This window comes from Parasteatoda tepidariorum, chromosome 5, assembly GCF_982258835.1.
Source record: "Parasteatoda tepidariorum strain Cologne lab strain chromosome 5, Ptep-v5.0, whole genome shotgun sequence".
NCBI lineage: Eukaryota > Metazoa > Arthropoda > Arachnida > Araneae > Theridiidae > Parasteatoda > Parasteatoda tepidariorum.
Window position 1 is genome coordinate 60,375,434 of NC_141759.1, and position 144,179 is coordinate 60,519,612.

The 144,179-nt window shown below is 30.1% G+C and overlaps 3 protein-coding genes across 3 annotated transcripts; 2 read left to right on the forward strand and 1 right to left on the reverse strand.

The window, feature by feature from the left end:
* Positions 1-16,466: 16,466 nt before the first annotated feature.
* LOC147809407 (uncharacterized) lies at positions 16,467-18,131 on the reverse strand. Its single transcript, XM_087162796.1, has one exon. It carries the CDS (start codon positions 18,129-18,131, stop codon positions 16,467-16,469), a length of 1,665 nt encoding a protein of 554 aa, XP_087018922.1.
* A 21,548-nt stretch (positions 18,132-39,679) lies between these two features.
* On the forward strand, positions 39,680-60,353 carry LOC107441754 (sodium-dependent phosphate transport protein 1). The gene is made up of 10 exons (XM_087162578.1): positions 39,680-39,737; positions 39,997-40,193; positions 41,506-41,742; positions 43,881-44,061; positions 45,512-45,621; positions 50,614-50,763; positions 51,757-51,889; positions 55,307-55,462; positions 56,640-56,725; positions 59,493-60,353. The coding sequence occupies exons 1-10, from the start codon at positions 39,722-39,724 to the stop codon at positions 59,847-59,849; spliced, it is 1,623 nt and encodes a 540-aa protein (XP_087018704.1). The 5' UTR covers positions 39,680-39,721; the 3' UTR covers positions 59,850-60,353.
* Positions 60,354-64,643: 4,290 nt separating this feature from the next.
* Positions 64,644-93,343, forward strand: LOC107445337 (sialin). Its single transcript, XM_043050731.3, has 12 exons — positions 64,644-64,741; positions 66,367-66,396; positions 69,236-69,316; positions 76,618-76,952; positions 79,025-79,258; positions 81,215-81,395; positions 84,316-84,443; positions 85,714-85,866; positions 88,336-88,468; positions 89,654-89,809; positions 92,081-92,166; positions 93,009-93,343. The coding sequence occupies exons 2-12, from the start codon at positions 66,390-66,392 to the stop codon at positions 93,225-93,227; spliced, it is 1,713 nt and encodes a 570-aa protein (XP_042906665.2). The 5' UTR covers positions 64,644-64,741; positions 66,367-66,389; the 3' UTR covers positions 93,228-93,343.
* The last annotated feature ends 50,836 nt before the right edge of the window (positions 93,344-144,179 follow it).

Sequence of the window (144,179 nt, forward strand, 5' to 3'; positions counted from 1 at the left end):
AATACATAAGTAGGGGCACATGTGAACTGTTCACATCTGCCCCATATGTTTTTTTCACAAGTGCCCCATCATCTTTCTTAAACCTAACTTGAAAACTAAAGAATTTTTAATTGCGTTAAAAAAAAATAATTGTCATAAACTTACTTGAATGTTCATATAATGGTGTGCAATAGTTAATTTCAGTTTATTAGTTGATTTATACTATGCTTTCACTTGAGGAAGCGAGTGATTATAATATATACAACACCAGCAGATACAAAGAAATTGCCAAAATAGAGCAACAAAATTTCTCATTGTTCTGAAAGTTTTGCAGAGAGGTAGGACTAGTACTGCCATCAATTGAAAATTTTTCAAGATTTTTATTTCAAATCATATTGGTAAAACATACCATGTTCACTTGTGCTCCCTGTTCATATGTGCCCCCCTCTCCCCTATTATTAAAACAGTACAGTGCGTCGAATAATTTGGTTAAATTATTATAATATACTAGTATAATACCTGATATAATAAATATTCTATATTTATATATCGTCTAATTTATCTAATTGTCAAATTTCTATTATGTATCGTCGAATTTAGCCAATTGATACACGAACGTAAAAAAGTACAAACCGGTTTCAGTAGCGTGAAAACGATAAAGCTGTATAGTATCACCTGATAATTAGGATTTTATATAGAATCTTATTATGGATCGAATAATTTGGTCATGGACTGTATAAACTTGTATGTAGTCAATAAAACATAAAAACATAAAAACATAGACAACATTAAAAATAGCAATTTAAATGAATAAAATACGGAAAATAATGAATAATCAAAATAATTGCCAAATTTAAAACTATTAACTGTAACTTTAAAATTAAAATAAGCAATTCCAAAATTAAATTGTAAAAACATAGCTACTAAATAGATAATATATATACATATATATATATATATATATATATATATATATATATATATATATATATATATATATATATATATATATATATATATATGTATATATATATATATATATATATATATATATATATATATATATATATATAATATATATATATATATATATAATATATATATATATATATACATATATTATATATATATATATATATATATATATATATATATATATATATATATATATATATATATACAAATAAATTGAAAATGCATACATAAATATCATATATTTTCAATTTATTTTATGTATAAAGAATAGAGTATGACAGGTATTGAAAGAGAGTGTTTTGTAATTAACGACAGATTAAACCTCATTATTTATAGTTTAACCATATACTCATTTTGACGTCATCACTGTCAAAAGGATATCGAAGAATTAATACTTAAGCTGACCGATATGCGGTGCTTTTATCTCTCGTGGGAGTGTTAATGTGGGGAATATTCAGGGAATTATGTTGTCATAAGGGGATATTTAATCGAGAAGCTGAAATTAGTTAAAATTTGAATAATGAATTTCCTAAGTGATTAGCATAATATCTGATTCTTATAAAATACTTCTCAAACTTTTTGGAGATTACCCTGGTAGACTAGTGTCACGTAAATTATTAATTTGTATGTAGACAACAACCTTTAAGAGCATTTACCTGAAATACTCTTCAAAAGTGGAAGATTCAAACAAAAACTGATTCATTATTTAAAATGGAATCACTATTTTTTGTGAAAAAATGCATCATATTTGAACAATTGTACATCGTAAGTTGGGATAATATGTAGCTTGACTAAAAAATTAACTATTTAATAGATTCGAGAATATCTATATTTTTTTTGCAGTATTGCACATTGCATTTTAAATATTAGCAAGAAATACGGTTTTCAGGATGTCTCAAAATTGTTGACACAAACATTTTGTATGAGGGAAATTCGCCATAAATCGCATTTGACCAGAGCATAGCATTTAACTTCAACATATACGTTACATTTGACCTGAAATATCCAAAAAAGTGGTCGAAGGGATACAAAATATGAAAGAGCAGATTAATTAATTGAAAACCTCAACTGTCATCATGGGTGCAGATGAAATACTATATTCTTTGTAAATCCGAAATATCCGAGAAAGTTGTTGCAGGGATACAAAATATGAAAGAGCAGATTAATTGAAAACCTTAACTGTCATCATGGGAAAAGATGAAATACTGTACTCTTTGTAAATAGAATAAGTGCAACAAGGCACGTGACTTCCTCACCCTCCTCACTTCCCCGTATCTGTTAATATGATTTCAGGAAAACTTGCTTTTCCTCGCAGCAGTTCATTTCAGTAAGAAGTTGGAATATACTGCCATGTTGAAAAAACAATATTAATCGAACCCTTCCTAACGGTAAGGGGGGGAAAGGGTGGAGAGTGTGAAAATGGTGTAATAGTGAGATGCCTATTTATTTTACAAAAAATATAAGTGATTATAGTTAATAATTTAATGACTAATATTTAGATTTTTTATCATAAGACACGCCAGAACGCAATGAAGCATTGATTACAAATGTCCGAGCTCCGATTTCCTGTTATTTTTAATCCTCTTCTAAGGTAACTGGCACAAGAATCAAAGTTTCTGAAGTGCAATATCAAAAAATCGAAAGTAAATTCGTTTTTATAAAACTATATGCATTAATTAGATTTTTTCTTTTCTCATGTGTGAAATAATTTCTGAAAAAAAGTCTAGTTAGTTATAAACAACAGGATTTTTTTCACTTATTTATTAAATTAAGATTATCTGCCTCCTACTCCATCTAATTACCAGCCCCCATTGTCGCATCGCTTTCATATTTTTTTTTTGAAATAAAAGTTGGCGCTTTATTTTTTAAGGAAAAACAACGAAGATCAATTTGCTTATAAAACATGTAATTATTATAATTTTATATAAGCACATTTTGTTAAAATGATAATTTTAACATAATAATGGATGATTACTTGAATTTGAAAAATAATTAATTAACATGGAAAAACATACATTTTGGATACAATAAGAAATAATGAGTGCCAAGAAATTTTACTCGTTATCTCTACATAAAGAGAAACATTTTAACAGAACAAATTGGAAAAACATTCTCATTTCTCTTGAGCATTTTATTTTCTTAAAAATTTCGATATAAATGTTATCTTATATGTGTGGCATCATCGGATCTCTTTCCCTCTATCTCTATCTTTGTCTTGTTCTTTATTAATTTCATTTATTCGAATTCGTTACTTTCGACATCAAGTCAAGTGTGAGCCCTTAAAATGAAAATCTCGGGGGAGATAAACAAATTTTTTTACGACAATAAACAGATAATCATTGTTGAAAGCAAAAAAAAAAAAAAAAAAATTTGAAAACAATCGCGAAAAACGCATTTAAAATCGCTATAGCTTTCGAAACAAAACTCACGTTAAATTAATAAATTGAAATATCCGTTTCAGCGTTTCCTACTTTACATGAACTGATTGAGAGAAGGTCTTTGTTATAGAATTGCGTTTTGCAAAATAATAAACTCATACGTTTTCTCTAATTAAATGAGTATTCCTCTTATTATCTAACTTTTACGACACTCTGTATATACGATTTTATCTAAATGGAAATAATTCAGATGCCAAATTAGTCCGCTTTGTAAAAAAATAAAATATTTTTGGTGGTCCTGAATTTAGTGTAGTATTTTTCATTTCAAGTAATCTTTCCACCACTACTTATCAAAAACCCAAAATGTCACTGTAAATTCAACTTCATTGCAATAATCGCATGGAGACACCTTATTCTACAAATTTTATTGTTTAATTCACTTCCAATTAGTTAAAACCTTTTCAGAAACCTTAGCAGTTGGTTGATTTATTCGGAAATATAAAACTTATTCAGCGATTTTCTTAAACAAAAAGTCTAAGGATACTCGTGTACTGATACTTCGTACTTGCAATAAAATATTGCTTATCCTGTTTTACTTTTTTTAAAAATCGTAGATATCTTGATAATGTTTAATGATAAACGATTCAAAACACTTTTTTACTAGGTATTATAAGCCTGTATTTTTCCCAAACCACCACTTTTCTGGCACAGTGCTTTCACTGCATTTTCTAATTAACAAAGATTCCGATAACAATATTTTTTTATTGCACCCAAGTTAATACCAAGGTAATTTGTTTAGTTAGCAGAACTTTATTTGCTCCTTGTGATGTTATTTTTGTATTTTTTATTTATTTTATTAAACGAAGAACACATATTTCGCCAGAGACTTATTTTCTACATGTATGACGAATTCATAAGAAGTCAGCTTTAAAAATTCAAAATAAAAATTCTAAAATAAATAGATATTTGAATAGAATTACAAGTTTGAAGATAAGGAATGACACCAAGAAAACATACATTCATTATGCATCATCAAGAATAGGTTATCAAATAAGTGCCACAAAACAAAACAATCAATGTAGAATACATAGTTAATTTCTTTAAATAAAAGATTCAGGTATGTGTAAACTGAAATTCAACTTAATTACACTTAAAAAAGAAGTTGATAAATACGAAAATAAATAAATAGTAAACTTGATTTAAATTGCATTTTAATTGTTTTTTACTGTGAAACCTATTATTAATCTTTACTTATGGAAAAACTTATATTAAAGTAAAATAATGCCTTAATAACTAATATTAAAGTAAAATATGAAAAAAATATGACGAAGATTATTTTTTAAATAAAAATCAATCAATGCACTAATAAATTACGATTGTTTGCATTACTGTTTCTATAATAAAAACTAGAAAAGTTCATAAGTAAAAACAGAAAAGTTAAAGTAAAGTTTTCAATGATAATGACTTTCATTCATAATGAAATAGCATTCTTCAGTTCTTAAAAAATAAAATTGTAAATTTACTCAAGAGTATAAATTAATAATGTATAAAATATTAGATTTTTGTTCTAATCACACATTTGGAAGAAAATTAAAAAGGAATTTTACACTTGTTTTTTCACCAGGGCTATTAATAGAGCTGCAGTTTCACATTTCATTTATTAATATTATAGTTAGTGTTTCAGCTTGCCCATCAATGACCAGACAAAAGAAAATAGTTAATATAGGAAAAACTCAGATATGAAAAAAATGGTAAAACATTTTTTTCCACTGAGAGGAAATTTCTTTCTGCAATTTAACACTATAACTGTAATACCGTGATTTAGCTTAAGATTGAAATTAAAAATATTATATTATAACCATAACATGGAAGACAAAGCTATCTTGTTTCTAAAAAACAAAATACTTGTGCTACTACGTTTTTCTTTTTTCTTGTTTGTAAAAATGAAAATTTTTTTAATGAACGATATAGAAATCTCTACAAATAAAAAAAAATAAATAACATGCATAACATTTTACAAATGATCTTCATAAACAACTCTAACATGTAAAACCACTGGTATTCTATATCTGCCAATTGTCTGTTTTCGTTTACACAAGTTAAGATCTGTAACAAACCGATCCTTCCAGTCTGTAGGCAATTTATGCATCGCTGAATGAGTAGCTACATCACCCATCAATTTACATCACCCAGTCACTAACTATATGCTTTAGATGTTTGACAACTCTAGATTACACAATTTATACGTGTATTTGAGTGACAACGAAGCTGTTAAAGTCGTGTTTACCTGAACTACATATTGTATCCTTCCAAACAGTGGGAGTTCAACGTGAAGGATGATAAGCGTCATCACACATGAATTGAATATTCAAAATGTTTGAAGACTGCCTCAAAAGATTTGCTTAATTTGCAAAGAGGCGAAAAACTGAACGGAAACTCTGCATTAGTTTAAACACATAGACACTAATTTGAATGTTCTTGAATCTGAAATTTTTCTTAGGATTACATTCCCATTCTATTTTAGTTTCAAGAAATTAATATGGAAATGAATATGGTGACGTTCGGATTATTTGAGGAAACTTATCTCTTTAACTTAGTTAAATATGGATAAATAGTGTTAGCAATTTATCGAATTCAAATTTGTTAAATAATAACGTAATTTATGCTCTTTTATTGCAAACATTCAAAACAATTACTGATTTTGTTTATTGCTGCCATGGTTATTTATCTAAAAATCAGTTTAGAAATATATCACATTTATATTTTTCTAATAACACTTTTGAAAATTCTTAGAAATATATTTAAATGTTTCATAAATCAACGATACGTGTGTTTTTAACATCCTCTATTAAAACATTAAAGTCACGTAAAACATTTGCTTATGAAATAAAAAAATACCGCGTTAAGAATATAATGTTGATAAAAAAAATTATCATAACAATATAAATTTTACTATCATTGTAACTCTCAAAAAATAATTAACATTTTTACAATGTTTTGGGAATATATAATTGTTCTTGCTGTAGTAAAAACGCCATAGTTTTAGTAAGGACGTTATCTCTTAGTATAAAATCAAAGGAAAACTCTATACTCATATTGTTTTCTTTGAAATAGATTGAAACTGACTCTAAACTTAGTTCTACATTAAATTTATTACTGTATTATCCTAATATGTCTTATTTCGTACTAATATAATAATTTAAGATGGTTTTTAGAAATTCTTCACAAAGATAAACAAAAACGTTGCGATTTTTGCTACTTTAGAGCCTTTTGAAGAGGCAAAGAAATCATCATGGAAAAATTACTAGTTTTAAAAGCAAACTACTTAAAGGAAGTGGGACATAGTGGAAGACACAAGAAAGTGACATTTTAAGAGTGGCTATAATCAGGGTAAGATGAAAAAAGGTGGGATACGAGCTATTAAAAAACCGATTTATTAGAAAATATTTAACACCGATTTAATAATTCTTTGCCGTATTTTATTTATACCTGAATAATTTGAATTAAAAATTATACAAGCCTACTCAAAACTTATGTGGATAAAAAAAAAATTATTAAAATAAAAAAAACATATATATTTTTTTAAAAAATAATAAAAATTCGAGAGAAAAGATTATATTCGCTCTCACTATTTTATTCGTGAAAAGGAGTGCTTTCTAATATTGTATCAATATAGCTAAAGCAAAATATACCAATACAATAGTGTAAGGAGCACTCAGACACTCAAAATAGGAAATTAAAACTGAATATATATATTTATATATATACATATATGGCAACGTTACTTTTAAAAAGTAACGAGTAAAAGTACAAGTATTTTTAAAAAATGTAACGAGTAAAAATTAAAAAGTTCTTATTTTAAAAAGTAACGAGTAAAAAGTACAAGTAAAAGTACAAGTACTAAACAAAAAAAGTAACGATTTTAAAGTACATTTCTAGGAAATCGAAAATTCAAAATAACCAAAAATTTTATTGAATAATATTCTTATGTTCCTTATTGTTTTTGCAAAATTGTTATTTATTTAATTACTTTTAATTTTGAAAGTTATGGCCATTAATTTATTTTTAAATTCGGTAGAATATTATAATATAATTTTATAATATAATCGTATAATATAATTTTAAAATCAAAAATAATTTTAATATCAAACTTTTTACGGATTTGCACGAAAAAGAAATTTTATCTATTGATTTAAATTTTTAGTTTATTATTTTTACTTATTTAAATTACGATTGATTTAAAATTGTTTTACTCTATAGAAACGCGTTTTAAAAGCTCAAACATAAACAAAGCAAACACGGGGTTTCAGATAGCTTTGTGATATTTGGGCTAGTAAAAAATAATTGAATGTGCAGTATAAGTTGAAACAGAACAGTCTACAGTTTTATTTGTAACAATGGCTAATGCTGAAGTCATGCGAGAAAATCATTTTCCGAGCATTTCTGCCTAACGGAATAATTAAAATTTGTAAACGAATATTAGTATCAACGGCTAAATTAATACCTTCGAGTTTTCAAGAGTTAAAATAGTAATTATATTAGTTTTCACAATTAGTTCTGAAGTTCTCAGAGATTTGACTGGGTGCTGTTTGACAAGGTCGGGCATAAACATAATTTTAGTAAAAAATGTACTAGGTAAAAATTTATTTAGTAAAAAATGTATTAAGACAAAAATGTAATATTAGTGAGTTCAAAAAGAAGTTTGAAAAATGTAATATTAGTGAGTTCAAAAAGAAGTTTGAAAAACGTAATAACAAAATCCAGCATTTTTTATTTAAAATGTATGAAATAAATGCATAAAACTCGAAAATGAATGAAAATAACTTGCTAATTAATATTTTTATTCATTTGGCAAAATAATTGCATTTCGAAAGTGGTGTCACTGAGTCTGCTGCGAGAATTTCTCAGAACTCGCTTGCCACGCTAAATAAGCGCTCCACGGGAGCACTAGAAAGTACTGCAGTATTATATTTCATATATAATTTTTTTACGATTGGATATCGATTCAAAATTGATATGCTTTCCGTTTCGACATTTGAGCTCTGTATGCCATAAATTCTTCTGGCGCTACTGATTGGCATGACGTTTCAGCTTTAGAAAATTTAAAATCCCTGGGTTTTTTTTCTGTTACGTTATTAGTTATAGCAGGGTGTTCAGCTTGGATAAGTCTTTCCAATTTTTTTGTAGCCTCCTCCCTAGCTTTTTCTTCCAACCAATTAAATTTGATGCAAGGTACCAGACCTGTAGCAAACAATAAATCGTCCTGCGAATTCACATCGCGAAACCTTTCGCGCACTCCATCTAAACCTTTGTTTAAAGGTTTACAAACTGTTGTTTTAATAAGCCTTCACACATTTGAAGGTTGGATGAATTACTTTTCTTAAAATCGTATACATTCATTATACTTGGTTTGCAGAATTTCAAAGCGCACTTTTTACCATTCTGAAACTTTTTCTTGAGATGAAAACCACCGGTATTCAAAACCTTTGCTATTCATGTTATCCTTTATCACAGGCAATTTTCAGAAGATAAATAATGACTGTTCTGGACACACAATTCTGGAGAACACTCCACTCAGAATGATAGTTGCAGTCAAAAAAAAGATCAAAAGAGCCGTCTTTTCCCGTTTTTCATCTTTTCAGGAATGACAATTTTAAAAGGTCAAGGTACTTAAACACGAAGTTAGCTGTGAATGCATATATATTGCACATTAATTTCATAAATTAAAAAATCCTAAGCATTTTTTTTAAAAATTTAATTTTTTTTTTAGAAAGCTTACCAAAATTTAGAAAAAAGTAACGATTTCATTCGACATTTCCGCTACAAATACTTGTACTTTTTCCCTAAAAAAGTAACGAAAGTACAAGTAAAAGTACTAAATTTAAAAAGTAACGAAGTACAAGTAAAAGTACGTACTTTTTACTTGTACCGGCGGTACAAGTAACGAAAGTAAAAGTACTGCCATATGAGCAATTCCACAAATAAACGTCAATTAGGCGGCCAAAAAAAATTTTTTTTTAGGGGGCACACTATTTCTACATGAATTTTCTTCTTCTTTACACCCTAAAAAGGCAAGAAAAAATCGTGAACATGGAATTTTTTCTTTGTGACATACTTTAAATGTGACATACTCTTTCTGACATACTCAGATAAATCTGAGCCATTTATTCAGATAAAACGATTTTTACATAAATATAATATTATTATAATGTCTCTCTAACATGTATTTACAGATATTTCGTACTATAAGATTATATTTTAGTATAAAAAACAAAAATAAAAAAATTTAATCAAAGTTCCTAAATTGAAAAAATCGGAAAAAATTTAAAATTGGTATTTTGTCATTTAAAGTATGTCACAAAGAAAAAATTTCATGTTTAATATTTTTCTTGCTTTTTCAGGGTGCAAAAAAGAAGAAAATTCATGTAGAAATAGCATGCCCCCCCCCCAAAAAAAAAAAACATTTATTTTCTGTTTGGCCGCCTAATTTGCGTTTATTTGTAGAATTGCTCAAATCGTCGCTTTGAAACTAACCGTAGTAAATCGAAAAATGAGATATTTAGGTCATTTTGTGTAAAAAAAAATCACCATTTTAGAGAAACAAAGTGTTATCTTCATAGTTCCATAAAATTAATTCAGAGAGCAGATAAATCGTTATCGCATTGGCGCGATCAGCATTAGCGCGGAAAGTTAGAAATTGCTCTCCTGAAAAACTTGCTTTTTTGAGTTACCACGGTTTAGTTTCAAAGCGACGATATGAGCAATTCTATAAATAAACGCCAATTTTTATACTAAAATATAATATTATAGTATGAAATCTCTATAAATACATTTTAAGAGTATAATAATATTATATTTATGCAAAAATCGTTTTATCTGAGTAAATGGCTCAGATTTATCTGAGCCATTTACATACATACATTTACATACTTTCTGACATACTCGTAGTCTGACTACGACTATGTCAGAAAGAGTATGTCACATTTAAAGTATGTCACAAAGAAAAAATTTCATGTTCACGATTTTTTCTTTCCTTTTTAGGGTTTAAAAAAGAAGAAAATTCATGTAGAAATAGTGTGCCCCCCAAATTTTTTTTGATTTTTTTTTTTTGGCCGCCTAATTGGCGTTTACTTGTAGAATTGCTCATATATGTACATATATATATATATATATATATATATATATATATATATATATATATATATATATATATATATATATATATATATATATATATATATAATGCTCGAATATCCATAAAGACCTTTTCTTCTTTTCTTAAGAAAAAATTCTATTTACGGTAGGATAAGGTGTAAGGTAATACGTTCAAACTTTCTAAAATTTTAAGACTGACCATTAATTTATATTACGTAAATATATCTATATTTTCTACAGAATATCTATAAAATTTTGCTTCAGTATTTTTTTTTTATTTATTTACTCTCCCAACGATTTCTTCTTTTCCTTTGAATAGTTGTTGTCAAAATTGACAGAACTTTCACAAAATTCGATTTGTCCACTTTAAAAATAACATTTCAGTTTGGACCTTTCTTTCTTTCTCTGCATCTCAACTTAAAGTGGAAAACTCAATTCGATTCTGAGTGAAAACTTATTCATATCAAATCGATCATCTCAAGTTTGAGAAAAAAAATTCGCAGCAAACAGATGTTTAGAAAAATATTTTGGCCGAGTACACAAAATAAATTCATTCTTCATATCCGGGTATTTGTGGAAAGTACTATTTGCTTTCCAAACGCTAAACCTGTATTAAAATTTACAAAGCTTTAAAATGCAAGATATAGAAATGCTTATTTTTATTGTTTTTATTTTTTAAATAACTATTCAAAAAAATTTACTATATGAAAAGATTTACTTTGAATATAGAATTGTTTTTGCATTTCAAGCATAAATATAGATTCTAATATTATTATTGTAAAAAATATAATAAATACTTTTAAATGTTGGATGGGTAGTATTTGTGCTTTACATAAGTACCGCTAGTGTGATGTGAATAAAGCACAAAAATAACATCTCAAAAATCTTTTACTTTGTATATCTAATTGTTTTTACATTTCAAAAATAAATATTGATTTCAATATTATTATTGTAAAAAATATGATAAATACTTTTAAATGCAGGATGGGTCTATTTGTGCGGTACATGAGTAAAGCTAATAAAGTTAATAAAGCACAAAAATGATAATTTAAAAGTCTTTTACTTTGAATAAATAATCTAACCAAAAAAGTCAGTATTCTTCATTCTTTCACTAAGTATATTTGGATGTTTTCTCAAATACGGCTTGCATCAGCAAATCATTATTTGAACTATTGGCAGACTGTAAAATCAGAAGAAAGTTTCAATCACTATAGAGATGTCTAAGATGACGTCACTTCACTTACCTGTATATGGCAAGGCTCCTATACTGTGGGAGCTGATTGGCTGAACTATCTACCATGTTGGAGCAGACAAGTTCTCAAGTTATTTATGCTAGTATTAGCGCGAGAGCTTGAAGGCTATTTGGATACCTAAAATCATTGATACAGGTGGTTGTGCGGCGGTAAATTGTACAATTAATTCAAAAAAAGGCTTTCGAGTGTTCAGATTTCCTTCAAATTTGAAAAAAAAGAAGAAATGGAATTTAAATTACCGATGATGCAACTGGCAGCCTGGTAGTGGCGCTCGCTAATGTGAGGTAAATACTCATTTATACCTCATTAGATTTATTTACTTATATATGTAGTATATAAACGATATTAAGCTGTTAGAATTTGTTTTGGAATGCTTGTTTTCGTCTATTTTTTAGCAAAAAGATAAGTGAATAACTTTCAGGGTTAATTGAATTGGGTAAAAATATATTTGAGGGTGCCCCCTTGGCGAAATTGGCAATTTTTGTTTGGCCCTATTCTTGTTCGCGCGGAACACCGTGCAAAAATGAATGGCGGGCAAAGCATAATGAAATTTCGATAAAACATAGGAAAATTTCAATAAAACATCAGCCAAAGCTTAATAAAATTGTAATGAACACAATACGAGCAAAATTAATAAACCCGATAAAATGTATTTCGAATCGAAACAAAAATGTATGAAGTAAGCACAGAAAAAAAAAGGTAAAAAATCGACTCACTTTATTTAGCTTGAATATCCTCACTTTTAGGAACACAAAATTCTCTGATAGCAGTTAGATATTGTTTAAATTTATCATGAGTAGAATCTGTGTACCTCCATCGCCACATAAATTCGGCGAAATACGAATTGAAAATAACGTCTGTGGTGCCGGACTGGGAATGGCATTTTGGCTCAGCTTGGCGATCAACCGCGATCACTACTTAGCGTGAATCAAGGGACACTCTCAAATATAGTCTAACCCTTGAATTGTACAGTTTTAACTATGTCCCGAATATAGGAATTGAATTTTCATTGAAAATTGCATTTATTAAGTATATCTTTCTATCTAAAATATGACTTTTAAACGACATTTAATGATTTAATTAACAATTTTAAGAGTTTATATCGATTACGGAATTATGTTAATATATTTTTGAAGTAAATAAATTTGTGATATCAATTGATAATTGTTTTAATTTAGTTATACTAGTTTATTGTTTATTGTTATGAGTTCATTGCATGGATATTATTACGCACGTATATAGAAGCTTTTCGGAACTGGCAAGTCATATACGAGGGTTGCTATTTATACTTCTGGCCTTGGTAACAGTAAGTGTTGCTAGGCGACTGCAGACAATTTTAATCGAAAGTTTGATATTTTTAAACATAAATTCAGCAGACGATTTACCATTATAGCTGCATTTGTGTTGTTGACAGTAAATTGAAAAGTTCTTCTCTTTCAAAAAATGGAATAGAATCGTGAACATTTTCGTGCCATTATTTTTCATAACTTTCGACGTGGATTGTCAAGACAAGAGTGTTTCGATGAACTTAATTCTTTATTCAGCGATAAAGCGCCATCCTAGAGCACTGTAAAAAATTGGTATAACGAATTTAATCGTGGTCGATGTTCGATCCAGGACGAATCCCGTGCAGGTCGTCCAAAATCCGTTGTTGTGCCAGAAAAGATCGATGCTGTGCATGAACTGATAAAGCAAGATCGTCATGTGACATACCGTGAGATAGAGGCGTCTTTGGACATTAGTATGACTAGCATCAATAAAATATTGCGTGAACATTTGAGCGTAAAAAAAATTTTTTAACGTTGGATCCCGCATAATCTGACAAACGATCAAAAAAAAAAGGCTTGTGTCGATTGGTGCAAGGAAATGTTGGAAAAATACGTTCAAGGTACATCAAAGGCTGTGCATAACATCTACACAGGTGACGAATCATGGATCTATGCATATGAGCCGGAAACAAAACAGCAATCAACTGTATGGGTCTTCCAAAACGAGGCAAAACCAACAAAAGTTGTTTGAGGAAGAAGCACATCGAAACAAATGATTGCCTGTTTCTTCGGCATTAACGGTCATGTGGCAACAGTGGCGTTAGAGCAAGGCAGGGTGGTCAATTTTGAATGGTACACGACCATTTGTTTGCCAGAAGTCATCGGAGAAATTCGAAAAAAGCAGAAGAACAGTCGAATCATTCATCATGACAATGCGAGCTCTCACACATCGACTCAAACAAAGGCATTTCTGACGGAGCGAAAGATCGAACTGATGGGTCATCTGCCGTACAGCCCTGATTTGGCACCCAATGACTTCTTCTTATTCCCACATATCAAAAATAAATTACGTGGACAACGATTTTCGACCCCCGAAGAAGCGGTTGATGCATTCAAAACGCATGTTTTGGAGTTACCTCAATCGGACTGGAAAAAGTGCTTTGAAAATTGGCTCAAACGCATGCAAAAGTGTATTGATCCTCATGGAGAATATTTTGAAAAACAATAAAACCAATTTCGATCCTACATATTTGTTTTTTCATTATTGGGCCATAAATATAAATAGCAACCCTAGTATGCATTCAGTACAAATGCATAAATCACCATCCAGCCCGAGTAGTTTAATCCAAGTATATGTAGGTGTGGCTAAAATTATTCTAAAATAACTGTTCATGTGCATGGATATTGATTTTGAATTTAACGAGCAATTAAAGTACGAATAGTGCCAAATTCAGTTTTCTTAATTTTTTCACATATATATTTAAAACTAGCGGACCCGACGGACGATGTCCTGTACACACGTCATTAATTGGAAAATTTCAAATTTTTTTGAATAAGCTGTAACAATCTGGATCGTTTTGATGCAAATTTTTATTAAAAAGTTATCATATTAACGTCATTTTATATATCTTATCACAATTCAACCAATCGATAGCGTGTGAGTATGTGTATACTATCAGTGAAGTTAAATGTAGAGGTTGTTTTAAATCAAAACTTAAACTTATTTTAATTAAAGGTAAAAAAAAGAAAACTTAAACTATTTTATAACAGACATATTTTTTCAATTAAAAAAACTTAAGTTATCGTAATGCCATTAGATGTACAATATTTTTGGTTAATCCTTCAGGAGCAAACACAAACAAATTCGAGGGTTTTCCAACTCTGGAACACGCAACATATAATTGACCGTGAGAAAAGCACGGGTTTTCTAAATCTAAGCCACAAATTGTCATTGTTTGACCTTGTGACTTATTAATAGTCATAGCAAAAGCTAAGCGGATTGGAAATTGCAAACGTTTGAATGGTATAGGCGAATCTGAAGGAATCATTGGGATCCGCGGTAGAAGTACAACTTCACCTTGAAATTTTCCACTTAAAATAGTGGCTTCCAAAATGTTACCGATGATTTTTTTATGACCAGTCGCGTGCCATTACACAATTTCGGAGCATTCAAATTTCTAAGCAAAATTATAGGTGAACCAATCTTCAATCGCAAATTATGGGGTGGCATTCCAGGTAAATCCAGTGAATTTAAAAACTCGGCAGGATAGTTGACAACTTTATCAGGATCAACAACAGTGTCAATCGATTTGAATGTAATTTCACTACCAGGCAATGATTGTTGTACTTTAAAACTGATTGCGTCAATATCTTAATTTTTTGCGGCTAAAATAGCTCGCTCACGTAGCCATGCATGATTAGTATAATTATGTGGCAAATCTGGAAAGATACTTTTTATTAACTCCTCTTTGGTAGGCACCATGTTGCAAAAATTCTGTGGGAGTCGAATATATTGTGTATCTTCATACAATTGAATTTTACCATTGCCAATGTCTAACAGTTGTTCGGAGAATCTTGACGCTAATGGATCATTTTGAAGTTGAACACGCATATTAAGAGTAAGGCATAATTTACTGACACTTCGCCACAGATAAGATTCTTTCAAACATGGTTTATTTCGTCCGCGTATGTCGCACGTGGAATGACGGGTAATATTTGTCTGAAATCGCCTGACAGCAGCAGTAGAGCACCACCAAAAAGCCGAGTATTATCTTTGATATCTTTTAGGGACCTGTCGAGAGCTTCAAGCGAATGCTTGTGGGCCATTGTACATTCATCCCAGATAATAATTTTACATAAAACTTCAGCCATGCCTGAATGCTTCTTTATGTTACACATTGCGTTGGGATTGGTATGAATATTCAAAGGTAATTTAAGTGCTGAATGCGCTGTCCGTCCACCATCAAGTAAGGTTGCTGCAATGCCTGATGAAGCAATTGCCAATGCAATATGATTTTGAGATCGAATGCGTGCAAGTATCAGTGAGATGAGGAATGTTTCATCAGTGCCACCTGGTGCGTCCAGAAAAAAAATACACCTTGTTGTGCTGCAATTGACACGTTAATTTGATCATATATATTTCGTTGCTCAGCAGTAAGCAATCGTTCATTGTTAGCAACAAAAGTAGCCAGAGAAGTCATATCGAACTGGTGTTCACGTTGAACGTCGTTGTTGATGATATCTGCTGCTTGGCGGATTGGCGCTGGCGTGCCAAAATTTATGAGCGGCATGTTCGAAATAAGAATACAAATATCCTCAATCATTATTAATGCCTCGTTATATATTTCTGCGGAGAATTCCATACTGAGATTTTGATTAGTAATTCTAATCCGATGCAAAATATCCTCACTCATTGAGTCTTTATATTTATTCCACAGAGCAGATGCTTTAGACGATTGTCAACACGTTGTCAATATTATTGAAAATAATTGACGAATTTGCTGTGGAGATGAGCTCAGTGCTGCATCTGCAAGTGTGAGGCCCCAATGGTTATCATCCTCCAATAAATGTAACTCACGACACGCATGAAAGAAAGTGCCGTATAAAGTACCGTTGACTTTTCGCAAGTATTGGAAGGATGTCGGTCCAAGAACGTTAACCAATAACAAACGCAGAAAAAAGCATTCGCGTTGCTTAGGATGAACTGTATATAATCGTCCTAAAGTATTTGTCATAACTACGTCGGCAAATCCTGGGACTTGAGTGCCTCGTTTCCGTGGTTCCCAACTTTCTGATTGTTTATTCAATGTAGAAAATTTAGGAACATCAGTATACATTAATGTCTTTGCAAATTCACCAACAATATCTTGTCGATTACAAAGGTTGAAAAATTCAGTAAGAGTTGTTTTCGGTGCTGTTAAAGCTTGTTGTAGTGCATTCTGTTCTGTGAAATAAACACGCTGTTCATTTTCAAGATGCACAGCCAAATGTACAACAGCAGGATCCCTTTCATGTATAGGAAATGTAAAAATTCGCCAAATAGCTTCATTACTACTTATGTATCGTCCCATTTGATAATGTGTTATTTCGTCATTCTTATTTACATTTTGAACAGCAAATATAGCTTTATCACTGCCCTTATGAACGTACTTACAAATGTACTTGATAGACTTCACCGATCTGCATAACTCAACGTTTATGTGTGCTTTATTGGTTTTGTACAGCAATGGTGAGTATGGAACCACCCAGCGATAATCGATGTCAACTCTTACACCGTTTGATAGACGCAATTCATATGATTGACCGCCATTGTCTACATCTCTACGACGGTAAGATGGATAACCATCGATATTGGTGATAGTGTCAGTTTGACATGGTTTAGGAAAACGTTTCGTACATTTTCCATTATCCATACATGGTGACGTCATGTTGAGAGAACCACATGGACCATGGATCCTATTAGTAGTCACAATGTCAAACAATTCTTGATCAACATTCGGATTTGGAATTTCCGCTGAAATAATTTTGTCAATTTCTTCTGGGCGTACTTTGTCCACCAACCAAATCAAAATATGCGCATGAGGTAAACCCCGTTTTTGCCATTCAACAGAATAAAGCCAACATTGTGTTTCACCAAATACCGAGTGATGTGTAATCAATTTCATCAGGGATTTCAATTTTTGTTTGAACACACGTGCAATGATATCATGGCGATGCATCGATGTTTGACCTGATAACAGCAAATTTTTAATTTCATCCCAGTTTGGATTACACGTAAATGTGATAAAATGATCTGGTCGGCCGTATGCGCGTACGTAAGTCATGGCGTCTTGAATATATTCTTGCATGTGACGCGGACTACCAACGTATGATGATGGAAGAATATATGCGGTACCGATGTTGTTGATATCATTCGTTGCATCTACATTACCGATTATGGCGTCACGCAAATGAATGTACTCTTCAGAACGAAGTTTAGCTTGATTAAATTTTATATAACGCAATCTCTCACTTTCGATTTCTACATACATATCAACAATGTACTGATGAAATAGCTCTCTGCATCGGAGAATGTTATTATCTTCATTTTCACGAATCATCAACCGGTATGCGTAGAAGTTCATCGCACTAACTTTCTTGATTAGTTCTTCACCTGTAAATAAAACTATTTATAAGATAAACAGAAATAATTGGTTAAAAAAATTATAAAATAATCTATAAGTTGTGCCTGTTGTTGGATTCCTTTGTTTAATATTTAAATGATATCCATCTTCTCCTTCCCAAAATATCAACGGATATTGCAGTGCGTCGTAAGAACGATGATTGTCTTAAATTATTTGTATTGTATTATCTCTGCGTTGTATGCGAATATCTCGACGTTCACATGGGTTACCAGCCATAACAACTGCAACTTCATTAACAGTTGGAACATTATATGTGCCTGCGTGCTCTCCATAGGGCACTTTGTCTGTTTTAATAACAATGGCGTAGTTGTCGTTTTGCAGTCTGCTGGAAAGAGTCTTGAACAATCGTATCAATTGGTTATGATTTTGCAAGAACGTTTCCAAATTGTCGACAATTTCTCGTTCCTCCATCTGCTCTATATGGTTGTATACGCATCGTGTATGAGTTTGTTGCTCCTCATCGCCCATAAAGTAAATTTGTAAGAATTTTGGATCGACATTAGGCATTGGAAGCAATGAACCAATTTGGTGGTACACTTGACCTTGAATCTGAAATGTAGATTCAAAATTACGACCATCCTCATTATGAACAATTTTTGTTGCTCCAAATGATGTCATTTGAAAGCAAGAATTGAATTTACGAATTTTCCGCTAAAACAATTTCGATTGAGATGCGGTTCCAGCTAATAATGTTTTCAAAGGTTCCGGTGGTGGATTTAACGGTGGAAGTGAAATTTTTCCAGATGCGCAACATAAACCAGGCGATTCACCTTTGTACTTTAAAGCATGACAATATTGACACTCGTTGTCCATGCTACCGATTAAGATTAGAGCATGTGACGAATAGTCTATTTCAGGGTCATATTCAAATGCAAGACGATTAAGTGATGCTCGTATCAATGCTCGATTATCTTGCATTCGCCGTTGGTCACGTTCTCTGTTTTTTCACATTATCCGTCAAGTGTTCTTCAACTGTTCTATTCAATCGATGATCATGGACCAATTGAGCGTTTCGAGTACGTCGACCAATATTTCTTGCTCTTCCACGAAGACGTGGCATTTCTTTGTAAAACAAATTACTGTAAAATAGTACATAAAAAATATGAGTGATTTATTGAAAATGATATTTTAATTAAGTAACAGGACTGAAAAGATTTATTGTACCAAATTTTAGATAAAAAATTTGTAATTTTATTTTTTTGCTTTTTTTTATTTACTGTTTCAAATAAGAAATTTTAAATAAAAACAATTGAAAAAGTTTTATATGAAATCAATTAGCTTCACAAATAAATTTATAGGTTACAGTGGTTGTTAACCAACGCACGTATAAATTCAATCTAAAATTATAAAAAATACTCACTTCAATTCCGCACTGAATCTACAAAATGCGTAGTTTTTTACATTTTTAAAATGCACACTTCAAAATTCTACAAACACAATAATAACACGAAATTACAAATTCTATTCAACGACTCTTTTTCCTGCTCCCTATTAAATTATATATCTATCAAAGCAAACTAAAAAAATATTTATAGAAAAACAAAAGTTTTATGACTTTTATTATTTTTATGCTAGTGAGAACCAAAACAATATGGAAATGAATGAGGGAAAACTGGATCCTACCACGTGATTTCCCGGCCAATAAAAATGTAGCGTTAAATATTTAAAGCTTTCTTGTTAGAAGTCGCATAAGAAGTAGAATTTTTTCCCACTCAATAAAAAATTAATTAAAAAAACATTGTGAATCTAATTGTGAATCAAAACCATTCTCGAATCCTTCTGAAGGTACACAGAAAATTTCATTTAAATCAGTCCAGCCGTTTAGGAGGAGTTCAGTGACATACACACGAACAGACGAAATATATATATAAAGATTAGCATTATGAATAACTTTTGTTTTAATTTGATTCAGTTTTCATAATTATTTATCTTTTCATGAATTTTATAAATTTGATATGATTTGTTTATTCTTTTCCTTCGCTTATAATATAATTTACCAAAACGCATATTTTTATAAGATGATTGCAATATTTATGAACTTTTAAAAGGGTAACACAACCACCTGTTTGATATCAAATTCAAAATTTTATTATAAAATTGTCAGGTTCAAATATTAGTTCGAAATCATCTGTTCCGTTTTTGAAACATTAGGGCTTTAAGAGTTCTATTTTTAGATTTCATATGATTTATTGAGTTATGTTGTGTTCATTTTATTCATTTACTATTGGGAAGCTTATTTAGAAAAAATGATGATGTTGAAAAAAAGGGGAGGAAAGGTTCAACTTTTGTTTAATTTGAAAGAGGCTAATAACAGATTGATAGTGGGCAGAGATTATCGTTGCACGCATTTTTTCATTATCAATATTTTTCTCTTTTGTTTAAGCTCTAATTATTGAAAAAGAAATTCTTTTCTGACAAGGTAATGTCTTTCAGGGAGTGTTTTACTATTTTTTTTACGTAAGTTTGACACACATAACCATGCTAGAGTTGAAATTTAACATCAAAGGAATTTTTCAGTGTGTTCCCGACAATGGTATTGAATATATTCTTGTTATTGATAGTTTTTCGTTTCTTGTTCCTTGCGATTTATATCGCTTCCACGATACATTTCTTTTTACCGATTTAGTTAAAGAATAGTCGATAATTTTTTTTTTTGATTCGTACGCAAATTTAGCATACTTTTAACACCATGTACAGAAGTTACTGATACAAGAAGATTTGTGTAATAAATAAAAGAAATATTCAATTTTACTATACTAGCCCCTTGTTCACACTAGCCTCCTCTACTTATATAAATTTATCAAATATATAAAATATCTATTTATTGTGTAGATATGCTCATAAAAAATGGCAAAAATAAGTTAATCTCTGCCTTACTGAATAATTGTAGATATGCGTTAGAAAAATATCTTCCATGAAAACAAGAAAATACACGCTTTCTTTGTATTAAAAAATACAATGCGATTGAAGTAAGTATTGTCTTGAGTACAATTTTCGCTGTTAATACATATGTTTAAGAGTTTTATTGGTAAATAAAATAGCTCCACTCAATCTGCATTTTTCTTATTTTTAAAATATATTGTCTGCATTCTTTCTGTCTTCTGCTTCCTAGCTGTGACAAGATAGAAATATTTTGCATAAACAAGTAAAGCTAACTCTAATTATAAATGGTTGTACTTCTATCCAAATAAGGCATTCGTTAATGAACAAGTGCATCATTTTCAGTATTAAAGTCATATATAAGAGCAAATGGAAGGTTTTGTATTGTTGGTATTTAGGGAAGATACCACACGTATTTTTCTAATTACTACATTTTTAATACGATTATCTAAAAGCACGCTGTTCTCAATGTATTTCTTTAAAATGATTATTCTATTACTAGGAAAATAAGCTTATGACTATTTTCCCCAGTAAACTGCCCAAAACGTTTGGTTGAAAATGTTTTCTAAATATTTAACTCACTTAAAAGAAGAAACTTAAGGAATCTCATGCATTTATGATAACAGGGATGCCAACTTGCTCTGTTGATCCCAGTATTAATCGCCAACTTGGCGAAGTTACAAGAAGTCGCCAAGAGATGGGGTATTTTAGAATTTTACCTTGCGTTTTTTTTTTCTTTCCCGTAAACAATAAAATTTCTATAACTACCCAGATTACATAGTTCTATAACTACCCAGATACTATTGCATTGATCTAAAATTGCTTCTTCTCTTAAAAGAGTAGATACTGTCGAATAGTTGGCGAAACGAATTGATATAGCTGAAATAGTTTTTCTAACAGCTTTTTTTCTTTTCCTTCTAACTTTCATCACCCTTGCTTCAGAACGGCTAAAATTAGGGTAAAAAGATTAAAGGTGGTTCCCTAGCTATTTAGAGATGTATTTGAAGACGGGACTAATAATTCTTTACTTTATAATATTTAACACTACTTAATTTGAAGAAGAAAAAAAAATCATTGCGCAAAGAAAACTCAAAATTAATATGGATTAGTTATGTTAAAATTAAAGTGAACGAAAAGTTAATTCTATTAAATTAAACATACCCATATTGATGGGACCATTTTATGTTTTTTTTCCTGATTAATATATACCGCTGGAAATATCGCTTACCTACTTCATCCTCTAGCTTTTCAATTATCTGTCAAGAATTTTACTACAAATTTATAAGGAAATTTTAAGAAATTAAATTTAAAATAATTTAGTTTAAAATAATATAAAATTCCACAGCAAAAAATAGGACTATAATAAAGTAAATTCGTGATAAAAATCCCAAAGAAATTTCTTTAAAGGTTTATTTTGTTTCGCTTTTGAGTGACAGGTTATTAATCAATAAAGAGATAATGTATATATATATAAAGAAGAATACTTTCAGTTCTAGGTAAAAAAATAAGTTTTAAATTCGTTTGAACGAAACTAAAATTTAATCATTTTGAAAATCGAAAAAAATTATAATTAAAACTTAAATGAGAGTAACTTCCCTAACGCTCTGAAATTAATCACTAAAAAAGTATTTTATTTTACAATAAAAAACATTATACGAAATAACTTTTATAAATTCTAATTTTAGTTACTCTTAATTAATAAATGAAATAACTAACTTTTTATCTGAGCTTTCCAATAAAAAGTCGGATAATTTAGAAACTATTTCCCATCAGCTTCGGCAAGTTTAAAAAGTAAAACAGGTAAAAAAAGGAAAAGAAAGGAAGAAAAAAGCAAATGTGAAACAGCAAAATTAAAACTATTGAAGCAAAATGGGATAAAAAAAATACTCTCCCTTATTAAAAATAATTATAATATCTAAATATCATTTAACATTCTTGTCAAATCAAAAAAAAAATTTCAACTTAAAATTTCTGTAATAAAAACTGTATAAATCCCTTCAAATATGACTAGAAAAAAAACTAACTTTTAAGTATTAATTTGTTGAATTCTTATTGAAGTAATTTTATTGTTATTTATATTTAAAAAAAAAAACATAATCAAACTATTTCGCCTGGTTGCCTATTTTTTTCCTTTTGACAAGGCAAGTTTAAAAAAAAAATAGGGCAGTAAAATTTAAATAAATAATGTAAGTGACATAGAAAAAGAAATCAATTAAAATACTTTCGTTTTTGAATTGAAAAATGATTTCAAGAGGCCAGGATAACTTAGTTGGTAGGGCACTGGACTCACGTTCGTGAGAAAGGGTGTTCGAATCTAGCCTTTAAATCTGTTGGGTCACAAAGTCCTCCACGTTCCCATAGCAAATTATACTTCTGGGGGTACTTTATTGGAGATTGATCAGTCTCTGGTTCAGTTCGAAATTATGATCTGTGGATGATGAATGAATATATAAATGTGCCCGTCGTATAAACAGGTGGGACGTATGGGTGTGGCCGAAGTCGAATTTTTGGCCATAGATGGCACCACTGGACAACAAGAACAATCGCATCCCCACTGTCTTAATGACCTAAGACAACAACAGCAAATGATTTAAATATATTTTTGAACAAAATAAAGATTATTTTTTTTATAAAATAGGTAAAATTTTAAATTAATTATACCAACTGTCCAAAAGTTTTGATTGGAAACTATTTTAAGTTAAAAAACTAATAATTCAACGGTTATCTATGTTTTCTACAGTATACAAAAAAAAAATTAATTACTTTTATGTCGTAAATATAATTTGATTTATTGCTCCATTTTAGGATAACTGGCATTAAAAATAGATTTAAAATTAAATATTTACATTTCTAAGTGCACTAATGGGATTTCAACCATATAGTGCTCTACGAACATAAAACGGCAATTAATTTTTTATCTAATTACCGCGACTTTAATCTTTCCTGATAGCAAACATTATTTTTCTCATTAATGCTCTAGCAAACAAACTATGGTATCGCGTTCATAAGAGTTCTAGCTCTGTTTAATCTGTCTAGCTTAAGAATTCTAGCTCTGTTTAATTAAATTAGTTTAAAAAAATATGAGAGAAAATTCTCAGCGAAGAAAAGAACATCTTGAACAAACACTTTGGAAACAATTTTAGTTTTGAAACTCTCGTCACACCTAATTAATTTTACTTCAAAATTTCTTATCCATTTGAGAAAACAGAATTATGAAAATTTGAAGTTTGACCCTGATATTTTTTACAAATGTTCGAAAACGGAAAATCCTTATTAGGAGAAAATATTTATGATTGACGAAAAGTCTGTATCCAAGTATTGAACTTGATATTAAAAAAATCTCAATTAAGCAATATATTTGTGCTTGATAAAATTCCTGTAACCAAATGATGAACTTGATATTAATCCATTTCTGCCTAGCATCCTTTTAACAGAATGGTTCCTTTTCTCAAAAAGAAAAATATTAATATTAGTATTTCTCTTGTAAAATCAAAATAGTTCTATATACCACAGTGTATCGGGGATATAAACATTTATATTTAAATCGAAAGTGAAAGCACGATTTTTTTAAAGCTGAAGTAATAAGTAATAGAATGAAAATTCCACTTGGTGTAAGCAAATAAGAATAAACACTTTTTTGTGCTTTTTATATTTCGACCATTTTGGGGATAGGCCAGAGTTGTCAACTGCTTCGGATTCGAAACAATCTTTTAAAAACCGGTAGAAAACTACGAAGCGAAATCTGCATGTTTTCGAGCAATGTTTCCATCTTTTTAAAGGGTTCAACACGGCTTAGCTGTAACAAAGTGGGACATAACATAAGCCTTTGACTTATTTAGAAAAAAATGGTGAGTAAAACCCTTTAAATCGTATTTACTAAACTATGAATCATTCACTAAACGACTACCACTCAAAAATACTTATCCGCTATCCGGAGCAGGGGCCCTATTACCAACTAATCGAAATTTATTCCGCTCGGAAACGATTCCGATCGGAAACTAGCTTTCATCGGATTGCCAATTTCGTAAAATCCACATTGCCGTAACATGAGCATATCGGAATCCGGAATCGAAATCGCCATTCCACACGATTCCGGTGAAATTGAAGTTTGTAGGCGGGGCTAACTTTGACCAATTAGAAAATTATTATAATTCTAATTTATTAATCTGGCAACGATATGTTTGTATTCTCTACTTCTATGCGAGTTAAAATCGCATTAACTTTGAACTGAAAGCTTAAAAATTCATACATTTTCAACAATTTTGTGTTCTAAAAGCCAAGTTTGTGTTTATTTGAACTACAGAGAGCAGTGTAGAGTGAAATTACAACGTAGTATTTTCAATTGGCTTCACGTACAAAAATTAATATTCGCTTGCAAACAATGATTGTAGAATACCTAGAAAACAATCCAGATTAAAATAAAAGAAGCCTTACCGGCATATCTGGCGTAATTACCACTATAAATATTAAATACCAAATCACTACTATATAAGACATGTTAACATGCATCCATCTTAAAGTACCATAAGATAGTTGAAGGATAACACAGTCGATAGTAAAATCCCCACACATGCATATTTCAAACAATATAGGAAATTCTAATAGCTAACTTTGGTAATTCCATATTTTTAGCTAAGATTCTATTGTTTTTTGTACATATTTTTTTATATAGCTTTTGTTATTAATTTCCACAATCCGATATTATTCATTTCCACTACTGAATTTCGCCTATGAGTAACACCATTTAAAAAAAAACTAATTTCCAATCCAAATTAACTTCTAAATTTTGTTGTCGGGATATTTGAATACCCAAAATCTTTTAGGCCGATAGATCTTTCTCTTAATAGTGTTTCGATCACTCTCCTCAGCAATAGCTAGCTGTATGACGGAAAACAGCGCCATTTTGTTCACTAAAAGAAACAAACTTTTATCGGAATCTAGATTTCGCTTACTCTTAAACCTGCCGGAATGGAATTCGTAATAATTTCGCATCGGAATTTAGTTCCGAGCGGAATCAAGAGCTCGTAATACGACTTAATTGACATTCACGGATTTATGACGTCACGAGAGCTTTATTTCGATCGGAATTAGATTCCGTGAAGCTGGTAATAGGGCCCCTGGATGGCTTCTACGACAAGGCTTCAACGTGTTCAAAAATTGCTATAAGAACAATAATTAACAGAAATATTAAAAAAAAAAATGGTTGATGAAATGTCTGTATTCAAGTGATAAACTTGATATTAAAATCAATATTACGACAGTATATTTATGGTTGTGGAAATGCCTGCAACCAAATGATGAACTTGATATTAAACTGCATTAGTGTCTAGCGTCCTTAAAACATCTATTTTTTCCCCAAAAAAATTGCTATTACACGTGTTTTATTATTTGTATTTTTTTGTTGTTGTAAAAACAGTTCGATTAATCACCATATATCAACATAAAAATTTGTATTTAAATCGAAAGTCAAAGCATGGTCTTTTTTAAAAACTAAAGTGGTAAGTAACAGAGAGAAACATTCATTTGGTGTACCACTTTTTTCGTTTAAAGCTTTTTATATAAAGACCACTCTTTGGGGCATGCCTGAAAATCCATATATATCAGAACGAAAGAGAGTAAAAAATGGTAACAAATAAAATTCATGTTTAGTTTTTTTTTCGGAAATAACTAAATATCCATAACTACCAAATTTTTTTAACGGATACAGTACATATATTAAAAAGCTCCTTCCCGGTAAATATTTATAGCTGTGAATTGTTTATAGTTTTTTCCCTTTTCCGTCTCGCTTTCAGGCCTGTGTCTTCGGGTAAGGCATTACGTGCTAAAATAATCACCATTAGAACAATAATTAACAGCAATATATTTGTACTTGATATAATGTCTGTTTCCAAATCATGAAACTAATGTCAAAGAATTTCCATAAGGACAATACATGTGTGGTTGAGGAAACGTATCTATCCAAGTGATAAATGTGATACTGAAAAAGAGAAATTATTAAATTAAACTTCTTTAAACAAAAATGATTACATCTAACATATTTTGGTATAATCCATTTACGAGTTAATAAACACACAATTCGAGTATTTCGTACAGACTGCCCTTAAATGTAAAATGTTTAGAATCATTATCAAAAATGAAAAAAAAAAGACATTAACTATTGGGGGGGGGGGACTCAAAAAATATTCACAGAAAAAAAAATGCATTCAAAAGTTGACAAATCATGATAGGAGTAATAAATAGCAAAACAGGTTTAATTGCTGGAGGAAACAGAATGAAGTTAAAACACGATTAACTAAAGAATCTTGAAGTTTCAACCTCAAACTGAACCTACTTTGAAGTTTATTACAATCTCTAATGTAATTAGTCGGGTTTCGATATTTTTTTTCCTCCGCCAAAGTGTATAATACGTGTTCATAAATGCATATTATGGGCCTTTACGAAACATCCTGCTTATTAGTTGCATTTCATGCATTGCATCAAAACCACAGAGTAGAAAAAAAGATATTTTTTTGTGTTGATTAAACATTTAAATCCACTGTCTCTTTGCATCCTGTATTAAAATCAACAAATGTAAGTTCATTATTTCAAAGAAAATATAAAATCTATTAAACTCTTTAATTAAAAAAATTTTTGAACAGTTGAAAACTTTTCTTTTATTCAGAAAATTTGGTCACCGAAATTAAAATTTCAAGACCTTATCATTAACATATGTACCATCATGGGTTACAGTCCCCTTGACGTCAATCTAACCGTGGGAGGTTCTCGTAATTTTCCTCTCCATGTAACGCAAATGCGGATTAGTTCCATCAAAAAGTCCTCCACGAAGGCAATTTCCCCCAACACTTGATCCAGGAGTTCCCTTGTCATCTGAATTGGGTTCAAAATTACAAGGCTACGGAGTTGAACATTAGCAGTCGTAAACCCAAATTTTGGGTCGGCTGTTCAACGACGGTAATAAAATTATAAAAGGCTTAAGTCTCTAGAATTGGAAACATAACCTTTTTACAAAAATGAACATTATGACCGATTTTTCAATGATATAACTATGATATAATACAAATTTCAAATTGATAAATATAAATTTCATTGATATAATGATATTCAATGATATAATTATGATATTCAATGATATAAATTATTTGGACAAGACAAGGATTTTACATCCATCATAATACATTAAGAATGTAAGTGTTTTAATGCCATCTGAAATCAGAAAAATATAAGGAGAAAATATCTTATTTTTCTTAAAAGATATTTTAAAATAATTATCTGTTATGTACTAATATTTGTACTAGCTATACTTATGCTAATATACATACTAATATTTTTTTTCGAAAAAACTTTTTACATCATTCTGAAAGTTGTGGTTATCTATTAGTGCGTCATAATTTCTTATTAAATATTGCTAATTAATAATTATTTATTTATCATTCCCTCTACATTTCAATAGGCATTTAATTTTACTTTGAAAACACCAAGCTCAATAAATAATAATTTTTTATTGAACTTGGTATTTTCAAAGTAATATTAAATGCCTATTGAAATGTACAGGGATTAATTGAATAATGCGTACAAAAAAATAATTGTACGTATTATTCAATAAAAATAATAATTTTTTATTGAATAATACGTACAAATATTTTTTTTTCGGAAATAACTTTTTACATCATTCTGAAAGAGGTAGCTAACTATTAATGTATCAGAATTAATCATTAAATATTGCTAATTAATATTTATTTATCATTCCCTCTGCATTTCAATAGGCATTTAATTTTACTTTGAAAATGCCAAGTTCAATAAATAATAATTTTTTATTGAACTTGGTATTTTCAAAGTAAAATTAAATGACTATTGAAATGTAGAAGGATTAATTGAATAGTACATACAAACAAAAATATTTGTACGTATCATTCAATAAAAAAGGATAATTTTTTATTGAAGAATACGTACAAATACTTTTTTCGGAAATAACTCTTTACATCATTCTGAAATTTGTGACTATCTACTAATGTGTCAGAATTACTTATTAAATATTGCTAATTAATATTTATTTATCATTCCCTTATTTATCATTTATTTTCAATAGGCATTTAATTTTACTTTGAAAATACCCAGTTCAATAAATAATAATAAGTGTAAAATAAATATATTATTATTCATGAATCGTATACGGCTTCTAAAAGAACTAATTATAGCGTTTAATGAATCGACTTCAGAAAATTTAACCGCTTTGTAAAAGCGTATTGTTGTGTTTATTTACCCAAAGAAAGTTTAAGAAATCGCCAAACGCTCACCAAAAATTTCTCTTTTGTTTCCCAAAATACTAATAATGAGGGAATTTCTCTTTCATGCTTGAATTATCTTTTCTCTCTAAGAGTGTAATCTTGTAACAATTTTCTTTGAAAAGCTTTCATGTTATTGACGGAAAAGTGGAAATCTCTGGAGTATTCAGTTGATGTTGGATTATTTTGCATAAATTACTTCGAACAAATGAGGATTTAATCCCCGTCAAAGCCTCAAAGAATTGAGGTTTCAAAAGGAGAATGTAATCGATTTTCTTTTATTTTGGTTAACAATGTGGATAACAGAAACTGCTGATTAAGTATCATAGATTAGTATAATGTTAAAACGTTTCATTCATTTTAATATATTCTTTAAGAACTGAACTGTTTCTTTACAAAAAATTATTTCTGTTGAAAATGATAAGAAAATATTTAATTTGAATTCGCGTTCTTATTTTCATATTAATAAAAGTTTAATCTTTGATTTTAAGCTTTATTGAACTCAATGTTTAGTGAGAAATTGTTTAAAACGTTATTTAAGTTATAATTCACAATAATTCATTCATATTATTAATTAAGATAAATTTCAAGCAAAATATACTTGAAGGAACAACTTATAAATTCATCGAATTGAAATTTGAATAGGAGAATGTAATCGATTTTGATTAACATTGCGGATTATAAGAATTTCTAATAAAATATCATAAATTAATTTATTACTATGTTAATTCGTACAATGATCCTGCTTAAAAATTATTTTTATACATTCTATAAAGCTAAGATATCTCTTTCTTAATGTTCACATTAAGAAGCAATTTAATTTGTGTGGAAATATTGTATGTAAATTTATTTTCTTGTTTTCACATTAATGAAAATTTAAACTTCAATCTAAAATTGTATTGTATTAAATGTTTACTGTAAAGTTGTTAAAAATAAAATACAATTTATTGTAAATTTCACTTTCGATTAAAGCATGTTATTTTATTTTTATTTTATAATCGTCGTTGAACAGCCGACCCAGTTTTTGGGTTTACGACTACTAATGTTCAACTCCGTTACCTCGTAATTTTGAATCCAATCCAGAAGACAAGGGAACTCCTGAATCAAGTATGGGGAGAAATTTGCCATAACTTTTTGATGAAACTAACCGTATTAGCGTAATGTGGAGAGAAAGAAAACGAGAACCTCCCACGGTTAGCCTGACGGCAAAGGGTCCCTTACCCATGATTCGTCCGTCTACCACTGAGGATATTTCACCACAGCACTGGATCAGTGACAGCCGGGAGTGGAACTCGTATCGACCAGACATAGTTGGGATTCGAAAGGCATGACGAGTCTAATTCGTCAACTGATGTTACTGAGTGAAAATCATAAAACTTTTAAGGAATGTTATTAAATAATGTATGTTTTTTTTCCACCCGATCAAGTCAGTTGACGAGTTAGACTCGTCATGCCTTTATTTCGCATAAATAAAAAGGGATGCCCAAAGCTTTTGATGTCAGTCTATTTCAGTTAGAGTTTGTGCTACCACGAAACTTCTGAAATCAATTATCTGTCATCAAAGCATTTAGTGAAGGTATCTGGTTAGATTTCGTAGCCAATCAACTTAAAATAATTCGTATAATTATTTTTCAAAAATTTGCTACCAGGTTTAAATTTGGCTGTTTCATATTAGTTCGAAAATTTAATATAATCGAAATACAATTAGTTAATACTTGATTAAGTGTCCGAAAAATGAGGGATTTCAAAATTGGATTATAATTGATTTTCATCAAAATGAGATTATAATTAAACAACATCCAAAAAGAGTATTTGCTTTTGAAATAACGGAGGTTTGTAAAATGAAGTATTTTTGCTTTTAATTAATTTTCTAAAATACTCTGCAAGCTAAGCAATCTTTTTTTTAATATAGTTTTTTGTAGGAAAATATTTTTTGTATAAAAAATTACCTTCTTACTTTTTCATTCAAGAAAAACTAAATTCTGGTTACTCTAATATTTCGAAATTTAAAGTAGGAATATATATGTATGAAGTGCATGATATATAAATAATACAAATAATATAAATCTTTGGGACTTACATTTTGGCGCGCAAGTATTTTCAAATTTATAGTTTGAAATAAATAAGCCTCCAATATCGATTGAGAATATTTTTTTTTTCATTTTAAGAAATGAAATGCTTAAAAAAATATTTTATAATAAATTAAACCTTGTAACTAAATTTTTATATTTTACTTTGCACTCAATATGAAATGCTTTTATACGTAACCATGCGTTATATTATTTTTGATAGATTATTTGCTATTTAGCAGCTCAATTATACAGAACGAAAATTTAATTACTAATTCAGTAAATAATCCTAAGAAACTGAGGAGGATACTGAAGAGGAAACTGAAGATATTATCGGATTAAAAACTTCATTCGCTTCAAAAATACATGAAAAAGAAATAATAGTCGACTTGCTTCAAGCGCTTCAAAAATAGGCGCCCATTTCCAAGACTTGCCAGATGAAAAGAAATAAAGCAATTTGAAATATAAAACGTAAAATTGCCAGGCGAAAAATGGAAAAATAAATAGGAGAAACGAAACTATAAAAACATTGAAGCTAAGAGAGAAAAAAAGATAAAAATCACAACAAGAAAGGCCACAGTGGCTGAGAGAGGCAAATCAGGGAAAAATGCCTTTCCACGCGCTATGGAGAGGTGTTCAGGAATTAACGTGGGAATCAGTATTAATATGAATAAAACAAGATTCCAGGGCATCAAGATGAGTTGAAGCGTTAATTTTAAACCTTATTTGCATATGCATTTTAAAAAATAAAATTAGTTTTTGACTTATTTGAAGAATAAAACTACATTCATCCTAAAAAACAACGAGTTATAAAAATAACTAATGTCTCTAAACCTTTAAATAAGTTTTTCAAAGGTCATAAGGAGTCGAATTTAGGTGTAGATTAAAGCGTAGATTGGATTTTGTTGACGATTGAGATTAGTTTTTGCAGATTAGTTTTGTAGATCAGTTTTTTTAGATTAGTTTTTTCGTATATTAGTTTTAATTGTAGATTAGTTTTTCCTATGATCATCCGTTCCTTAAAAACCAAAAATTTATTCTAAGACTTTAGACAACCAGAATTATTTTTTTCTTCTGCAACTTCAATGAATTGTTCTAAAAGAAAGAAAAAAGAAAACCGTAATCATGTTTGTCACAACAACTCTCGAAACCAACCTAATTAGGAAGAAAAGGTTACAAGTGTGTAGAAAGATTCTTTTTTACTGCTCTTTTGCCTCAAAAGTAGTTATTACATCTCCAGAGGATCATCTGCTGAAGTCATAAATCAAGTTACTTTGACAATAAAACTTAATCTTTTCCTCAAATCCGGAAAAGTAAATCTCTCGCGAGTTGAAAGGGTGATACGTTTATGGTGTGAGAGAAAAAAAGATATAAAACTTTTAAGTGCTTTTACTACGTTGTAATTAGGAAATATGATTGGGTTAAAAGGTAGCCAATTAAAGCATGAATTATTGTGCAAGTTAATTAACGTATAGCTAAAAATTATTTATTACGTAATTAATATTGTTGAAATGTGTTTTGTTGAACTACGAATTGTTGAATATTTAAATTTATTAACACGTTTTATTTAAAAACATATTTATCATATATTCTTGGGTTTAAACATCAAAAAGTAGTTTTCACATTCTTAAAACTTAGGTCTAATAAATAACTCGGTCGAACAATCAAACGTTATGCTCTAAAACAGGGGTTTCAAACTTACATGTGGCCGGGGGCCGCAATTAAAAACACCAGTCAAATGGTGGGCCACAACTTTATCAAAATTTTATATAGGACTATTTTATGTTTGAAGGAACACTAGATATTGTTGTCAGATTTTTATCAAAGTTTTAAAACAAAGTTAAAAAACAAAATAACAAGCATTGCAAATAATGCTTGTTACGTATCAATTTGAATCATCTCTTAATCAGAAACTTAGTTACAAAATTGTTTTTTATAAATTTAATTCTGTGATAAATTAACACTTTTTTCGACTTATTAGAAGTTATAGCTGCAACAAAAAAATTCTCGAGCATCTGAAATTTTTCTTTTCTTTTCCACTCATGCAATATTCAATTCAAGGAATTTGGATAAAACATGATATTCATCCCATTAAAAAAGTAATATGAACCAACATGATATTTTTAATTTTAAACAATCTACCATAATTTACTTTTTAAGTAAAAGTCCTGTATATTTTTAAAAACTCCATGAAGATGAAACTCGATGTAAGGATGTTTTACCGAAAACTAAATAAGTATGAAATGATAGTTTTACAACTATTTTTCTCTTCCTAAGGATCCAAACAGCCCTGTTATTTTTGTCACCTAGACGTTATAACATACTCTACTTGGAAAAAAGCAAGACTGCAAAAAAAATTTCATACTGTTGTATATGTGCTACCTATAAAGGTTATCAACCCTTATGGGAACATCAAATACCAGTGTTTTCGACAAGATGTTGGATTTGGCGCATTTTTGAATAAAATTATCTCTAACTTGCTCAATTTCCTAGATTTTTCGACGTATTGAAAAAGATAATTATCGTCTTATAGTTTCGTGCAGGCTGTTAAATTACATCAAAATAGGGGCCTGTCTGGCTAAGCAGTTTTTCCGTTCTACCAAATGCTTTGTAACGTTGAAATGGCGGACAAGAAACACGCCACAATCCTGAATGCATCAGTGCGATGCTCCTCAACTTAACAAGGACTTATAAGCTGTTGTTTGTAATAAGCACATCAGCCTACTTATGAATGTGTAAGTAGAAAATAAAAATTTTCTATCGTGCTAGAAAATCTTGAGAATCCCATCCGACAAAATTGCACATTTAATTAAATTTCCCACAACTGAGCACTTACACATCAAGAAAATCACAAGTACACACACATGTGACCTATGACGTCAGATGATCGTTTATAAGCAAAATGGCATGTTGAAGTTGAGCTAAGTTTCTCCACGTAAGAGAGAATGTTAATTAACATAAAATTGTTTAAATATAGTGCCGTATCGCACATCGAATTTATTGAAATACAATTCTTTCTTCTCTACGTCTTTTACTTAGATTTATCGTTCATTTATGTATTTTATTGTAAACATGGTGTGCACTTGACAACTTCGATGCACAATTGGTTTGTTTATGTTCTACATGACTTCCTGTCTGTCTTAGGGTTAAGTAAGAAATAAATAGTGAAAGAATTGAAATCCTTGCGAAAGAATTTTTGTGTAAGAGTCTAGATATATGTTACTAAAGATAATTGATAATTAGGCGGGCTTGGCTTACTCCAGCTAGAATGGAAAGAAAAGTTGCAAACGCAAACAAGTGCCACGTTTCAACAACGAATCAGGATCGACATGCTAACACTACGTCACTTGTACGTATCCTATTAAGTATATTGTAGTAGTTATAGCGCCGACCGGGGGCAGGGAACTGTCCTTGCATCAGAAAGGTCCTGGGTTCGAAACCCGGGCAAGTCATGGATATTTCTTTCTCTCTCTGTGTGTTCTATGTCCTTTTTCCTTTGAGTGTGAATATGTATGAATGTGACCCGTCCAATAAACGGGTTGTGTGAATGGCGTGGCAGAAGTCAAATTTCTGACCATAGATGGCGCCACTGAAAAACAAGAACAATGGCAAACCCATTGCCTAAACAGGCATACGACAAAACAAAAAAAAGTAGTTAAAGCCCCTGTATTAGAGAGGCCGACTTATCACCCATTTCGGAGCAAAAGCTTTCCCTTTAATAATGAACAGCTACAAGATTTGGCAACTTATCGCTACAAGCGACGTTAACCTCAATTGTAGGATAATCAGTAAGGAAACGCATGAATCGATTAACATTGTTTTTCGGAAACTTTTTTTTTATGCTTATACAAATTCACTCTAAATTTAATAACCGGTTAAAAGTCTTAAATAAAAAAAATTGAGTGTGTGCTACATGCCCATTACATCAGTCTTTTTTATAAATAATTTCAAAGTATATTTGTCACTGAATTTTATATTTCTGTTAGATTTGGATTTTTCCAAATTTTTTTTCCCGATTTTTTTAAACAAAATTAAAATAGAAAAAAAAATGTTTTGGCCAGAAATATTTTTAAGTATGTTTTTACAATCGAAATAATTAAATTTATAATGCAATATTCCAAATGTAAATGTCTGCAATCATGAGTAATAAATTTTGCTTTAAAATCAAGAATTAATTTGAAATTGAGACATTGAATGTTCTTTAAAACCATATATGGCAACGTTACTTTTAAAAAGTAACGAGTAAAAGTACAAGTATTTTTAGAAAAAGTAACGAGTAAAAAGTAAGAAGTTCTTATTTTAAAAAGTAACGAGTAAAAGTACAAGTAAAAGTACAAGTACTAAACAAAAAAAGTAACGATTTAAAAGTACATTTCTAGGAAATCGAAAATTCAAAGTAACCTAAAATTTTATTGAATAATATTCTTATATTCTTCAATGGTTTTGCAAAATTGGTTTTATTTATTTAATTATTTTTAATTTTGAAAATTATGGACATTAATTTATTTTTAAATTCGGAGGAATATTATAATATAAATTTATGATATAATCGTATAATATAATTTTAAAATCAAGTATAATTTTAATATGAAACTTTTTATGGATTAGCACGAAAAAGCAATTTTATCTATTGATTTTAATTTTTAGTTTATTATCTTTATTTATTTAAATTATCATTGATTTAAAATTGTTTTAGTCTATAGAAACGTGTTTTAAAAGCACAAACATAAACAAAGCAAACACGGGGTTTCAGATAGCTTTGTGATCTTTGAGCTAATAAAAAATAATTGAATGTGCATCAGTATAAGTTGAAACAGAACAGTCTACAGTTTTATTTGTAACAATGGCTAATGCTAAAGTCATGCGAGAAAATCATTTTCCGAACATTTCTGCCAAACGGAATAATTAAAATTTGTAAACGAATTTTAGTATCTGCGGCTACATTAATACCTTCGAGTTTTCAAGAGTTGAAATAGTAATTATAATAGTTTTCAGTAGCACAAATAGTTCCGAAGTTCTTAGATATTTGACTGGGCGTTGTTTGACAAGGTCGGGCATAAACATAATTTTAGTAAAAAATGTACTTGGTAAAAATGTATTTAGTAAAAAATGTATTAAGACAAAAATGTATTATTAGTGAGTCCAAAAAGAAAATTGAAAAACGTAATACAAAATCCAACATCTTTTTATTTAAAATGTATTAAACAAATGCATAAAACTTGAAAATGAATGAAAATAACTTCAAAATTAATATTTTTATTCATTTTGCAAAATAATTGCATTTTGACAGTATTTTTTTTTTTTTAATTTATTTTTTCTTTTAGAAAGCTTACCGAGTTTTAGAAAAAAGTAACGATTTCATACAACATTTCCGTTACAAATACTTGTACTTTTTCCTAAAAAAAGTAACGAAAGTACAAATAAAAGTACTAAATTTAAAAAGTAACGAAGTACAAGTAAAAGTACGTACTTTTTACTTGTACCGGCGGTACAAGTAACGAAAGTAAAAGTACTGCCATATATGTTTAAAACATAAAAGGACAAGACGAATTAAAAATTTTCAACCTTAATTAAGAGAATTAAGGTTGGCGAAAGCATTATAATTTTAGTTTGCGTTCTTTTTATTCTTATTGTTTACATAATAAAAATCTGAGAATGAAGGAAAAGGTAAAAGTTTTTTTTTTGTATTTTATTTGTAATTAATTATTTATGTTGAAAATAATTTTTATCATTTTTTAATAATAAAAATATTGGGATTGTTTCAAATGGTCAGTAACCTCTATGGTAAAAATTGATAAAAATATGAACTGAATCTGACTTAGACTATTCCCATATTAGATGGTACCGTAACGAAGAATGTTAATTATAACTTTACAAGTACAACGACCTAAAAAAAATGCCAATCATCTTTAAAAAAAATCTTAAATATAGATCAGAATCTTAAATATAGATCAGATCACTAATAGTAAATGTTTGAAAAAAATGGCTTAAAAATATTAATAATTTAATGTAATATTTGAACCCTTTCTTACTTTAAACCTTTCTTACTCATAGATTACGTAATAAAACAATAATATAAAGAAAAAGTTATATGTTTGTTTGCATTTTCTTTGTAAGTAGTTATTTATTTTTAACGGATTTTGGTTTTTTTAATCACATAATATTTATACTATTTCAAGTTGTCAGCAACACTTATGGGTGAAACGATGCAAAATATGATTTGAATGTCCCTTAGAATTTCCCTCAAATTATTAGATGGTAAAAAACAGATGATAAAAAAGTATTAGATGATAAAAAAGTAATAGGTATTTTTCGGTTAGCCGAATGCAAGAAAATTAATTATTTTTCTTTTAATTTTTATTTGATTTGCTTTATTTTATTTTTTAATTTCTTATTCGTTTTAACATTTTTTATTTAATTTTACGTGTTTAAAAAACTAAATAAAAAAAATAGTAATAATGTTGGTAGAGATCTACACTTTTCGGCGAGTTTTCGTTTGTCCATGGGTGACTAGTGCACTAACTCTACTAGTACAATGAGTGAAAAGCAGTAAATCACCTTTAACAATTTTCATAATTATATACCAGATTGGCAGTAGTAGTTTTTTGAAGAAAACGGTTTACATTTATTAATTACTTGGTGTATATATATATTTATATATATATATATATATATATATATATATATATATATATATATATATATATATATATATATATATATATATATATATATATATATATATATATATATATATATATATATATATATATATATATATATATATATATATATTAGGGAAAATAAAGAGAAACTCTAACTTTTTTTTATTGCAATTTCGGGTTTAATATTGGTAGTTATTTATTATTTTGGTTAATTGCTAAATTATAATTTTTTCACAATATTGTTGAACTGTATTATACACACTCGCACATTAATGTATAGAAAATAATTCTGTATTTGACATACATCTTTCGCTATCCTTTAAAAAAGTGTGTCGAAATTTACATTGCCAGACATAGAATTTATGATTGAACACAGAATGATGATTACCACATTTTTGATTTTAAGTGATGGAACTAAATATAACATTTCATTAATGGCAAAAACCCGTTTTATAAAACAAAGTCCGAGGGCATCTATGCTATTATAAAACAAATATATGTTATGATTGGCTACCACCATTAGTTAAAAAAAATCGCAATTAAATTATTTCAAATCCCAAACTAATGTTTATAAATAATATATTACGCTGGTCGAAAAAGTCTTAATTTTTATTAAAAAAAAAATGCTAAGAATGCTAACTTCAATACCGAATTTCAAAGCACTTAAGTTAAAAACATTTGAAAAGGCATTCCGATAAAGATGCCAGTATAGCACTTTATTAAAATGCCTTTTCGCGCTTTATTAAAATAGACGCTAATTCTTTCTAATTTTTTGTTTTCAATTTGGATCTTATGTATTTCATTAATTATGGCACACAAATAAACTCATATTTGTGTGTTATGCATACATAAATTATACACACATGGTTTTCTGTAATAAATATCCTTAATTTAGCTTTATAGTTACATTTTACAGCAGCATTGTTGTTGGTGCGAGTCGAGAACAGAAATCATATGAACCAACCATATTTATCCAACCTTATTTATCTCATTGGGAGGTGTAGAACGCTCAAAGAAGAATTGTGAAAAATATATATTTAGGATTGTGATTACGAAACACCCAATATTTCTGAATCTTAATTAAATATGAAATTAAAATATTTACTCTATGAGCGGCATATGTGCAAAAATAAAATCTGTATAATCACGACCTGATGAATCACTTATAGAAATAATCAAGATTTAATTCATGCGATTCGTGAGGGGGGAAATTAGGAAAAGATTTTTTAAAAAAAACGATTATTGGAAACATTTCCCAAATTCACCCGACAATGGAATTTGATGTTTTTACCCGGTCTATGACAATAATTTTTCGTCAAATTTTTGGTGGTTTTTTCTCGTTTATTCACTGATTTATAACCCAGATTGTATGCAATTTTCCTTCATTTATGTTAAGAATTTTAAAAAATGTATATCAATACCATTATTATATCTGAAAGTAAATTTCAATATGTCTCGCGTTTCATTTGTTTTTATGCAACACGTTTTGCAAAAACCAGTTTGATTGCTGAGAGGTAATTTAATGTAAAAAGTAAGCATATTTCATTTACATTGTATTTAAAAACTTTGTATGCATTTAAATTATTTTTTTAAACAGATATTGTAAGTTTTATCCGAAATAAAAGAAACAACAGATGATGAAGGAATCATGTAAGTATATCATTTGTTATACAGCAAACTTAATTGAGTCTTTTGTTTACTTTCATGTGTTATTATATATATATATATATATATATATATATATATATATATATATATATATATATATATATATATATATATATATATATATATATATATATATATATATATATATATATATATATATATATATATATATATATATATATATATATATTGCAGAACTATTAAAAGAAACTATCAATTTTCTGTGTCGTTTCTTTTTCAGCTGAACGTGTACATTTAAAGCGGTTATACTCCCAGTGGATTATTCTAGTGATGTCTTTCTCTTGCTATTTAGTCATGCAAGCACAGACTGTAAATATGAGTATATCTCTGGTACACATGCTTAATTGGACTAATATTTCAGACGGTAGACCCAGTGTTTGTAAACGGAATGGATTTGTAGAGTACACGGATCAAACGGTAACGTTTTTTTTTAATATAGTTCTTACGTAATTATATTCTCAGGTAGTTTAGAAATTGTTGTAATAAATTGCAATCCTCGCCCTTGTTTAAAGAATTATTGTTTAAAATGAATTTAAAAGAATAAAAATCAAAATAATATTTTTGAAAACCACGTTTTTGTAGTGGAGAATAATAATTAAAAAACAGAAATTTGAAAAACGAAAAACGTGAGGTGCATGAAATACATAACAGTCACAGTATGTGTGCTCATGAGGATATGTGTATGTATATCTGTAATTGTATCTGAATGTGGTTGTGCATGTGTATGAGTAAGAAAATGTGTATATGTATGTGCATATGTACTGTTATGTATTTCCTGCTCCCCCTCGTTTTTCGTTTTTCAAATTTCAGTTTTTTAATTATTATTCTTCACTACAAAAACGTGGTTTTCAAAAATATTATTTTTGTACTCACTTCCAAAATCTCAATTTTTTCACTCACTGTACACAAAACTCTTCAACTGACATGTGATAATCAAATAATCGAATCGATAACAAAAGACAATAGCGAAAATATTAATTTTCTTTAATTTTGATTTTATTTTACTTTGTATGTCTTTTTTCTCTTCATTTTCATGCATTGTCATCCAATTCTGAACTATGTGCCAAATTTGAAGTCTGTAGCTAGTCGGGAAGTTAGTTTAGAATCGATTACAAAATTCCACCCTAATAGACATACACGAAGGCAAGTTGATATAAACGTGGTAAAATACAGACATAGAGGCCAAAAGTTAGTATTAATGTGAGATTATGAAGTGAAAGAAACATTTTATAACGTTTCATAAATGTCATTAAAAGTAGATCTCTATTATAGATAAAAAGGGATTAAAATAATCATAACTAATTTGCCTGTTAAATGGGACGTGTTTTCTTCAAGGTCTAAAATACCTTTCATATTTGATATCATTGGTTTTTGTTTATTTTAATTGGTTTTGATTGAAATAATTGTCAGTAAAGTTGTACTTAAATATACTCAATCTTAAATCGGAAACATCTTTCATATTTGTTCTGAAACAAATTGGTTTTTCATTATTTTAATATCTTTCTTACTCTAATCAACGTAGCGAAATTGGAATGTAGATCGTTTTTATTTTCTAATTTATATACAAACTTAAGATTTCTAAAGTGAATATCTTCCACTTTATTAATGATTCTAAAAATTTATATCTAAGGCTATCATTGTTATCTACCATTTATATCTAAGGCTTTATTATGTTTGCATACCTTTTATGATTTAATAAAGCTTATTTACCTACATTGTTCATTTCTAGTCGTCGCCACTGGTAGCATGGAGTCCTTTAATGCAGTCTCAAATATTAGCAGCATTGATGTATGGCATGGCAGCTATGTACATTCCAGCGGAAATGATTGTTAGTCGAGTGCCTTACAAGTGGCTCCCTCTATTAGGGACAATTATGGCATCATTATGTGACTTCATGATTCCAACTTTTGTCATGATGAACGGATACTTAGTGGTTTTCGTCCAAATACTTAAAACAGTATCACATGTATGCAACAATTTATTTATTATGCTTATTGATTTTTATATTCCTTTACACAAGGTGAATTCAAATCTTGACGTTCTAAACATCACTCTTACCTAACCTTACACATACTAAGCATTATACTTATTGAACCTTATTTATGGAGATGACTACAAATAATTAATCTCTAATCATTTTTGAGATCATTTTTTTTCTAATTTTTGAACGAAAAAACGTAAACAAATAAATGTATTCCTATTGGGTTGTTTGGAAAGTAGTTTTGTTTCTTCAAAACGGGAGACAACAATATTTTGGTCTGTACAATTCTTTTGGCACACTGATGGTTCTGCAATTAAAAAGTTCTATTTAGACCTGCAGTCTTCTCCGCATAGCATAACCAGTTTATTCACGCTATTAGATAGGAAAATAGTGTATTGTGGAGAAACATTGTATCGATTATGCCCATTTGTTAAACTAAACATCCAGTGGGTTAGACGATAAAACCTTTATTTCAAATAAGGAGAACAAAAATGACCTGCCTCAGTTTTTCCGAGTACAGAAATTTTAAATTCAATTCGTGGAATCATGCTACTCCCAAAAAACGACAAAACGTATTGAACCAAAACGGACAATATATGATTTAATTAAATATTTTTTCACTATGAGAAAATCACTATGAGAATAACCCAATATATATATACTGGGTGATTCATAAAAGATGGGCAAAATTTTAGGAAGTGACACACCCAAGCAAACAATTTTTATCAAAGAATGCATGGTCGAAAACAAAACCCAAAACCGTTAGAGGGAGTCAAAAGTTATGTTCTTATATGATGCAAAAATACGCAAAGAACGATGAAGTTATGTTATAGAAGCAAATTTAATGGCATGTGATTACAATGAGCGGTCAAAACAGTGGCTGCTGGCAGCGGCTAAGCACGCAGTACAACGGCAAAGAAAAGATTGGCGAACATTCTGAAGCACACCAGACATATCGCGGTGTGTTTCCCCTGCAGTGGCCGAAAGCTTGGAGGCAAGTTCTTCTGCAGATTCAATGGGAGTCTTATACACAAGAGCCTTCAGCTGCCCCTCACAGAAAGAAATCGAGACATGAAAGATCTGGCGAGCGCGGTGGACAAGCTATAGGACCACCAAGCTAAAGGCTCTTCCTCCCATAACCTGCAAATAATAACTCGCAGCGTGGTAACTCGCAACAGGAATGGAGCTTTCTCGTTTGCATGAAAGAACTTTCCTAATGTGCCAACTCCTTTGCGTTTTGTTTTCGAATATGCATTCTTTGATAAAAAAGTGCTTTGGTGTGTACTATCACTTCCTAAAGTTGCCCATCTTTTATGAATCACCCTGTATATATATATATATATATATATATATATATATATATATATATATATATATATATATATATATATATATATATATATATATATATATATATATATATATATATATATATATATATATATATATATATATATATATATATATATATATATATATATATATATATATATATATATATATATATATATATATATATATATATATATATATATATATATATATATATATATATATATATATATATATATATATATATATATATATATATATATATATATATCTTGGGTTATTTTTTATGTTAATTACCAAAGATTTTAAATTATTTGGCATTATAGTAACAAGTTTTAAAAGCACAACTATAAACAAAATAAATATGAACTTTTTGATGTTTCGGAAAAAACACTTGAGACTACAATAACACTCGAATAAATTAGAAAATCAAAAAATACCATTTTAGTTTCATGAACAATTATAGCCATTTCAGCTTGCCGAATTTCTCCGCAGTTGCATTATGCTATCGCAGAGCAGCCGCGTGGTATTTTTTCCCCAATAAGTTTAACAATTAATAATTCTCAAACTAATTATCGAATTTTAATATTTTATAACATTGCAAATCCTTATATACTTATCTACACATCTTACTAATTTCAAATTTCTAAGTGTTACAGTTTTTGCACTGCAAAACAAAATGTGATTGTAAGTTGAACACATAAAACAGCGGCGGCGAAGGCGGCCATTACAAATAGCATACGGAGATTATTTCACTTAATTTTGCTTATCCTTTACTTATTTATTTACAGTCTTTCATTCGTCCATCATTTAATTTGCTGATTGAACAGTGGGTCTATAAGAAATCTGTCCATAATTACATGTCATATGGCGAAACAGGTATTTTCTTGAGCGGATTCTTCATTGTACTTGTCGCAGGCATATTGTGTGCTACTCCAGAGTTCGGTTGGGAATATGTGTTTTATTTTACTGGTGAGCTTGAAATTTGTTATCCTATTTTTCCCCCATCCTATTATTACTGTCTGTTATTTATTTTTCTACTCAGGTGGCACGGAAATATACTACACAAAAGTTGCTACAGAGCAAATCACAATTTATTAACTAAAAAAAAAACAGATCTGTAAGACGTCACATCAATGCATTTTTGCCATTTGGCTTAGATATTTTGAAAAGCTTTGGTCACGGAATTCTACTGCGTTTTTAGTCCACACACCTATAAGAATTCTGTAGAGGAATGTTCGAGTTTGATCGTGATTGCTTTCTTCAACGCGTGGAAGACGTGGTTCTGAATACATTCCAGATACTGTATTTGCTGATACATGCGATGTTACTGATCGTTCCGCATTGATACTTTTGCCCACAATCTCCACTCTATTGCTGAACTTGGTCCATTAGCGGTCAACAGTACGCTTTGAGAGTGCTTTTTTGCTGCACGCCATTACCATGCAGTCAAGGTTCACACTACCATGTATCGCTCCCATTTATTGGAACCACTCTGTCCGACGTTGAGCGTTACATTCGGTTATTAATGTCAACTCTAAGGTGTTCAAACGCGTTGAATTACGGGGAAGAAATGAATAGGTGTTGTCTTTTGTAGACAGCACCATTTAGGCATTTTGTGCATCTCAAAGCTGATTCTGTCTATTTAATTGGTTTTCTCTGCCACAACGTATATACAGGTATGAGACTTATAGAGAAACATTTCTATACTATCTCAATGCGAGGAATATTTCTTTTAGCAGCAAATGTTTGCCTGAAGATTTTACAAAACAAAACTGTTGACTTAATTGGAAAAATCAAGCTTGAAGCTTATAGAAATGTCATTTTCACCCATGCAAGATTCGGATTGACCAAAATGAAACAGAGCGAAAAAAGTTACGTCCTTCGAGCTTTAATTCCAGAAATTTTATATTCATTCAACGTAATTGCGATAGTTATATAATATTAGAATGCGGTTTTTAATTGTAGGGATATTGAAAAAGAAAAGAAGGTTTAACTTATGCTCATTTGGTCGATTGGAATTTCACTTTGAAATGTGCCGCCAATTTTGCCACTTAAAATTTTCCTATGCGTTTGCTGCTAAATAAAAGATTGTTTATTTAGAGATAGTATAGAAGTGTTTCCATAATTTTGTTTTACCTCTAACGTTTCATTATGAGATTCGTTGTATCAAGCTAGCTTAAAGAGTGTGCCAAAAATATTGTTATTTATTTTTTTCCTCACTGTCGCTATAGTATGATGTGAAAGCACTCATATTTCAATTTTTAAAAAAGTAAATAAAAAATACTTTAATTTTTAAGGACATCTTTTGCTGAAACTTAAAAATTATTTTTCAATTTTGATGCATCTGTAATAGTTTGAGCCTTATACCAAATAAGAAACTTATAGGATTAATTTTATACTTTGCTGTATTTTTACACAGGTAGTATGGGAGTAATCTGGTGTATGGTCTGGTTTTATTTCGTCAGTGAGTACTGCTTTCCGACATCATTTGTGTTTGGTAGTGAGCCGGAAAGGAAAAAAAAATTGCAGGTAATCAATTAAAATAAACTCAATTCTCTCTATATATAAAAATCAAAAGTCTATATATATATTCCGTAATAATGTTATAACGTGAGCACTAACGTGTTTTTTTCTCTACAGTTTGGGATTTTCACAGGGTGGTTTGTAAACAATCTCCACTTTCTAGCGTTATTTACTGCAGTCCCAAAATCAAAAATCTGATAATCCATAGTTGAAGATTAAACTTTTCCTTGTATCTTTATAATGACTTCCCCGATTTGCATGGCATTTTTTGTGGCAGATTGCTCATGTTTTTGAATCTTTTTTGCAATATTTTTCGTTCTACGTTGAGTTATTTGCATGCAATATTGAAAAATATGTTTTTTTAGTAGTTTCAACATTTCATTGTAATGGAAACTAAAGTCTTAGATTACCTTCTAGGGTTTAAATGGAAACAGCATCGTTACGAAATGTTTAAAAAGTAAAAGCAGACGAATCTCGAAAAAAGGAAAATACCAAATTAAAATTTGCTAATCTCTTATTTTAAATCTTAGACGCGTAAAAACGCGTGCTGGAAAGAAATACCTAACCAAAGTTACATAAGTTATCAAAGGCTAACATAAAAATATCAAAAAATTAAAGAAATACTATATTTAATTTTCACAGGCAATTTTAAAGATAAATATGTTTATTCTTACTCATTCGAAGTATCCTTATTTATCCAAGATGTTTAAAATTATTAAACTCTAATACTGAAACTTATTACTGCTAAATATTAATAATAATCATTGTCTTTTGGGCCATTAAAATTTGGATTATGTTTATAAGTTTTATGATATTTTCATTTAAAGGATAGTAAAATGTAGTTTGAGAATTAAAAACTTCTGTTTAAAAAAGATGTCAAAAAAGGTAAAATCCTAGAATAGCCAACCTCTTGGCGACTTTTTGAAACCTTACTAAGTTGGCGATTATAACTTGGATCAACGATGCTTTTTGATTATTAAAAAAAACGAAAAACAAAACAAAAAAACAATGATATTTTAGCAGTACGGCAACGGTATTGACTATTCCATTCGATCGCCAATTTTAACCGGTAAAGCACAAAAAATAAATTAAAAAAGGAAATAAAAACGGTAATAAAGGAAATAATAACGATGATTCTAACAGCAAGAGATCAGCAGCATAAATGCCGGAAAATAGCAGGGCTAAAGAGAGTAGAAGGGCTAGTTCACTCCGCTCTTAGAGCTGAAGCTACGATTTCCCTCCTCATGACGTCACTGTGTCCACAGATCTCGGAGATCGCAAGCAAAGATATGATAACTTCGCATCTTTCTCTTTGTAAAAATAAGTTAGACTTTTTCTGGTTATTAGCCTTCAAACTTTACGTAATCAACACATTATTTCCGTTCATAAACATAGTTCAAAAAAAAACTTTCTTGGTTATTATATTAAAAAAAATACCATTTTAAACTTATAAAAATGTTTTGCTAGTTGGTGAATATGACACGATAAATACTTTATTTTAAAAAGTTCAATTTTAACTTTAACTATTAAGAAAATGAAGACATATATCGACACTTTTTTTATCTACATATTCTTTTATAACGATAAGTTAAGTTACATTTAGAATCCCTGATTTTAAAATATGTCGTTAATAGCAATTTGTTCATACTTAATCATTAGGAAACATCAACCTTAAACGCTAATTACTGAAACAAAATAATAATTTAGATTCATAATGAAATTAGAAATTTTACAATTGTTTATAGACATTTAAATTTATGATGATATAATTTATAGATATTTAAATTGAAGAGAATATAATTTTAAAAAATAATCATAAATATTTAGAATAACTACATTAAAAAATATGTTATGAAATTAGGAGAATTTCAACTGTATACTATATATTTTATTTATACTTTTTATTTACATTTCAATTTTCTTTGACTTTATCCATTTTTTAATTCTTTTCACCAGCCTTTCTTTATGAAGTAACGAGGCGGTTTCTATTTAGATAATGAATTTTTATAAAAGTTCTTTACGACAGAATAAACGTATTGCTGTTTTATATTAACTGTGTCATTTCGGAATCCATTCTTTACATAGTTGTTCATTTACTTTAGGGAACACGCGAAAAATTATACTTTTTCCTTTTGTTTTTGTATCAGAATTTTTGCAAGTTGCAATCGCGCAAACTGGCATTTATATAATAGTTTTAAATTCTTGTAAATTCACTGCAAAAACTGAGGAATGTCATTATAGAAAATAACAAATGTCTTAGAATATCTCGCAAAAAGAAATGCTCCAATATTAGTTAGAGCTAGTAAAGCCAAACGCTCCGATCTTGAAGTAAAAGTTTCGAGCTTTGCGCCAAAGTGACGTCACTAGAGTGACGTCAGAGGATCGGCGTGGCGATAGATACTTCAAAGGAGTGAACCAGCCCTTCTATTCTCTTTAGCCCTGGGGAAATAAGCCCTTTTTCCTCTTTTCTAACGAAATCCACCTTTCACGTACGTATACATATCAAATAACCAATCAGGTTTAAGAATTTTCGTGGTGTGATCGAGCCTTCAAAATAATCTACCCGAAATATCTTACGGAAACCTAGTTTGTCGAGATTTCAAAAACTTGCTTGGCGAGATTTCAAAAACTTGCTCGGCGAGATTTCAAAAACTTGCTCGGCGAGATTTCAAAAACTTGCTTGGCGAGATTTCAAAAACTTGCTCGGCGAGATTTCAAAAACTTGCTCGGCGAGAGTTTAAAATGTTGCTCGGCGAGATTTCAAAAACTTGCTCGGCGAGATTTCAAAAACTTGCTCGGCGAGATTTTAAAATGTTGCTCGGCGAGATTTCAAAAACTTGCTTGGCGAGATTTTAAAATGTTGCTCGGCGAGATTTCAAAAACTTGCTTGGCGAGATTTCAAAAGCTGGCTCGGCGAGATTTAATAAAATCGCCATGGGGTGGGCTATTTTAAGAGGTCGGGCTCCAACAGCGACTGTCGTAAAACTAAATGATTCTGTGCTCTCATTTAAGGGTTAGATCAGGTAAGTCTTAAATCCTGGGCTTAAATGTCAAGAAGAGAAAAAAATATAACAGCCAAAAATATTTTGTCTTGGCTTAGAAAGGTTAAATAAAACTGATTGGCAATTAAGATTTCATTTTGATTAACAATTAAATGTGTCATATAAATGTAAAGACAGATTTTAACTATTTAACATAAATATCCATTTACTTGGTTGTATACTAATTTACTTGGTTCTGCTTTCTTTTAAATTTTGTGCAACACCATTAAATCTAAATTATTTTTATTTTTTGCTTCAAAACGCATTGTTTATTGTTTTAGATTTGTGTATTATTTTAACTTAATTTTAAAACAGTTAAAGCTCGTTTAATTCAGGCGAAAAAAAACCTTTACAAGTGATTACTAATAGCAAATAAGAGCTCAGTTTGATTTTAAGAAGGTTATTTATTGATTTTGTTATTCATCAAAACTGACATTGAGATAATTAGCATATTCTTTTAATCTTTGAATATGCTGTATTGTAGTGTAAATACCACTATAAATATTAAATACCAATTCACTAGTATATAAAACTTACTGACTTGCTATTATCAAATTCCCCACCATATCATACGAAGATGTAAGAGATAAAAATGATATCCACTATCACTTTAGTAATATGAGCAGATTATACTTATATATCCTTTTCATTTCTGAATGTACGATTTTAAAAATCGAAATGCTCGAAGCTCTACTTTTTTAAAAAAGCAGACCAACTGGTCTTCGAAGGTGGCAAGTCTTATGCAATATACAAAGAAATCTTAAAATTCAAGATTTGATAAAATTTATACTAAGATCTTAAAATTTTTTTATCTCTAAACATTAAATTTATGGATTAGATTACCTATACACATACCCTCCAACTGCTGCGGAATTTCCGTAGTTTGAGAAATCTTCTTTTCAGACGGTAGCAAAATTAATGTCTTAATATTTAAAAAAAAATTAATTTTAGCGTAACTTGTCCACTATTACTTATAAAAGTGCAGGCCATATGGCTAGATTCTTAAGTTCTGATAAAAGTTTTATGAGAGATACATTTGCTTTAAAAATTTCTACTTTGGTTTGCTACCACTAGAAAGAATTATTTTCAAAATCCTCATAAGTTGGAGGGTATGCCTATACATTGAACTAACTTAGACGTTTAACTGAACTATGAAAAGTAAATATTTTTGGAGGCTGAGTCAACCAGAAAATTTCTGAGCTTTTACGATCACTGATAGAATTATATTACAGAAGCAGTGCTTTTTCAGCAAAGAAACATCGATTACTTTTCTCCAAAAATCTATTATTTTTCTCTAGATGAAAAAGGCCCGAAAGACTCCATATAGTGATGCTAATCTGTGAAAAGGAATTTGTTTTCATTTTATATATGAGAAGGGCTAAAAATGTAGTTTACGAACAGTCATAATGGAACAACTTGTTTAGTAAAATAAGTATGAATCTGGACCGTGGTAGCCCAATGGTAGGAGCATCAGAATTTGCTCCGGAGGAGCTGAAGTGCGATCCTTGACTCTGCTAAACCCACTGAGTATATGTTATATACGTGCTCGTAAAATTTGTGAAAACGAAAGGCCTGTATTCGGCCACTGAGTAGTAGCGTGGGTACAGGGATCAGGAAAAAAGCTCCTTTCAGATCTATTTCCAAATTGTGGAAGCGACGATACGAATAAATAGTGCTACCATCTATCTGGAGGATTCAGAGCTAAATCACACTCTCATCCTAGTGATTCCCTCTAGTCAAACGTAAGGCGCATCCTCCTGAATTAATTCTCAAAAGAACAATGGCTGGCGAGCTTGACCTGTCCAAGTGTCATTCGAAACACCAAGTAACAATGCTTGTTTTGAATATTATGGCATTTTCCCCTACTTGTTTAATTTTTAACTCTGAATTGTTTGAAACTCACGTAGTTTTTTTGTAAAATTGCAGAAAACTGTTAATATTGTCAATTTGTTTTTAGCGCAAAAAAATTCCCTGGTCTGGCATTTTAACATCTACTAGCATTTTGGCTTATGTTTTGGTTGGAGTGGCATACTATTCGGCATTCAGTTTTAATGTTCTTCTGTACCCATTGTACCTAAAATCAGTATTTGGTGCCACGTCAGAATGGGTAAGAGTTTTCATTATCCTATAAATATTTTTTTTTTTAATTTTCTCAATTGAAAGAGCTTTGAAAAAAATAAATTATTAAATTTTATGATAATAATAATTTAGTTTCTCACATATTTGAAAGAATATAGTATTAAAATATTCGGTTAAAATTTCGAAACAAGTAAGAAATCATACGGCTTGTTATAATTAACAACTGCTGAGTTAGAATTAAAAAATGATCAAATACATGTCGTTGTAAAATCGAAAAAAAAACATATTAATAACTTAACTCTCCTGAAAGTGTTTGCCGTTTTTGTAAACATGAAAATTATGACTAACTTTTGTTGTAATCTATAATTTTTGTTCTTTTAAGTGCCGAGAGAGATGTTTTCGTTATTTAGTTTTATTAATACATTTCTCTCTTAACACTGTTAAATCTGTTATTTCTGAGTGAGAGGGAACATGTTCCAATTCAAAAATAAAGAAACACATCTTTTTACAGAGCTATTTGTATTTAATATATAGCACTTACTATTAAGCACTTACTATTTTACATAACGTCCTTTTTCAACGTCGTTCAGTGGTCCTAGAGATAATTTTTTTGAACTCTAAAAATAGAGAACACGAGTTTTTTATAACATTTGATTTATTTTTATTTTTTGCATAACTTTCAACTTTAATCCATCATTAAAACACAGGATTAATCTCAAATACATATTCAAAAATCGAATTGGTCAATAACTACTTCAAGTTTAAAAAAAGAAAAAAAAAGGAAGAAAAAAAAGCGTAGTTTAAAAAATTCTCAAACGAAAATGAGGCTGCACTTGAATTATTAATATCTTAAGGATGCCTTCAAAACCCTAGAAAATAGCAGAAAAAGGAAATTATACGTTACTCTGTTATTTAGAAAATATTTATTGAAATGGTAATTGCCGAAAGTGGGTTAAAAACACATTAAGCATACAATTTGTAAAAATGTAGCAAATTAATTTTTTTCATATTTATATTTTAGATCACTATAGCAGCTGCAGTACCAAATCTTCTTGCTGTATATTTATTTGTTATAGCTACGTTTATTTCAGAACGTTTTGTGCAAAGTCAAGTGTTCGAGAAAGTAACTGTTCGAAAATGTTGTGTTATTTTAGGTAATGAATCTTCTCATTTTCATAATTAAAAACATGAATTAATACAGATAAAAGCTGTTTAGTTCATTTCTCGCCAAGTATTTCAGACTTCTAGTACTTCCTTAGTAGCGAGCTACCAATTTTTTAAAATTTTACTTCAGTTGGTTCAACAACAAACAAAGAACCAAAAATTATCTAGTCAATCAAAACGTTTTAACGAGGTATAGAAGTATAGATTTAGAAAGGTATAGATTAGAAAGGTATAGAGGTATAGATTTAGAAAAGAGTATAGCCATGACATTGAGCCATTCTATCAGACTGAGAATTTGTCATTTATATTTAGTTCTTTCATAGTGAGCTACGAATACACAGTAAAATAATTTCCGTGTATCTTAACGCCGAAGTTCGCGGTAATTACTGTATACCAATTTTCTATTACACTACTTGGTGTAAAGTAGCCGTCACCATTTTTTTTGCATATAGTACACTAAAAATTATAAATATGGTAAATGATACATATAAGTAAATTTATTTTTACAATAAAATATAAACTAAGAACTATTAATTTAAAATAATAAAACGTAATTCATAAAAAGAATTTTTTATCTAACTTCGTGTAGCATACGGAGAACATAATGACGAATTCAAACAATGCTTAACAGAAAGGAAGTTGAGAGATATTATACATAATAAAATCATTTAATACAGTTCACAGAGATTTAAAAAATAAAATATAAGTATCCTTTTTACACAACTAAAAGCATGCGTAACCATTTTAATGGCGAACAACAGATCAATTAATCAAATTACAATTATTCACAAACAAGAACAAATTTTCGTTTGCACTCGTAACTTCTGGCAAAAGAAAAAAGCTTGCCAGCAAATCGGGGTTTTCTGAAGGGAAATTATTTTCGTTTTGTTAGAATGAAGAAGAATTTGGTGTCAGTTTATTCTATTAGATGTTTAAATCACATCTTTTAAGTTGTATTCAAACGCCTGATTCGGTGTTTAACCAGAATAAAGAAATTATTCTAAAAAGTTTTTTGGGTTGTTCATATTCGGAAGGATATTAAAGCATAGTTTTTACAGAGTACTTAAGTTTGTTCAGCAACAAAAAATAAACCAAAAACTGCTTAAGCAACATTTTTGCAAACAAAACATTTTAACGAAGTAAGGAAATTTGAAGAATGCAGTGATAGAAGGTCTTAAGAGATATTTTTCTGAATTGAATACTCAGTAATATAACACATAGCATTAAAACCTCTCAACAGACTAAGAATTTGTCATTAGCACTTATTTTGTCTTTAGCACGTATTTTCGGCGGAAATTAAATGTGCGAAATTGCATAAATTTGCTAACCAAAAGGGAACAAGAAAATTGATGAATCAGAAATTATTTGTGCAATATTTTAGCATTCAAAACTTTTTAGCAATCTATGGATATTAAGAAATTAGGGGACGGAGGTCCTGGGTGACATTTTAGTGAATAGAAGGACATCAGCTTTAAAAAATGTTATAGCAGCAATAGTAGGCTGTTAACATATATATAAATATATATATATATATATATATATATATATATATATATATATATATATATATATATATATATATATATATATATATATATATATATATATATATATATATATATATATATATATATATATATATAGATAGATATATATGTATATATATATATGTATATATATATATATATATATATATATATATATATATATATATATATATATATATATATATATATATATATATATATATATATATATATATATATATATATATATATATATATATATATATATATATATATATATATATATATATATACTGTTTTGCGGATATAATCGTGTGGGCTGATGAAAAGATTATATCTTTTTTTCCGGTTTTATAAATAAAATTTCCTCCTTTTTTTTTTTAACTGTTGTTTGTTATTTTTTTACCCATTATCCCCCCTCCCTTTTTTTTCATATGTCTATAATTTTTCTTTGTTTTATTCTTCATTTTGAACTTCGTCTTGAACTTCATTTTGAAAATGATTTTCACAAAAAAGTGGAGTGGCATTTTTTTGCAAACGCGCATGGCAAAGGCCCGTGTGATGGTGTTGGCGGCACATTGAAAAGGTACGCAACAAGAGCTAGTTTGCAAAAAAAATGCCGACCCAATTACAACTCCACTGGAATTGTACAGTTGGGCTTCGAAATCTTTATCGTTACCTAATGCAACCGTTAAATATGTTGATACTGAAGCTCATGAATCAGCCAAACTTCTTCTGAAACCTCGATTTGAGAAAACAAAGAAAGTAGCAAACACTCACAAACTACATTGCATTATATCCGACAAAGACAACAATTTATATATTAGACAATACTCGTCTTCTGAAACTTCTGAACGAGTATCTATATTGAAGGGAGAATCTCGAAAAAAGAAAAGATTAGTTTGAAATTTATAAAAGTGTGTATATTACACTTCATTATTATTTTACGTCTTAATTTTAGTTATGCGTTAATATATAAAATATCTAAATTCTTATTCATAATAAACAATAAAATAATAATTATTATTAACTAAAAATATTTATTATTTGTTTATATATTTATATAATAATAAAATATATTGTAATTATGTATGTAGAATGTGGGTCGACTGTTCTAGAACTCATCTGCTACATACTAAACTAAAACGCGAGGGGCGCGCCGTCACTGTTTTGTTTATATCTTTTGAACAAAGCATCATACCATTCCAAAAATTTAGAATTAACATCATTATTGATTATACTTCACGCTGTCGAAGTATAAAAAAAATCAAAGAAGTCCAAATTGCAAAAAAAAATTGTTTTTTTCAAAAAGTGAATTTTTTTATGCTAAAAACAAAAAATTTTATATTTTAATGTTGATTTTCTTAAAATTTGAGAAAAATCGCTTCATGAAAGTGAATTTAAATATTTTTGTTGATGGATGGCAATACGTTAAAAAATTACTTGCAAAAGCGTGAGCGCAAAAAAGCGAAATTTTCAAAAATTTGTATGGCCAAAAATATGCAATTTAAACAAAAACGCAAAAATACGTGTTGATTTATTTTCAATAAAGAACAATAAAAAAAAATTATATCATTTTTGTATCATGGGTGTAAATTTTGTATGGATTGACACACACACACATATATATATATATATATATACATATATATATACATATATATATATATATATATATATATATATATATATATATATATATATATATATATATATATATATATATATATATATATATATATATATATATATATATATATATATATATATATATATATATATATATATATATATATATATATATATATGCATACGTTAGAACCGTTTAATGTGATTACTTTAAAAAACGCAAAAAATTGTTTTCATTCTTTCTGTTCTTAGGATTAGCACCATTTGCTGCCGTTAATATGTTTATAACTTTCACAAAGTGTAGAAAAGCATTAAGTAGTCTTATAATGATGATCGGAATAGGTAGCACTTCGTTAGCCGCATCTGCTTTGATTAATTTACCCTTGGATATGTCACCTGATTTTGCAGGTATGTTTCATTTTTCTAAACGTGTGTAATTTATGTATATATTTGCCTTATGTGGCACCTTAAACTCGGGTACTTCTCTATCTCTTGGCAACACTATAGTTATCATTCATTTTATTAGGTTGTCTCAAGTAATAATTAAAGTACTGTTAAATAGTTTGTTATGCGTTAAGTATTTATTTGGAATAATTTTGTATTTTTATAGAAATAAAATGTTAGTTACGGCGTAATTATTTAGATTTGTTTTTTATCCTTTCCATAATGCATGTAAAACTTTTAAACAAAGAAAGTTCTATGTTGCTGCATAATTGTTGGTGACAAAGCTTGCCTTTTTCTCGTGTAATAACATATACATAATACAATACTCAAGCTACGACTCGAGAGGTGATTCAGGAGTTAGTGCAGCATGTAATAGAGCTGCATTGGTATAAATTTTCTATATTATTTTACAACAGAGATGAAAATAACTATAATGTTTCGGTTATTTACTATGCTGAACTGACGATTACAATTTTAAATATACAACTTCCTTAAAATGCGATTTTTCAAGAACTATTCTATCGATTTAGCTTAAATTTTGTATTTTGCCTTGCGAAGTTGCCTTTTTTTAAAATGATGTAAAAAATCGTGAACCTTATTATTTTAATTTTTTTGACTTTTATTAAATAAAACTGAAATTCGCTTTTTGCATAGGAGCAAAACATGAGCGCATGTTTGGATGAACGAACTTTACTATTGTGTGCAAAAAATTTTCAATTTGTTTAAAAATTCCTCGAGATATGGCGAAATACGCAAAAAGTGAAATTAGCATTAAGGTTTCCAAACCTTTAATCGCTCTCCGGACTAAAGTATCGGGACCATGTTTCCCAAATTGCGGTTACCCTCTATATTTTGTGGGCCAGCTATCCGAATTCGTTGAAAAAAAGGCATGTTTATTCAGAGAAAGTACGTTTTTGTGTCTAATTTCGTAACTTTAAATATTCGAGATAATTGACTTAGTGATAATTATATAATTTATAACTCATTTTACTCAATATGTATGAAATATAGGGTGCATCTGCCGTAGGGTAAGCATTTTATAAAACTCTGAAGTTTGTGTTATTCATTTATATTAAAATAATCATTTTGAATCTATTGCTGCAATAACCTTCTCCAAATATTTTTTCTTTCTTTTCTGCAGGCCTTTTAACTGGCATTATGCACACAGTTGGAGCTCTTACTGGATCTTTTTTACCTTTACTCATGGGATATTTAGAGGAATCTGATGTAAATATTTCGGTTCATATTTACAATAGGAATTGTTCAAATATACTATGTTATGATGCTGGTTTACATTTAATTTAGAAGAACATTTAAAATCACAAATGCTAAATTAATATTTAAAACCTTAACACTGTAAAAACAGTTGTGAACTAACTAACCGAATTTGATGTTGTACAACCCAAAAACTTGTGTGAATGAACACTGTTTTACAAATTAACATCAAATTAAGTTTTAATAAACAACTTAAAGTTCATAGTTTAATCTAAAACTAAAAAGTTAGCTCCAAACTCAATCGCAATTATGCCGAATGTTTAATATTTTCGCCTCCAAAAACACTTATGTTTTCTCATTTTTTAAATTGTTTTAACCTTTACTCATGGATTAATTAGAGGAAACCGATGTAAATATTTTGGCTAATATTTACAATAGGAATAGCTCAAATTTTCAACATTATGGTACAGGTTTAAATTTGCCTCAGAACAACATTTGAAATCAAAAATGGCAAAATAACTGTTAAAAACCTATATACTGTAATAACTGTGGTGCGCAATCTCACCGAATTTAATCTTGAACAACCCCAAAAAATTGTGTGAATGAACCTTGTTTTACAAATTAACATCAAATCGAGTTTTAATAAGCTTAAAGGGCATAGTTAATTTTAAAACACTTTCAATGTAAAAAGTTAATGTCGAACTCACGCGGATTTATGTCGAAGATTGAATATTTTCGCTTTCGAAAACACATATCTTTCACATTTTTTAAAAGGTCTGTAGAATGTTTACAATCAGTCACGAGTTGGCGTGTTGTTGTCTCCGCTAATATACATAAACAGAAAAAGTTGCGTAATAAGGATATTAATATTTTAAATTTTAAGTCCTTATAAACTGTACTAAATAATGTTATGATGAATAATTTCTGTATTCTTAGAACTAAAGAATTAAAGTATCTTTGCACTTTACACTAATGATTTTAACTTCATATCGACTGGTGAAAATTAATTGACTGAGTCTTATGGGCTTGTTATCTTACAGTAATTATACATATTAGTGTTAATGAAGGCGAAAATTAGGGGCAGCTTCTTTCCACCAAGTAGTGCAAAAGAACATTGTTGTTGCTTCACTACGCCATGATCTTATTGCTACACCATACATGTTAAACGTTTGAAAATCACTAATTTTCCATACTTTTAGCTTTTTGTCCATTTGATTATTTACCTTTAACTGTATATTTATTTCTTCAGAATATACTCTTGCAGAATACACACTTCAGGTCCCTTTTCACTCATTATTTAAAAACACATAGTTTCCCACATAACAGACAAAATGTATACGTAACCAACTTCTTTAAAGTTATAATTTCCCTTTTTAACTTCTTTTATTCCATAAGTTGTTAATCATGTATCACACTAAACTTACAATATTTCCTAATTGTTTTGAGCAGATAGGTAATAAAAAAAGATCTAAATTTCAATTTTAAGATTTCCTCCTCACATTCACAAGAGCAAGTGAAAAAAATAGTAGTGAAATTTTAAAATAGTTAAAGACTAAATTTGACATCATCATAATTCTCACAAACAGCTTTAAAAATTTTAAATACATTTTATATGTTATTTTATAAGATAAGTAAATGAGACTGAAATATTGCTTTGCATGGTTTAATTATTTGGATGGTACGTTTCAGATATTTTCATTTTATCGAACCTTACTTTTTCATAGCTAAATAATTAAAAATCTATAATTCAAAATCTATTAGTGAAAGCAAACTCAGTTTACTTCAACCAGCTATATTCATAAAAGATAAAATCCATTTTAAGACTTCCAAAGATATTTGAGCCAGAATTTCTTATCTTTCCTAAAGCATTAAAATGAGCAAAAAAGCCGAATATTATACAATGCGCTATCCTTTTGAGGAGACTCACTACATACATCTTGTTTTTCGCTGCTAACAGTCAAAATAAAATGAGAATTTTTTTTTACAAATAGCTCAGTGAACTTCGCACCGGTGTAGCATTTTTTATTTTATATTCAGACTTAAATCATATACAATTCTTCATCTTCTTCTCATTGGCACGACAGCCCAGGATGGGCCTTGGCCTTCTTAACAAGCCTATGCCAAGACATTCTTACCTTAGCCAAGGTTCTCCAGTTCATTATCTTTAAAACTTCTAGGTTCATTTCAAGGCAGTCTAAAAATCTTAGGTTTGGCCGTCCTCTTTTTCTTGTACCTGTTGGCCTGGCACTGAAAACTTTTTTGGTTGTACTGCTATCCTCCATTCGTATAATGTGGTCTGCCCATTTAGTCCTTTGAATTTTGATAAATTTAATGACATCAGGTTCTTTATATGCTTTGTAAAGTTTAGTGTTTTGTCTTCTAAATCATGTACCGTTTTTACTTATTCCATCAAAAATGCTTCGCAGTATTTTTCTCTCAAATCTAGCTATCATATTTTCATCTCCACGGGTCATTGTCCAGGTCTCACAGATCAAACAATCATGTACAATTCCTGTATTAAAAAAAACTTCTATGATCTAAGCACCACACTGATCTAACAATATTTTATGATCTGACCGAACACTTGTTGATCTTCTGCGAGCTATCCAAAATAATTCTAACCCACGGCAGCAAATTTTAAGGTTCCCTAAAATATGTTAATGAAGAAAAAGAGCTAAATTTGTATTACTTGAAGACAGTTCTATAAAAATATGGAGACTAAGTAAATGAAACTAGTAACATGTCAGCATTTTCTTAATTTAAATATTATTTGTTTCAGGAAGGAATCAAGTACTGGAACAAGGTATTTAATGCTCTAACTTTACTGAGTATTGTTGCTTTGGTTTTATTTCTTGCATTTGGCTCATGCGAGATTCAACATTGGGACAGCAATTGCACTATTCATCCATATCAAGTGAAAAATCTACGTGCGGAGATGGTGGTACCATTAATTTATAAAAAAAGTGGGGACACAGAAAAAATAATAATTCCAGAGAGCAAAAGAAAGGATTTACTGGGAGCTAAAACTGTGGATAAATCTAAGCTTGCTGATATACTACAATCCCAATCCATGAGGAGGACAACCGAATCTAAACCGTTGAAGGACTATTCATCTGACGATGATACATTAATATAGTGGAGATTAAATAGCAGAAATATAAGAGATTCACATAAAAATGGAGCAGTTTTTAATTTTAATCTATTCTTAAGAAACTGGTTGAAATTTTTTCAACTCTTAGAGAACGGCTGTTTATTTAAACTATGTGATATTTACCATTCATATATATTTGTGAATGTGCCCAGTATAAGTTTAAAAAAAGGTAGTGTGCAGGAAGACTCAGCCTTGTCAAGAAATTATACTAAATCGCTTAATATTTTCAACAAAAAAAAAATTTTTTTTTTCAAATTTGTTTATACTAACTAATTGATCAATTTTTGAAATCAGCACTGGATGCAATTTTCAAATGCTTCTCAAATTACTTCAAAGAAATTCAATTCAATTCAAAATTACATTATGTAAAAAGTAAAATACATTTTTAACAAAACTTAGTAATTGTCGAATTTAACAAGTCTAATCTTTTTTTCTTTTTCTTTGATGAAATTTCCTTGTGATTCAATACGCATTTCGCCTTTTATATAAATTCTGACGCAGAGTTGACTCAACACCATTACCTTCTTAGACCTAATTATTTCGTAAACTGCATTAATTTATGTAAAATTGAGTTAATTTGTGTAATAAAATTCTGATTGTTTTAGTATCAATAAAATGTTAAACTTTAAAACTGTAAGCTTCTTTCAAAACTTTGTTATCCTCACTTTCGAAATCTTTATTTTAATTTTCGTTTGAAGAAGAATTTTTTTAGAAAGAGGTTTATCATGATAAGTCATAATAAGCTTCTATTAAGACAGTGACAACTTTCAGTTGTTAAGCCTCCGGGAAGTTATCATTAGCTGTAGTAAGGATAGGACATGTAGAGGATTCAACTAGGTTCCTAATACATTATATGTTCTCCAGATCCGTCATAAGGGAGTGGTGAGACACGGTTTCCAGTAGACCACCGAAGTCAAGCACCACTGGCTGCGGTCAGTAAGCAGGTTAGTGACCACTTTGATTAGCCTTTGTAGGGACCGAGGTTGCACGGTATCGGTCCTCGTTAAACTATTATTCCGTAAAGTGCTCGACTTAGCCCGCAGATCATCGGGCTACCAAAGTAGGGGAGCCATCCCTTCTGCAGAGGATCAAAATGACGATGGCATATCTTCGGATCATCCTCAGGGATGTTTCCCTGACTGTCTCCAATAGCCCATCGTGCAGCTTTAGTGCGATGTAAATAAAGTGCTTACCTTGAGGGAACTAACCCGCGTTTGCGTTACATAGGGAGGAAAGCCATGAAAACCTTCCAACAATTAGCCTGACTGCAAAGAGACTGTAACCCACGATCCGTCTACCACTGAGGATATTTTAAGTCAGCACTGTGCTAGGTGCAAGCCGGAAGCGGAATACGTATCGAATAACCATCACTGGGTTTGGACAAAATTGTGCAATGGTGATCACCAACCACTACTAAACTTTACCAATTCGCTCTGGATACTTTCTAATCAAAATGCCCTAACTAATAGAAAAATGGTTTCTCTTTTTCAGTTTTTGTATTTATTTTTTCTTAAGTTTTATATTTCTTCTTATTTTCTTCTCATTTTTGTTCTTATTTGCTATTTTTTCTATATATCTACCTTCCACCCTTAACCATTAATCGATAATTGCCCCTTAAGGGGCATAGGCGTAGGGTTAAATGTTGGTTTCGAACCCGGTTCACCTAATTGAAAGACGAACACTTTCCCCTGATGCATCACAGCTCAGAAAAGTTAAGTTCTAAAATATAGAGAATTTTCTCTTCAAAATCCATAGTGTGAACTTACCATTTTCTTTTAATGTTAGTAGCTCCATTGGGAGCAAGGCAAAAAGAAACTTTGAAAATGCGTTATAATGACATTCCAACATATTATAATTGTTATTCGTACATAATTACGTCTATAGAGATGCCTAAATCATTTCAATTTATTAAAATTTAGGGCTGACACCTTCTCCATCTTCCACAAAATATTTTATAGAGTGATAAAACACGGGACTTGATTTAATTATAATAGCATAGCTGCCAACATATGATTTTTGCTGCAGATTTTTCATCATGGGAGGGAAAATGCGAAGTTAATAGGAAGTTTATAAATTTCACAATCTCATCACACATCCACGGCGTTATCACGGTGTTTATGTATAGTTTCCTTAATTATTTACTTCATGGTGGTTATAATCATTTTAAATCAACTCTTTTAAATTCATAAACATATATTAAAGAATAAGGAATAGTCAAACGAATAAACATATATAATAATCATATATTAAAAATAATAAATACCATTCGGAAAAAGGTCTCGTAAAGTTGATAATTATGCAATTCGCCATCACAACGCTTGAGTACGCCCTCTAGCGGGAGCCTGAAAATATCCGCATGAGTTCTATCATAACTATTGGCAAAGACGTTCGCCATTTTCTTAGCAGGAAATAAGAAGTAAAATTTCCCAAAGGAAAAGGCAGAAGAACTTGAGAAAACTAACCAGAACATGCCAAACATTGAAGCAGAACACGCCAAGCATTTGAAGAACAATTTCTCAATAATTTTTACCTTTCTGTTATCAACAAACTTACAACTTGGGATCGCATACTGTTACATATGTGTGTACTACGATCAAATACATTTTTTTTTGGTCTTCAATTCATTACAAATTAAAGAGAAGTCAAAATGGCTTTTTTCATACCAATGGATAAATGTGAATTCAGAATGTAGAGAACTGTAATAGTTATAGAATATTCTTCTTCTTCATGGAATAGTATATATTTCTGTATCTATATAATTCGAAAAACAACAATAAAGAATCATCCGAATTACGTGAAATAGTATCATTTGTGCTGATTATTAATAAATTTTTTATCGTTTTCTTGGTAAGTATTTTTAGTTTTGAAAGAATAATTTAAACTAGAATTCAGCTATTCTGTTTCTCAAGCTACATATTGAAATTCATATCGAGATCTCACAATTATAGAATTTTGTTGTGTGGTATGTTATCTAAAAGCAGGTCTCGAAAAAACTCAAAAATTTTACCCGTCCCCGAGGACGGCTTGTCCAACAATGTACCCGTCCTCCTTTGAAACTAACCCGTCGCTTCTAAACAAATAAAAATATAATTTTCTCTTATTTATTACTAACATTTATATAAATTGCACAATGAATTTGTAGTTACTAGGATTACAAATACTAGGATTGCATTATACAGTAAAAAAAGGAATACTAATAATTACTAATAGGAACCCAGTATTTCTTTTGTAAAATAATTTATTTCTTTTATGAAATAATTTGTTTCTATTATGAAATAATTTATTTCTTTTATGAAATAATTTAAATGACAAATGTCAAGTTATCTGGAATGTCAATTTATCCGAGGGTACTACCTTTTTTAAATGAATCAAATATGACGTTTGCCAGTTCCACAATCAAGCTAATGATTTACAGAGGTTTCTGCACAAAAATCTGAAAGGGGTTTTCCATGTAGGTAGATGTTCATAATTGCGTTTAATGCTTCTTGTTTAAGACCAGTACGTAATGTGTTTTTTTTTGTATGTCCATTGCTGAAAAGTCCCTTTCAACTGCTGCAGTACGGGAGACAGAGAAAACATCAATTCCACCATGCGCAGTATGTTGCTGTATTTCTAGATTAGAGGGTCATTTTAGAAGTGAGGCGCTAAACTCTTGTAAGATAACAAAAATTGAAAATGTATCACCAACTTTAACGGGAAAATGGCCGTCCACGCGGACGTCGGATTCGAGAAATTCGTTGTCCGCGGGGAATTTTTGACCGCCGAGGACGGGCGGACGGGTGGTTTTTCAAAACCCTGTATAAAAGTAATGAAGGAATAATCTATGTATATATTATTTGAAAATTAAATTTTCAAACGAAGAATTTGGAATTCTCCGGATATATAAATCAGGTAAGTGTTATGATTTTTATAATAAAAAATTTACGTTTAAGAAATTATTTTTCTTATGTGATGATAATTTTCTATAGAATGGTTTTCTACGTCCAATTATGAATAAAAACAAAAAAAAAACATAAAAGTTTCTTTTTTTAATGTGAGAAATTTTAGAATTATTTTTCTTTTCGTAAGCATTCTTAAGTTTGCGTTTTTTAATTTCTAAATAATGATTTTTATTGAAACTTAAAATTTTCTGTTAAAGTTTGTTGTCAAAAAACTTCTTTTAAAAAATTAAATTATGTGCAATTATGAGGCTTATGTATACTTTTTGCTTATTTTAATGTTTGAAGTAATATGATTCTTAAAACTATGGAATGTAAAGATTAAATAGGCCTTTCATGTTACATCATTAAATTTAGTAAATCTATTTCTCAGGCATTAGGTTTTAACTTCAATAAGATGATACATATTTTTTTCTGCTTATTTACAAATATTTTTCCGATGTGTTTTAGATGTTCCTTCTCTAAAAAAAAGAGATACCATTTTGTTTTAGTTTGCGCAGGAGAGAATATCATACATTTTTTTTTTTAAATTTAGTAAGCCACAATAAAGAAGGAGCGTTACAATGCTACACGCCACATTAAAGACGCCTCCAGAGTAACTGCTCATATAGAAATCGCAGGTATTCGTCTCATACAACAACACCCCCTATAGTTCGTTGCGATCGCGAATAACCAAGTAACATATTTCAACCTCTATCTTGGATATCAGTATTGCCCGCTTTCATCTTGTTATTTTTTTTTATTTTATCCCGAATAACGTATTTAAAAAATCCGGGTTAGCATCACCACAATAAATTTAATACTAAAAGACGTGATAAATTTTTGCTTGCTGCAAAACCTAATATTCTCTGTTTTCAAATAAAAAGGAACAGTAAATTATTATTTTCATTTATGTTAACATGTTTTTTTTAGAATTCGATTTTAAAAACTAGATGTAAGGTAAGTAAAATGACTTGTTAATTATATTTCTAACTTAATTACTAAAATTTTGAATTAGAATGAATTAACTATATCAGCTTTTTGAATCTACCACTTCAAGAAACCATTTTAAAAGAATTTTACTTTTCAATTTTGAATAAGTGTCAGCAATACTGAATAAATCTAACGAAATGTGATTGATAATTAAAAGTCAGAGTTTAAAATTGCTGCAATTTAAGATCAAATTTAACTAAATTTATGGATTCTTAATTCGTTTTTGAGACATTTACGGAAAAGACCCTTATGTTACAAACTAACGAAAAGTACGTGTAGAGTTATGTAATATTTGAAGGCAGTTAGATAAGCTACGGATAATATACGTAATTGTTTTTCCAATTTCGAGAAGACATAAAGATTTTCGTCGGTTTATTTTTATTTTTTTATTTTTTTTAAATTAGAAAATTTATGAAAAAGATATTTTAAATTCCGTACATCAAATTTGTATATCAATTAATCTCTGTATATTAAACAACGCACTGTTTCATTGCAGTTAGATTTAGTGTGAACACTGTAATTCTTTCAAAAAATAAGCAACATTCAAAAATTAAATATAAATATTAAGTTATAAAATTCTCCTAATCGTTATTGCAGTATTAGTCAAAGAAAATAAAACAGAACAAATAAATGATATTTTAAATGATGGGGAAAATTCGACGATGATGCTGTCCTGTTCTCTGATAGAAAAATATTTTTATAACGGATTTGAATTTTTGTTTTCCCATAAACAGAAAGTAATAAATTTCTTAAAAGTCGAAAGTTATTATTGAGAGATGCGCAGAGTATCTTCCTTCCGAATCAGGCCAACAATTGACCTCTAGATTTGTATGAAAAATTTTTTGATGATTTCAGAGCCAACGTTACAAACTTTTACGGTAAATACTTCCATAACCAAGTATTCTCTTTCACGTATCATTTCTTTATGTTAGAAAGTATTTATATTCAAAATTTCAAAGTGATTGAGGAGTGATACATTGGCAACTTTTCTTGAAAGTAGACTTAATAGGTAGAATGAAAAATCATCTAATTGTTTTAGTTAACATAACCTGAATCAAATTTGCAATAAATTGTCGCTCTTTTTTTATGACAGCAGATATTATTCCCCAAAAGATAAATGTTGTAGGGAGAAATATTTTGTGATGAGCAGCCTGACATCGTTTGCTGAGACGAATGGAGCAAAATGATGCTTCATTTTTCCTAAAGAATTTGTTTTGAAGCGTGTCAATAATATTGACAATAGTTGGCATACATTAAACGTGCGTTTTAGCAAAAGAAATACCGGAAATTATGTGTATTTATAAACGTCTAAAATAGAAAATACGGTACATATCCGTTTCGGAAGCCGTGAAAAATCTATTACCACAATAACACCAATATTCGGTTACTATATTAGCAAACTAGGCACCCAAACAATACAAGATTATCTGTTCCGACAATACCAGCATAGTTCCCCTTACAACAATTAATTAAGCATCACTGGCACCAATATCAGTTTGGGGATTGTTTTACGGCTTTCCAAAATGGACAAGTACAGATTCTATGTAAAAAAAATGTCTTGCCTATTCTGAAAGAGTATTTTCTTTTTTCAGCTTTTCTCTTTGTGAAGAACGCGATGGAAAGTAAGAATTTTGCACTATAGTTATAAAACAATAAAAGAGTAAAACATTTGCGTCGTATGACCGGAGGGTCATGGAGGTAAACGCGTTACAATTTCGTGTCCATTGGCATGAATATATGCTATATGGTCCCCAATGCGCACAGGCCACATTTACTTCCCACCAGACAAGTTTATACCTGGAGGCTGAAGTTGGGCGGATTTAAACTGCCATTGTAGATCGAACCGTAGTCCTTTCCAATGTCAAATAAGAGTCTTTAATTGTTAAAACATCATGGCTCAAACAAACTTAAGACTTATAATCGTTTTCGTGTATTTTCCTCAGGCTTGTGATACTTTAAAACATAGCGATATTAAACTTTCCGAAATGTAAATCAACTTGAAATGACAGACAGTTTTAAAAGTTCAAAAAAACATTTGCCACTAGGTGTATCTATTAATTTTAACTTGAAAGATAACAATTTATGTATGATTTGGTTTTATACATCTTACAAAACTTACATTACCAATAATACATTTTTGTGATGTTTTTATACTTTAAGTTTTCACACTTTAATTTGATCTAGAATTACTTACGCAAAAATTAAGAAACTACATTTATTAGTTAAGGTATTGTAAACGCTTTAATTTGAACAAAATTTTCTCCTCAACCTTTATTTTTATGGTGCTCTTTTTGTCTTTTACACTATGTATTTCAGGAAATAGTGGATGATTTAAAAAAAACATCTCTAGAAAAGCTTAAAGAAACAAAAAAATACGCGGCTTACTGCTTAAGAAATTATTTATTCGCTTCAAAGTTTACTCGGTTTGTCAACGAATGTCTCTGTTGAGTATAAAATTGTACAATGTTGTTCCCTGCTCAATACTGGGATGGTCCAAATTAAAATATTTCCACTGGTGTCTGTTAATTTTGTCCTCAGACTCCGTCATGCTGTTGCTGAAAATGGTCGTTAATTTTAAAAAAAATTGTTTTTTTTTCTCTATCCGAAATAGATGTTCATTTTTCGGTCACCCAGTATGATAACGGGCTGTAAATTCGATGTATGATTGAATTTATCTACGTTCTCTGCAAGCTGCGTATGCATTAAATTGCATTGAGATACACTGGTGGACAAAATTAAGACAACATCAGAATTGGACACAGCTTCAATGGGCTAATGTTCTCTTCACCGATGAGTCCAGATTCAGTCTACAACCTTATTCTGGACGTTTATTGATATGCAGGGAACCTGGAACCCGATACCATCCCCATTATCGAAAGGGACCATTATGCTGGTGGAGGACTCATGGTTTGGGCATGGATCATGCAAGATACCCGCACACCGCTCCATGTGTTTGACAATGGTTCCGTGAATGCCCAGAGGTACAGGCAGGAGGTCCTAGAGCCCTGCATGAGTCTTTTCAGGGGCGCTGTTGGCCCAGAGTTCATTTTTATGGACGACAATGCGCGACCACATAGGGCTTTCATGGTTGATGAGTATCTGGAAAGCGAGGATATTCAACGAATGGATTGGCCAGCCAAATCCCCTGACCTGAATCCTATTGAACATGCTTGGGATGCGCTTGGGAGAACTATTGCGATGTGCCAACCTCCCCCCAGAACCATTGTGGAGTTGATTATTGCTCTGGTGGAAGAATAGGAGGGTCTTCCACAAGTCCTCCTTAACTACCTTATTAACAGCATGCATACTCGTTGTGCATGCTGTCTGTCTGTCTGTCAGGGGTGACCATACACCATACTAGAGGCAACACACACTGTACAAGCCTCACTTTTATTGTCATCTTTTATCCTTAAGTTCAGACTACATTGGATTTATTGGCCAGTGAATGACACTTTCATTTTTGCTTAGCATACTTTATAATCATGGAATAAGCTATATCCATACCAAATTTCATTTATTTTTATTCAGTATTTTTTGAGATTTTTGGGAAAATTTATTCCATCTCTTAATTTTGTCCATCGCTGTAGATAGCTTTCAGCAAATATTTTGAAGAAAACAAAAACTACTTATGCCTTGCGCCCACTTACCGCGGCAAGAGTAATGTATCTTGGCCTAAATGTTGCACCAAGATACGAATCTCTTGGATTTCTTAGGTAGTTGGGTAAGAAAATATTTGTTACAGAAAAACATTTTAAATCTAAATTGGGAAATGTGAACATATTTAACAATTATTAAAAAGATTCAGATACCTATTAGAAGAAAGGTTCCTTATAAGGTATATACATAAATAGTAACAATTAACAAGTTAATATAATAAAAATTAACACTGCAGAATAATTCTTTAATTTTAGTGATAGAAGAATTCTTGTCATGTTTATAAAAAGAAAAAAATTTTTTCAAAATATTTTGAATATTTTAAATATCATAATAATATTTTAATTAATTATTTTTAATTTATTAATAATATTTTAATTAATTATTTTTAATTTATCAATAATATTTTAATTAATTATTTTTAATTTATTAATAATATTTTAATTAATTATTTTTATTTTTCTAATTTATTATTTTAAAAAATAAAATAATGAAATTAATATTTTAAATAATGTTTTTCAAATTATTATTTAAAATATTTTTCAAAATACATTGCCCATAATAAGGTCGAAATTTTTTTTCTACATAATAGTATGATAAAACTTGGCTTCACGTTTAAGACACCTAAAGTCTGAGTTTGAATATAGTAAAATACAATTAAGTCAAATACTACTTCCAAAATTTTGACACAGCAATAAAAATTTTTATTTTGTTAAATTTTGTTTCATATTTACGGCTTAAAACTAGAATTATTACATTTATTTTTTTAAACGCATATGTGTCTTCTTTTCTCTTTTTACACATTAGCTAAAGAGACAACTAGTTTAGTTCCAGTAGAACTCGAAGAGGCCTTGGAAGAAGAAGATGAGCACTTAAGTTTTCTAAGAAGTAATATACGAACAGTTATTTTTTTTATTGAACTGATGAGTAGTTTGTATCATAAAATTATAAGCCATATGTTATTGCCGTAAATAAGAAAAACAGCTTTGTTAATTCTAAAAGAAATCTCAAAGCAGTTTTGATAATTAAACCGGAAAAAAACGCGAAGAAAATTAAGAAAAACAATAAGTTTCATTTATTGATATATTTTGCTTTGGCTATATTGATACAATGTTAGAAAGCACACTTTTTTTCGGATATAATCGTGTGGGATGATAAAAAGATTATATCCGGTAAGATATAATCTTTTAATAAAGATAAGATAAGATAAAGATAAAGATATATATTTTGCGGATTTTTAAAAAAAAATTTATCCTTTTTTTCTGGATTATTTTTCTCCCCAGTTGTTTGTTATTTTTGTTATTATTATTTTTCTCGCCCCCCCTTTTTTCATATGTCTTTAAATTTCCTTTGCTTTGTCTTCATCTATTTAATACCCTATATTTTAATTAATATATATATATATATATATATATTAATTAAAATATAGGGTATCAAATAACCCCAACAACTAACAAGTTTACTTTATGGAATCGCACAAAGAAGACTAACATTATAACATTAATATTAATAAAATATATTAATGTTAACATTAATAAACATAACAACATTATAAACATTAATAAAATATATTTTCTTCCCATTAAAATATCCTCCTACTGTTTCTTAGAAGCATTATTAGATTCGGCGCAAGAATTTTACAAGAATTAAAATCATGGATTATAAATAGCCCCCACAACTAGCACATTTACTTCATGGAATCGCACATAGAAAAAATTTATATAAATAAATAAGTTTGTTTTCCTATTTAAATATCTTTCTGCTGTTTTCTTAGAAGCAAATTTAGATTCAGTTCATGGATATTACCTGTTCCGTTTCTTAGAAGTATTGACTGTTTTTTTTTCTTACCGCGTGAATTTTAATTAGAAATTTCGCGAAATTCTCAGTTCGCCTCTTCGCATTAAGAATTGATCACAGAATAAAAGTTTTTCTCTGGAACGCAGAAAATTCCTTGGCCATTTCGAAAAATATGGTAACTGTCTAAAAACAATAGCATGGTTAACTGACTGAAATTTTATTTAACGCTAAAATGATTACTTGTACTCTTCTATAGTGCATTATAATTGTACTACTTGTACTCTTACAATGTTCTCTTCGATATGTTTGATACTTTACTATACTTTACTACTATACTTTAAACATTTTAAAATGCAGTTGAACTTTTTTTACTAATTTTTTTATATATTGAAACCTAGCAAAATCTGTAGATTCTGTTTCCATATGCTCTTAATCTAATACATATAATTCTCTTACGCTGCTCCCAAATTTTGGCTGTATTTCTTTTCTGCCGGTGGCAACGTTTGCTTTGTTTTGTTTACGCTACTATTTCTCTTACACGGCTACAAAAAAAGCCTCATTACTACTCCCCGAATGGCAACGCTAGAAAATCGACCAATGACTGCCGCTAAAAATGTCACATGCCGAATCTAGCTGAGGTGGCTCAACATATAGCGCTTTTAAAAACGGAAACTGAAATAACCAGAGAGCATCAGCTGTGGCAATCTCATACTATTAAGCTAGGCAGAAGTGAGTAGTCTTTGTCGATAGATCTCTATTTTAGTATTTTGTCGAAAGCGCTTTTTTTTCACGAATTTATTTGACGATTTCTGATTTATATCACGAATTATACTATAGCTCATTTCTAATAGATTTAACGAATTGCATGTCATTTATTTGAATGACTTAGTATTTACTAAAAAGATTTTTTTTTTTTTTAAAAAAAAGTTTTTATATGGATTTGAATGATTGTTTTGAATTCTTAGAATTTTGTGCATTTGCAATGTACCTAAGCTAGTAGCGAGCGAAGCGAGCTTGGTTTGCGAAGCAAACCATAATAGATTGCGTAACAATTTTCGGGGGTTGGCGAGAGCTAGCGAGCAGGGGGAGCAGCCCACTAGTAAGTCTCTAATATTTCCAGCGGTGCCCGGAGGCGTATTGACAACGTGGCGATTGCATGTGGAATTGGCGATGGATTACGTGTAAATGTGGTGGGAGAACGAAATTACATTAACCTAAACAGTGTAATTCGATATTCTTTTTCTCCCCCCCCCTCCTCGACTAGCCATGATGAATAAAAATAACTCATTAATTCTTTTTAGAAGAGAATTAAAAAAGAAAATGACCTTTTTACTGTCAGGATCACTTTACAAATATACTGTATTCATATTTTATTGAACGCGTCTAATTTATATTTTATAAAACGATCTAGTTTTTTGATATAACAGATTCAATTTTTTAATTTTTTTTAGAAGAATTGTGCTGGCAATTCGCAAGAATTGTGTTTGCGAAGAAATAAAAATAATTTATTAATGAACCAATCACAAAAAATAACGTAACATTTTAATACCATGTTTTATTGAAACGCTATTTTGAAGAATTAATTCTATTTAGCTTTTTTTGTAAGAAAACATAAACTGTTTTATTTTAGTGATATTCTTTATTAAATCAATATTCTCCATAAAAGAATAATGTGAGCTTTTTTATAAAGATTATTTATTTTAGAAATTAACAAAGACATATTATTTACTAGAAAAAAAATGGAGTGTTCAAAAATGTTATCACGCTTTAAAGTAATAGTTTCTTGTAAAGGAAATAAGCAATATTTTTAAAATAAAGTTTGAAAGCGTTTGTTTCATTACTAGAAGCATTCATTATAAAAAAATTATATTAAATTACTTTGTTTGCATAATTTTATAAAAAAACTTTTTTTTGCAATGAGATGAGATCTTAAGCTTTGTGAAAAATTGATTCAATTCCTTAATCTATGTAAAAGTCGGTAAATACTTCATTCATTATGGAGGTCATAGATAACTTGATACTTTTTCAATATAAGAATAATAAATGCAATTAATAAAAAATGCACAATTTTAAAAATATATTTTATTTACATATATAGCGTACATGTTATTCTGCAACTATCATACGTAACATAAATTTATAGATTCCTAAATACTGTTATATGAGTTTGGTAATTAAAAATATAATTAAAAAATAACATAATTAAAAAATAACGTAATTCAAAAAATAACATAATTAAAAAAAATGTCAACCTTCAATTAAAAATTTCCTGTTGTCAAATATTAATAATAATTATAATTTTTAACAACTTTTTTGGACACAGATTTTTAATTCTCGAACTTAATACTATCCTTCATATGAAAATATCAGAAAATTTATAAAAGAAAAACTATATTTTAAAATTGAGACATTGGTGACAACAGAGGTTAGATGTATGTGCTGAGTTTAAATAAATTATATGTTATGAAACTCACATTTAAGACTTAAATCAATTTATTATCAGGTCATAAGAGTGTTTTCTAATAAATAAATGTAATGATTGTTTGATTTACAACTGTAAGTCCTGGGTGTTTAATGTTAAGTTATACATTTCTTTAGAAATAATATTTGAAATATGCAAAGCAGGGTGGCATTCATTTCAACTTAAAAATCAACAACTTAACTTTCAATAACTATAGATAAATAAAAAACAAAAGTTTGATAAAAACTTTAAATGAAATAATTTTAGAAAAATTCTTTCTAAATAATATTTAAATAAAACACAATCTCTTCGCCTGAGTGATTTTGTAAGGAATTCTAAACATTATAATTTTACAAATTAGGTGAAAAGTAAATATCTTACAATAGTAGTAGGGAATTACGGAAATTCTAAATCTAAAGTTTGAGTCCTAGAACGTAAACATCTGATCATTAGATCAAAAGTTAGTTTTAGATTTTTCGTTTACTGCTCACGGTACACTAAAACGTGATTTTTTTTTCTTTTGAAATTTTGATTTTAATGCCCTTACTTCAACCTCCTTCGAATTATGGTTACTTTATAAATATAATCTCAACTTTATTTTTCTCTTCACTTTTAAACTGTAAAAGACTTTTTCTCCATTTGTAAATTATGAAAAAAGTTATTAATCTAATTGCGTAAACAGTTAATTTATTAAAATTGGATATTCTCAATTAATTCCTTTTAATAGTCATTTATATTATTAATAATAATCATTTGCACAAAATTATAATAAAGGAAAGTTTGATTAGAAATTTAAAAGTTCTTGCTGCAATAATTAGGGAATTTCTATTGACAAATTAAAATAATTTTTTTCCGGAGCAAAAGGCATTTTTATTTAAAATGGAACAGTACTGACTGAATATTTATACGATAAAACACTCTCTAATCGCTAAAACCGATGACAGGAAAAAAAAAATTTCTTTTTTCTTTTTCACAAAAAGTTTAAAACTCAAAATGTTGTTCTTTCATTATAAAGCAATCGCATAATATTCTCGTATCATGTAAAACTTTATGACGAAGTTACTTATCTACCGTTTTGCAATTATAAAATGAAATAGTTATTGAATTCTACTTGCATTTTAAAATGTAATACTCAATCGTTCAATGAATTTTACGATTATTTTTATAAAACTGTGTATAATGAACATTTCAACTAAAATAATTAGTACAAAATAGCTGCTAAAAATTCTCTTAAACATTTATAAATATTATACATTTATAAATTTCAGCTTTTCGCATTATTGCTAAATAATCTGTACGAGCAGAACCATTAAGTTTAATTAATGAATATAGAATTAGAAACAAAGTCTCTGCTAAACAATAATTTTTTTTTTAATCTTTTAAGTAAACAAACTTTATTGTAATAATTATTTCATTATTAAGGATTAGAGGTTATTGTGAAATTATTAATTTTAATTAGTGGATGAGTAGGTAAAGAAGTTCACTACTCGAAATACATTTAATGAAAGTTATGAAAATACAGAATTATGGAGGTAATAATATATAATTTTTTTATCTTAGTTTTATTACGACCTTCTAAAAAACGCTAATAAACACAATTATGTCAACAGATACAAACGATTATGTCGGAGCTATAACAAAAAAATACGCTTTATATTTCATTTAATGCAGAAGAATCTAATGAAGATCAGCTTATTTGAAACTCTGAAATGTCACACCCATATGTAACTTGGTGAATGATAGATACGTGATACCAAAAAACAAAACAAAAACATAAGCACACAGCTGTTTGGCGATTTGCGAGAACGTTCGTTTAACGCCAATTGAAAGTTTCGCCAACCCTTTTATAATCTACGGTATGTTTTGTCAATACGCTGCCCGGAGAGGGTGCACTTGCCCCAGCATTCAGATAAAGGTCGGCATAGGACATCTACTAAACGACTACGCTGTAAAAACTGCGATGTAATCAATACTTTTCAGAATTAGGTATTGAAAAGCTATAAAAAATGAGTGAATGATTTCTTTATTTCCAGTCAATACTAAACTGAGCTTCTTACAAGTGTACTCAAATCTCAACATCAATAATTGATAAAATAAAAATCAACCAGCAACTGATTAGAGAGGAATATTGTTTAGTAGAGCTCCATAAATTTGACGAATGGATGGTGTTTATTTAAAATACTGAACTAAATTCTTGCATGAAATGATTGTAGGGTATGTTGTAAACGTATAACAAATGCGCTTGGATTCTTAAAAGCGAATAATTGTGCAATTTCAAGATATTGACTAGATGACGGTTTGTTTACATGAAGTGTATTTCTTGTCGGATTTAATTGACAAATTCGTCATAGCCCATTTAATACCAAGTAAATTTCAATAGTTTTTCCTGGTTGATAAAAAATATTGATTGTGATCAATTATTCTCCAAGTAATTTCAATCTTCTTGTCGGATTGATTTGACTAACTATTCATATAAACAGTTATTAAAACGCAAGTATGTTTTTTGTTTCAGTCTTATTAGATTTTCATAAATTTGTCGATTGCATAAAATAATTTTATAATATTTAACTTCTATTCAGTTCAGTTATTTTCGAATTCTTTTTTATATTCTGTCTGTATGTTTGATGAACAAAATAATTTTGCTTTAAGAAGTAGTAAATAGTTCGTTCAGCAGGAGTTAGTACTTGGCTCCGCCCTCATCACGTGGTATCTGACGATACTATTTTGCTATTTTTGGGAGAAGGATGTGAACAATCCTGAACAAGGTTGCTATTTGGCAATTGTACGACAAAAATATTTATTTCGCAATCTTTATGTGCATTTTTTTAACATAAAATATTTCATAAATTTGATGATATTTCTCTCTTTTGAGTGAATAGTTTCTCATTTTGGAGACATTTTCTGAGAAAACAGCAATTTTTAAGTTTAAAATATATCTAATTAGCTGGAGAATGAAATGTATTGTAGCAGATGATAAAGCAAAGTAAGTGACTGAAAAAGAATTCACTGTTTGCGTTTAGAGCACGTTAAGGGTTGTCTTAGTTTCAAGCACGGATATGTCTCTCGTCTTACTCCCGCGCTGAAATGAACTCTGCGTCTGAGGAGGTGGAGCCAAATGCAAACTCCTGGTGAACGAACTATACATAAGTACCCTAAATTTATAATACCTGCTTTAGAGTGTAACGTAAAAGCAACTTTACTCATTTCTATGTGTATCATATATAATTCAATAATAATTTTTAGTGTTTTTGAATTGCAAACATGGTGGTGGCGAATACTTTACACAAAGTAGAGTAAGAGAACATTCTAGGTATTTCCCTCCACCAGGGTCTTCGTGGTTTTGGTGAAGTGTAAATATACCACTGTCGTGTAAAGTAGCTGGCACAATTTTTGGTTTTCTGCTATATGAAAATTGTTTACAGTGAGGGAATGGTAAAGCTTTCAATCTATGACTATTATTTTTATTATGAAAGCAAATCCTCTAGCAGGTTAATATTTGATTCAGGAAAAATATTTTGAGAGGAATGTAGAATGGTTATAAAATAAATACTAATCATATTGAAGTCTAAGGATGGCTAAATCAAAAGAAATACAACCTAAATAATTTAAAGATTATTTGGGTTTAAGAAAAAAAATTAATAATTTTACTTTGCTGGAAACAATTGTTCTTACATTTATATTCAATATGGAGTTAGGTTTGAAAATCCTTTTTTCAATGTTTTTTTAGAGTTATATGATATTCTAAGACCAATTTTTCATTCAAATGAAAATTTAAGTAATTGTATTCACTGAGTTATTTGGGCCAGAAAAAGACCTCCAGAACCCGGTTTCTTCCTCCATATTAGGCAAATTTAAATGCCTTGTTTTTTTTTTGTTTTATTTTAACTATAATTTCAAATTTATGTGAATTTTTCAATTGTGCTCTTTTTAGGAAATGTACACATTAGACATATTTTAACTTTTATGGGCTTTTTGGGATTTACTATCTTGAATATGCTGAAAGTGAATATGAGTGTTGCTATAGTATGTATGGTGAATTGGAAGGAATTAAATACAACTGAATTAAATACAACTGAATTAAATACAACTGACACCTACGTAATTGAATACTTGGATTCAACTGGAAACTTGTCACAATACTTGAACTCAACTGAAGACTACAATACAACTGACCCTACAACTGCTACTGCTCCAGCTAAAAACTTTTCCTACGCGGATTGGACTTGCTCATTCGCAGAAAATGTTACTGTAAGATCAGATGACGAGGTATGCTTATTTTAATTTCGTATTCATATTTATTTCTTATGAAATTTTTATATAACTAATAAAATAATATTTAATATAACAAATAGTTAATATAACTACCGTCTATTCCGGCGTATAAGGCGCACTTTTAATACAAAAAATAACATTGGAATTTACGGGTGCGCGGTATACGTCGAATATAAAAAATTATAGACTAAAAAAATTTAAATATAGAAAAATACTTTTATTTTTACACGTTCACGCCGGGAAAAGTAGCATAAAAAAGGGAAAAGTAGTATATAAAATACTGGTAGAAGAACTATTTCAATATTCGATAATATTCGGGAGGAGTTAATCTATTCTCAACAATAGCAATTCACTATAAGGAAGTTTATCACGGCGAAGAAGCAATTCAATATAAAAATTGCATCCGTTAAAAACAATTGGTAGTAATAGATTTTTTATTATTCCCGGAAAAAAACTAAAAAATGAAATTTATTGTTACCAGTTTTTACTCCGGTGAGCCGCCAAGATGAGACAATCTAGCGTGACCCACCGGTGGGTCACCCCGGCGTGAATGTGTTAAATAAATAACATGTACCTTTATATACTTTATTGATTTTCGTTATTACATGAATAGTTCATTATATTCGTCTTCCATTATTTCTTCAGGCACGTCATCACAATCTGTTTCGTCTTCATCATCTGTGTTACCCTCATCCATAAATAAACTGATCCGTCCAGATTATTTGAAATGCTGCATTTTTTGAATGATTTTCTGACAATCTCAGGTTTAGTTACGATCTTGAAAGACGAGATATTGCACATGTACAATCCAAATTTTCATGTGCGTTATACGAAGAGTATATCTTAAAATTTAAAAAAAAAGCATTAGAAATTACGGTTGCATGTTATACGCCGGGGCGCGTTATGCGCCGGAATATACGGTAATATTTAATATGACTAATATAACTTTTCGTACGTCTAAAACTGTCATGTCAAATGAGAGACAAAGTAGAAGATTTAGAGTAAAAACTTTATTCAATCTTCTGAGACTCAACATCCAATATAGCAAACAACATTTGGTACAATGCCGACTGGCCCCTTGTTGGGGTCAGGGAACTGGTCTTGCATCAGAAAGGTTCTTGGTTTGAATCCCGAGCAAGGCATAGATGTTCTTTTCTTCTCTGTACCATCTGTCCTTACTGTAGGAGCAACGTTGGTCCACCTAATATGGTGCACCTGAAAGAGTGGCCCGCAAATCTCCCCTTCAGATGCCTGTATGACGAAAGGTCCTTCTCCAGGTGGACATTAGAAAGAAAAAAACTTTGATACAATTTAACCCCTAAAGGCCTGGTTTCTTAGGACAGGACGCCGTCAGCTGGAAATCAGCGCTAACCTCTGATTCGTAAATTTGTGAGTTTGATAGTATACGTACGTCATCGAACGGTCATCTTGAACTACAATTGCCGTCCAACTCAACTGCAGTTGTATTGCAGCGTGACGTTAACCACAGAAGCAATGGCGGACAACATCCAACAGCACATTGAAATCAGCCAAGATCTTGATTTTGACATTAAACATAGCTTCTTCGTTAAATATAGCACTCTTCATTTAGCTCAGCTATAATGTGTTTTTTCTTGGACAAAGTCATTATTTGTTCTCTAAAACACTGGTCGACAGTTACAAAATCAATATAAATTCAAAATAAATATTTGTTTACGTTATTAACGCATGAGCAATGAGAGATAATGTCTGCGTTGAACCGACTATTCACGCTGAGCTAACAAAAAAGTATTTTTTTTTGGCGTCAGCTCTACGTCAACTCTCCGCTGACGCCCAGATAAGGCTCTTGTCCTAAGAAACCAGACCTTTAGAAGTATTACTTTATTCTTTTCTCTGATGATATTTCTTCACAGAGCGATTGTTCCAGCAACAATGTCTTGATTGCCTTAGTAAAAATGCCTTTGATTCAATATTTCAATTTAAATATTAGTGACTAATGTTTATAATTTTAACAATATTCGAATATGAATTACTACTAATGGGGTTCTAATATATCTAATTGTTACTATGATTCTAATTTCTTTAAGGATGGACCTTATGCTATAACCACAGAAATGCAAGGTCATATTCTGGCCGGTTACTTCTACGGATTGCTAGTTACCCAATATGCGGGGGTCTTGATCGCTGAGAAATTGAGTAGTAAATATCTTCTTCTGTGTGGTATACTCATTTCTTCACTGTGTACAGTTGCTACTCCATTTATTGCTGATTCTATTGGGTTTTATTTAATTATTATACAAATCATCAAAGGAATTGGTATGGTAAGTATTTAGTTTGACCATCTGTTGTTATATTATTCTGCTAAAATAATAATGTTCTACTGCAAAATTTACTTTTTAAAAGTTTAAATTTACTGTATCATAAATATTGGGGGCTAACAGCTCAACTTGAATGAGAAGAATGTCACTCTTAACCATGTCAAAGTATATTTTCAATGTAATTACAAAATATTAATTCTATGAAGTGCATATTTCTGTTGTTAAATATTAAGGTTATTAGAAATGTATTTCTACAATATTTTTTTTTAGTATTTTTTTATATATTCGCAATTCGTTTAAAAAATGTTGTCACTTAGTTTACTTGTCACTATTGACGATTACAGTAAGCATCATTAGGCTGACCACTCCAAAGATACATACTGTATAGAAAAGTTAGAAACACATCGTAGGACTCCTAAAATTTGTATGCTGAAGTTGTCACTATTATCCCCTTTCTATATATTCTTTTAATTAATCGATAAGTCTATATTTTATAAATGGTAATCCTTTTCGTAGCTAATAATTAAACTAAAATTTTACGTGTAAAATATTATTTTTCAAGATTTTGTCACATGTTGTTTTTACTGCCTCCTTTAAAATGCGTTAAGAATAATATTCATGCCTTCATTGATATGGAAAATTCATTGATTCAAATACATGCCACGTGTTACCAAAATATATTTAATGATAGTTGATGGTGTGTAGATTAGTTTCATTAATATTGCCGATTTCAAAAGAACTACTTTATAAATTTTTATTAATATTGCCGATTTCAAAAGAAGTACTTCATAAATTTTTATCAATATTGCCGATTTCAAAAGAAGTAGGGGAGAGTCGGGTAGCCCCACCCAGCAGGTACCCCCGAACACAGTAAATTTCATATGCATAGAATATTTTTTCAAGTCAATTGGCCATCCGACTTTAATTGTTATATTAAAAAAAGATTATTTTCAAAGTTTCATGTATTTATGCCGCTGTTAACATGGTAAACAATAGTTTTGAAAATATGTTGAATACAGTAGTCATGAAGTTAAAAAAAATTGGTTGAATGTTTCGATTAAACTTCATTTTAATACTAAAGAAATAGTTTTTTCTATACATACAGCATTAAAGTATGTAGTCTTAAGTTTAATTTGCACGAAGAAAGAAGTTTATTTTTGAAAAATTGCTCGAGTAACTACAAATTTACAAAAAAATTGGATTTCGTGTAGCTCCGCTCACATGAATGTCGGGTATCACCGCCCAATTTTATTTCGTCGATAAATGTACGGTTGCAAAGATTATTATTTTATTGCTTCAAATTTGAATGTTATATGCATTTTTAACAACAAATATAGTTGTTATTAAATGATTGTTATGAAATGATAGAATTCACTAAAAGTATATAAATATGTAATAAATAAAATAATTTTGTGATAAAAATGATAAATGAGGTTTATCTATTGTCAATACATTGGTCACTTTCATTTACACCTGAAGAAACAGTCAAAAAACATACTTTTTGTAACAGGGCGGAGCTACCCGACACATTTTAAAAAGAGCTGAAAAACATTTTTTTTAAACTTCTATTTTTTTAAGTTAAACTATTCTTTTTTCGGTTTATTCTCTTTGCATTATTTAATTAGATGGTAAAACAATAGAAACATACAAAAATATTGATTATTACTCAATATTATACAGAAATATAAGCAATACTCCTTAAGTGAGCGGGGGCTACCCGACTCTCCCCTACTTCATAAATTTTTATTAATATTGCCGATTTCAAAAGAAGTACTTCATAAATATTATTCTCTATTCTTGAATGCCACACTTCCTGAATAATTACCGGTATATTATTTGCATTTAAGCACTTAACATTTGCAGTGGTGATGATAATTCTGGTTAATTCAGTAATCTGTACTCGTAATTAAGTATTGTAGATGTAACTCTTTTTGAAGTAGTGTCTGTAATTGCTTATAGGGAGTCATCATTCCAGCTTTGAGTGTATTGATGGGAAAGTGGATACCGTTAAGTGAGAGATTTTACGCAATGTGTCTCGTAGGCAGCGGAATTCCGTTTGGAGGATTCTTAGGAACTTATCTATCTGGAGTTATTTGCAATGCTAAGAACTACGGCTGGCCCTACATATTCTACATCTTTTGTAAGTGAAATATTTTTTAAAAGAAAAAATAATTCCTGATGTAATATATAGTTTCAAAAATTAACTGGAAATGCAAAACCAGTACACATCAAATAATTTAAGAATTATTTACATAAAGAGTGGAAACTTTTCATATGAAACCACTGTTAAAGACCTGGTTTCTTAAGGTCTGGTTTCTTAGAACAAGCGCCTTATCTGAGCGTCAGCGGGACGTCAACGTCCCACTGACGCCAGCAAAATACTGGTTTGTTAGCTCAGGAAACGTCGGCGTCAGCTTGAAACGAACGCTTGCCTCTGATTGGTTAATTTATGAGTTTGACAGCATACGTCATCGAACGCTCAGCTTGAACGACAACTGCCGTCCAAATCAACTGCAGTTGGATTACAACGTTACGTTAACAACAGAAGCAATGGCGGACAACAGCCAACAACAGAGCATTGAAATCAGCCGAGATTTTAATTTTAGCATTAAACATAGCTTCTCTTTCCTCGTCTTCTTCATTTAGCTAAGCTATAATGTGTTTTTTTCTTGGACAAAGTCATTATTTGTTTTTTAAAGCATTGGTCGACAATCACAAAATCAATACAAATTCAAAATAAATATTTGTTTACGTTATTAACGCATGCGCAATGCAAGATAATGTCCGTGTTGGACCGACTGCTCTCGCTGAGTTAACAAAAGGTATTTTTATGGCGTCAAAATTATATCAACTTAACACTGACGCCCAGTTAAGACGGTTCTTCTAAGAAACCAGGCCTTGAGCTAACAAACCAGTATTTTGTTGGCGTCAGGGTAACGTCAACTTAACGCTGACGCCTAGATAAGGCGCTTGTCCTAAAAAAACCAGGCCTTAAGTGAAAAGCATGCTGCTATTTTTAAACGATAAGAAATGCTGAACTCCGACCCACCCCAGGGGGATATACAGTGATAAAGGTTAAATTATCACATTAAAAAATTTCTCTAAGAACTAAAATTACAGTAAAACTTTGCCAAATAACAGTGGTGGTAATCAGTTAAAAGTGGATTAACTATAACACTTGACAATTAAAAACATGTGTTAAAGGCAATGAAACCCAATAGCGCCGGTGTAAATGTCGAGAATTAAATGATTATAATAATAAGGAAACAAGAGATAAAAAAAATCTCAAAACTAAAATCAATGAAAGCTAAAAGTCCTAAATGTAAATATCTAAAAGTAAAAGTCTGACTAGAAAGTCTAAAATCAAAAGTAGATAAAATTTCAAAATGTAAGGCTAAAAGTTGATTAGTATAAATTAACGATGACATGTTCTATAGTTGGTTCATGACTGGGGTCAGTTGATCTGGAGCTAAAATGTCCTCGAGGGCGTGTTTAATAATTTGAATCACAATTTTCCTGCAGGTTAATATAGCAAATAATTGGTGTTCCTCTTCGCAGTTATTCATGTGGGTTCCACGAAGTGTCCGGAATCTTGGACGGCGCTTAATTAGATGTTTAATGTCCTGTCTCACACCTCAGTAATGTTTATAGGTGAATTAGGGGGGCGATAATCGATAAAAAAACGTCAAAAGAAAGAAATAATATGCCACTTTGTTTTACAGTTATTATTTTGTAACAGCTATTCTCGACTGTTAGGCATCATTTTGTTTATAAATTTAAACTAATTGACTAACTAATTGACCTGCTAAACTAATTGGTCAAAAAAATTACAAAACGCAAATTAAAATTTATGTCATTTACAATGACTACATTTCATTTCTAACTACTATAGTTTCAGAGCGTAATAAAATTACATCTTTAGTAAATTCGTAGGTATCTATCTTCTCTATCAAATCCCCATTGATAATAACCTTTACCTGATTCTTGCTTTCCAGCTGCATGTATGTTTGTTTTTTTGTTTGAAATATCTTTTATGTTTACTTTATAAGCATAGTTTACTTTATTTATTTGATTTACAACTTCCTTTCATTTTTTATTATTCTTATAATACATTTATTTATAAAAAGTATGCCAAAAATATGTATATGTCAAAAAGTATGATAAAAAGTAGTCTTTCCTCGAGTTACGTAGCAATGGGTAAAAATAACACAAACATATCTACGAGTGTCACTTTTGTTTCTTTATTATTTTCATCGCGATTTATTTTGAATGTATTTTAGTTTTCTCTTTTTCCTTTATTTAGCTTTATTTTAATATTTTTCTATATTTATCCAGCACTCTTTAGAAAATAAAGAAACAAGGAACTATGCAAACTAAAATTTATTCTGCTTATAATGGCTACATATATAACATATTGTAAAACGGGTAAAAATCGAACAGTAGAAAAAAAAGCAACAAAATAAGTATAAATGAAATTGAATGAAAATTGAGAACAAATCATCTTAAATGCAAATGAAAAAAGAAAGTTATTCATTAATTATTGGAGGGAAATGAGATATTTCATATATAATAAATGCAGAAATGCATTCATATGTAATAAATTCAAAATTGAACATGAGATGTAATTGTGAAACCTACTGATATATCCATTCTTAATGAAAGCTTTATTTTTTTAAATTTTTAAATGAGACATAGGAAGCTTCTTTTTAATAAATTGTTTATACAATAATTACTAAAAGTGCATTGCTGAAAGTGCATTGCTAACAGTTTTGGAATTGAGAGAATTTTTTAATCTTAAGGGTTAAAAAAGAAAGGGTTAAAAAATTTTAAATAAAGATATGTCTTAGAAACACACATTTCAACACCTTATGTGACATTCACTTTTGTATTTTATGGATTATTTATTCTATTCATTGTGCTTAGTGCGTAGCTTAGTCCATTGTATTTTTAAGCCAAATCATCACCTTCTCTTAAACTTTTATAAGAAATAATTAAAGAATATTTACATAAATTGTAATTCAAAAACTGACTTTATGTTCGATTATTTTATCCTTTTACAGCTGGAGTAGGATTTGTTTGGTCTTTAATCTGGCTTATTATGATTTTTGAATCACCTTTGACTCATCCGTACATCACGCATCACGAAATGATTAGAATTTTGGAAAACCAAGCTATTCTTCCACTGTCGGTAAATATAATTCTAGTAATTATAATAATAGTTTAGTGGTAGGACCTATCACTTTAGCTATGAAAAAGCACTTCGCTGAAACTTTGGATTCAACTACGTATAAATAATTATGTTATTAATATATTATGGTAGACAAAACTTACTTGTTTCTTCAACATAAATAATAATGTATGTGCCATACATGTGCCATCAGTCTTTTTTTCTTTTCTTTTGATAAAATAGAATATTGCTTTTTCAAAAGAAGACTACCTTTCAGGTCGTGATTCACTTAGAATTTTATAAATTGACTTTTTTTTAAATCTTAAAAGCTGTGATAAAGTTAATTAGTGATTTTTCAACTGTTGCGATAACCGTTATATTTGTGATTATCTACCTTTAAAAATTTAAGTACTCATAAGGATTCATTGAATAGAAAAATCTTTAGGGGAACCGGAAAGTAATGTCGTTTTGGCATATTAAATATTCGTTAGTCTTAAAAACCAATTCAATTTTTTCGATTCATTTTTGATCCGGCATTGATAGGTTGTTGGAAGCGAGGGTGAATACATAATTGATTTAAAATAAAATAATTATAACACATATCAAATACGCATAAAGGACATTACTTTCTGGTCCCCCTAATACATCCATGGATGCCTATTGTGAAAAAAGGTGAGGAACTAGGAGGGAAAATCTTAAATTATTCTCTTTAAGTACTATTTTTTGGTGAAATATTTTTTCTAGCTTATGGCGTCCAATCTCTAACTCCAGCTAAGCATACGAAATACCTATGTCCAGTATTCTTAAAAGTATCTAGCATAAATGGATTGACAATAACTAACTTAACAAACACTGATTCCTAAATCAGTGTAAGGGAGCGAATGGGTTTAGAAAATCAATTTCCCGTTTGTGTTTGAAATTTCAGTGAAGATTGGCTTTAACTATTTACAATATCAAAAGAGAAAACTGGAGAATTTTGACTTTGAAGGAATTTTTTTCAATACGATGTTAAAGAAGGTCTTCTCGGATTCAAACCACTCAATGTTGCGCAGCGAACAAAAGGAAAAATAAGTTCCGCCCGGGAAAGATGAAGACTGCACCTAAACATTGAATTGATTGACAAAATTATTCAAAGACCTCATAGAGTATCCTCATATAAACGCGTGAAAAATCAAATTTTGAATCAAATGCTGTTAAAAAAATTTTATATTTTTTTCGAAATTCATTTCAATAGTGAATTCATTTTTCAATCTAGAAATATTAAATACTTATTGGAATTACTTATTTTTAGAGAAAAACTTCTGTACCATACAGTTATATTTTTAAATCAGGACCCGTATGGGCTTACATTGTTGTTGGATTCGTTTCTTTTTGGGTTCTGAGCATTTACACAACTCTCATTCCAATCTTCATGAGTACTATCCTGAAATTTGGAATTGAAATGGTAAGTTATAATTTTTTATTCGTTTTGTCACCTTTTTTTTAAATTTGTATGTTAACTTGCTTGAATGCTGGTTATTTGAACGGAATAAGAAAAAGTCAAAAATAAATTAACGAATCTTAACTCTTTGCACTCTAATGACTTTCAGCTATTAAACAATTGATTGTAGTCACTCAATGTATATAAGACATAACTCGTTCTTTACACATTTATCTATTAACACCTCGAGGCCAGTGGTTACTAATTGGTGGTTAAAATAGTGGTTACTAATTATTACGGTTACTAGCTATTAACATTTTGAGTGATGTTTATTTTCTAGGTGACAGTGGTGACAATATAAAGGGTATGTGGTGGGTGTATAATTGGTCTGGTGCATAAAGAAGTGTACTGCGTTGTGTACACCTCTGACCGTGTGCAAAAGAAAAAATGGACCTCTCTGAATAACTTTTGTTCTAACGATCTCATCATCGTGTTCCAGAATTCAATTTTGAAGGTTTGAGAGGGTGACCTTCAAATATGCTAATAAATTAGTGCAGAAGATATTTTTAAGTTACGAAATCAGACACAAAGGCGCATTTTCTCTGAATAAACCTACCTTTCTTTTGATGCGGATTCGTATTCATAATCCCCAAAATATAGTGGATAGCCGCAATCTGGAAAATTGGGTTACCACAGTTTGGTCAGGAGAACTGTAGAAAAATTTGACCCTTTAATGTTAATTTCACTTTTTGCATATTTCGCCATATCTTGAGAACTTTTTTAAGCGAGTTGAAAAATTTTAACACACAATTATAAAATTTGTTTATTCAAAGATAATTTTATGCAAAAAATAAATTTTTGTAAATATTTATTATTTAATTTAATAATAGTCGAAAACATTTTGAGCAGTAAGGTATACAATTTTTTACATCATTTTAAATAATGTAATTCTAATAAACAAAATACAAAATATGAACGAAATCGATTGAATAGTTTCAGGGAAATAAAATTTTGACGAAGCCGTATTTTTTAATTCCTCTGTATTTTTTTCTTCAAGTACTGTTGATTTTCTTTATTTAGGTTTATAGATACTTTTTCAGAAATTTAATTATAAAGAAACTAATCACGTGTTTCAAATAGTTTTTAACACGTTGCTGCACACTTTTAATTTGACAATCGTCCTCAGAATACTAATTTTGTTTTAAATTCTTTTTGACTGCTATATGAAATTGAGCGTCTGCCGTATATTCGTAGTGAAAATTTTCACGTTTTGTCTCAGCTTTTTTAAGAAAATTTTGGAAAACTGGAATAACAAATAAATGCATTGGTGCACTTCGTACTGGTTATGCTTCCTTTTTTATTAACCAAAATGTGACGAACCAAGCTGTCTGCTGGCCATTTTCGTGAATTTCTTTCCAAATCCAATGATATTCCAGTATTTCTGAGCTAATTAATTTTTAAGATACAATTTCTCCAACGAATCTGATATTGAGGAGTAAGATTCAGCTTTTAAAAAGAAGTAGTTATTAACATATTCGAATTAAAAGGAACAGGACAGTAGTTATTAAAAGAGATTTTTATTAGAGGCTGTAGACATTCTGAGGACGGCTGCAGCCGTTGTTTGTCTACATATAGCCAAAAATCGGACAGCTATAGCCGTCATTTGCGGCATTATGTTACTGATTAAAATTAGAATTAAATTCTTGAAAACATTAAAGTTGTTATAGGATTCCTAAGGATCTTCCAAAATTATTCAGATGGTAGCAAACTACTCAACAATGCCATATGAGATTTTCCTCACTTCGCAACCGCTTTAATTTAGATAATATTCATGTAGCATATAATAGACTTCTATAAATAGAATAAGTTTTCAAATCTTAGTTGTGTTCAAGAATAATTTAATGATCAATTTAACAAGAAATATATTTTATAATATAAATTTTGTAGCAACTTAAAATTTCTTCCATCTTTGGGAGACATGTTGTTACATACCTCTACTAACAAGTCAACTCCACTATTTTGGAGTTACGTTATTGAAATTTAAGTTTGTGACTGCCTATTTTAGTTTTAAATTCATAAACCTTAATTGATTTTTATTAAATTTACAAATAATAATTACTTTTTATTAAATTCACAAACAAGAATTACTTTTCGTTAAGTTCACAAACAATAATTAATTTTTATTAAAATCACAAACAGTAATTAATTTTTATTAAATTCACGAACAATACTTAATTTTAAGTTTATTTTAAATTCAAAACTAGTAACTAATTTTCAAATTCACAAACAATAATTAAATTTCAAATTCGCAAACAATAATTGTTTGAATAATCCAATTTTTTTTTCTATTTTAATAATTTAAATTGCTGATTTCAATGCTCACACAAATTTTTTCAACATTCTAAATTTATTGTAAGCATTTCTATAACCACTTCGTAATATTTCGAAATTGGAACAAATTCTAAGAAATATTTTTACAATATTTAATTATAGAATGGAGTATGGTCGTCGTTGCCCTACCTCGTGGAAATGGTTGCTTACTTATTTTGTTGTGTCCTCAATGATAGACTGATGAAAGTTGGAAGAGTTCGTACTACTAAAATTCATAAATGGTCAATTTGCATCGGTAAGAAAAAATTAGTTTCTAGTTATTTTCCCCCCAAACAAATAATATATGCAGAATGATGCGGTTGCAAAATCAAGGGAGAGGTAGGGAACTTCATAAAGAATGAGAGTTATAAAACAACTCATGTCCGAAAATGTCCGCTTATGCCACTAGAGGGATCTGTATTGGAACTGACTGAATATGCATGTTTGAAATTGTATTTTTATTTATTTAGACCATTTAATTTTATGCTAATTTCAGTTTTTCTGCTTATTGTTGAAAATTGCATTCAAATAAGTACACAAATAGCAGTATTATAGTGATTTTAATAATTTGGTGTCAGACTTGGCAATCTTAACAAGCTAATCGCCACATCCTCAAAATAGGGTTTGGTTCATTTCCTGATAGGGAAGCTCTCCTATCTCCTAATTATCGATCCTTCTGATTTGTACTTGCTCCATTGATAGTTCGTAACTACTGTACTGGATTATTTTGCATATTTCTACGTTTGGTGAAATACCAGATACCATTTTGATGAAAAAGAAGAAACAGATCAACTGTTTCTGACCTTTAACTCGTTTAAATACACCAAAATTTTGTTGGATATCCGCAGCAGCACTTACGATTCTTGGAACAAAATCCATTTTTGAATCCATAGATGTTGCGAACACAGTGCATTCAAACGAAAAAAATCTATGCCGCTAAAATCAGGAGAGTGTAGTGGCCATGGAGCCGGTTCTCTCTCTGTGGATACCTTTAGCTGCTCGTGCATTTCCCTCAGTTAATGCTTACACCATTTGCACTTCTGCCACTCATTTAATTTGAATAACTTGCACTTCGTTGTTCATAAAATGGCGTTTACTCCTCAACGGGCGATAACAAATCAAATGACTGCGGCCTTGGCCAAAGGATAGGAGCTCTTTGTTTGCCAAGACAGCGACTATGCAATTCTGTTTCCTCCAGTGCTCTAGTGAACAACACCACCTAGCAGCAAACAAATCGTTTCCAACCATCGGTTGCTGTGCAAGTATGAATCACTATGATGTGTCCTACTTCCAATTAATGGTTGTACCAAAAAACTTGGAGAACCCCGTATAAGCAATATGATTATGTTACGTATTGGATATTAACAAATTGAAACTTGTAAAATACTTATTAGTTTTCATTTAATTTTTACTGACATTTAATATTTATGTTTTCTCATAGGTTTGTTTGCATTTGCTGTACACATGCTTGCCATACCTTTCACAGGTTGTTTAAGAGTTCTTACTGTAGTAATGCTTGTGATAGCACTGGGTTACTTTGGACTGATATTTGCATCCACTTCTTACATACCTTTATGTTTATCACCACGTTATTCAGGTTAGTGAAATAGCATATCTTTATTTCATTTGAAATTACATTCAGGTAAGTGATACAGCATCCCTTTTTTAATTTGAAATTACATTCAGGTTCGTGAAACAGCACCCCTTTTATAATTTGAAATTACATTCAGGTTAGTGAAACAGCATCTCCTTTTTCAATTTAAAATTATATTTAGGTTTGTGAAACAACATCTCTTTTTTAATTTGAAATTGCACTTAGTAAAAATTTACACCTGCTTAGAAATATTTGAAATATGATAAATAACTTATGTTTTGTATTTACTTAGAAAGTAATGGCTTTCTGACAAGTATCTGTTGCAAAATACTAGAAAGTAGTTAAACGATTGTGCTGTCAATAGATTTTTAATACATTTCTCCGTTCAAACTGTGTTTTATAAATATGAGGCTTGTTCGGAACATAAGTGCCTTTTTTGAAATATAATATAAAACATGTTTTTAAAATACAACTTAATTTTGCACGAAAAAGCGTTTTGAAAACTATTTTCCGACTTAGTTACTGTCACTGTTCAGACGTTTGTCTTAGCGAAAAACAAAATTTTCTTAACCTCTTCAAAGAACGATGCCGCCAATTAAGAAACTATAATTTAAGCTATGTGTGACGATCTCCTACAAAACAGTTTTTGAAATTTGAGGAAACTCATTACAAAGCATTCTTATTAGGAAATTTATGTTATTTTATGTCGTCCTTGAACAGCCGCCCTAATTTTTGGGTTTACGACTACTAATGTTCAACTCCGTACCCTTGTAATTTTGGACCAATCCAGAAGACAAGGAAACTCCTGGATCAGTACCCCCAGAGGTATTGATATATTATGGGAACATGGAGGACTTTGCGACTCGACAGATCTAACGTGCATCTGTCACCATTTACTACACGGGGCGTCTTCTGTAGGCGGGGATTGAACCAGCGAACTCTTGGACATGGGCCCAGTGCCCTTACAACCAGGCTAATCTTATAAGGAAATGTCAGTTTTCGCAAATTTTCTCCATTACTTTTGCAATTGCAACTAAATTATCACCATTAACATAAAGCTACTCACTCTGTTCTTCGACCGGAACATTGGTGGTGTGTTGTACCCACTTCCTTATCTTTCCATCCCTCGAAACATTTTCACAATTAATTATCAAAAGGTTGACAATAAATTTGAGTTGACTTAGCTTTCTGTGAGCTCAGAAACCGTATTAAAGAACTCACTTCACAGTACAGTTGACGCACACGGCAATTATCTTGAACATTTTGAATGCTCACTAATCTATGTAAACGCAACAGAATCCGTTTGCAGAAGCATCAATGGACAGTCAATTAATCAGAGACATGTGTACACATGCGCGGATTACACAACGCGAATAAGGTGGAGCCTCTTGGCTGTTTCGGTTTGAATATTTACGTTTGCCTCATAACCAAAGTGAAGGAAAGATATTCGAACGGTTCTATTAAGCAACTGGATCACATTTATGAATGTTTGAGAAAGAGAAAAATTTATTCGCTCGCATCTAAACTGTTTTTATTTAATATTCAGAGCAAGGAGGAGGTTTTTTGTGAAAAATACTTACGTTTTGGCTTTCAGCTTGATTAACAGTAAAATTAGCTAAGTCACTAAATGAAAATTTGACTAGTTGTTCATTGCAACACAACCGCTGCGGTGTTAGTAAAACATTCGTTCCTTACTTTCCGGACACGGCTCATATTTGAGTAATATTAAATGAAAACGCTTAACATATTTTATCACTGAATGTATATGTTTAAGACTTCGCTCTTCAGCTGCTAGTAACTGCAACCTCTTAATGCTGTTCCATCAATAATAGTCTTGTGCAAACAACTACTTCAACAATAACAAACAATTTCTAGAACGATTTAAAGTCAGGATTTCTTATTTCACAGAGGATATTTATAATAGGTAGGGCTTTGAATCGTAATGTTTGCTACTTGTTATTCAAAAAGTTACAGTAATCTTTAACAGTTTTTAAATATGAAACATGGAATTTTCATAATCGCGGTAAGTGGGAATAAGATCAATAAACCCAGTTTATTTAACGAAGAATCTAAAATGCGTTTCCTAACGAAAGACGAACGCATTCCAGTCTCTTATGTAGGAAATAAAACTGGATTCACCATGGATTCTTAAGACCATTTACATGTAACCTTTTTATATAATATCGATATTAAAGGGCTACAATTACGAAACAATGTGTACTTAAAATATATGGGTTTTTTTATGCATGAAAATAAACTATTTCCCTCATTTAGGTTCAATTTCTGGAATAATGAACACACTTGGAGCAATAACTGGAATAATTGCACCTACTATGATGGGTTACCTTACTATGAAACACGTAAGAAACATGCCATAATTATAAATATGTTAAGCAAGGATATTTTAGATGCTGTGAGAAAGTGAGAGCAAAATATTTTTTTTAAATATCAGAAGTGTCATAAATCTATAAATCTCATTTATTTAATCTATTTAAAAATAAATGAAAAATATTATTACCTCTAAAGTTTAAACAACGATGAAGAGCCCTTGGTAGCTCAGTGGTTAGAGATAGGTAGGACTAGAATCTCATCCTCGACTCCCTTCCTCCAGCAATTAACTACTAAGTACATGTGATGTATGTGCTCACAAAATTTGTGGAATTGAAAGTCCCGTGTTCGGTCACTGAGAAGTGGAAAACGGAAACTGAGAGTGGAGTAAAACGACCTGGAAAAATTTCTCTTCCCCTTCATATCTATGTCTAAATTGAGGACGTGGCCTCGCGAATGAGTGGTGCCATGGGGTTCTGAGTTAAGACGTACTTTCACACTAGCAGTTCTCTCTTGTCTAAACAAAAGGCTCACCATCTTGACGTAATTCTCAAAAATCCAACAACCGGTGAGTTTGATTTCACAAAGGGCATTAGAAACCATTGACACAACGCTGATGGAGGACACAGAATTATCAGTTTATGCATTGAAAAATTCAAAATTAATTTAAAACATCGATTTAAACAGTCTAATAAAAAGAATGATTTTACAAAATAAAACCAAAACTGCCGTTTTATTATTGATGAAAATGAATGTGATTCAAATAATTTAAAACCCTAAAAATTAGTTTTACGAATTAGAAACTTTCATTTTAAGTAGTAGAAACTGATTCTTTCAGAAATGTTTATTTGGAACTTTTTCTTCTATTTGACAGAGGACTTTGTATGAATGGCAAATCCTGTTTTTTCTGACTGCTGCCTTAGGCTTGTTGGCTCTAATCATCTTTGCAATATTTGGTTCCAGTTCACTACAGGAATGGGATGATCCCGCTTTTCGCGGCGAATCAGATCTTGAAGAAGAATTGGTCGTCGAAGTCGACCAAACACCTGAAGGAAAGCTTGAAGTTACATTGCAAGATCCAGAAAAACTTTAGAGTTACAAAGATTTTGGACAAAAGAAATGGACTACTGCCTATCAAAATTGTAGAAACAGAATGTCTAATGAAAGAACTGAATTATCTTTTTAAGTTGTGTTAAATAAATTATCAAACATCAGAATACTTACTGTACTTTTAGATACCACACGAACTAAATGAAGGTATTAAGACCAGTAGATATTTCCGATCAAATATGTGAAGTTACGGAGTCGGGGTGGACAGCATAAAGATCAATATCATATCTCATAAGGTAGGGTTCACAGAAAAGAATTAGGTCAACATCGCAGCGTATCCCGCACAAAAGTAATTTAGCTAGATTTTCGAATATTTAATGAACTTGCACAACGAAAGCAATAAGCTGAGACGTAGACATCGACTCATCAATGTAACACATTTATGCAACTAAAACGCGCACTTTTGATTCAAATCTCAAGTACCTCTTCGATCCCTTTACGATCGTAAACGGTTTCTGAAATTCAACTGTAACAAGAATTGCCCATCGAAAAAACTTATCTCTTCTGGTAGGTCACATATGCTATCCGGTAGGTCACATATGCACTTTCTCCACCAATGAAAAAATTCGCAGTAGTTATCTCAACAATTGGTTGGGGAAGTTATTTTTTCCCGGGTGTATGCGCATTGCACCAGAACTGACGAAGGCGCGCTTATGAGCAATTACCTCAAATCTTACATACGACGGAGCAAACGCAGAGTTACGTTAAGTGCGAAATCTTCATTATACCTATATTGTAGCTTAAACTGATTAAAGATATGATCAATAGATCCAACAAGCACAAATTCATTTCTCTACTGGCCGCCTCCGGCAACCAGCATTAACCATCAGCATCTAGACCTCGATGAGCACACGCCAGGGACTAATCTATGGTACACGCTTTTCTGGTTAGCAAAACCGGATAGTGCGCCATTGATTATTGTCATCATATCGCCATCATTATGCGTTGTTATCAAATTTTTGGAGATCCTGCTTCCATTGCCCGCTGACTCACAACTAGATATAGAGAGAATGTTTTATTTCTAAAAAAATTTAATGATTGAACGAAACTTGATTTTCAGTGTAATTTTTTTCTTCATATTATTAAGCTGAATGAATTCAAATAATAAATCTTAAAATTTAAAAGGAATTGGATAACTACAAGAGATGTCATCGTGGATATGGTTAGCAATTGGCTGTTGAAATGTGGTATTGATTAAGTTAATAACTGTGCTTTCCATTCAGTTTCGAATAAGCCGATCCCGTCAAATAAGTATTTTGTTACATAAAGTATTTAACAAAGAAAGATTTGGTTGCTATTTTACTTAACACAGAGACAGGTACGAAGCCATGCGGAACATGAACAAACTAATCAGGCAACAGATTTATGAAAAACAGGAAAAAAATTAACTCGTTTACAATAAATTACATAAACAAATAATTAATCTAGGTAAAATAAAAGACGTAGGCAAGAAATGATTATATTTTAACAAATTCGATGTACGATATGGTGTTGCTTTTATTTAATTACACACTCATTGACAATATAACTCATATGGCGATGGTTTTTAGCTCGATCTTAGCCATCAATATGCAGAATATTAACCCATCACCTTGTTTATAAACAACTAGTTCATAATGAAGGTGGTTTTGCATCAGTGGTCTTCTTGAAATAAGAGTATCCCTTTCGTTGAATAGTTTCCGAAAATATATTCACTTTTTATAGTTCTGTTTTTAAGTATAATTATTTCTTAATGTATTCAAATAATTCGTTTCATAAAATACCTAAAAATAAAAATCTAGAATGCAACTATTTTAAATTAAGATTATTGTTCTAGTGTTTTATTTTTCTAGATAAGATAAATGTATAATACTCTCTGACACAGTTAGCCATTGATATTTATTTGCTGGTAAATCATAGTAGTATCCAGTTTACCCACTTTTTTCCCATTATTTTTCGATGCCATCAGCATAAAACTATTGAAGGTCTCAAAGGTATTGCTTTCCTACAAAATAATTTCGTATTCCTAATTTAAAAGTATTTACTAGAAATATTTATTTTTCTTATTCTGCTATATATATTATTAATTTTTTTTATTTTGATTCCTCTCTAAATTAAGAGGCTAAATATAAAATAATTGTTTCTTTATTATAATGTAGCTCTATGATATTGCTCTATTACACTATACTTTAATATAAACTTATTTAAATCGGTGTATAAGATGATTCACCATTTTATAATTCATATTTTTTATACAAATTATATGAATATACTATTATAAGGTTGTAGAAGAGTCCTTAGTGTAGTAATGCATGTGATAGCACTGGGTTACTTTGGACTGATATTTCCATCCACTTCTAACATACCTTTACATTTATCACCACGGTATTCAGGTTAGTGAAACAGCATCTCCTTGCTTCATTTGAAAGTGAAGCAACATCCCTTTTTTAATTTGAAATTATATTCAGGTTAGTGCAACAGCATCTCTTTTTTCAATTTGAAATTATATTCAGGTTATTGAAACAGCATATCCTCTTTAATTTGAAATTGCGCTTAGTAAAAATTTACACAAGCTCAGAAACATTTGATAAGTAACTTATATTTTGTATTTACTTAAAAAGTAATGTGTTTCTTACATGTATTTGTTACAAAATACTAGACAGTAGTTAAACGATTATTTTGTCAATAGATTTTTAACACATTTCTCCGTTCAAACTGCATTTTATAAATACGAGGTTTGTCCGAAACATATGTATAATATATAATACATTGATATTTATTTGCTGGTAAATCATAGTAGTATCCAGTTTACCCACTTTTTTCCCATTATTTTTCGATGCCATCAGCATAAAATTAATGAAAGTCTCAAAGGTATTGTTTTCCTACAAAATATTTTTGTATGCCTAATTTATATTTTTGATACAAATTACATGAATATACTATTATAAATTATAGTTAAAGAGATTTGTTCAGGGATCAAGAGCTTAACGATAAACTGCATTCACAAATTGTATTTAATATAATACTAACCTGTTTTGTATAGTCAGTATTTAATATAACACTAACCTGTTTGGAAAATGCTAACTAACTGTTGTGAACTCGCCAACATTTGTCAAAACAATTTGTTGTAACTATATACATTTAATTTTAAAAGTTATTTTAAAAGTTATTTTAAAAAATGTTTACTAATAAAATTATTTACGTTCACTAATAGATCGTAATAGAATCATAAAAGAGAAATGTTTGGACGTGGAAAATGGGAGCACAAGCATGAGCGAACAAAATTTTTCTTTGTACATATGTTTTAAGTGAACTATTTAAACTTCTGTGTAAAAAAAATCTGTTTTTTACCCTGAAAACTACAATTATTGCGGAACAAATCAGTGGGACTAGTAAGAAGAAAAGAGACTTTTCCCTCTATTCATTATTCAGTTTATTGTGTGCTCTTCTGGCCCTTAATCCCTTGACAGATCATTTTTCTTAATATTAGAAATGATCTTTGATTGCACTGTTAACAACAACTAGCAACGGAATGTTGACAGAGATGCCAACTGCGCCGGACATGCCAAAATAATTTAAAAAAACGGTTAATAACTACAAACTAAATTTTGCAAATATTTGACTATTTTTGCTTACTTTTAAAACGTATAGCATGGCATAACTACTAGAAAGTGGTGAATTATATAAAACTACGAATTATTTAGAAATAGTGGTAGATAAAAATCTACTAAATTAAATTTATTAAATCAAGAATCACAATTGATAAACTACCACTTAAAAATATTTATTTGCTGTCCGGAGCAAGTTGGAATTTCAGTGTTGAAGACGTCTGAGACACGTCAATTATTGTTTTGACGTAAGTAACAAATGGCGTCTTCCAGACGTCTTCGTATGACAAGGGGTTAAAATTGCATTTTAGTTACTGAAAATTTAAAAAATTAGAAGAACTGTTAAAGTATATTTTATCCTCTCGCATGACATTAAAAATGATCTCACGATATTCAAGTAGCAAAAAATTTATTACTTACATAAACTCTTTCAAAAGAAGTAATTAATGCTTTATTGCTTAAAATATATTTTATAACCTGTTAGCACAATTAGACTGGAGTTTATAAGAAGTGTTTCCCATATTATCTTCCTCCAACTTATAAGCAGAAAACAATAAAAATAGAAATTAAGAATCTCCTTCAAGGGAAATTAACGTGCATTTCAAGAGACCTAATTAGGGCGAAGAAGCTGAGGTTTTAAGGAAAGAGGATTATTGTTGTTTTTTTACTCTTAAAAGAAGCTATAAGCTCTCGAGGGGGTGTTTTGGGAGGATCATAAATCAACTTGTTTTAAGAAAAAACCAACAAATCTGATGCCATAAATCTCTGACATGGTGAAGAAAGAAAAAACAACAAGCATTTAAAAAATTTACTTAAAAAAAAGCTTTTTTGGATAGTATTTAGAAATTGTTGGCAACTAGTTGATTATTGTTTTCAGATTAAATTTTATCTTCGGTACAAGGATATATATAAAGATATCACAGTGGAAATTAATTTACGTTATATTTTCTTCTACAGGGTGCATAATAATTCAAAATCCCTGCACGCAGTAATTTTGATAGAAATAACATAACTTTAATTTAAAAAAAATGTGTTTTATCCTATTGCTTTATAAAATATACAGTATAGTGTGGTTATAAAGGGGTTTAACTAATAGTGTACATTTCCTTTACAGTTTTGCTTTTATACAGCTTTTTGCCTAAAATTCCAATGACTTTCTTTTTGCATTGTTGCAGAGTTGAATTTTGTTGATACAGCACTTAATTACCAAAACTAAAGTCGTGGAAGGGGTTTTGAACTTGTCATAAAATTTTAAAAAATATGACCTGGACGACCTATTCTAACCAATAAAACTGGGAATGGTTCCATAAGAATACTAGGATTTACCAAACCAAAGTACCGGTGCCCTGAGTACTTTTTTACGGAATGGAAATTTTTCACTATTTTACTAAAAGAAAATTTCGATGCGGAAATTTTTCCTGAGTAACATATTTTCCTAACGTGAAAAATATAATATATGATAGTTATGATAACTCTTGATCAGTAACTCGCTAAAATTAAAACTATGTCATATTTTATTTTTTTAAACAAAAAACTTAATTTAAAATATTTTGATTTAAACCAAATGATTGATTGGTTTTAACCAAAGTCAAATTATAGTATATTATGAATAAAAAATAAATTTAATTTTTATTTATAATTAATATATTTATGGTAAACTGCTTTATAAAAACATACATATTATAAATGTTACATACATAGCTTAAGGAAAACTTGTTATAACGCATCATTTATAATAATATTTTATTCACTCTAAAAGAAGTAAATAAAAGTAATTCTCACAACAAAACACCGTTGCAACTTCTTGTAACAAATTAGTTTTAAAGAAAAGGTTGCGATCATGTGGGGAAAAAAAGGAATATTTTCCCGTCCTTTTCACTTAAAGTAGTCATCACTTCTCTTGGGTAGATAGAGTCATAAATCAAAACTCTTTGACAAAAAAAAATCGTAATCTCTTCCGCAAATCCGACCACATAAATTTCTTTAAAAAATGAATGGAGCTTAACCATGCAAAAAATTATAAAAATTCTGAATAATATTCTGCGATATAAGAAACATTAAAAAAATAAGTTAATTAATTTACCCTGTTGTTACTGTTAAGATTGGAATCTATTATGCAAAAGAAAATTAATGCGACAAAAATATTTTTGCTATTATATAAGTATTTAAGTAATTGTTTTAAGCAATGCATAATTATTCCCGGTGTAACTAAACTTTCATGTGCTAATTAAAGTCTGTCTGTAGTTCATGAGCATTTGAAAAATTTTTTCCTTTAAAAACAACAAAATGCCCCCAAAATGAAAGACGATTTAAAAAATTGATTTAAAAAATACGAAAAAGATATAAGTGTAGGATTTACTAAGTGCTGTTTAAGTTAAGTTAACCACAATAAAAAAAAATTGAAAAAATGAAAGACATTTTTTTTATATAACCACCAATTTCATCAACAGAGTGGTGCAATTTGAAAACAAAAATAACGTACCCATTGGAAATACCTCAGATGAAATGCTCTGACAGGTTGGAGAATACACTGTTTATACTTCTAACGTCAAGGGCACCATCTAGTGGAAATAATTACAAACTACTTCCGAAAATCTTTGAAAATGAATATCCTTGTTTTATATGCGGAATGAAACGAATCATACATTTTCTAACTACCGTTTTTCGATTTATCTTTCAAGTAGTTGTCATTATTAAAGCACCTGATAATATTGAATCTATCTATTTTTTGATGGAAAGTTTTGTCTTTTGTCCTTGAAAGTTTTTACAGTGGTTATCTAAGCTATCATTTATGCTGAATCAAATGAAGTATGTTAGATTACATTATTCAATTATTTAAGTACATAGTCAAAAAAGTTTTATGTCTGTTTTTAAATTAATAACTGTACTCTGTTTCGATTCGAATATTTAAAATCAGAAAAAAACATGGTTTTTTATTCTGTTTATTGTTCTGCTGTGGGCTGATCGTTAAGACACGGTTCCCAGCAGATCACTGAAGTCAATCATCACTGGCTGCGGTCAGTGTGCTGGTGGGTGACCACTTGGATCAGTCTGCGTAGGGACCGAGGGTGTGCGGTATTGGTCCTCGCTAAACTGTTCTATCGTGAAGTGCTCAACTTCGCGTGTAGGTCGTCGGGCTGCCGAAGTGGGGATGCCATCTCCTCGGCAGAGGATCAAAATTGTGATGGCATGTCCTCGGATCATCCTCAGGGATGTTTCCCAGACCGTCACCAATAGCCCATTGTGCAGCTATAGTGCGGCGTAAATTAACAACAACAACAACAAAATATTCCGTTTATCATCGTTTATTTTCCCACGTAATCGTAAATGATTATTTGTTCATTTTCGATAAGTGCCATTAAAAAATTAATAACGCATGCAATAAATTAACAACAAGACAAATTAAAATTGGTTAAAGTAATTTTCTATCTACATTATATGTTATATTACAATCATTCTACTATGTTAATATCATTAGGTAAATTTCCCTCTTTCTCATTTATTTAATTTAGTTATTGTTCTTTAAATAAATTCACCCTAATTATCTAAAAATTAAAATATGAAACATATAAACTCTTAATATGAAGTAAAGAAACTTGTGTTTAATTGATTTGAAGAAAAACTAAATATAAATGGCACTGCAAATAACGAAAGTAAAAAAAAGGTACGAAAAAGAAAAATAAATGAAACAACTATCATAAGCTGCGAGACTGGAGAAATTGGATCTTCGAAATGATGATGTTCAGATAGCGTATCGCAACTCTGATGGAGATATGTATAGATGTTTCATCATTTTCCGAAAGTATATTTTATTTCAAGGGGTATTATCTGATTAAATTGAAGATATTTTTCAAAGAAATGCTTTATAAAACAATGGTTTATTTCAAAGATCGGAGAGAATTCTGGATGTAAGAACAAATTGTTAAGGTTAGGAATATATTTTGAATCGAGTATTTTATTTTGAAAAAATACTTTTATCAATGAATAGGTTGAAATACAAATTTTTTTTTTCATCATTACAATTTTAATTAAATAGACAATCAATTGATTCTATTCAGTCAAAAATGCGGAATGCTAATGGTGTAAAGTAAAGATTTGTACAGAAGATTAGAAATGGCGTAGAACTATTTTTTGCTACAAATGAAGTACCTTTTAGCTGAATTTGATGTGTAATTTAATTCTGGTAATAATAAAGGTAAATTATGCTTCACCCAGATAACAGTGTAAGGTTGGCTTCAATCTCAGCAACAATCTTTATTACAAAGCCCAACAAGCAAGTTATAACTGATAAGCAAGAAAACCATGTACGCTTGAAACAATGTTAAATTTTCTTATGTCAGTTCACTCTATATGAGGTTTGCATTCAGCTTGCATAAACAACCCTTTCATATCGATGTTGAATCTTCCTTTACAAAACAAGGTTAAAAAATCATAGCGAAATCGAGGAGGAATCATCATTTTCTAATCAAGAGTAGAAAGCTTTCTCAAATCGACGATAAATTCACAGTCTTAAGGTTTATTTTAGATTTCATGACCATCACTGAAACGAGGTTTATTTGCACAGATTTTTATATGCCTGTTTTAACACTTTAAATACACTGCTGGACAATTGCTAAGGACGGATCACAAATTGCAATGTAGCATAACATTAAGCGAGACATGAGGCCTAGTAGAATAAAATATAGTTGCCACACTGTTCAGACATTAGAATAAAGAATATTCATTGTTCTAGAAAGTACAAAAGCTATGAAACATCTGAAAGAAAAAAAAATGTTCATTTGATGCTGCATACGGAAAAATGGAACAATGCATCTAAATGTCAGCAGGCAACTTGAAGAAAGGTGTCAGTACGGGATATGTCCATCGTGGAGTGTGATGCAACATTCTACACGTCGAATCATACTTTGCACAACATTATCCAGGAGCTGTTGAGGCAATTTATCCCATTCCTCTGTCAGTGCACGGATGAGGGTGTTCTTGTTTGTCGAAGGATAGTTTCGACCAGCAAGTTGCCTCTCCAAACATTTTCAATGGGGTTTAGATCTGGAGAACGTGATGGCCATACGAGGCGTTGAATACTCTCGCTGTCTAGATAATCCTGAACAGCGAGTCGTCCATGAAAACAAATTTATCACCGACAGTACTACGGAAAAGACGAACACGAGGAAGTAGAACTTCATCAATGTATCGTTGGCCCGTTATAGTCTCATTCGCAACCACGTGTAGGCGCGTGCGGTCATTGACCATGACGCCGGCCCACACCATGACACTGCATGTCGGATATCGGTCCCTTTCCTGAATATTTTCTGGACGATAACCAGTACCACTCTCACGCCAGATCAGTTGGCGTCTACAATCCGATGACAGACTGAACCTACTCTCATCTGAGAATAGTACGCATGCCCAGTCCTGTTCAGTCCAATTGTGATGCTCACGACATTGCAAACAGGCAGTACGGTGCTGTCTGGTCAATGGGACGCACACAACAGGTCTGCGGGTGTATAGTCCTCCTCCCCTCAAACGTCTGGCAACAGTTTTTCGGGAGATCTGCTTTCCTGTGGTAGCAAGAAACTGATTTGCCACCTGCTGAGCTGTGGTGCGCTTGTTCCTTTTTTGCTGATAGGACGATGTATCTGTCTTCTGCAGGCGTCGTACTTCGAACACGACCTCCCCCGTGCCGCCTACTACACATTCCAGTAGTAGTAAATGCTTTCCACAGCCGTGAAACAACGCTGTGAGCGATGTCGAACTCCCTGGCAACATCTGTTATTTTTCGCCCTTCTTCGATCTTTCCAATAATTCGGCCACGCTTAAAATCGTCTGAGTGATATCGGGAAGACATGCCGAAATTTTCAAGTTCGTCAACTAAATCTTTCCTGTAAAGCTTTGACTTGAAACAACTCTCCACACGCGTCAAAACCTTTAAAGCTTTTATCAGCGCTATCACGAGATGAACAGACGTGGAAAAAAAATTTGCATACTCATACCTCATCTTAACTATATCCCGCACTTATTCTAATTTTCCACATTTTGCTTCCTTTCATTTTATGGTTGCCATGGATGATAGTGTTATCCGTCCTTAACAATTGACCAGCAGTGCATGAATGTTGGGTTGGTTATTAAGTTTCTAACATAAACGAAGTATAGCATTTAAGAGAAAACATGAGATCAAAACTAGAATTAAATACAAGGTAAAAACAAGGTTTACAGTACCTGTAAATAAAAATTATAAAAATGCGATTTTATTTTAAATATTTTTGCATGTCCTTTTTCTATCTCTAAGGAGTCAATATTTACATGTTAATATTTCTTCTTAGTTTAAAAAAAATATTAATTAGTCAACTTTTTTTAGGCTAACTGAATAAAAACGAAAACAAATTTGCCGTAAGTTTTCCGGATATTAAGATATTATTCTTAAATTTATGACTTTCTTTAGAAATTCCCAATTTTCTTTTATTAATCTTTAAAAATTATTAATAAAAAAGTTTCATTTGGAATCCAAAAGCAAGAAGAAAAATTTGCATACAATCTGCCTTATACATTAGAGTTTAAAATTATGAAAAAATTTTAAATTTATTTGATCATCTCCAAAGCAGTTTCTGATTAATTTTTTTCCGGGCTTAAGTTGATATCGTACGAAAAAATAAGCATTCAACAATTAAAATATGCACGCATGATCGTGAATAACATCTTTGGCAATTGGTTCCAATTGTTTTATAGTAACATTTTCAAGTTCTTGATGATGGCGAGTACTGTCAGTTCTAATGGTACGGTTAGTTCTAATTGTCCTCAGACATGCTTTGTAGAATTGATGTTTAGAGAATTGACGGGCAAATAAACCGGGAGGAAATCTTCAATTTCCAGATAAATGCTGATTAGATGAGTGTCCATGAAAGTAAAATTAGCAATAAAAAAAGCAAACATAGGAATTTAACTAAAGCGTGAATAAAGCACAAATAATATCACAAAATAGACATAATTTGCATTTTATTCACGTTGTTTTGCCTTTTTTATTCATAGCATTTAAAGAGACGTCAACACAAATCATTTCCAAATGAGAACAGGGTATAATTTGTGCTAAGCAACCACATAAAGCAAGTCCACGTGATTAAAGTACAAATAAACAAGCAAAAATGGATATATAGTTTCGATTCTATAAACAAAAAGTCATTTAGTCTCTGAGGTTAAGTTTCTTGTTTATAGAACTGAAACTTTAGCATATCCCTTCCCGTGCCTTCATTAGTAGAATTTTTTCCGGCTTTCGTGAACATGCTTTGCTATATTCATGAAGCACATTTATAAAAAGGGACCATACCCTCTATTAAGCATTTTTTTTCTTTGTTCAGTTTTGGATGCTCTGTTCCATACCTTCTGACTCAAATGACTATTACGCACTACGATGACGAGACTATGCACATAATAACTGTCGAACTGTTATTATTATTTTTTTGTTCGAAATACATCAGCTTATGCTTAAACTAAATTGTATTAAAATCTGTTCAGTTCTGTTGGAGATAATCTTCTTAATACCATCCATTATATATTAACCATATAACAACTATAATTATTTTATTACTAATTATTTTATTACTGATTATTTTATTATTAATTATTTAAATATTATTAAACCTATTATATTCCCATCCTAATTATTTTTCGATCTTATTATTAAATATCTAAAAAGCTTTCAGCCAGTATGTTTCTTTTATCCCAGCAAAATCATATCAATGGAAGTGAGCAACGCATTAACCTATATCTGCTTCCTCTCGCTACATAATATCGATACGTAAAAGGAGTCATAAGAAAGCCTTGAGGGAAATCTATTCCTTCAATGAATGCATCAAAGAATAGTACCGTGGAACCAAGCTTTCAGCGATAGAAATGACCATACCGCATATTCTTTGGCTTTATGGATATCAATACAAAAGCGTTGAATATTATTCCCTCCATAGGTAAACCTATTTACTCAAGAACTGGAAATATCAAGGATAATGATTTAAGAAAATAATATCACTGAGAATATTGCTTGAAAAGCTCCACATTTCTTTCGAAATCTAAAAGTAGGAGCTTTGGGCTGTATAAGACTTTTTAAAACAACTTCATTTATCTGTATTTTTAATTTGTTATAATTCATTCGTACTATCTTTGTACGCAAATTCAACTATTGCGAGTCACATTGTTTTTTCCTGCGTTTATTATTATTGAAAAATAAAAATAATGGTGATGATATAGAAAATTATGGAAAGAGTATACATTTTGTTATAATTACATAAATTAAATAGAATTATGGTAATAATAATTTCACAAAATTAATATCACTGAGAGCAATGGTTAAAAAGCTCCATTATTTTCTAACTCTAAATCTACTCCGTTAGATTTTTCATTCTAAAATGATGGTAAAATAACCGATTGCAGTCTGCCCATCCCATTAACTGTAAAGTTTACAGTAAATATCATCTTTTACATTTACGGTTTTGAAACCGTACGACTAATACGGTTATAAAACCATAAATACAAAACTAAACTACCATTTAACCATTTTGAGCCTAGCCATTTTAACCATTTACAACCAGCATGGTTCCAAAACCATAAAAAAGAAATTTAACTGGAGAGAGGAGATAGTTAAGCAGCTTTATGATGCTGCCATCTATGGGTGAATGAGAGTATCGTATACTAACAGCCCAGTGTCACAAATTGGGGAGTGCAAGACACTGGAAACTCTTCATGTGTTGAACGGAATGGGCGAAATACTCGAGTATCAATGGTGGAACTCGAACCTCCATTCCCGAACCCATGCGAGTTATAGATTAGCCCTCTCGACTACAAAATTTACTCATATGCAAGGAACTAAGTATCTGGTAGGCCTAGTTTGTGCGATAAAATTCTGTTTGTTCGACAGTATTAGATGAAAGCAGTTATTAAACGGTTTTTCTCACAGTTAACAGTTTGAATACCCTCTTATTTATGGTTATTTGACTGTTTTGTTTGAATATGGTAAAATAACAATTGATTAAATTGTCATTTAACCGTTTTTTTCTGAAAAACTTTTAACGGCGAGAAGCTTTAAATTATTAAAAAAACTAAAATAAATTTATATATTTGAATTTTTATTCCATTATAATTCAGTCGTACCATCTTTATACGCAAATGCAACTGTTACAAGTCATATATATTTTTTGCACTTTCATAATTATTGAAAAATTAAGGAATATGGTTATGATATAAAAAGTCATAATAATGGTATAAATTACGTTATTGTTACAAAAATTAAATATAAATATATCGTGAAAAAGATTTAGAAACATTAAAAGTAACTTATTGGATAAAACAAGCATTTGACCGATTCCGTTCATTGAGACAACTCTGGTCAACCGTAAACTGTAGTGCAAAGAAGAAAGAAGAAAATATAAATATGCTAATAATTACTTCAGAAAATGATATCACTAATATTGTTAAAAAAGCTCCATTTCTTTCTAAATATAATTATAGGAGCTTTTAACTTGATAAGAACCTAAAAGAAATGATTTATTTCTACTTTTATTATGTTATGATTCATGTCTCCTTTCTTTATATGCAAATATACTTGTTAGAAAATGCACTGTTTTTTTCAAATTTCATAATTATTGAAAAATAGAAACAAGATATGATATAAAAAACTATGATGATGGTATAATTAGTGCGATTGGAGAATAAATACCATAATTCAATATAATTGTGGTTATAATTACTTTAAAAATTATATCACTAAAAATATTTCTTAAAATGCTCTATTACTTTTTTTTAAAATCTAAAATTGGGTTATTTGAATTATGTAAAAATATAAACCCTGAATCGATCATTATTAATTCTCACTATCTGTATTAAAAATATTTGGCCTTATTCTGAAACCATCATAAGTAACATTTTCATACACTTGTTATTCTTTGTAATTCTTGAAATTGATGTGATCACATCATGGGATTAGTCAATGAGAATGTGAAATGGTAAGACTACGGTTATCTTTTTATGGTAAACTGTTAGAAATTTCCCGGAAAAATGGTTAGTTTACAATTTGTTTAATTGGTATTTTGCCATATTCAAGAAAAACTGTCAAATAACCATGAATAAGATGGTATTTAAACTGTTAACTCTGAGAAAAACCGTTTATTAACTGCTTTCAGTTAAACAACCAGACCACCAGCTAATGAAGTCACTTAGTCTCTTGCAGATGGGTACATAGTAGGGAAGAGTGGGGTCAATTGCAAAATTTTTTACTTAACTATTTTTAACTATCAAAAGATCCAATATATTATTAGTATTAATGGACAGACGAGTAAAGTAGACTATCCTCTACTAGAAAAAAATACATTATTTTAAATGTTATTATATTAGTTATTAACAATTTTTGACAGTCGTGCACTTGTTACAATAGTCCCCACTTACTTGGTCAATTGTAACAGTTCATAAATTCAACTAAAACATAGTTAAATATACATATTATCATAGTTGTGATATATTTTTTTATTGATCGAAACAGTAGTGATATTTTAGAAGTAAAAATAATAATGAGCAGAGACCAAAAGGGTTAAACTTTTAACTTCAAGGGGTTAAAAATTTTAATTTATGCTGTGAAAGGTGACAAATAAAATAATGCGCATGCAACATAATATAAATGGTATAGGAAACTATTGGTTGTTCTTAAAGAGTTAAGTAATGGTTTGTAAACATAAGAAATGGGACCTAAGGGGTTTAACAAATGCAATTGAAATTATGAACTTTATTTTCAGCTGTTACAATCGTCCCTTCACTTATTGTTACAATCGTCCCCAAGATGCCATTTCAGCTTCATTTGTTAAAAACAATGCTAGTTAATTAACAAAACTAATCTTTTTTTTTTAAATGTTGATTAAGGTGTCCACTTACATATTCGATTAATAATTTTTATTTGTTTAAACAAAATTACTTTGTTACAATATAATATTCTACTACCAAAAAAAGTACTTACGTAGCGTGAAAATTTCTTTTGTGATGTAACTCTTTCAAAAGTACATAAAAATGGTTGCCAGCAGGGGTGTACATGTAGATTTATTAAATACACCTTGTGCGCCACCTAGGAACCAAATCTAGAACCCGACACTCGAAATTTTTGCTCTGTTACAATCGTACCCTGCTACAATTGACACCACTCTCCCCTATAGTTGAAGGAGCTAATCTGTTATTCTTATAACTATCAGAACAGGGGTTTGAGTTCCAGCATTGATGCCATAATATTTCCTCCAGCCCCATTTACACATGCAGAGTTTCCAGTGCCCTGCACTCCCCAATTTGTGACCTTGGGCTGTTAGAATACGATGCTCTTATTCACCCATAGATTGCTGCACCATAAAGTCGCTAAACTATCTCCAATGCCCAGCTAAAGTTCTATTTTTACGGTTTTGAAACCCTGCTACTTATAAACGGCTGAAAACTGTATAGCTTTGTATTCATGGTTTTTTAACCATACTAGTTGTACAAATGGTTTCAAATCCGTAAGGATAAAAAAATTTATTTACCCAAAAATTTATGGTTAATTGGAAAGACTGCTGCCGTTTATTTTGCCATAATTTTAGAATGAGAATTCTAGCAGTGTAGATATAGATATGCAAATAGCAAAAATGAACTTAACTTGTACCATAAAAATTCAAAAGAGCTCTGTTTATCAAACATCTTAATTTGAGTGGACAGAAAATGTTGAAATATTACACCAGGAATTCCAATCACTAAAGTAATTTCATTACTATAATATCACTATAGTTTAATCATATTTTATCGCTATAGAAAATGAATATTAAGGATATATCTATATATAATAATAAACGCTGCTGTGTGTGTGTGTGTCTGTTTGTCTGTCTGTCTGTAATCACAATATATCGCCCCAGAAGCCTCTCCCAGGCACGAAACTCGGCACATAATTGTGTAATGAATTGCTTAATGAAGAAGTATTTTTTTTCTTTTTCAAAAATTTGGATTAGTTTTTTAGTTATCAGTCATTTTGTAAGAAAATCTATGCTTTTTCGTCTTCAAAGAGCCATGTTCAAAAAACTGTTAAAAAATGCATATACTTTTCTCCACTCTTATAAATGTATGCTAATGCGAACCTTACAATTGAAATATTAATTTTCGACAACTTAAACCAATAATATACGAAGGAATTAATAATTTAATTGTAAGGTTCGCATTAGTTTACATTTATCAAAGTTGAGAAAAGTTTAACTTTTTTATTAAAAATGTGGCAACATATTCGATACGTAAAGAGAACGCTTCGCTTTGATATCGGGTATGTTTGTAATCCAGAGATGTGAGGGCCTAAAAAATTGCGCAATCTTCCGAGTTTAATCGGTAGTGGAATTTTACGAACGATTCCGAACAGACGGCTGTCTGGTATTTCTAAACATGCTTGTATTCATAAAATAGGATGAACTTCTTTCCTATTTTTAGAAATTAATATTCTTTATTTGTTTTGCCACAGATTTTATGCAGTTATTCACGGATTTTATGGTGTAATTAAAAGGTATGGAATTCAGTAATAAATATAAAAACATTAAAATGCATGTTGATCATTTTATTGAGTTAGTGTTTGGAAGTTTATGACATATTTTTCGCTTTTTTAGTTCGATTTCCTTTTTTTAAAAATATAACATTCATTAGATCTTTCTATTTAATATATTAGTTTCACGAGTTGCTTTGCACTAATTGCTATTAAATATTTTATGATATTCATTATCAGATATAGGTATAGTTTAGAATTGTTCTATGCTATATCCCTTCGAAGATAAATAATGCGATATGGAAGTATATGAATGATTTTAAAAAAATCCTCCCCCCAATTAAAAAACCTAGATATCTATTTTCTCATTCTTTAAAAGGCTTTTTTTTATCCAGCTTACATATTTGTAAAAAATTCCATTGATATTTAAAATCAAACAATTTAAATCAAAGTAATTTAGATAGTGTTTATTGATTAGTAGTAGTTTTAATCTGCTTATCAAATATATGGGATTATGTATATCTTAATATGTTTTATTGTTGTGTTATTCTAGGTGATCTATGTGGTTCCTGTTTTATACTAAAAAGTACTTATAAAAACTGTTGTTGGCTGGAAACCTGTAATAAATAGTCCTAGTTCTTTTTGTGATAAATAAATTGTAGTGGTATCATCCTGAAAGAATAATCTAGCCCAGAAGAAGTTGGATAAAAATATAAATTACATTATGCCTTGTTATTGTAATTAAAATTGTTCGCAATGTAAATAAATAAAGTCTCTATCTTTTTAAAGTGATCATGACTTATAAGTAAAATAGCTGATTTAAAAAATTCTTATGAAAAAAAATCTACTTATTTGATTTATATCAAATATTTCTGTTTTGTTTAATTGAGACATTTCTCTTAAAAAATGCATGGAAGGAAAAATATTCAACAATTTAGAATATTTTCTAATTAAGAATTAAATATGTACTTAAATTTATCAGAAATTTAGTTGATGTAAGTAGATAAAAGCTACTGAGTTATTTTAATTTTATATATAATTTAGTGTTATTATATTTCATTTTCAATAATTGATTATTTTCATTTAAAATTTTTATTTTGATAGCTTGTCTATTACTAATGTGTTCTGATATTAATTATATTAAACTTTTGATTTGGTTATACTTTCTTATCTATTTAAAAAATTAAATTCATTTTTCTTAAATATTGTAAAGATGTGTATTAACTTCTTGAAAATAAGTAAATAAATGAGAGTATCTCGTCAGACCTGGTATATTTTGACTAAGCATTTACTTCAGATGATTTTAAAGTAACAGAAAATTTTTCAAAAACTCAGAATCTGCTGAAGTATTCGAATCTGCTAAAAATATTTTTATTTCATTTATCGTGGTATGAAAACTTTGTAACTCATTTTACAAAGCTAAATTACAAGTTAACTTGATGGAATTTTCAGTAGCCATAAAAAAATATTTTATTTTCACATGTTGCTGGTTATCTGTATTCAGTGATGTATTTTTAAATGAAAAATTCTTTATATGTTTCAGTATTGTATGAAAATATGTTCTGTTCATTAATATAAAAATAGTTATTGAATCTGAAAACATTTCCAATAATCGAAAATGTTTTCATTATATCTTTAAATCTAAAATAACTATTTTCTGTTAATTTAAATGTAATAATGAAAGTTTAATATATTCTAACAGTTCTATATTTTATGTTTATATAGTTTTAAACATATATTATAGTTTCTTATATTCCTTTACCAGAATTTTTAAAATTCATAAGATTATTTTTTTCAAATTGTTTTTTTTTTTAGTTTTCACTTATTTAGGAATTGTTAGAAATTAATTCAATCATTTAGTCTGCAATTATAATCTGTTTAAATATTTGAAATTTCTTTTTTAAAGAGTTTTTTAATTTTTTCTACTAGGATTGACATAAATCTATTTTTTTCCTAAGTTGTTTTACTGTAATGTGGAAAAAAACCAATAATTCCTGTACATGTATAATAGTTAATAGTAGTAGTCTCCAAGCATTGAAACTAATGTACTTGCTCCTTTTTTTTTCTACTTATTTGTAGTGTCATGTACCACTTTTTTTTAAAAAAAAGTTAAGTAGTCTAAAAAAAATTGTTTGTATCGACTTATGACAAATACACTGTTCACAAAATTAAAGGAGCACATGAAATATTAATTTTATATACTTGCTCTCTTAATTCTTTTGAATAGTGTATTTTTAATGTTAGTGGGGAAGCAAAGTTCAAACGCAACTAATTTTTTTGATTCTGTTTGGCAGATATGCATATTGTGTACACTATTTGCAGAAAACTTGTCACCATCACAGACTTCTTTAATATTACTCACTTTTATAAATTTAGGTCTTACAATATGTGTTATTGAATTTTAGAGTAGGCTCAAAAATATGAAAACTATATGCATTTTGAGTATTCATTGTATATATCTACAATGTATAGTAAAAACTATACAATATAGATATAAATAAATGGTCAAAATTTTTATATTGTATTCTGCAAAGAATTTTAGAGAAATTGGCCACAATAATGGAAAATTTGGTAAGTCAATAACTAGTTTTATATGTTCCAAAAGTAATTAATTTCCTTAAATTTAAAGAAAAAAGTGATGGTATGTATTACAACTAACATATTTTTAAAAAAATGAAAACACTTTTGAAAGAATCAGTGATTTTTTTGGAGAAATTTCGTCAAAGTTAAAAAGTGATTAATGGGTTGAAACTAGTTGCAAGCAGTGGCACAGTTTTAAGTGACGGAACACCCTCCAAAGTTACACATCACATGATTAACAAACTAATGCATGGTCTGTTAGATGTTGATATAAAGAAGTTTTCATTATTAATTTGAATATAATATAATTTATATATATGTGTTTAAAAAAAACATAAAACACCCCCAAAAAAACATACATTAAAACTACATCACTGGTTGCAAGTCAATAAATTGCTTGCAGAAAGCTTTTCATTTCATCTAAATCTGCTGATTGGTACAAATGCTTGCAGGTCCATCAATCGATGCAATGAGAATTGTGTATTATAGTATACTCTCAATACATCGAAAACCTTATGTCAAAAAAATATTTTTCTCCTTGATATGCATCCACCTAATGCTAATTTGAATTCCTATGGTGAAGGGTTTCTTCTCAAAACCTCATTATGTCAAATGTTAGTTTTGTCTTACTTTTAAATATAAAACTATTGTTGTGTTTAGACCAATAGGTAACAATCATTACATATTTATTAGCAGTTATTCTTTTGTTTCATGACTTTTTAGAACATATTTAGTTATGAGCTTATCTCAAAATTTTTTTTCGTGTCCCTTCAAATTTGAGATATCAGGATTATACTGTTCTAATATTTAAACTAACCAATATGAATAATAGCTAATTTATCACTTCGACCTTCAAGTGTGAATGTGACTTATGAAACACATTGATGTTAATTCGGCAGAAGGGAACAACAGCCTAAGCCCCCCCCCCAGATTTAACCGTTGGCTCTACCTGTTACATTAAATTCTTGAATCACTGCAAGGTGGCGTATTTGAGCTCTAGAATTGCAAATATTCTCTGATATTTTTGAAAATAATTTGTGATTTTCTAGTGTTTTTTTTAAAATATTTACTGTTAAGAAGATAGACGTAAAGCTGAAGGTTAAAAAAATAATTTGCTATAAATGGTTTAGAATTACTAATTCACTCATGTAAGCATGAATAAATATTTCATTTCTTTAAATTCCTTATTCAAAATCATTTTCAAAAATTAAGTTTTCCAACAAAGTTTGCCTTCTAAAGATAGGAAAGAAATCACTAGTAGAAGTAATTAACAACAAAAATGTAGTTTTTTGGCCATAGACTTTAAGAATATATAATTGGACTAATTTAATCTGCTTCGGTTTTGTGATTTCAATTGAAAATACTGTTTTCGAAATTTAAAACTGTTAGTTTTAAAATCTATTTTGATCAAAGATTATTTTTTACACACATTTAATTACTTGTAGACGAAAAACACTTAGTAAATAAATGCAACAAAATGTATATTTTAACATCGCAGTCTGGTTTCTTGCCAAGATATAATTTTTGAAGTGGCAATTAATGTGCATAAAAAATAAAGGAGTGTGGTTATGAATAGGCCACTAATAATATATGAAAAAGTGATTTTTTTCTGCAAAATAAATACTGCCTAAAAAGTATCTGTTATTCAATGACAAATATAGAGTTTTTTTGTAGACTAACTTTAAAATGTGTCACTGTGTGAATTTAAAGATCTGATTATGAAGATTATTTTTCCAATTTAGAATCTCTTTCTTTTTTTCTTTGGTGTATGAAACTATTATATGGCTGTTAAAGATTTTAAACTAAATGGTAGTTCAAAAGGCATAGTTTATAGACATTTCTAAAGAAAAAAAAGTTGCCCTATGATGTATTCAAATATTAGTTTATTAGAAATTAACTACAATTTGATTATGTGAACACACTAACAAAATTAGACAACAGAATTGAAGATACAATTTTAAAAAAATAAAGAACAAATAGTGTTTCTTTAAGCATTTATTTCATGAAAGATAAGAGATACATTAGATAACATACTAAATAACTGAATAAAATAAACAAATCACAAATTTTCAGCTCATTTTTAGATGAGAAAATAAATCTTGCTACACGTATTTAAGCAGACGCAGAGCTTAACTCCAGGAATTATTTCAATACTACACTCAGACTAGACTAATTCACTACAGACAAGATTTTCTCAGCAAGCTCTGCCAATATTCTCTATTAGACCTTGTGGTCTGTCAGTCATTGTCCCTAAATATTTCTTGTGGTCTACCTTTACACAAATCAGCCATCTTGAGTAAGGAATTTCTATTTTTTGAATACCCTATACACTTGTAAAGAACCTTTTTTAAAAAACAAAAATATCATATTTTAAAAACATGTCCAAGCAATCTGATATGGCAATTATTTCATTAAAGGGGAGCATAATTTATTCATTTATTAAAAGAAAAAAAGTCATGCTATAAAAAAAGAAAATCTGAACTTACTTTATAGCAACTTTTTTAAGGCCATGTTAAGATTATTACTTTTTAATATTGCAATTTATAAGTTAAAAGTATATTTCCTAAATCAAAATTTATTGTGATTTTGGAAATGGTGCTTTAAAACTCAGAGGAAATCATGAAATTAAAGTAAGCTAGTTTTTATATCTTAAATTGAGCTATCAATACTTTCAAGAATGAATTTTCTGGAGAAAAGGTTATTGAACGTTGGTTCAAGGGAATATTTTCAGTAGCTTACATTCGTCAATAAAAATATAAATACAGAGCTAAAGAAAACATAGAATCACTCAAATAGAATAAGACATGGCATGCAAAATTTCTAATTAATCTCATTTCAGTAAAAATATGGTGACAGAAGGTAAGAAATGTTAAAATTAAAATGGGGGACTTAAGAAGCATTTATGGGCTACAGAGAATACAAATTTTAAATAAAATACATAAAACTTAATTTATGATCTCAGAAAATAAAAATTTTAATGCTAGCTAAGTAGGTTTCTAAAATAAAAGTATTATTTACAAAAAAGAAGTAATTCACATTCTTTGACATAAAATAGAATTAATTTTCTCACGAAAAATCAAACTAGAGTAAACTTGATTGTAAAAGATTAGCCAAGGGTCCCAATCCTTGTTTCTGAAACACGTGTGGCAGAGTCTTTCCATGGGGAAATGTTTAGAATTAGGTTGCCAGATGTCTTTCACTGTGTACCATATACTTTTCTCTTAAAATAAATTAAGCCTTGTTACATAATCAAAAATATTTTATCATAAAAATGAATGAAACCACTCAATTAAAAGAAAAATTTAGAATTTAAATATTCACTCCTTTAAAAGGAAACATTAAATCAAACAAATATTAAAAGATATGTGAGCTTGTTTACTTAAAGAATTAAAATCTTATAAGAAAACAAACTAAGCAACAAAAAAAATTTTTTAAAAAAGTACGCTTCAATGAAATAAAAAATAGGTTATATTTTTATATTTTCTCTATATCATTCAATATAATAAATTCTTAAGTAATAGAATGATATTCTACACAAATCTTTTTTTAAGAAAAGAAATTCAAGCATCTCCAATTCAGATTTTAAAAAATATAATTATTAATTATCAAAAATGAATTAATAAAAATTATCATAATTACGAGAAAAAAACTTTCCTTTAAAAAGTTAAAATCAAAAGTCTTAAACATAGGACAAGACAAAAATAATGCGCTTATATCAATTGTTTATACCTTTCTTGCCTATGTAACAAAACAATATATACTTCAGTTATTTATGTGTATGCCATGAAAAAAATACATCATTGAAAAAATTGGTATGTTTAATTCTGTGTAAAATAATAATAGCCTAGTTTTCTGTTGTTGTTTTCGTGTCCATGGATCTTCAGATAACATCAAAGGTCTGGACTATTATGGCCACCAGCTTTGGCACCTCTTGACAAGTTCTAGTTCTTTCTAGTTTATTTTAAATGAAATTTAATAGAGACTAAAGTTAGAATAAAACATTTCATAGAGATTTGAAAAATTATGTATAGTACTATGTGACAGGGAAAAAAAATGCTATTGAAATAAAAATAATCAAAAAATAATGCAACGAAACAAAAAAGATAAATATAATTATTTATAGTGTTATTTAATTACAAAATTTAAATACCTTCTGATACCTCATAAATTCATAATTGCAGTGCCCTTTACTGCAAGTTATTTTTACAATGTGTAAAGTAAAAGATTCCTGTATGAAAAACTTGAAGTTGTCAATAATTTCAATATTCATTAATGTTACTAAATACATACTTCATCGTTTCTATTAGAACAAGAACACTTTTAATAATAAGTTTTTATAGAAACTAGTATCTGCAGCAAATAGCTGATCTGATAAACTAAAATCCTTAAAATCTAAAAAATATAATCGCAATAATAAGGTCAGAAGATTTATCAAAAGTTAAGACCCCATAATGTTAGTTCTTGAAAATTTTGTTTACATATATTATTAAAAATGATTACACGAATTGAAAAATGATTGTACGTTTTAAAATTTTTTTATCCAAAAACAATATAATGGCTAGATGCAAAATACAATTTTTCATTATTTAATCTACTAATGATTAATAAAATTGTGAATTAGATTACTGAAAAATTTTAGTTTGCCTAAAAGTAAACAATATTGAATGACTAAATAAAAATTAAACAGAACTGATTTAAATTTTATGGAGAATTAAAAAATTACATTTTCTTAAGCAAAAAATAACACGTTTTTTTTTCTTCCAAGAACTCAAAAACAAAAAAACATAACTTAACATTTTTTGATAGTTACTAAATTGAATAAATTGGGATAATTGTGTGTAAAATAAGATGTCCCTAGAATTGGGCACTGAACTTTGATGATATTCTATTTTTCTGATTTCTTATTTTTTGAAAACCTCACTTATAAATAATTTTCCAGTTTCCTGTAAAAACATAAAATCAGCTAAAATAAGAGGACCATAAATAGCTTAGCTGACAATGATTTTTTTAACATATTTTAGTCAAATAAATAAATTTACAGTTTCAAAATTAGTATTATAAATGATTGAGGATTCACTATAAAAATAAATAAATAAAAAATTATGATATATAATGAAGCAAAGCATGAAATTTACCGGTATAATATTTAAAGTAAACTTTCATTTCATCACACCTTTTGAAGGTGAAATTGTTTCGAGCCACACTGGTAATTATATTCAAAAAGAAATGTAAGTGTCCATCTTAGAAGATTTAAAAATTAGATTTATACTTGAAGAAAATTCTCAAATACTTGTAATATATAACACCAAACTCTTTCAACTGATTAGTTTCCTCAATATATAAAAATCGAACGACTGTCTAAACTATTCAAAAACCAAATTGGTTTAAATTTGTTAGTGAGAATAGTTGACTCTCATTTCTCTGAAGCGCCCAAATTTGCTTTGATTCCAAAACAACTGAACCGATTAAACTTTTTGTGACATTACGAACTATGAATTCGATAACGGATTTAAACTCTGAATTGAGGCCCTCAAGATCTCAGGAATACAAACAGACCTATATTTGTTGCTGTTCATAATTGTTATAATAAGTTTTTCTTCATCTTTCCACGCTCTATTTTTTTTTCTTAAGCGAAGACGATAATTTTTGTAGAGATATAGAAATAGAAATTGATACCATAAAAAATTATATAGAAATAGATATTGATACCATAAAAAATTAATTCGTTTTCGTGTTCTTTTCATGTATTTAGCATTTTAGTTTTTTTTTCTTAAGCGTTGTAGCTATATCTTTATATATATATATTTCGTCTGTTCGTGTGTATGTCACTGAACTCCTCCTAAACGGCTGGACTGATTTAAATGAAATTTTCTGTGTACCTTCAGAAGGATTCGAGAATGGTTTAGATTCACAATATAGCATTCTGCCACAAACCGTTCCAGCGGTATCAGCGAAAATCGAAATGGAATTTTCTGATTGATTAAAAGTTAGCCATTGTTTTAAATTTTGCTGTACACGAATCAGTTTTCAAATATCTTGAAGATAACAACAGTGATATTTTCTATCTTATAGTTCTATTCTTTTAGAAAAGTAAATTACATATACTTTAATATTTAATCATAATTCGGTTCTTTATTTCAGGTGAGCACAAGCACGTAAAATCAACGAGAATAAGTTTCGTAATTATTGGTCGTATCACGGATTTAGTATTGTGAAAACTATTTAATAAAAATCAAGGCAAAAGCAAATTTTATTCAACTTGCACGCTTTTAATAATTATTTATATTTAGTATGCAATTTTAGCTCAATTTAGTATGCAATTTTTCATTGCTGACAGTTGTCATTTGAAAACTATTAGATTGTTTATTATTACAAAGTTTGCGAATTCACATTCATTTTAATTATTTCATTTAAAAAATAGGAGTAGACTATATTTGAGGGTACCCCTTGATTCTCACCAAGTTGTGATAGCGGTTGATCTCCAAGCTGGCCGATGTTGAATCCCAATCGTGATTCTGATTCGTTTAAATCTCAGCGTTATTTTTAAATGTTCAACGGTATATGTACTTTCAGAAGTCCTTTAGTTCTATGTTGGATACGGGCTGGTTAGGTTACTTTTGCTTCTGATCAATAGGATCGAAGGTATGTGGGCAGTCATAAAAAAAGGACTTTAGAAAAAAATGTCACTGCCATTCCGATACCACAGACGACATTTTCAATTCGTATTTCGCCGAATTTATGTGGCGATGGAGGAACACAGATTTTATTCATGATAAATTTAGACAGTATCTAACTGCTGTTAGAGAATTCTGTGCACCTAAAACTGAGGAAATTCAAACTTAATGAATAAGTGAGATGTTTTTTTTATCCTTTTCTTTCTGTGCTTACTCCATTAATTTTTATTTCGATTCAAAATGCATTTTATTGGGTTTATTAATTTTGCTTACATTGGGTTCATTGCAATTTTATAAAGTTTTGGCCGATGTCTTGCTGAAATTTTCCAATGTATTATTAAAATATCATTATGTTTTGGCAGCCATTCCTGTTATCGCGGTGTTCCGCGCAAACAGGAATGGTGATAAACATAAGTTACCAATTTCGTCAAGTATATTTTTACCAAAAATAGATTTTTGTTTCAAATTTTATCATTATTATATTTCTTATTTAATTTATTTCATTTTTATTGTTTTTTTATTATTTAAAATAAATACGTGATTTTTCGAATTAGCAAACTTGCGACCACTGTCAACTTCTACATTTCTTTTTGTTTGAAAGAGAATATTTGCAAAAATATGCCGCCTAAACGAATCGCTCTTAGTTGATCAACAACTCAAGCACGCAAGAAGAGAACTAACCGTGTTTCAGAAAAATCGGAGCAACGGGAAGAAAGACTTGAAACTAATCGAGAACACAATGCTTTAGCCCGTTCCTTAGAAACGTCTAAGAAACAGGAAAGAAGACTGTTAACAAATCAACTACGCACTTATCAAGCCCGTTCGTCGGAAACATCAGAGCAACGGGATGCAAGAATAAAAATCAATCAAGAACGCACTTCGCTATTCAGACGCTGCCAATACTCTGATTTGAATCTCAGTGCATTTCACTATGATCCGACAACCAACTATAGTCTTTCACCCAAGCATCATCATCGGAAAAATGGATCAATTATGTATGTTTTGTAGTGCTCTCAAATTTAAGAATGAAACAGCTGGAATTTGCTGTTCTGGAGGCAAAGTGTAACTACCAGATTTAACGTCGCCAGCCGAGCCATTATCAACGTTGTTATCGGGTCAAGCAAATCAATAGAAACTTTTCTTGGCGAATATAGGTCAGTACATTCGTGTTTCCAAATGACTTCATTCGGTGCTGCTACAAGTATCGGTGCGCATATGGACAGCTAGAGTTATTTATTACATTCACATGCAATCCTGCTTGAGCTAAAATTAAAGAGCTTTAGTAACTTAGGCAAACATCATCGGATCTTCATGATGCATTATCACACGTGAGTTAAAACAAATATTAAGCTCTAAACTTGGTTTTATTGCGAAAAGTCATGTTTTTAGAGAGACACGGTGTTTGATGCATTCTATTGAACGGCAGAAAAAGAGAATTGCCACATGATTTGGCTTAATGAAAAACTCACACCAGGACAAATTGGTCAGCTCATATCAGCAGAAATATTCATGACGCCATTGATCCAGAATTATTTCAGATCATCATCCAAAATATGTTTCATGGTCGGTGTGCATCACCATACATGTCTGTTTGAAAATGCACTAACGATATCCTAGAGAATTAACTGTTGAGACTATCACTGGTTTTTTCACCATTAAATAAAATTCTCTATTCAAATCATAATCACAAATCTCATTTACACACTTAAATACAAAATTTAAATTCAAACTGAAAGCTTTGCAACGCACGCAGGGTACAGCTAGTAATATATAAAATAGGAATGTAATTGTTTTTGAAGGAACGATCACACTTACCTTGGATCTCTTTGGTTTTTCCATTCTTTATTTTAACAGTTTTTATTAAATGTAATTAGTTACTTTCAGAAAGTTTCAGTTTGCAATTAAGCACTTAGATTTTAATATTGAAGCTTCATGATTTGCTTTCATAGTAATTGTTGTTCTAAAGTATTCGTTGACTTCTTAAAAACCCCATTACTGACATGGCAGAACCACCTTCCAAAAAACTTTGTATTTTGTCAAAGTTGTTGTTGTTGTTGTTCATTTACGTCGCACTAGAGCTGCACAATGGGCTATTGGCGACGGTCTGGGAAACATCCCTGAGGATGATCCGAAGGCATGCCAATCACAATTTAGATCCTCTGCAAAGGGGATGGCACCCCCGCTTCGGTAGCCCGACGAGCTGCACCCGGAGTCGAACACTTTACGGTAGAACAGTTTAAAGAGGACCAATACCGCACAACCTCGGTCCCTACGCAGGCTGATCCAAGTGGTCACCCACCCGCACACTGACCGTAGTCAGTGATGCTTGACTTCGGTGACCTGCTGGGAACCGTGTCTTAACGATCAGTCCACTGATGGACGTATTTTGCCAAAGAAAAAGATATTAATAGATTCTCAAAGAAGAAGAAGGGCCCAAGAAACGTCTGTGGAACGTCAAAGAAGGATGGAACATGACCGAATTTCGACAAGCAATTCTAGAGCCCAAGAACAGAGAAACGTCAAAGAAGATTAGAAGAGGATCGTGTCTCAACTAGCAGTGCTGGGGAACGAGAAACACCTGAGGAACGTAAATGAAGATTAGAAAAGGATCGTGTTTAATTTTCAGCTATTGGCCAATGATGATTTCGAAAGCAACTTTTGTATGCTTTTACAATTTCTGAGGTCTTTTTTTTAAAAGAAAAAGCAAGTCTCCTCCTAATAGGTATATTATAGGTTAGGTTACCATAGGCCTTTGGTTACCATAGCAAAGTTAGATCTTCAAACATCCTCAAGAGCTATAACACATCTGCAGCAGAACTGGATATGAAAACAAAGTTGCGGGACAGGAACACTTTAATTGTCCACTAATCTTCAGATTTCCTGCTGTGTTTTAAAAAACTTTATTTGTGAAAACCTTTAGCTTGCGGACATCTGGCAGCCTTAGGCGGCTAGTATATAATAAAAATGGATAATCTATGAAAGGATATATCTATAATAGGCTAGATGACTAATTCAGTTCATTAGAAACAGCCGCAGTCATTTGGTAAAGCCACAAGCTTATTAAAAAAGTTTCTAATTTTCAAATCAGCTGGGATCTTTTTAGGCCTATTGTTGCGAGATCACAAAATCTTAAATTGAAAAGAGAATAAGTCATTCATTATTTATTTCTCTGATTTGCTTCTGCCAGTTTACAAAAAGCCAAAAATGGTGAACGCTAATTGTTGCTTTTGTTGTCTTGTCCAGTAAGGCAAAGAAAATTAAATTTGTCCAAAAGTATCGAAAACAGCATTGGCCACATCAATAATCTCCATGGAATCGAAGAGTTGCTGCGGGGGATCCAGGTGGATCCGGACGAGCTTCGCTAGTATTACTGGGCAATCAAAGACATGGTCGGGAGAGAGTTCTGTGTCGACGCAGTGAGGACAACTTCTGTAGCTTCAGTGGCCATCTGGAGATATTTTCCTTCCCTTGAAGTGTTTAGTCCTCAATCTAGCTATATTTGTGGAAATGGCTCGATCACAGTTTAGGGCAGAGATGGATTGCTTCAGAGAGGTAGTAGAAAATAGTCTGCGACTGGCTATCGCATCAGCATCAGTTAGGGTAAGGCTGCTGGAAAATTGGGAGTTATCTCGGGCCTCCTTGGCCAGGATATCAGCTTTCTCATTACCATCGATATCGACGTGTGCTGCCATCCATTGAAGGATACAAGTTCTTTGGACAGCGGTTATTTCGTTTAAGAGCAGGATGATATCTTGGGAGAGTTGGGAGTCTCCTCTTGAAATGGCTTGGAGGGCAGAGCGAGAATCCGAGAATAACAAAAATCCATTAGAATTTCGGATTGCCTTGGAGTAATAGAGGTTCAAAGCCTCCTTTATAGCTACCAGGTGTAGTTTTAAGCAATTTTGCCAACAGAAACTTTGTGTGATTCAGATTTGTTATAAGCATAGGTCAAAAATATGCCAGCACCATCTCATTCAAGACTAGAGTCTGAAGAGCCATCGGTAAAAGCGATGGCCATATAGTCGAATTTAAGAGCTCACGGATGGTGTGCAGACCTTTCTCCTTAATCATTGCAGGTGGTTCTTTTTTCGTGCAGGGCTGTAGAAGGTTTAAATTTACTGTTACCTTAAATGAGGGATTGATGGGGAAAAGGGGTTCTTGAATATAAGTTAGATCATCGTGCTGTAAGTTGATTTCCATTCTAGTTACTTTGTCAAACTGAAGGGTAGAAGACCGTTTTAGTCTGGTTTTACCATTTCATGCCTTAAAAGTTTTATTTGAGTTATAGAAATCTGTTACGCTTCTAATTTTATTTATGAACTTAATGGTGGCCAGTTTTCTTCTACTTTCTAGAGGAGTTAGGCAGCACTCAGATTCAGCTTCACAATTATTTGAGCTAATTGCTAAATAGCCTCATGTTTATTACAATATAGGGGAGTGTCGGGTACCCTCGCCCACTGTCAATTTCATACGTATGGAATATTTTTTCAAGTCAATGGGCCATCGGATATTGATTGTTATATTAAAAAAAGATTATTTTCGAAGTTTATGACATTTGTTGTTATTCACCAAAAGTATATATATATGTACTAGATAAAATAATTTTGTCATAAAAATGATAAATGAGGTTTATCTATTGTCAATACATTGGTCATTTTCATTTACAGCCGAAAAAACAGTCAAAAAACATAATTTTTGTAACTGGACGGGGCTACCCGACATATTTTGAAAACCGCTGAAAAACATGTTTTTTTTCTATTTTTTCTATTTTTTTAAATTAAACTATTCTTTTTTTTTTGGTTTATTCATTTTGCATTATTTAATTAGATGATAAAACAATGGAAACGTACAAAAATATTGATTATTACTCAATATTATACAGAAATATAAGCAATACTCCTGAAGTGGGTGGGGCTACCCGACTCTCCCCTAATTATTAAAGATAAAGATTAACCCCCAACTATATCCCCTTCACTGGTTAGTTTACCCTAAGAAAATTCTGTCTAATTTAGTATTTTTTCAATTTTTCCTAATTAATCTATTGAGACATTATGCTATTTGCTGAGAGCCTGAAGAAGCTTCACATAGTACACTGAAACAATAAGTCCAATCAGAACTTGGTAAAATTTACCGTGTCTCCAACTTAAGAGAACACCAAAGCGCTTCACAAATTTCGGTAAAATTAACACTAAATATGGTTTTATAATGTAAGATAAAATTTGGTAATTTTATCAAATTACCTTAAAGCATCGCTAAAAGCCATTTATTTTGTTGAATTTACTTTAGCTTTGTATACTTTACTATATGTGCTGTAATAGGAGCTATAATCCTAAAAACCAGAATTTCCTTTCAACATATGAATGACAAATTTACCAACTGAATGCTTTGAATACCGTACATTTTGGATTTTATAACACAACTAAGTTTTTATTACCACACGTTACGGTAATTTTACCATATTTTTTCCGTGTATAAAAAGTATTGATAACTTTTCCAATTAGGTTGGTGAAATGTAAAATGCGAGAAACGTTAAAAAAGAGCAATTAGTTTATTACCCATGATATATGAAAAATATCTTATAGTTGAACTTAGAATAGGCTGTATCTGTATCATAAGACTGTCAACTTGTAGTAAAACTCAATAAAACTTATAACACATTTAAACTTATAACAAACTTATTGCTTCTTTTCATACGTTTAAAAAAGTTAAAAATACGCATTAAAAAAGGATTATTTACCGTTGAAATTCAAAATGAACAATTTAGTTTTCTTTCTCTTCTAGAAATCAAGTTATGCTTTTTTAAGGTGTATTTTTCTTAATGCTTAGATATACTTCTCTGCTTTTCAAAATAAATGTCTATAGGGGCATTAAAAGCACCATCATTTAATAATAAATTAATATAAAGGCGTAAAATTTACAATACAATTTCAAAAGAAAAAAATAGGAAAGAGTGAAACACTGAAGTATATCCCATTAAAAAAAGAATTTGCATTGCCAGTTGGTAGTTAATTTCTAAAGCTAATCTTAACAAACAACAGAAGAAAAATGTAGAAAGCTTTCAAAAACTGAAAAAAATTCAAAATTCCAAAAAAAAAATAATAATACTTTTTAAATCCCTTAAATACTTAAAGTCAGCAACCACTAAAAGCTTTTATAAAACGAAAGAAAATGAGGTCGCTTTAACAAGATAAATACTCCGCTTAGTAGAATTAGCTGAAGCAAATAAATTCAGTTAACTTAATTTTTGGTTCGCGATAATCTTTAAATAAGTAAAATAGATATTGTCTGGGATGCTCGAATGAGACGTTTCAGAAGCTGTATTAAAAAATAATGAGCTTAAAACAGTAATTTGCAGGCTTTAAACTAGCTAATTGCAATATATTCATTTAATCTGAAGTCTGAATAATTCAAAAAAAATTTCAAAACGCTATACTAAAAGGTTTATTTCCACAAAGAAGAAAGTTTAAACTTGCAAACGTAAGACCTTACTAAATTATTTATCGCAGTTAATTTTGGACCGATTTTACGTTGTTATTTTTTCATGGAAAAGGCCATAATTCGAATAACTTAGAAATTCTGTCGGAAATAGATTAAATTTCAGTCTACAAATATATTTTCTGTTAATGAATTCTGACATGCAATAAAGATATTTTTCTTAAAAAAGGGAAATTGATCGAAGATACATTATTGTGTTTTATCTTGGACCATCATATGTTGTACCTTAGTCTAGGATTGAAACTTTCTAAACTTTTTGGGAATTCTTTTACTGATAGTTAAAACATATGATTCGTTATTATTTTAATGTATGATTCGTTGTTTTATTAATATGATTAAAATATTTTTTTACACACCACTGCATTTAAATAATTCAAAAATTCACAAAAAACATCACTTCGTTCCTAACCTTTCGTGGTGGAGTTTTTGAAATGTTAACAACATTTACAAAAATTCAAAAAGCTTTAGTTTGCAATCGACTTCCTCTCTATAAAATATCTTTCTTAAGAGCTTAGAAGTTAATAGCTAAGTAGTTAGTAGCTCAGAAGATAATAGCTAAGCTTAATGCGAAGAGCTATGAGCTTTAGACCATTGGATGTTATTTTTTTGGATAACACTCAGTTTAAATTCTTTCTAAAATTGTTTTTTTATTGAATTTGGATATTCATGCAATTAAAGCTTAATATTTATAAATTAAACATATTTCAAGCAGTCTGAATAAGCTAAAATAAATAAATTTAATCAAAAACATAATATCAAACACTATTTTCCTCGAACATTTAAAAAGTTTGCAGCTTAAGTAAAACTGTTGTAAATGTAAAAATGCACAGCAAACTATATTGTGCTTACTGGACTTGTTGATTATACCTTGGGTAGGTTCAAGGAGAGGTGCAATACTGAGACTATACATAATAAAAAATATTTCTTCTCATTTTTGTTATTTTAGTTAGACTAACAAAAATAAATAGTTTTATTAAAACATTGTACTTCATCTTGAAAACAATAACATTGATACTTCTCTTATTTTGTTTTCAAATGAAAATACAATAGGATTTCATTTTCAAATAAATTTGGTTGAAAAATAGTACTTAACAATTAAAGAAATAAAAAAAATCCTTTTTCACGTACTTGTGAAACCTGAAATGGTCACTAACAGCTCATATTTGCACTAGTCTGAGGTGAATGCTCTACAAGATACAAATCCCTACCTTGCAACTATACCGTGGAATAACATATGAAATTAATAAATAAATAAACCTGTCCTATTAATAAATAAATAGACCCTGTTGCCTGCACAGTCTATTGAAAAAAGGGGTCACTTTTAATGATAGATTCTTTACCTGGCTAAAAACTGCATAGTTACAAACAAATTTATATACTAAAAATATGCTTGCCCGGAAATGTCATCGTAGGCGGTTAAGGGCACTTCCCTATTATGAACTGTTCAGAAACAAACAAAGAAACAATTCATAATAGGAAAGTGCACTTAGCTGCGTACGACAACATTTCCGAGTTTTAATCCAGATGACGTTTCTTTACTCCCCTAAAATTTTGTTAAAACATTTATGCGATCCCCTGCTATATATATATCGTTTTAGAACTAATACAATTCAACAAAAATAGACAAAAAATATCATTTGAAAAATTCGTAGGGCTTGGGAGAGAGAAACCGGTTTCAGATTTGAAATCTCTGTGACAAAAAAATTTTGTTCACCAGCGTAATCGGTATACTTGAAATTATCTTGAATACTAAATTAAAACAACATATCTCGACTTATACACAACATAGTATAATAAATAGTGATAATGGTCAAGTAACTATAATAATAAATATTTGTTAATAACTATTCCTGATACACAGAATGAAACTGTTAGAATAAACTGCATGTGGTGAATTAAATCCAAATATTCATTTGGGGTTCAAGCATTCTATCAGGAATATCAAACATTTCCTATTTGTTGAATCGTATAAATAATCACCCACTAAAATGATCAATACTTTATATCTCATTATCTGTGAATCCCAAATTCTATTTAGGCTTATGAAATCCATTTGGTCATAAAATCAGAAGAGCAACTATTCTTAAGTATGAGCTTAAGTTTATAAGGGGTTGAAATATCTGTTGAGATATTTTAAGTATTAAAGGGCATACTGTACTCCAAAATGTATAGCTCGTTTAGAAATGGAATTAATATGAGATTAAATATCGGAAATCTGATTCCATCACTTTGATATCACGTATAATATATTAGCATAAGTATGCAATTTAGAAATTCCAAATAATTAAAAAAAAAACACTCCGTCATGTAAATCTGAGTGTTTTTGGTTCAGTTGGAGCACCAAAAACTTCCGAATTCTTTACCGATGCTCTTTTTTGCAAAATTCAAATTCAAATATGGATTTATTACGTGTGATGAAATTTGGTAAATACAGTAAAATTTGGTAATTTATCATGATACCTTTGAAAATGGCATAAAAGTCACTTATTCGAATTTTTTTTTAAATTTAGTAATATTTACAAAATGTGCAATGGTATTAAAAACTACGCTGGTTGGCAATTGCTAAGAACAACTGATTTATGCAAAGCAGTGTTGATTACAGCCTACCAATAACAGTAGAATGAGGTTTCGAGGGCGTTGGTACAACAGTACGCGTTATCTGTATAAAATGCAGTGCGCACAATCTCTTCAATCATTCGACAATTCATAATGTTAGGTATTTGACTAAAATAGAACCATAGGTTATTGAACTTATTTCAGAGAAATTCAAGGTTGTGTTGCAACAATTAAGAGCAAAATGTAGGCAAGATATCATTTGAGTTTAAACGATTGTGAACGAGCAGTTAGACGACTGGTAGAAGGTCAAAATGTCACCTCTGAATCCGCAGTATCGGGAGTGTAAAGAAGTGTAATCTCGTGATTAAAAAACTCCGTTGAAGGTAGAGATGCTATGCAATAACAAGCCGGTTGTCGTTGTGGGAACACCACACCTCGAGAGTAACTATAAGTATCCCCAGTAGTGAAAAGGAACAGAAATGTCACTCCCAGGCAAATAGCTGCAGATCTTGCAACCACTACCGGTGCACATGTCTCTCCCAGGACCTTCACACGGCAATAAGTTTAAATTGTTTTGCATGCACAAACATGTTCGAGGCATCCCGAGCTTTAAGGCGAACATGATCGAGGCATCTAACCACGCCATCATCGAGAATGATTACGTTGGTGCAAGGAACATATTGGTTAAGATAACTAGTGAAGGTCCGGAGTGATGCTCTGCGACGAATTCCGATTCACTATGGAAACTGATTCTGGCTACGAGTTAGCGAGGAGAAAGATAGGAACACGTTAAGTACAACAATAGGTTCATGAGCGTGATCGGTATGGCCCAAACGTGCCGGTATGGGCAGGCATCAAGCTCAATGCTGAACACCGCTTCACATCTCTGAGCAAGGTAACGTTACATCACAGCGGTAGAGCAGAGATAGTACCCTGGATCATGTATGTCTTTTTAGGAGTATGTTAGTCCAGATTTTCTGTTTATGGACGACAATGCGCAAGTACACAGATATAAGACAAGCTGGACAAGTAAAGATATTGACCTTGTGCAATGGCCTGTATACTCCTCGGACCTTAACCTACAGAGTTTGCCTAGGTTGACCTTGACAAATGTGTTTCACAAAGAGCACAACCTTTCCTAACCGTGCAAGAGTTGCCTTGAGAGAAGTGTGGGATAATATCCCACAAGGACAAAAAAATAACGAAATGAATGATTTAAGTACCACATATTTTGGTTTTATTAAATAGAATTATGTTTTCTTATTTGTTTAACCAGATATGCTCTTACAATATAGTGCGATGATTTTACCAAAATTTTTTCACCGTGTATTTAGCGAAATAGAAGAATATAACTGAGCAATGAAATAAAATACAAATCTTATAATAAATCAATTATCCAGGTAATAAAATGAAATTCAATTTAAAAACAATAAAGTAATGAACAATGTTACGACTGCATAACTTTCAACCATCAATACATATTTTAATTACGTTGACATCTGTTATTTTATTCCTGACTCGTAAATATAAAGAAATCACGTTACAAAAAAACTCGCAGAATGCTTTTGATCATGTCAATTTTTGAAATGAAACAAGTTTGAAAAATTGCTTTTTATTTTTACTTCAATTCATTTTGCTTTAAATTCCCCTGGCAGTGTTTTAATAAGTAGCCTTAGAATATAAAAAAATTATATTTTTATGTACTCGTTTTTATTTTTAAAACAGCTATTTAACTTACAGTTGGATTCACCATGTAACTCAATTCATAATGGTATTAATGTTAAATAACGGTTGTTCACTAACTGAAACTCATTCTAACATAAATAAAAAAAAATTCATCTTAATAAAATATTGACTTAAATCAGTTATTTTTTGTGTCATAAAAATAATTAGCATTAATTAAACATGTTTTTGTAGCATTAATTAAACATCTTTTTATACGCTAAAAACATTTTTTCTTAAAAAGAATTATATTGCTTGGCATTTTAAGTCAATAATAAAATAACAGAAGAAACAGTTTTACTACTTCAAGTTAATTCTTATTAAAAATTTTAATGTAAAGATTAAAAAGAATCTTTTTAAAAATAATAAATATCTTTAAGTGTTAACAAAACCCTGAAGGAAGTAAACCTACAATTAAGACTGTTTTGAAACTATTCCCATGTGAATTAAATGCTAATTAGAGTCTTTTCTTGATGTTTAAATTTTTATTTTTATTTACGTTTTATTTTATACTTTGGGATTGAGTTTGTGCAAATAATTAGGTCATTAATCTTGGAAATGATTACTTTCGAATTTTTTTAAGAAAATTTCTGCTCCTTTTCTATTTGATTTCTTAGATCAACGTTAAAAGGAAATGTGTAAAAAAAGTTTTGTATAATTCTTTGCTTTACAACATCATTTCCTTTCTTATTCTGAGAAAATTCTCAGAATAAGACAAGATATATATATATATATATATATATATATATATATATATATATATATATATATATATATATATATATATATATACAGGGTGGTCCCGAATTCATGGTACAAACTTTAATGGTGGGTACGGGACATTGTAACAATGATTTATTGTGTAGGAATGTATAGTCGCAAGTGACGCGGTGAGGCGTAAACAGGAGAAATAACGGCCGAAAGGAAAAACAAAGATTTTATTGAAAGCGTTGTTGACAAGTGTCATGTTTACAGTAAGTGTTCAAAATTGCATCCACCAGAAGCGATACATGCTTGACAGCGTCGGTGGAGCGATTGGCGTACACGTTCAAAGATGCCTGGTATTTCACGCACACCTGCAGCAGATGCGAGCGACGAGATCCTCATCTGAGTCAACTGGAGTCTCATAAACAAGATGCTTTAGATGTCCCCTTAAAAAGTAATCGAGGCTCGATAAATCGGGAGATCCGGGTGGCCAAGGGATTGGTCCACACGCCCAATCCATCGAGCACCAAACGTGGCATTCAGGTAATTCCGTACATCAATGCTGAAGTGTGCTGGCGCCCCATCATGCTGAAACCACATGCGGTTACGAATGGCGATCGGAACATCATGCAGCAGTTGTGGTAACACTTCTTTCAGAAAAATAAGATAGCTTCCGCCACTGAGTCGCGTGGGTAGTAAGTATGGGCCAATCAAAAAGTCGTTCACAATACCAGCCCACTCATTAATACAGAAACGTTGTTGAAACGCATGTGGACGCGTTGCATGTGGATTATCGGTTGCCCACACATGGGAATTGTGCGCATTAAAGACACCCTCGCGTGAAAATGTCGCTTCATCTGTAAATAGCACATCACCTACGAAATCCGGCTGCAACGCACATTGCTGCATCACCCACAGGCAAAAGTTCACGCGGAGATGATAATCTGCCGGATTCAATGCTTGTACTTTCTGAAAATGGAAGGGGTGTAAGCGATTTTCGTTTAACACTCTGCATACAGTCTGATGACTCACACCTACGTCACGCACAACAGTTCTTGTGCTTGACTCGGGTCTATCAGCCACAATGTTCAAGATACTTTCTTCCAGCCTTGGAGTGCGTACAGCTCTTAATCGACCAGCGTCATGTCTGTTGACGTCGAACGCACCTGTTTCACAAAGTTGACGATGTAAGCGTTGAAAAATTCTATGATCCGGCATTCGTCGATCAGGATACTCCCCGCGATAAATTCGTAACGCAGCTCTGCCGTTACCATTTGCACGGCCGTACATGTAATGCATGTCTGCCTTTTCTGCCTGCGTAAAGTCACCCATCGTCTACGGCAGCACAATTGTGAATGGCGCTTTTCCCTACTGCGATGCATCATTTTCAACGGCGGCTAGACATCTACTGCCCTCTACCGGCAATGATATCAACCGATCACTCCATTTCTCTTTCCTTTTATTTCCCCTGTTTACGCCTCACCGCGTCACTTGCGACTATACATTCCTATACAATAAATCATTGTTACAATGTCCTGTACCTACCATTAAAGTTTGTACCATGAATTCGGGACCACCCTGTATATATATACTTGTAAAAATGCATATTCGTTACATGTTGCAAAATAATATTTCAAGGGGGAATGAAAAAACGTTATCAAAATTTGTGGGGTCACTAGTAAGGAGGGCGGCATTGAAACCATGAAACACTTGTTTAATTCCTGATAAAACAGGAAGCGTTTCAAATAATCATCTTTAACTCCTCTCTGTTTTCTGCCATTTGAAAAAATTTCGTGGTTTTTACTTTCCTTTCTTTTCTCTGTAGTGTTTTTTTTTTTTTAATTTTAAAGGCAGTTTTTTTTTATTTGGTTCATTATTGATTTGTAACCTCTATGCGCATGCAATTTTCAATTTATTGTTACAAAAATACTAAAAATATACATTAAAGGTGGCCATTAGGGAAAACCATGCTTCAGCTGTTATCATGGACTTTTCTATCTGGTTTGTTGGGGGGGAAAATTTAACTAAGTGAATAAATAAAACTCTTTTAAAAAGGAGTGATTCACCGAATAATAATAAGTTGTTTTGAGTGAATTTATGGATAACTTGATAAATAGAAACATTATATTTATTTTTTAACTTTGCATTAATTGTATTACATATTTTTTTTAAATAATTATGCAATGAATAAAGTATGCCAAATGAAACTGGTGTGTTGTCAGTAAAGAGGGATGACTCATTTTTGCCACTCATTAGAGAGAGATTTATTATTTGTCGTTTTATCGAAAGTCAAGCCAATAACTATAAAAAAACACGGTCAAGATTAAAATAATTTGTCGGTATGCAATATAAATTGTGCTTAAATTACATATTTATGGCAAACCATTGACATTCCTTGATGAGAATGAAAATGAATTACTACTTAAAGAGGGATTATCTAATTTATACATTTTCATTACCACTCTGCTACACTTACATGGAAAAATTTTAGCGATTATCTGTATTGATGACACGATTGAAGGTCCAAAATGTAAGAGATAAATGAAATTAAGAAACTAGGAAATGTGTAATTCTTATTATAATAGCATAAAAAGCACGAGCTGATGCAATCACCTAATATCTAAATTTTGCTAATTACTACAATAATTTCCTTTTCTATTGACGATAATTTAAATTTATACAATTATTAAATTTATTAATCTATTAGATTATTTTATTTTATAGCTTAACTTAACGCATTTTTTATATTTTAATTTCTAAAAATTAAAAATGAAGAAATAACTAATCATTTGTGATATTATAATTTAATTTAGTAAATATAACAATTCCCGGATTTTCAAAACAGGACAAACTTATGCAAATTGCTAAGAACTTCATGAATTACCTATTCATTCGACTACTAAGAATTTTTAAAAAATGTTTTAAAATTTTCTCCTTATAGGCCAGTTTCTAATCCTGGATTGAAAATATACCTCTGACCACGCTTTTAATTTAGTGTAATCGCGAAAAAAGTAGCTGCAGCTAAAAGTACCCCAAGATAAAGAAAAATGGTAAAAAAAAAATGGAATGAAAAACGCGTGCATGGACTCAACATCCCTTAAGTCAACAAAAAAATTTAATAATTCAAACTTTGCATGTTTTATAGAGAAGATATGATATTAAAAATTGTATAATGTCTTAAATTCGAATTCTGAAGTCTATATCGAGTCTTGCACTAGTATTATTTAAAATCACATGCATTTCGGTAAAAAAGAAATATTTTTATATTCAGTCAAAGATAAATAATTTTTTAATAATATGAATTAAGTTACAAATCCAATAATAATTAATGATAATTGAAGAGAAAAAGCGTTTTTGTATCTAAAGTAAATCGTATTAAGTTTATTTAAATTAATGATATATTTATTTTTAAAACCTTAAAAATTTTGTATGTAAGCTTCTCCTGAATAATGCTATCACGATTTGATTTATACGCAGGTTACTGATTCTGTAATGCTTTATGCTACAGAAGAGTTTAAGTTCAATGTTTATAGAGTTTATTTTTTATTATTTTTATTATTTTTTATTATATTTTTTCTCACATAAATATCTTTAAAAAATTTTCTAATTCAAACAAACATATCTGTTTGGTACTCGAACCAGCAAATTTATCAATTCTTCCGAAAAATTCTGTTTCCCATTTGGTAATTTATGCACTTCCACATCGATTTTCAAGATTACGATACATACATTTCGTCTGGCTTGCTGTTAGTTTCTTTTGTTTTTCTTGGAGCAGTCGGGGGGTACAGTTGACTGCGGTAATGTGCTACCAACAGCTGACTGACTGCATGGTAATGTCCCCCTGACGAAGCTGACATGTATGTCAGTGCTTCCACTTAAATTTCATTTTTGGGTTTTTCCTTTTTGATTATTTTGTTCTCTTTATTCTTAAAAAAAATTTATCTATTCACCTTATATATATATATATATATATATATATATATATATATATATATATATATATATACAATTAAGAGTAAAATAAAATAGAAAAACTTCTAATGGGAAATTAAAGGTCTTCATCAGGACACATCCTTAACGATCAAAGCGATATTTCTGAATAAAGAATAATTATCCTGAAATGAGAATTACTCTTTATAATGCGTCTTGAAAATCAGTTTGAAATAAAATATATATATATATATATATATATATAAATAATAAATTTTTCTAATTCTCTAGGCTGAAATAATATCTCTTCCATTTATAAAATATTTTTAAATTAAATCATAAAAGATAATTTCAGAAAATTAAAATCAAATAAGGAAACTTGATTTTGCGATATTTTTTTTCTTTAGATAAATATAATTGATGGAAAAATAGTTTATAAAAATAAATAATTCCTGAAAATATTCTCTTCTTTGAATTGTAACTTTTTAATGTAACTTAATACATTATATTTAAATATTGTTTTTCTTGTTAGCCTCTGAAAATTGCGTTCAAATCTAATGGAATAAAGGTCGTAAAAAGTAATTTCAAATTCTTTTTTATTCGTCTGAAGCTTGAATTGTTACTTTTTCCTGCAATACAATAGACTTGTTTGATAAAAAGAATTACTGAAATCAGGAAAAATCTTTCTTGTTATTGATTAGGAAGTTTTCCTTACAGCTACACGTGTAAGTACTTTAAAAAGAAAAGGCTTATTTAACTTGAAACTGTAATACAATCTATTTTCCGATTTCTTTTCTTCGAAAATAACTTCGGATTTTTCAAGTGGATACTAAGCCATTTATTCCAATTTATTCCCAGCAAGAGAAATGTTAAGACCTAATTTTTTCGTGTTTTTATATTATCTTGCTCAGTTTCAAATGATAAAAATATCTTATCATTTTCAACAAAAAAAAATTTTTGTAACTAATAGGAGAATGAATAAATTCCAATATAGTGTTGAAAATTAAATATTATATTTCTATCTATAAAACCATTGGAAGACATTTCACGATTTTAATTCAAAATAATCAATAAGTTATGTATGGAAGATACAATTTTTAATTTTTTGAAAATACCATGTATTTTATTAGAATGACTTTTATTATTGACTCTACTTGTTAAGGTATTCATGTTTTTGTATCACGCTAGATAAAATCATTAGGTTTATGCGAAAGCAAACAAAATTCTGTCAGAAAAAACTAAACATAGCATTTATTTTTTTTTTACACCTTTATACAAATACAAGTATCAATTCTAAGTTCATTTAACCTTTTTGGCAAAGTTTTGTTAAGCCTAGTTTGAATTCATCATATTAACCTCCCTGTGATGCGTATATGTTTAGCAAACAAATTTTATTTTCAGAAATATTAAATAGATGCATCCTAAATTCATGATACTTCTTCTATAACAGTGGTTACCAACTGGAGGCCCACGGGCCGCATCCGCCCGCCAACTAAAATAATATTAGTTTTCATTTCTTTGCGGACAATTTTCGTAAAAAATCTATATGAACTTAAAATGCTTTTTTTTTTCGTTAAAAAAAACTAATTTCTTCATTTTTAAGAAATTTAACATACCAAAAGTGCAAAAAAATTTATTTCTCAGGTTCTGCTTCCAAGAAAATATTTATTATTATTTGTAATTCAATACTTTTGTTTTGAACAGATTGATAAAAATCTGAGAGTATTTAATGTTCCTTCAAACGTAAAAGAGTCCTATATAAAATGTTGACAAATTTGCTGCCCGCCATTTGACTGGTGTTTTTAATTGTGGCCCCCCGGCCTCATTAAGTTGGAAATCCCTGTTCTATAATGTATAGTAAAAGTAACTTTACTGTCATTTATGCGTTTCTTATCCTACTGTAATTATAAATTTTAGTGTTCTAAAAAACAAAAATGGCGGTGGCTACTTTACACCGGTAAAATCCTAGAAAAGCCCACTTCTTGGCGACTTTTTGCAGTCTCGCCAAGTTGGCGATTATTGCTGGGATCAACGTTGCTTTTTGATTATTCTAAAAAACAATTTAAATTATTAAAAATTTATTAAAATATTTTTAATAGAATAAAAAATAACTTACCTTTGCTCTGATGGCGCGCATTCATTGGTTTTCGAAACTAAATTTTGATTCATACACTATTCAATCACCGCTCTCTTACCTTTTGCATTCAATAAAGTTAAAAAATCACTCGTCCATTCACTCGCCATTTTCAACCGGTAAGGCACAAAAAAAAAATTAAAAATGAAATAATAACTGTAATAATGAAATAACTGTTAAAAAATAAAATAATAACGATAATTCTAACAGCAAGTGTAAGATATTATGTGCTTATCCACATCGTATTTTCTGTTAAATAATTTTCTTATTATAAGTCAGCAGATGGCAACGAGGGGAGTTTTGTAGTTGCCATGGTGAAAGCTTTGGAATGCAAATAGCTTTTGAGTGAGGGTAAGATTTTCTTTGGAACGGCGATGCTGTAATTTAGTTGTCTAGTTAATAAACCTTTTATTAAACGTAATAGTAGAGTTTTCTTAATTATTTGATTCGAAGTCCTTTGAGTTTTATTTGAGGTCATTAATTTTTTTTTTTTTTTGACAGCAAGCGATCAAAAGCGTTAATGGCGAAAAAATAAACCATTTTACCTCTTTTCTAACGAAATCCAACTTTCGCGTAGGTATACGTGTCAAATAATCAATCAGGTTTAAGAATTTTGGTGGCGTGATCAAACGTTAAAAATCCGAATCGAAAAATCTCCCCAAAATATCTTTCGGAAACCTAGTGCGGGGAGAGTTGTTATCGACCATGTCAACTATGAAAAGGTACCCCATGCTTGAATCGAGTTAACAGGTCTTATATACTAGTGAATTGTAATTATATTTTTGTAGTGGCAGATACACTACAGTACTCTTCCACCAGAATTATATCTGTGATAGAATTTGATGAACGGAAACCACTAGTTGATTCATTGCTGTTTTATGAGAAGCCAGGAGCGCTGTATTAAGTTTACAGTCGATCCTACGTTGCCTTTAGCAGTCGAGTGTATAAGTTGTGTGTGATCGAGACTGAGAAGCAACAGCGTGAGGAGGACAATGTAGCAGTCACAAGTAGCAAATCAACTGTTCAATGTGAACCATCTATTGAAGTTGACGTGTTCAGATCGAAGTGGGAGTTCGCATGTGGCTAGAGTTGTTATCGACCATGTCAACCGTCATCTATGAAAATGTACCTCACCTTTATATAGAGTTAACAGGTCTTATATACTAGTGAATTGTAATTATATTTTTGTAGTGGTAGATACACTACGCCTAGTTTGGCGAGATTTAAGAAATCGCCACGTTTGGGCTATTCTAGGATTCACCCATTTACACCAAGTAGTATAAAAGAGCATTCTTGGTGTAGTGAAACACTTTGATCTAAGAGTTACATATGGTGTTTTTCTACATACTAAGTAACTTTGGTGTAAAGTAGTTGCCACCATTTCTGACATTGAAATACACAGATATTTTTTCAAGAATGCAAATACCAATTCCAAATTAGTTCTTTTATCATTAACTGTAAGATTTTTATAAAAGATTCAAGTTTTATAAATCTGATAATATGTATATTGTACATTAATTTACAAAGTGTAACACAAATCTAGATTTTATTCGCTACAATAAGCGTTTTTACTTGTCAAGTTACGATTTCTTAGCATCTGAAATATTTTTAAAATATAGTAAAAAAATAGCATTGATGTATACTTCATAAATTAAAGAAAAGAATAGCTGGTTTTCATTTCACATTTAAACTTTATAGGTATGGTATATTTTCGATGATATATTGCTGATGTCATCCTTTGATAATTATTAAGAATTACAAATACCTAAAAATACTTTAAAAGGGCATTGTTTGAGTTTATAAATGTTTTTAAGATATTGTTTCTGAAACAAAAATTTAAATCTTCCACAATCATTAAGTAAAAATTAAATACTATTCCACATTATATGAAAAAATTTGTAAGTGATATAAAGAAATTAGAAAGTACCTTTTTTTTGACAATCGATAAAACTGCTTAGGGTTATTTTTTATTTATTTCGTTTTTGAGTCTCTTTAAACAACTAAAAGTCTAAAAATAGTTAATCATTATATAATTTCAGCGAGGACTTTTACAAAGGGTTTTCACTTCAAGTTTAAATAATTATTTTAAATGAAGAGGCTGCAGTACATCATTAGCTATCGCTCCGAGACATCATTGACATTCTTTAACTTTTAAACTTTCGCCCTAATAACAAAATATTGATAAAATCGTTAGTGTGTGGAATATGTAAACTGTTTCTCTTGAGGGTAGGAGAATAATTTATATTTAATGCTGCTTTTGCCCTTTTCTGAATTTCAGCTACAGTAAATAAGACTGAAATCATTAACCATTTATAACTATAAAAAACATTTATTAATATTAAAAGAAAGAAATAAAATGCTCGTCACTATATCTCGTTTGCTCGCAAGTTAAGCTGCATTGTGGATGTGATGAATGTAGATTGAAAAAAAAATGAAATATATAAAATTGAGAGCTTAAAATGCGAATTAAATTTACTAAGTCCAACAACAATTTTTCTTCATATGATTAGCTATTGTCTCTAATTTTCTTTTTGAAAAATACACTGCTTCACTAAGTACTGACATTATAATGTTTGAAATGTTCTTAAAACGAATTTTACATGTCTCAAAAACGAAAAAGAAAATATTTTATAAACGTAAGATCGTGAGCCGCAATGGCTCAGGGGATAGAGCGTCCTCCTTCCAATAAGGAGGACCGGGGCTCGATCCCAGCGATGGGTGGTCGATACGAATTCCGCATCTGGCTTGCACCGACCACAGTACTGACGTAAGATATCCTCAGTGATAGACAGATCATGGGTTAGAGTCACCTGGGTATCAGGCTAACCGTGGGAGGTTCCCGTGGTCCTCTTCTCCATGTAACGCAAATGCGGGTTAGTTCCTTCAAAAAGTCCTCCATGAAGGCAAATTTTTCCCCAATGCTTGCTCTTAGAGTTCCCTTGTCTTCTGGATTGGGTTCAAAATTACAAGGCTATGGAGTTGAACATTAGTAGTTGTAAATCCAAAAACTGGGTCGGCTGTTCAACGACGGTTATAAAATGTAAAATAGAACGTAAGATTGTAAAAAGAGTCGTGATGGCTCAGGGGATGGAGCGCTCTCTTCTCAATGAAGTGACCGGGTTCAAATCCGATGGTCGATACGAATTCCGCACCCCGCTCGCACCGACTACAGTACTGACGTAAAATATCCTCAATAGTAGACGGATCAAGGTTTAGGCTAACTATGGGAGGCTTTTGTGGTTTTCTTTTCCATATGACACAAATGCGGCTTAGTTCCATTAAAAAAGTCCTTCACGAAAGCAAATTTCTCCCAAAACTTGATCCAGGAGTTCCCTGGTCTTCGGGATTGGGCCAAAAACTACAAGGCTATGGAGTTGAACATTGGTTGTCATAAACTCAAAATTGGATCGGCTGCTCAATGACGGTTGTAAAACAAAATAAAATGATCGTAAAAAGAAATGGTGGCTGTGTGAGCAGAGTGCTTGTCTCCCAATGAAGTGACCAGGGTTTGAATCCCAGCGACGGCCAGTTGATACGAATTCCGTATCCAATTCGTATCTACCACAGTGCCGACGAAAAATATCTTCAGTGATAGATGGATCATGGGTTAGAATCCCCTTGCTGTCAAGCTTATTGTGTGAAGATTTAGTGGTTTTGCTTTCCACTTAAAGCAAATACGAGTTAGTTCAATCGAAAAGCCCACCACTCCTTTGTACCAATGCTTAATCCAGAATTTACTTTTTGTTCTGGGTTGATTTCGAAATTACGAGGCTACGGAGTTGAACATAGATAATTGTAAACTCAGAGGGCTGGCTGTACAACCCCTGTTATAAAATAAAATGATTGTAAGAAATTGAACGTACATATAAATTAAAGAGTATAAATAAAAAAATTTTAAAGTTTCCAATCATTAGAATTGTTTAAATTGTCTTACTTCCTGTGATATTTTGCGTAAAAAGAGGATCATCTTATCCTCTCCATGTTATTATATGTCTATTTTTATTTCCTAATTCTTACAAATTAGAAAATAAAAAGGGTCAGATATATATTTCTGAAGTCATTTTGCAAACAATTTAAATGAACTATTTGAATTTTTTCAAACCAATTATTTATAAAGTAATGATTTTTAATGATTAATTGTCGGAGTAAAAACCCCTCACTTCGATTTAAAACGAAAGACTTCAGCCGAACTCATAAAAGTTTCATTACAGGTTTCAGAGGTTAAATCTTATCTGAAGCTTTCAATGAAATTCACAAGGGCGATAAATTTTAATTGCTCCCCAGAAACATCGTAAAGCTTAACTTCTTTACAGTGGTCTCATTTTATTGCCCATATGAAATGCAAACTTCAAAGTTTTATTTTCCTAAGATCAAGACGTCAGCTTGATAAATACGGTTTGGTAAAATTAATAAAACACAAATAGTCCCTTCGAATGCCTAATAGTCTCAGTTTATTGCAAAGTAAACTTAAATTTATAACTTATATATTAATACTGTAATTTAACACTATGAAACAAAAATATGTAACTCTGTGAGACTTATATTAAGGCAAAATGTGTAACTCTGTGAAATAATTGTATTATGGCACAGTGTGTACCTCTTTGAGATTCTTGTCTATCGCAAAATGTGTAACTCAGTGAGACTTATATAAAAGCAAAATATGTACATCTGTGAAATACTAGTATTAAGGTAAAATGTGTAACTCTGTGAAATAATTGTATTAAGGCAAAGTGTGTACCTCTCTGAGATTCTTGCATATCGCAAAATGTGTAACTGTGTGAGACTTGTATAAAAGCAAAATATGTACATCTGTGAAATACTAGTATTAAGGTAAAATGTGTAACTCTGTGAAATAATTGTATTAAGGTGAAATGTGTACCTATATTGATTACTTGTAATTAGCAAAATGTGTACCTCTGTGAAATACTTGTATTAAGGCAAAATGTATAACTCTTTGACACTTGTATTTAGGCAAAATATGTACCTCTGTGAAATACCAGCTTTAAGGTAAAATATAAAACTCAGGGAAATACTTCTATTAAGGCAAAATTTGTACCTTCGTGAAATACTTGTATTAAGACAAAATGTGTAGCTATGTGACACTTGTATTAAGGCAAACTATGTACCTCTGTGAAATACTTGCAATAAGGCAAATTGTGTAACTCTGTGAAATACGCGCACGCCAAAATATGTAACTATACGAAATACTTGTATTTAGGCAAAATGTGAAACTCTGTAAAATAATTGTATTAAGGCAAAATGTGTACCACTGCGAAATACTTGTATTAAGGCAAAATATGTACCACTGCGAAATACTTTTATTAAGGCAAACTGTGTAAATGTTTAAAATGCATGTATTAGGGAAAAGTGCATAACTTTCATTTTTTACTTTTGCATAAGTTTAAGTACTTCTCACACCCATGAAAATTTAACAATTTGAAAAAAAAATTGGCAGGTCTGATACTAATTAAAATATTTCAGTGTTTCCTTTTTTCCAACTAAAATAATTTTTTGTGATTAGTGAATCACTAGTGTTTCTTAGGTACTGATGCAATGATAATATATATTTTACTTAGTAATAAATAGTGGTAATTTCGATGAGTATAACTCTTATGAATGAATAATTAATAAAAAATGCTCCTTTTACGAATTTTTTTGTCTTTTCCGAATAAGTAGTAGCCATGAAAAGATCGAGGAAGGAAAATAGAATTCTTTTTAAAAGAAAAAGAAGGAGTAAGCGTAAGAAATATGTAGAAACTGAAATGTTCAAAATATATATAAATATTTAAAAGCTTTGCAAAATATTTTACATCTTTACAAAACTCTCGACATTTTACTTTTTTACTGAAATACTCTTTCTGTGAAATACCCTTTAAATGTATTTAACTTTTGTACTTCTTACTAAGCCATTTTTTTAATATTTTTTTAAAAGTAAGCCTAAAGTGAATATACATTTCTAACACAATAAGAACCACGTTAGTTGTCTTTCGTGCTTAAATTAACTTTTCACGCTAGCACGGGACTGTTATTTTGCGCTTAAATTGAATTTTCAAGCTAGCGCGTAACCGTTTTTTGTGCTTAAATCAAATTTTTACACTAGCGTAAGATCGGTTTTTCGTGCTTAAATCGAATTTTCAAGCTGGCTCGGGTCGGAGTGTTTTGTGTTTAAATTGAGTTTTCAGGATAGCTCTGGACCAGTCCTTCGTTTTTAAATTGAATTTCCACACAAGCACTTGTACCGGTACTAAGCAACAAATAAATATCTAATTTACTAAATTTTAAAAAAGTTATATTTTATTAAACTATCATCAAAATTCCCCACTTGTATATTTTTAATTCGATAAAATTTTGTTTTTTTAAATTTTATGGAAAATGAAGAAACCCATCGTTTTTTAAGACCATTATAAATGTTAATCAGCTGCAATAAAAATGAATAAAAAGACTACTATTGTTTCTGGTTGATTTAGTAACACTAAAGGACTACGCTGAACTTTATAAAAAAATAATAACTCTGAAGGACTTTGCTGAACTTTATAAAACATAATAACACTGAAGGACTTTACTGAACTTTAAAATAAATTATAACACTGAAGGACTTTACTGAACTTCATAAAAAATAATAACAGTGAAAGACTTTACTGAACTTTATGAAAAAATAATAACAATGAAGGACTTTATAAGAGAGCATCGAAAAAAGAAAAAGAAAAAAGAACAAAAGTTCCAAAACTCTTAAAACAAAATAAAAAAATATAACGTACATTATTTCGTAGAAAGCAAGAATTTTAAATGATCTTCAACTCCTTTAATAGTGTTGAAATAATTAAAAAATATAATGGGTAGCAACTTTTAATGAAATTTAATTTTTTATGAAAAAAAAATTTCATAACTTCTAATGATAATCATCTGAAACCTAGAAAAGCATTATTTTCCTCTTTCATGTGAAATTACATTAACGAATCTTAAAATATTTAGCTTTAGAAGAAAAAATAAAAATAATTAAAAAAATGACTCATACAGTTTGTCCAGATGTTTTTTTTTTCAAAGTAAGTTTTATTAAAAAATAACTTATATCCGCGACGCTGTCATTACATTTGAGTAATTTTTTTAAGAAACAATTCTTACCACTCGAAACATTTTTTAACCATAACTGAAAAAGTATCAAGATAAAGAACCTCATTTTTTTAGATGAAGAAAAAATTTTTTTTTTTTTGTTTAAATGAAGTATAGAGTAAAAAGATTTTTCTCTTTTGTTAAAGAGTTTCCTTTCTTATTTTTAGACGTTGAGAGAAATATGTTTCAGAAACAAATCTGTTCTCTGTAATCATGTTTTTTTTAGAAAACGTTACAAAAACTTTTAGAGGAATTTATTTTACTTTCTCTCTCGGAAAGTAAATTTTATTTCTTATAACGCTTTGTTAGCTTTAAAGCATTTTTTTTTTCCTTTTACAATATCAGTTTTTAAATTTTTTTTTGTAGTCATTTTTAATGTTATGCATTCATAAAGAACATTCGAACAAAAAATTTTTTTCAGTTTCTTAGTTTATTTAAAATATTTTAATAGCTACTTTGAAACGAAACTTGTGAATTCTTGTTATAAACATTATATAACTTGTTATTCTTGTTATAAATATTATATACTGTATAAATTAGTGTATATAGAGTATAAATTAAGCAGAAAAAAATTTAGAGGAAGAAGATACTTACTTCCAATTTTAGGCACGTGATTTGGTTTGGATTCCAAAGAACATAAGAACATTCGATTCATAAAGAACATTCGAACAGAAAATTAATTTCAGTTTTTTAATTTATTTAAAATATTTTAATAGCTACTTTGAAACGAAACTTGTGAATTCTTGTTATAAACATTATATAACTTGTTAGTTTTGTTATAAATATTATATATTGTATAAATTAGTGTATATAGAGTATAAATTAAGCAGAAAAAAAATTTAGAGGAAGAAGATACTTATTTCCAATTTTAGGCACGTGATATGGTTTGGATTCCAAAGAACATAAGAACATTCGATTCATAAAGAACATTCGAACA

Coding starts and splice junctions, on each gene's coding strand:
- LOC147809407 (XM_087162796.1), bottom strand. CDS start 18,131: ATGAACTTCTACGCATACCGGTTGATGATTCGTGAAAATGAAGATAAT.
- LOC107441754 (XM_087162578.1), top strand. Junction 45,622..50,613: donor AAAGGAAAAAAAAATTGCAG/GTAATCAATTAA, acceptor ATTTGTTTTTAG/CGCAAAAAAATTCCCTGGTC. Junction 55,463..56,639: donor TATGTCACCTGATTTTGCAG/GTATGTTTCATT, acceptor TCTTTTCTGCAG/GCCTTTTAACTGGCATTATG.
- LOC107445337 (XM_043050731.3), top strand. Junction 84,444..85,713: donor AAGCTATTCTTCCACTGTCG/GTAAATATAATT, acceptor ACTTATTTTTAG/AGAAAAACTTCTGTACCATA. Junction 85,867..88,335: donor TGAAATTTGGAATTGAAATG/GTAAGTTATAAT, acceptor ATTTAATTATAG/AATGGAGTATGGTCGTCGTT.